The following is a 121,896-nucleotide window of genomic DNA, read 5'->3' as shown; positions in this document are numbered from 1 at the left end:
AACAGAATAGCGAGTTGGCTAACATAGCTCTCCTCAGAAATGAACCAACAGGGAATACTTGACATTGCTCTGAAATTATTTGGCATTCATTGAAGTTAAACTGACTGTGTTTGTAATTCAGGGAACAAAGTTGATCATGGAAACGAAACAAAAAAAAAACATTCAGATTGGGTCCCTTTGCCAGCCAAATGGTGGAAGGTTGCAAGCAGGAGCAGTGCTGTAGTAAATCTAATTGTGGGCGTGCGGAATACAGGACCCGTCTGTAACGACTGTGGCTCTGCCCTCACCTCACTCATCTGATCCATCAGAGGGGGCATTGGCTAAGCGCTTTGGCTTGCACTGCTGAAGCCTGGCAGTGACCAGAGGATGGCAGCAGGTGGCACAGTTGGGCCAGCTGCCACCTTCCCATGGACTGAAGCCTGGGAGAAAGGTCCTGGGACTGGGGATGGAGGGAGGATGGATGGAGAAGCAGAGAGGGGGAAGGATGGATGGTCAGGCTGGAGGATGCATGTTTGGAGGTGAAAGAGGAACAGTGATGCTCGTGAGGTGAGATCTGGCAGAGACACAGCAGAGACTGTAGATGAGTATTGACTTCACTGTAACTGATACTCTCGCTCATCTTATGGTCCAGTCAGAGCCCAACAAACATAGTAGAAACTCATCTCAGCACACTAGCAGGCTACTCAGTGGACAGATGGGAGGTATGGAGTCCCATAAGCTTTATGGGGCAGTATGATGCATGCAGTGTTGCAATTACACAATGACTGATGGGGGAGCCCTAAAAATAGAGGGCTGGATTAACATTCATATTTTTAGACCCTAAAAGGGGTAAGGGTTAAGTGCCTGAATTTCACCACAGTATCTTGAAGCCTTATGAGGTGTCAAAGGAACGCAGATGCTGGCATTTGTGTGCCCCATGGAATGAAAAACATGCATTGTCCTCACACTTGTATACATTAATAATCCGATTAAAATAATCTAATGAAAGTGCAACATTACAGTTCACCTATTTTCAGTATAGGCCTATTGTATCAAAATTGCAACAGTACATGGACATAAAGTAGGCTACAGTTCAGTACAAAAGGTGTGACACAAATACAGTCGATATTACAGTAGGCTACTATCATTTGTGTTACTGTGTTATGTGATGTTGTATTTTTCCCTGATTGGATGACTGTCTCCAGAAAGGGAAGTGGGTGGGGTGCTTTAAGAGTCTCGCGCAATAACAGCCCTCATATCAAATAGTCGTCCCCAGGCAGCAAAGCGCAAGAGCACACATGCTTTTAGGACGAGCGAACATCACAGAGCACGAAGTTTGACCAAACCGGACTCTTGTAACGGATAAAGACTTGTCACCTCTCAAGAACTCAGGTTTGTGAACGCTATTAGCCTACAGCTTTGAAAAACATTCTACGTGGCATTGTTTTTTAATAGGCTATATGTGATAGGTTTTGAGGCGCATGTAAAAGTAGTTATGTCAATCAGCGTTTTCGAAGTGACTTTGGAAATAATGTAGTAATGTGAAATCTATGTAAATCACAGAGGTTTTTAAATACATTGCATGTCAATAAGCAGGGGCGTCATTTCAGCTAAACCTATGGTCTGGTTTTGTGTCAAATTGAAGCTCATTTATTGCATTTTTTCACAATTTAAAAACTAAAATGCAATTTGGAGAACAGCAAAATTGACTCCAGCCATTATCACCTTGTTGCTGTAGCTTCGTTCACCTCAGTCAAATAGGGGACTTATCATTCTACTAACATGTCATACAAGAATTAGCTGCTACGCACTAGCACAGCACCATTATTAAAACTCGAGTTTAGTTTTATGTCATTGTTAAACCCAACAGCAGTTACCTAGCCAAAGCAATCTACAGATGTAGGATCTTAATTTTGTTTTGGAGAATATTCCTGCGAAGCAGGAAATGCAAACTTGTAATGTAATTGAATTTTAGAAAGGCTTGTAAAGTTTGTAATTTCAGACTTAATTTGCCCTAACGAAATTGTTTAATTATAATCCAAATAATTCACATTTCCTGTTTCTGCAGGATTATTTTCCTGCTGTAGCAAACTAATCCTACATCTGTACTACAGTCAATTTGACCTCTGCACTGTTTTGAGAAAAAAATTGTGCTGTTCCATGCGGCTGCATCCATAGAACGAGCCTAACCTCCTGCTCCGAGGAGTCCGCATGGTCCTAAAGTCAGTAGCTTAAACCGCTAAACTGCATTTGCCTTTTAACGGGATTTGAATCATTTTAGTAGCCTATTTTAAATTGTTGGTGTTGAGCTAGGTTATGGCGACTGCCATACCTTGCCATACCCAATTGAGGCCCCTGTCAATAAGTGTCCCTGTATTGTAAAATAATACAAAACATTTTACAGATAAAAAAATATATTTGATCAGTATTTTTTAAATGTCTTTTAAAGAGGGTTTTAAACTTTTACAGCAGTGTAGACTTCGCAGCCATATAGTCAGCTGTTTAGCTCTACCAAACTAATGCAAACATTAGGTATGTTCTGCTGAGTTGCCTCAATGCCTTTCTCAATAGTATATAGTTCACTACAGAATATATAAATTCAACAAATGCCAAGACATAACCCAGCTAGTACATTTGGTTCCTTGGAAATTGTGGGAATGTATGTTTTTGGTTTGACGTTGGTTGTGGGATCAAAGCCATACGTTTCCTGAATGGTAAAAACTTCTGAGAACAGATTTGAAAATATGGCCTTTTCTGGGAACATGTATTTTTAGGTTGCAGGGAGGTTCTGAGAACGTTTTACTCTGGTTTCTTTAAAGTTTTCCTGGGAGGTCTTATTAACGCTCTGAAAAGGGAATTTACTTATTGTTTCAATGAGACTTTTAATAATACTGCTAGCTTATTTTTGGTTAACTTTTTTTTTAAACTCCAAGCACAGATAGGACACATGGAAATTCATTTCCTTAGGCATTAATCATGCAAACACTTATTTTGTATTGTGACATGGCATCAGTGAGATTCAAACCTATTATCTTCTGTCCACTGTGCCACCAGGATGAAGCTAGTGTGACACACAAATATGTATGGTCATATTTTTGTTTTTATTTAGTTATTTTATGGAGCCATCCCTTGTTTAATTTTCTGTCTCCCAGGTATTTGCGTTGAAGGTAATGTATATGGTTACCATTGCTAGGGGGAGCTGTGGGGAGTGTTAGTGGGATCGTGAGGTCTTGGATGTTTCTTCTATCTTGGAGAATGCCTGATAGTGAACACTAACTTTTCTCCGTCACATCATTCCGCCCTGTTAATTCAGGTATGTAACGTGCAGAAGTACAATATGACTCACAAAATATTAAGATGGCATGCTTAACTACGTAGTCCATGAGTTTGATATTTGAAGGTAATTGAAAGGAGTTTTAACCGAGTGAATTTTTTATTTTTTTTCCCCCATTATAAGTATTTTCCCCATTATAAGTAATGGAGGTACGCTTGGTTGGTAATGGTTTACATGTAAGCAAAGGGAACAAGATGGCATCCAAACTGTTTGTACTTTTGCGAACAATCTTGCTATTTGATTTATTTTCTATGAACAAAGTCACAGTTTACTTCAGGTAATATATGTACATATGCAATGTGACAATAGAATGTGTTGAAAGTGTTTATTGATAAGAAAATAGCATTTAACAGTTTGCTAACTGAATTTAGATTTGCTAAGTACTAGCTAGCTCAAGGCTATTGGGTTTCAGCTATTGTTAGCTCACATGTTGATGATTTGGAATGTAATGTTTGTAGCATTGTTTAGCACAGGCCTCCAGTCATTTGTAGCTTTATGGGATTTGACACTGCTTGTACTGTGCTCTCTATATAATGTAATGTAGCCTTTTATGGTACAATTGGATTGTTTTACATGAAATAGCTAAATACTATACTGATTTATTAGCCTCAGGTTATCTGCACGATTCATTTGACTATTAGTGAAAGGTAAAATGTGAATGTGGAGATGTATGGAGGTAGCTTTTTGAATTTGAGACATTTATTTTGATACCCAATATGCAATGTGAAAAGACTTAATACTACAATGCAGTTGTAATGTGTACTTGACAAACCGAAAAGAAAGCGACATTTAAAAAATCTTGGAGAATGCCTGCTACTGAAAACTACTAACCTCTCATCTTTCCACCCTGTTGATTCAAGTCTATCTGCTGACCACGTCTGTCTGAGGCGTGTAACAGATTTTGAGGCTCGTCCGGGATTGGCGCCACCTGCTGGAGGTATCTGATCCAGAGATTTATGAACCAGGGACAGCATGACGCTTGACCAGAGCGAGAGGGCTACAAGTGGGCGACTTAGCAGCGGCAGGTGACCAGCATGAAAGGGGATCCTGACTGAGAGGAGTGCAGCACTATGTACCTTAAGTGTTTGGAAGCGTGCATCATGTCCAATGACAAAAAGGGTCTGGGCCATTAAGAAAAGGTTGCCTACACTGGCATCTGATTTAAGTTTTCCAGTTGAAAGTCTTGATGTGGTACCAGAGCTAGACCCAGCTAAGTTAAACAAGTTTATTGAGGAAGGTTGTTTTGACAGTGAGTGAATTCATGTGTTGCAAGACCCTACTTGAGCTACAGGATAGGGGTATGGCTCAGTTACTGTTTATAAAGGATGCTATTGACGAGGTTATCCAAGGATGTGAAGGTAGTCCAGTGTCCAGATTTATCCGCTAATGTAGCTACTGCTGATACTGAAATACAAGAGTCTGAGTGTCAGTGGATTTTGACCAGTTATAAGGAGCTAGGCAGAGAACTCCTTCAGTGTAAAGTAACACCTGCCACACCCACACCAGACAAACCACCTACTGTAAAGGAACTTGGCAGCTTGTCTAAAATCCTGAGCACAGACCATGTAGCACACCTCACAGCTGATGGCATTGTCGCCATCAGAGACCTACCATATCTGCAGTGCAAGACGTGGGGGGGGATCAAATAGGTGACAACACTTCTGACATTAGTTACAACAGCATATGTAAACAAATAAGAGGGGTTAAAATAAAAACACAGTGAAGCTGAAATCATCACAGGAATCTTCCGCATCATCAAACCAGAACTTTAAAGACATGCTAATAAATAAGAATGATAGGATTGTTGCTGAGCTGAAACATTTGTTTCGGTCTCACTTAGGAGAAAAGAGCAGCAACGTCGAGGTAAGGATGGACCGCCTGGGCAACGGTGATCCAGATCTGTCAATACGGGTGCCGTTCCTGGTTAGTCTCATGACACTAGAGCAGCCGTTCCCAAACTAAGTGAGGCCGCCTGATATGAAAATGGGGTCGTGGCAGAATTAAGACCCCTCTCTTATTACTCTTATCAGATAAAGCACTACTAAGGCATGTAATCAAAATAACAAGCAATGAAAGTGAGAGACCGGGTAGGTTGGGCCAAACCTCTCGCCACAAGATGACACACCCACAGTGCCCAGCTTGAAGTAGAATGGACTAAAGCACTCTTGGGAGACTGATCGACACGTTAGCCAGTCCGCCTGTCTTAGCCTGCCTCAACTTTGAATTGCCTTCACGCGCCACACTGATGCCTCTGACAAGGGGCTTGCTGCTACCAAGAAACTGATGCATGAATGGGGAAAACTACGCATTGACAATGTACCGGAGAACCAGTCAAAGACATGAGCTAGTCTTACCAGTCCTGTACAAGCAAATGGTCTTGAAACATGTTAATGATGACATGGTTCATGTTGGAAGAGAGACATTGGCGCTGTATCAGGCAAAAGAAGACAGTCACACATGTACGAGCACCAACTGGCAATATCAACCACAAGTTCACCACTAGAGCTAGTCTCTATCGACTACATGCATCTGGAGGCCAGCAAAGGTGGCTTTGATTACATCCTGGTAGTCATCAACCATTTCACAAGATTCGCACAAGCGTATCCGACCAAGATCAAATCCGGAAGAACAGTAGCTGAAATGATATTCAATGACTTGATCCCAAGGTTCGGATACCACTCCAAGTTACACCACGATCAAGGTTGAGAGTTTGAAAACAAGTTCTTCAAAACACTGCAGCAAATGACTGGAGTGGTTCACTCAAGGACATCTCCCTATCACCCTCAGGGCAACCCTGGCTGAAATATTCAATAGGACTGTACTTCAGATGCTGAGAACGCAAACCGGCGACAGTCCTTGTACGAAACCTAAGTGAGAGAGGTGGTCCTGGAAAGTTAAGGTCATACTGGGAAAAGACAATATACATAGTGAAAGAGCAATTGAGTTACAATCCAGTGTACAAACTCTGTCCAAAGATGGGTGGGAACAAGACCTGTATCTTCCACCACAATCTCCTGCACCTAGTCAATGACTTACCTGCAGACTTACCCCCGCAGCCTGCACAGACAAACCCACCTAAAGAGAAAAGGAAGAGCTGACCCAAAACAATGATGCAAGACTCAGATGACGAAAGCACAGGAGCACATACCTGGATGATAATACCTGTAAGCAAAGAACAATGTGAGACTTATCTGTGATACTCCGAGGAACCCAGCATGCGTAGGACCCACACAAGACGCTGTACCTACCAGAGTTATTGCACCTGAAAGAGAAATCCAAAGACCAGAACAGTCAGGAGGAGAACAAGAAGAGGAATACTTACCCGCTGAACCAGCACGGTCAGACACAGAGATGGATATGGACGAAGAATACCTGTACGAAGAACACCTGTACAAGAGGAAAGACTCATAGTAAACCCCCCACTAGTTGACACAGGTTGGACAGGCTAGGAGGTCCACACGTGAGAGAAGGCCTGCACAGATGCTTCTTAGCACACGCTAGGTCAGCCATCCTTCCAGCCACACACCACAATCAACACTGAGAGGTTTATGGGGTGCCACCTATGACAGTCTGGGGGAATTCCAACATACGACATTCCACAGCCTTACCAAACACTACCCTACCCCACACTAGTGCCTTACCGTATTAATAGGAAAGAATCTAAAGTGAAACACTTATACATACCAATTACATGTAAATAAGCGTTATATGTCAGGAGACATTTTCTTTTTGTCAGGGAGTGTGACGCACACATTTTTGACGTTTTATTTATTTTATGGCGCAATCCCTTGTTTAATTTTCTAGGTCTCCCATGTATTTGCGTTGAAGGTAATGTATATGGTTACCACCACTAGGGGGAGCTGTGATGTCAATGGGGAGCATTAGTGGGATTGTGATGTCTTGGATGTTTCTTCAGTCTTTGAAAATGCCTGATACAGAACACTAACTTTTCTCTGTCTTATCATTCAGGAATGTAATGTGTAAAAGCACAATTTGAGTCTTGAAATATGATGGTTAACTACATAGTCCATGATTTTGGAGATGTTTGAAGGGAGTTTTAATTGAGTTAACTGGTTTGTATTTTCCCCGTTAAGCAATGGTTGCTAATGGTTTACATGCAAGCAAAGGCAACAAACAAGATGGTGTCTGAAATTTTTGACTTTTTCAACAATGTTTTTATCTCCTATTTGTTTTCTTTTCTATGAACAAAGGCTCTGTTTACTTCAGGTAATATTTGTACATATGCAATGTGGCGATAGAATGTGTTTGTATTAGCATTCAAAATAGCATTTAACAGTTCGCTAACTTTATTCTAACCAAATGTAGCTTTGCTAAGCACTAGCTAGCTCTACGCTATTGGGTTTCAGTTATTGTGAGCTCGAATATTGATAGTTTAGAATGTAATGTTTCTATTATTGTTTAGCACAGGGCTCCAGTGATTTGTAGCATTATGGGAATTGACACTGCTAGTACAGTGAACTCTATAGAATGTGATGTAGCCTTTTCTGGTACAACTTGATGGTTTGACATTCCAAATAGCTTTTATTGGTATATGCTGAATGCTATACTGATTGAATAGCCTCAGGTTATATTCACTATTAATTTGACTATTAGTGAAAGGTAAAATGTGAGTTTTTGTAGATGTATGGAGATGGCTTTTTGAATTTGAGACCTTTATTTTGAAACCCAATATGGAATGTGAAAATAATTGAATACTACAATGCAGTTGTAATGTATACTTGATGATTTATTTAGACAAAAAAAAAAGTGAACAAAAGAGAACTGATACTGAACACTAACTTTTCTCAGTCTCATCATTCCACCCTGTTAATTCAGGTCTATTAACTGCTGATCACGTCTCAGTCCGAGGCATGTAACACTTAGCATGCCATGTTTGTTTACCCATACAAAGCAGTTCATTTTAATCTATTCAAACAGACCCCATTTCAAAGGAAACAAGCACTCATTAAGATCAGGTGTGGTCAATTAGTGGGCGCGGCCAACGGAATAACGTTGTTTCTTAATGTTTTTGGAAGAATTTGAGAACATGACTTTAAAGCTGCAATATGTAACTTTTTGGGTGACATGACTAAATTCACAGAAATGTGAGTTATAGCTCTGTCATTTTCATTGAAAGCAAGTCTCTAAGAAGCGGTATATCTGTTCTATGTGAGCTATTTCTATGCGTTCTGTTCTTCAGTTTTGTTTTTGCCTCTTACTTTAGGTTTTGTACACCAGCTTCAAACAGCTGAAAATACAATGTTTTTGGTTATGGGAAAGATATTTCACAGCAGTTTGATGGTACAATGATTCTCTACATTATACTTGCTTGTTTTGTCATATAAACAGATATTAGGTGAACTATTAGAATTAGTGATTTCTGCATAATGCATCTTTAAATTGAACCATGAGGAAACCTGTAGGAAACGTTATGCTGAAGTACTGAAATTCCCTCAAATGTTGTTTCTTAACATTCTCTGAACTATTTGAGAACATTCCCAATGTCAAACCAGTTGGAGAACATTCCTAGAACATCATCAAAATTGAGATATGTAACCATGTTTGAACTTTTAGGAAACTTTCTATTAAAGTAATGAAATACCAAGAACATTAAAAACGTATTTTTTGGTGAAGTTCCTTAAATGTGCTGAGAATGTTCCAAAGTCAAGCAACTATCCTGCACTATTCCCAGAAAGCTGTGGGAATGTTGTATACAAAATAACCATAGAACGACCACATTCTCACCATTCTCTAAGAAACATATGGTTCTCAGAACGATATGTGCTAGCTGGGAATTAGCTAATTATAGTACCTTTGCCAAAGTGCAGCAATAAAACGTGAATGCTCTGACTGAAGCAGAAAATTGGGAATACTGTTTTGGCACAATATTATTCAGCAAAAACAATGTTAGTGTCAGTTATGATTTATGACACTGTGCAATTGTTTATACATTGCTCTTAAGATTATTTAGTTTTTTTCCATTATGTGGAAAGGCATTTTGTATGCTTTCTTGGACCATAACAAAACAATATATCATTGTTTTGTGTCAAGGTGATCAAACGTTATTAAATATCACTAATGTCATGAGCCTGATGAGATAATAGTAGTTAGAGGGATCTATTTTGGATTTTAAACACAGGGTATAATCCCATCAGAATCTACAGTGAACACACTTCATCTGAATTACAATGTCCAGCCATGCTACTCTCAGAGAGGCCATATTTCTGTTATACATCATCTAGCAAGAATATAATGAAATTTGACTGCTCGGGAACAGTGAGTGCACTAACGGAAAATAAAGTTTTCAAATAAATCAAGGTGAACAGTGTTGTCAATCATGGAATAACCTGCAGCCTCCCGTATGAGGTGGACCAAATACCAAAGTGCCATGAAATTTTATGACTGTGTGTTAGTGTACCACACTGTAAGAACTACTTTAGAGTTACTATGTATGATGTGCATACGGTCTATTTTGGTTTGAAAGGAGACGGGTATCTAAGCAATGTTATCGAATAAGCAAGGAAAAACATTTTAATATTTACTGAAGGAAGAATACTGGAAGTGTAACAGGTGTCAGTGTGATGCTAACAGCTTAGCTTCCTCCACTATCCGACTGCCCCCATACTGGGCTCAAACCAGTGATCCTCTGCTTTGCAACACATGTGACTGCCTTCCTTGACAACGTGTAAACCGATTTGAGATATACAAATGGTGCGAGTGCACTCAATTGTCTCAGTTCAATTCCAACCGCGATGTCCCAGTCAAATGTCCCTCTATAGAGGACGATGATCATTGTAAAAGCAGTAGATGACGAAGTAGTTTGTAGAAGATGGCAGTTCGCACTGGTGCCTTAACGGGGGTACAAAACCGGTCAAGAGTATCTGTTCACAAACATCACAGGAAAATATGACCCAATTCTCTTCTGGTTCAGCACACTCTTATCTTTAGTAGTAAATGAATTGTAGACAGCATCCAACGTAATCGTACGCCGTTTCGTGGTGGTTTGCCATCTGCTTTACAGAGACGATAATGCCTGTGCAGTAGCGCTCTGGAGCAGTGCGAGTTAATATCTTTGGCTGTGAGTGATGGAAAATAAATTGCCTTTAAAACAATTACTTTAATAATTCTATGGATATTTTTTGGCACAAGGGTGATAATGAAATTGTCTTTTTAGGAATTTAATTGGACTTCTCTATGGAGGCGTCTATGGGAGTTGTCTTTTTGGGCTGGCTCGACTTCTGCTAAACTGCAATTCCGAAAGTGTACTGAGCACAGTGGAAAGTGTGCTTCTTGACTGGAACCCTGGGGCCTGGCTCCCAACCCATACAATTAGTGTAAAGAAGTCAAAAAAGCAAGGGCTACGTTAGCAGGTCATTAAAAAAAAAAAGTTTTCTGAATTGAATTAGCATATTTGTTTTTGATATTTCTAATGCAATGGTGCATTAAAACTAATCCACCTCCTTAATAACTATTGTGTGTGTGTGGTTAGACGCAGTCAACTCCAAAATGTAAAACTGCCAATCAGACTAAATCAGTGGTCTTCAACCTTTTCTTACCCAGGGACCCCCTCCCGGGAAAACTGGCAACCCATCATACTTAAATCATTTTTACATTTTTTTTTTTTACATGTTTTGTGTTATCAGGTGAATGATAATGGCAAGGAGACGTAATCAACATTTTAAAATGAATGGATTTGGTCAATAGTTTTTCATTATTTTGTAAACTCTAAAATAGCCTAGAAATGTAAGTCTAAACACATTTTCGCTAAGATTACTTGTTTAGCCAGTTAAATTAAAAATGCACTCAAAATATGACCTGGCCTCCACAATAACCCGACCTCAACCCATTTGGGATGAGTTGGACCGCAGCTTGAAGGAAAAGCATTCCAGGTGAAGCTGGTTGAGAGAATGCCAAGAGTGTGCAAAGCTATCATCAAGGCAAAGGGTGGCTACTTTAAAGAATCTAAAATTTCCATTTTGATTTGTTTAACTTTTTGGTTGCTACATCATCCCTTATGTTATTTCATAGTTTTGATGTCTTCACTATTCTACAGTGTAGAAAATAGTAAAAAAAAATATAAAGAAAAACCCTTCAATGAGTAGGGGTGTCCAAACTTTTGACTGGTATTGTGTGTTTGTATATATATTTCCGTGGACCCCCTGCAGTCTGCGGACCACCGTTGTGAATACTCCTGGACTACATGTTTCATTTGATCCTCATTATGTCCTGCTCTTTGCCTGGTTCATAACGGATGTTAATAGGAAACACTAGGAGCAGCTGCTTATATTGTCCTCCATCTATGTGTGTTATTGGATCAAATCAAACTTTATTTGTTACATGCGCCGAATACAACAAGTGTAGACCTTACCGTGAAATGCTTACTTACAAGCCCTTAACCAACAGTGCAGTTCAAGAAGAGTTTAAGAAAATATTTACCAAATAGACTAAAGTAAAAAATAAAAAAAAAAAAAAATTGTAACACAATAACGAGGCCATATACAGGGGGTACCAGTACCGAGTCAGTGTGCGGGGGTACAGGTTAGTTGAAGTAATTTGTTCCTTGTAGGTATGGGTGAAGTGACTATGCATAGATAATAAACAGCGAGTAGCAGCAGTGTACAGGAGGGGGGTGTCAATGTAAATAGTCCAGTGGCAATTTTATTAATTGTTCAACAGTCTTATGGCTTGGGGGTAGAAGCTGTTTCTTTTTGGTCCTAGACTTGGCGCTCCGGTATCGCTTGCCGTACGGTAACAGTCTATAACTTGGGTGACTGGAGCCTCTGACAATTTTATGGGCTTTCCTCTGACACCGCTTATTATATAGGTCCTGGATGGCAGGAAGCTTGGCCCCAGTGATGTACTGGGCCGTGCGCACTTCCCTCTGTAGCGCCTTACAGTCAGATGCCAAGCAGTTGCCATACCAGGCGGTGATGCAACCGGTCAGGATGCTCTCGATGGTGCAGCTGTAGAAACTTTTGAGGATCTGAGGACCCATGCCAAATCTTTTCAGTCTCTTGAGGGGGGGGGCGAGGTTTTGTTGTGTCCTCTTCACAACTGTCTTGGTATGTTTGGACCATGATAGTTCGCGGGTGATGTGGACACCAAGGAACTTCAAACTTTTGACCCGCTCCACTACAGCCCAGTCGATGTTACAGCAGGGCAAGCGACCCCCCCCCCATATACACACACACACACACACACACACACACAGGGAAGAGCAATGGGCTATCCCCGCTGTGCATACAGAACGGCCATCTATTGCCTCCTCGACACCTGGAGTCTGAGAGCAATTTGAGCTTAGGAAATCTCTGCACAGATCCTAAGGGCCTTCTCTAAATTGTGTTGCATTGTATTACCATCCTCCTCGGTTTGATTTCCTGCCGAAGATCTCTCTTCAAATATTCATCGTCCCTATATTCTGGAGCCATTTGATAATTGACACTGGGCCGGGTTTTATGATCTCCTCTCTTCATCTGAGAGTGTGGAGCACTATTAAAGATAGCCCTTTAGCCTCCCACACCGAGCCAGACCTCCAGTATTAAACCTGTCTTTGTGTGGTGGCCAACTGCCTACTTGGACTAGAATCTGCTGACTGTTAAGGGTTCTTCTGTTAAGCTCTCCCTTTCTTCTCTGAATTTCTTTGGTCTGCTTTTCTTTGATAGATATTATTCTGAGGCTTGAGGATTTCCCCTAGCCCGGAGATCAGTTTTACTGACTCGGTGACTTTACCAACGTCCTGCATCCATGTCTTTGTGGGGACTTCTCTTTATTGCTTAATCCATTCTTCAGGGCTCAATTTATACCTTCTATTGTGAATGGGATCTGGACAGTCAGCATGTCCTGTATATGTGGGGCCCAGCTATCAGCTTGACTGGAGAATCCGTGTTTTTAGTTCTCAACTGCCCTTTCATTTAATTTAAAAGACAGACTTAACATTGTGGTCCCGTGTGGCTCAGTTGGTAGAGCGTGGTGTTTGCAACGCCAGGGTTGTGGGTTCGATTCCCACGGGGGACCAGTACGGAGAAAAAATGTATGAAATGTATGCATTCACTACTGTAAGTCGCTCTGGATAAGAGCGTCTGCTAAATGACTAAAATGTAAATGTAAGAAAAGAGGGCGTGGACTATTCAGTCCCAATCTGTCAGCATGTCTTCAGACTGAAATATATTGTATTATATACATCTCCATATTCCTGCCTTTCTTAAAGTTTCTCTCCTTCCTGACCTTTTGGACATTTTTAGTCAAGTTTTGACTTTGCTGACTCTTTGCCTTGGTGCTCTTCGGAGCGTGTAATATAATGCGCTGATGTTCCGTGATCTGGCACGGGCCCCGATGGTCCGCTGTGGGGACAGTCAGAATACTCAGAACGGAGGAAAGTGCTGTCCTCTGACTTTGGGACTGCTGACATCTCCATATTCCTGCCACCCGCTCCCTCCCAGATCCCTCTGATTGATGTTCGTCTGCCTGGCTGACTATCGTGCGCGTTTCTCCATGAATACAGACATGAATCACAGGGATTAGCATTCCGCTCTTCCTATCTCTTTCTGCCTCCGTCCACCTCTTTCTCAGTGCCGTCTCAGTTCCTTACACGCATCTGGCAGTTCCGCTGACGGTGGGGGGTCTGGGATGAGTGGCTTGGGGCCCCGCCAGAGCGAGCCCTGTCGGACGCTGCCTCACTCACTGCCACTTCGGATGGCCCTCGTCTCGCTGAATATTTCATGGTGTGATTTGGGATGTAAATTAAAGATGTGTTTTCAGGTGGGTTTGACCAGACTGAGTGATATTCTCTGTGACTGGTAGGGGGAGTGGCCATTCTAAGGCTGCCCTTCACCTTGACAGTCTCGTAGGGACGCAGGGTTGCAGTGATTGTCTTTTCTTGATGTTGTCGTTCTTTGAGACAGTCCTGTTCTGCTTTTTCACAGGGAAGTGTAGATAAATATAAACTGAGAATGAAGTGAGAGAAAGGACCCCCTCCTAAAGTGTGTGTGTGTGTGTACTGTAGGCTATGTGTTTGTGCCAATGAGAGATTTCTAAATGGCTAATGCCTACATCCCACCCTCTGAGAGGAGGCTGTTTTCTCTGCCAGTATTGAGGAACACTGAAGACTGTGATATTACTCATCAGCAGCATGGGCTCTTTATAGAAGGCCACAGCCTCCCTGCGCTGCGACACACACACTGCCGGCTCAGACAATCAGGAAAATTACACAAACATCCTGGAGTGGAAGCAGCCGTTCTAAACTAGAGGAGGATCCTCTCCCCGGCTAGGTTGAAGTGTGCCGCTTTCCTCTCTTACCAGATGACCCTGTGTCTAGCACAACACCAGCCCAGCAGGGGATATGTGTCACGCCCTGACCATAGAGCCTTTTCTCTCTATGTTGGTTAGGTCAGGGTGTGACTAGGGTGGGTTATCTAGGATGTTTTATTTCTATGTTGGCCTGGTATGGTTCCCAATCAGAGGCAGCTGTTTATCGTTGTCTCTGATTGGGGATCATATTTAGGCTGCCATTTCCCCACTGGTTTTTGTGGGATCTTGTTTTGAGTTAGTGTGTGTAGCACCGCCGAAGTCACGGTTCGTTATTTCTTTATTTGTTTTGTTTGGAAGTTTCGCATAAATAAATATGTGGAACTTTAATCACGCTGCGCTTTGGTCCAGTTCTTACGACGATCGTGACAATATGTTCATGTTCTAATACATTTGTCTCATAACTGATTCAAACACTAATAGGAATTTGAAATGACTGATCACGTCAGTGCTTCAAATATTCTGCATGATGCGTCTGTGGGATAAGAGTGGGCTTTGTAAAAGGAAACGCTGAGCCATTGTGCTCCTGTCTAGAACAGATTTGTCCTCCCTCTGCCTGTCATGCATCACGGTGATAAATGTGTTTCAGGGAAGCCATGGACAATTTGTAATCTCCAAAGGACACCGTTTCATCAGGCCTGAATGGCCTATACTTCAAACTTACGAGTGGCGAATGGGAGAAAAGTACATTTTTATTTATGTAAGCTGACATGCCTGGAGAATGTATGAATATACAATTCATCTCGCTTCAGTTTTTAGTCGCTACAATGTTTATTTTTTATTTTTTATGCCCCGGCACCACCACCACCTTAACATACACACTGCAAAAAAAGATTTGGTACTCTTCTCATTAAAGTGGCAGGCTGACTAGAAGGTGATGGCAGGGGCTTAACAGGCACTTCAAGATGGAACAGCTGTATGTTTAACTGCTTAAATTGATCTCAATTACAGCAGTGTTTTGAATGGCGGCCTGCATCATTAAGAACAGCCTCCGTGAGAGACCAGGGCCTGGCCTGAGAGGAATGCTAAGTGTATATGTAAATGCCACTTTGCCAGTTTTTGTCTTGTGTTGTCTCTTAAAGTCCCCTTGAACAGAGGTGGGTGAGGGTGTAGTGTTTATATATAGACTGGTGGTTACTGGCGCTGAGAGGCTTGGATGCGGTTGGAATTTGGCTGGTTTGTTGGGAGCCCAAGGTGACCTGGTGCTATACCGCTTTTCTGACACGGAGTTAGAGTCCCCTTCATGCTGTGATGAATGGAAAAGGACAAACACTAGTATATCTAGACATGGCTCAAATCAAAGAAGCACATCAGTAAGTGCCATGATGGATGGCATCAATAGGATCTCCCATGGACCATAGTCTTGCCTCATCTGTATGGCATTAGCATATGCTTTTCATGCAAACACCCTGAGGTTCGTTGACTGACTCCTCTGCCCTTTTCTCAGTTCCACTTTTATCTTTATAAACACCGAATTGGAAAGTGTTTATTTAATTCCCTGTAGTCCTGTGAGACTGGAGGACGTTAGGATCTTTACAGGAAGGGGCTGCATCTCTCTTTATCTCTCTCTGTCTCTCACTCACTCTCTCTCTCTGTACCCTGTCTCTTACCTTTCCCTTTGTTTCTCTTTATTTTTTATCTTTCTCTTTACTTTGCTCTCTCGCTTTCTGTACCCCCCTCCTCCTCTCTCGTCAACTTTAATTACTATTACAGAAAGGACTCAGACTAGCCATAAATCATGACAAATCAAGCCTTTTATTGTTTCCCTCTTCCTGCTGAGCCAAGTGAAGAATGTATTTAAGGGTTGCAGTTAGACGGGTTTGATAATACAGTAATGGTGTTGGACTTAATGAAAAGATATTGCCCTGTCACGTTACTGCAGGTTGTGTGTGTGCGCCTGTGTGCGCCTGTGTGCCTGTGTGCACACTTAGAGAGCATGGAAAGGGCAGAGCGGGGCCCGGTAAGGTAAATGAATGTCATTTATCTATTTCTTCATTTACCCTGATGAGCTCTGTCACCATTGGTGTGACCAATGGCTGTGTGCAGGCGCACCCGGGGGGTGTGTGTGTGTGTGTGTGTGTGTGTGTGTGTGTGTGTTGAGATGTGGGTGTTCTATGAAGAGTGATGAGGCCTGTGTCTCCTCTGCACCTCTCAGAGGACTCGTTCCAGCGGCAGGGCTGAGAGGAAGTGTCCTCATGGAGTAATGGAGCGGGCGGGTGAGCCTGATGGAGGGTGAGGGTTGGAGGGAGGACTAACGAGGAAGAAAATAAGCGGCGCAATCTCCCTGCTTCCTTCCGACTTCTTTCCCATTGACTGACGGACACTGCACTCACTGAGTGACTGTACACACTCAGCCCACTGGACACAGACGTCAGTTCAACTTCTAGTTTTGATTTACATTTGGTTGAGTTGTCAACTAACGGGAATTCAACGTTTAATCAACAGAAACTCACCATGCCATTGGATTTAGGTTAAAAGTTCATTGAAAGGGGCCTCCCGAGTGGCGCAGCGGTCTAGAGCACTGTGCTTGAGGTGTCACTACAGCCCCAGGTTCGATCCCAGGCTGTGTCACAGCCGGCCGTGACCGGGGGGGGCCACGAGGCAGCGCACAATTGGCCCATCGTCGTCCGGGTTAGGAGAGGGCTTGGTCGGCCGGGATTTCCATGTCCCATTGCGCTATAGCGACTTCTTGTGGTGGGCCGGGCGCCTGCAAGCTGACTTCAGTCGCCAGCTGAACGGTGTTTCCTCACACATTGGCTTCCGGGTTAAGCAAGCAGTGTGACTTGGCAGGGTCGTGTTTCGGAGGACGCATGGCTCTCGACCTTCGCCTCTCCCGAGTCCATACAGGAGTTGCAGCGATGGAACAAGACTGTAACTACCAGTTGGGGTGAAAAGTACACTGATTTAGTTTTTCAAATCCAATCAGTTTTCCACTGATCCAAACATGTATGGCACTCAAGGGTACAGAAAGCACCTCGTCCAAACAGCTAGGCTGCCCACGACAGCTGAAACAGAGCAGTACGTAGCCAATTGCTTTGTCCTAGTTTTTTTTCAGGCCCAGAATCTGGAGGCCACGCACTGCAAGCCTGTGTATGTGGGCGAGACTGCCAAATATCAGAGCCACCAGCTTGCACCTACACCCGAGACTGTCCAAGCACCACGAGGAGCTGGTATTTATGAAGCTTCTAGGCAAAGGACTGCACCATGTAGCCGTCCAATGAGCAGCCCACTTCCAGAAGGAGCTCCTCCCCCTGGCCTTCCCCCACAACAACAATATCTGGCGTATATGGCACACAGGAAAACACATCCCCATCATCATCATCAAACCAGCTTCCCCTTACACAAGAATGTTTATGCATGTGTGCTGTTGGTGAGACTACTTGTTTCACCTCGCTGGCTATCGACAAGGTGGTCATGTCTAGCAATATACAAATCCTTTTATGAACAGCAGCCAATCACAACATGGGCAATGGACTCCATTACATTTGACTCATGTAGAATATAAAATGGGGCATGGTTGGTAAAACTCGCAGCCTCGCCTTAACAGTAAAGGTGAGAATGTCCTCGCCGACGGCAGCATTCTGGTACATGGAATGGGAGACAGCGTGGTCAGCACAGTCCAGAGCAGCAGTTTCCCCTGCAGCCTCAGGACAGTCCAGTGTTGCAGTAGCTGCATCCATCTGAAACCAGGGAGTGTTGTCCTGGATGTAGGATGGGATCTGTCCTGGATGTAGGATGATGTTCCATCATGGTTGACAGAAACCTCCACACACACACTTTGACTGACAGCCACAGAACAATGATTTCCCTTGACGCCTCAGTGACAGAGAGGGTGGTTAGAGCTTTGTGATATCCTCTTTCTAGCACACAATCAAGGTCAGTTCTAAGGAGTTTCGGGATTTTACAAAGCTGCTAGATATCACAAACCTACATTTGGATAGTGTACCCTTGCCAAATTTAAAATGTAACCTTGCAAACTTTCAATTCCAAGTAAAATCAATAGTTTGTTTTCATACTGTAGTCTAAAAAGAAAGAGGGTTAGTGAATGACCTTTAAAGAACAGTGCAACTAGAGTTAAAGTTACCTATGATTGGATGATTGAATCCATAGCCACTGTTTGTGTGGAGGTGAGTCTGCTCACTGGAACATGTGACAGGTGTGTAGTTAAATGTTTGTCTCAGGGTGATTTCGAGCCTATTGATCAGCAGCCAGTTTCATAAGTTCTCTGTCTCTGTCACACACACAGACCCACAGGCACGAAGCAAGGAGCCACAGGCACTGCAGGGAGATGTACTTCCTGTCCCGTTGTCATTCCCCAAGGGGAGACCTACTCAGCCAGCAGTCTGTTATGCCTTTTTTTTACTTTACTACTTTCCCTTTCTACTTCCTTTTTCTATTCTGGACTTGTGTCAGAGGAAATAATTGAGATGCCTCAATTGTGTGTGTATATGTGTGTGTTTGGCTTATGTGCACGTGTGATGAACCCCCATGCCGAGGGACATGTGTGGCTCTGAAGCAGCAGATGGACAGTCTCACAGCTAGTCAGGCTGATCTGCATGCCTGTACTGTGTTGTGATGTAATAGTTGTGTGTGTCATGTGGTGTGCTGCCATCTGTCTCTGGTCTCTGTGCCATGCTGGGCAGGCACTGGTCAGTGGCGAGGGAACCACAGCACTGTAACCTTCCACTATCTCCCACAGTCGCCTTGCAAGGTTTCCAGCTCACACACGCACACATGTCCCGCCGTTTCCGAGACCCGGTACATTTTGTTATTTTAATAATAAATTAAAAAAATGGTGTCCACATTTACATTTTCCACAACCAACAACACGAGGAATCGACAGCAAAATCAGACAACCCCATAGTGGAATAGTTGACTGTCGCAGTCTGTGACAAATTTATATTCCTCTCGAGGCACATTCAAATTGCGAGTGCTGCACAGTGGGAGAGAGACGCGAGCCCAGTCATTGTAGCCTAACATTCTTAATGCAGTCGCGGGAATACACACCAGTGCATTCTAACAACCAAACCGTTATGAAACTTCTATTCCAACAAATAAGTCTCACGTAGCAAATTAGTGATTCATTTTTTTGTTGACCAAATTCCACACTTATTGACCTCCATACGAATGCCTCACTTTGGTCTTATTTTTCGTGCACAGATTTTGGGCAGAGTAAGCCCTCTTGCTTAGCCTCTTCCTCTCTGATTATATTCACAGTACATGATCCCTGGTTGGCTGAGTGCCAGTGGAAAGTTTTTTTTGTGGGCATTCAAGTCATCACTGTTACTATAACGAGTAACAAGATTACTCTAAACATTAGGCTAAGTGATCTAGCTAATGATGAGCCCAATAGGGTCAATGCAGATGGGCAACCCTCAGTCTATTTATTTATAGCCACTATGCTGAATCAGCCTGATAATATTGACCAATATGTTATATTGGGCTCATTTCTGGAGGGAGAAAGTATATTTTAGATGTATGTGCACGCCCCTGAACTAGGGACCCCCCACCTCCCAAATGAACCACTACGCACACAATCACATTTTGCCCCTTCTCAATTTATATTAAAGTACCCTCACTCCTGTTCTCAATTTTAGTGCTTTAATGAAAGAGCATCATGCTCAGTGTGTAACATGCATGTAGCCAGTCCTTGCAGCTGGGGAGGCAGCCATCCAGAGTCAGTAGGGAGCTGTGTGTCAGGAGTGGAGACCACTGGGGAGGCAGCCATCCAGAGTCAGTAGGGAGCTGTGTGTCAGGAGTGAAGACCACTGGGGAGGCAGCCATCCAGAGTCAGTAGGGAGCTGTGTGTCAGGAGTGAAGACCGCTGGGGAGGCAGCCATCCAGAGTCAGTAGGGAGCTGTGTGTCAGGAGTGGAGACCACTGGAGAGGCAGCCATCCAGAGTCAGTAGGGAGCTGTGTGTCAGGAGTGAAGACCACTGGGGAGGCAGCCATCCAGAGTCAGTAGGGAGCTGTGTCAGGAGTGAAGACCACTGGGGAGGCAGCCATCCAGAGTCAGTAGGGAGCTGTGTCAGGAGTGAAGACCGCTGGGGAGGCAGCCATCCAGAGTCAGTAGGGAGCTGTGTGTCAGGAGTGGAGACCACTGGAGAGGCAGCCATCCAGAGTCAGTAGGGAGCTGTGTGTCAGGAGTGAAGACCGCTGGGGAGGCAGCCATCCAGAGTCAGTAGGGAGCTGTGTGTCAGGAGTGAAGACCACTGGGGAGGCAGCCATCCAGAGTCAGTAGGGAGCTGTGTGTCAGGAGTGAAGACCACTGGGGAGGCAGCCATCCACAGTCAGTAGGGAGCTGTGTGTCAGGAGTGAAGACCACTGGGGAGGCAGCCATCCAGAGTCAGTAGGGAGCTGTGTCAGGAGTGAAGACCACTGGGGAGGCAGCCATCCAGAGTCAGTAGGGAGCTGTGTCAGGAGTGGAGACCACTGGGGAGGCAGCCATCCAGAGTCAGTAGGGAGCTGTGTGTCAGGAGTGGAGACCACTGGGGAGGCAGCCATCCAGAGTCAGTAGGGAGCTGTGTGTCAGGAGTGGAGACCACTGGGGAGGCAGCCATCCAGAGTCAGTAGGGAGCTGTGTGTCAGGAGTGAAGACCACTGGGGAGGCAGCCATCCAGAGTCAGTAGGGAGCTGTGTGTCAGGAGTGGAGACCACTGGGGAGGCAGCCATCCAGAGTCAGTAGGGAGCTGTGTGTCAGGAGTGGAGACCACTGGGGAGGCAGCCATCCAGAGTCAGTAGGGAGCTGTGTGTCAGGAGTGAAGACCACTGGGGAGCTGGTGATTGAATAATAGCACACCATCTCCGGCTCAGAGGTCGAGAGGAGAGAGAGAGAGAGAGGAAGTGAGAGAGCGAGTCTACAATGTAGACTAGTATTAGCAGAGGTGACAATGTACAATGACACATACTTTTTTTTCGAGATACAGTAGTGTGTCAGCGTTATGTGTGAAGCATCTTGTCAAGGACGGCTTGCTAGGGGAGAGGTAAAAGATGCCAAAAACTGTACTCCAACCTGGCTCTGTTCAACCTCTCTGTCCTCTGTGCGCCAAATTACCTCTCTTCCCACTGAATGGGGCCGTTGTGCAGGGGTTTGTGGGAATGGTCTGGTAATGGCCTGGTGTACTGTACCTCTGATTTGAAACCCGATTTGGCTGTCCTGGAGATGTGATTTTATACAATTCATGAGAAACCATTTGATTCCACATGACTTTTCTGATGTACGAATGTGACATTTGCGATATCAACGTTTACAAGAGTGTATTAATTACGGTTAATGCACTTCTAATACCACTGTAATCCTCCACTAAATGAGTGTAAATCAAGCAGTGTAACACTTGCTACAGCAGCTGGGAAATGTCAGAATGTAATTGTTACTGATTGACCCTAGTCTAACAATGGGAGTATTTAGTGGGTTTTAAAGTTCTCTGTCGTGGATATGGTCTAATGAAGTTCTCGGTGAAGCATTAACCATATCAAGCCATATTAAGCCCCATAACAATCATAAATAATGGATACAACATTACGTTAATGTTAGTCAGTGGTAATAATGGGAATGATGACTGTTGTGTTTTCATGTGCTTTCAGGTTGTGTGAGGGGAGGAAGTTGTGAAGTCACGCGGAGGAGAAGCAGTTACTGTTCGGTTACAGACCCGGAGTAAGGCTAAGGCTCGGTCCACCAGAAGGAACCAAGCCTTCTTTCAGAGGTCCTCTTCTTCCACACAGTCCTACCCTACCAGTGACTGTGCAAATCCATTCACAGACAGACACAGAACTTAACAAAGTCTCTTGTACCCTATATTTGAAAGGAGTTTTCAATCCTAAAAGTACACACACTATAGGAAGACTGCATGGTGAAAGTGTTACCTTGTTAGACACCCACAGGGCTATAGACAGAGGCTCCACTTATCAAACCCACTCACTGTCCCTACCCTGGAGAAAAAGGCTTATTTAGCATCTAACGCTAGCACGTTGTGCTGCGCGTTGCTTTCACATTCAGCGCCATTGATTCACTGACCGCCCTGTAATTTCATTAGCATTCTAGCCTCTTTATGTTTTTTTTTTAAACACACACACAAACACAAACACACACACACACACACACACACACACACACACACACACACACACACACACACACACAAACACAGGCAACCCTCCAAATGACACACTGTTTTCGCAAATATTATTGGCCCTGTTGATCACGAGGCACATGCTGCTGTCAGCTCATTCAATCACCATCCACTACAGACAACACCTGGGTATGAGGGTCCCATCTGCACACTATTAGCCCCCATTGAGAGAACTGGAGAGTACTACTACACTTCCCAGTTGTACTGCTATGTTTATTCACTCTGGCAGGTGCTAGTGTCATGTCCTATTTGTCCAGGCGGCTGTCTGTGTGAGTGGATACGACAGGGTTATGATGAACACGTGCTGTTGTCGTCTTCTACTGCCTACGGTTGGGTCACTGTGAGGGGAAGAGATCCTAGGTCTGATCATACTGTTTGTCTATCACCCTGTCAGAAGGGATCAAGACCAAATCTCTCTTGAAGTAGACACTTCATCTCAAAGAGACTAACATCTCAAAGGATAAACAAAGGCTGACTAGAACACATCAGTCTGTCCAACCGTCTGTCTGGTTGTACCCCCAACTGTGGCCCACCTCTTGCCCGTTCCCCCCACCATCCAGTCTGTGTGTAAGTTCTGCCGACGGGCTGCTTGGAGGATGAGCGATGTCCCCACCCTGGACTATGAGCTGCTGCTGTCCCCTGGGCCCTCCTTCCCTGGGCCCCCCAGCAGCCCTGCTCTGGTGGGGGGTGACGCGGAGCAGAGGACGGCCTTTGCCTTCGTGGGGCTCCTCATGCTCTTCCTGGTCTTCCTGCTGGTGCGCTGCTTCCGCATCCTGCTGGACCCCTACAGCCGCATGCCATCCTCCTCCTGGACCGAACACAAGGAGGGCGTAGAGAGGGGGCAGTTTGACTACGCCCTGGTCTAGACCTGGGTCGTGTTCATTAGGCACCAAACGGAAGAAAGGGGACTGAAACAGGGAGGGACTACCCGAACTTGTCCAATAAGAAAATGTTGTTTTCGTTTTCCGTTGCACAACGTTTCGCTACGATGTGCCCTAATGAAAACGACCCCGGTAGTGTCTTAAGGGGGCAGTTTGACTGGCCCTGCTGTAGAAACAGAGACCACAGTTGTCAAGACCGGATCCCTCAACACCCAGACCAAGACCTTTGACTACATGCTGCTGCAGAGACGGAGGAAAGAGGGGCTGTTTTGACTATATGCTGCCGTCAAGGCCCACGCCAAAACCAGACCACCAGACTGCTTGAGACCGACTGTTACCAAGACTAGACCATTTGAGACCCAGACTTGCAACTCAAGAGGTAGAAAGGGGTTGTACTGCACTGCTGCCTTAATTTGCTGCATTCCCCTCACAATACTTCCTCCTCCTCTTCTAGTCCCTGTAGATTGGCTAAAATGCAGGGGAGTGCTGACAAAGCCATTACAAACACAATGGGATTGCAAACAAGATCTCTCCAGATGAAACGTAAAGGCTATAACATAGTAGCTTTCAATATTTACATCACACCTGTTTCTGTACCTCCCAGTTTATGATTTGTTACAGTATATTTGACAGTCATGACCTTTTTTAATATTGATTGTCCTCTGACAAATGAGCAATTGTATTTTTCCCTCATAGATTTCCGACTGGGTTGAGATATTACAAATGTGTTTAGATGCATCCGCCCTTTTAAGAAACCAGACTGGTGATTTGTCTTCAAAGGAACATTATTGGTGTGTTTTGTGTTGGTATAACTGAACAAAGCCATATCTATTATATACATACATACATACATACATACATACATGCATACATACATACATGTTGTTTGGTTGCCCTGTTCGCTTTAACCACCTTGCCAAGCTTAGTGAAAACATGCACTCTGCGACTTTTAGACCAGAAATGCTTTATTTTTGTATTCCAACTAAAGTTTGGATGGAGTCTCCTTTTGCTAATATTTTCTCTGTGTTTTCTCTGATTTGTAGCACTTTCAATCTTGTCTTTGGTCTGTGATTCTTGAGCTAGCCTAGCTACACAATGAAATGTGATATGCTTCCATATACGAAGCACGGGCAGCAATCTTTCAACTCTACTTGGCGATACTTTCTTTGGTCTCGATTTGGAAGAAACACGTCTCTTATAAATGTCTGTGTTCAGTTGCAGGTGATACTCTGAAAAACAGAAAATTCAGAAAAATATTACTTCCACTTTTTACACCGCATGAGGTTTCTCGCTATCTTAGCTGCCGCACATCTCGCATTTCCCAACATCTTTGCCGAAATCTAGTCAATGCGCTTCACACAGTGCGACCAAAACAAAGATCTACACACATGCAAGAGGCATTTCTCACTCAGGGCCATAGCTTCAATTTATTTTACTTTGATTTTAATTTGTTTTTAACTCATTCGGGGTCTCAACTTACTGTTGAGAGTTAGAATAGTAGAATACACAAGGTGCAACTTCTAAACTTGGTTGTGCATCAGCAGTTTTACTCTTATGTCAGTCAATTAGCCCATGTCAGCTAACATTTTTTAGATTGCTAAATTAGTCTTGCTAGTTATCTTATCATGGCTGAATTACTGTGCCTAGGGACCCTGACCTCCAGGGGGAGCCATTTGATTTTGTTAGTCACTCTCACCCAGATATCATATTAACATGGCAAAATGTGTAGAATTGCTGGGAATTAGCTTTAAAACTGTAAGAACAACAATCTTATTTGTTTACCTTTTGAGTAAAATATTTGTTCTGCTAACAGATCCCTCTACATAATAAATTATAGTTAAGCCCAGCGCTGAGTTAATGTGTAGCGGCTAATTGTATACTGTATGTGAATGAAGCTACAGCAACCAATGTGATAATGTCTGGGGTCATTTTTGCTTGTTTTTGCTGTTCTCCAAATATCATTTTAGTTTAAAAATCCAGTAAATGAGCTCCAACGTTGTTAAACCCAGAGCAGGCAGCTTTGCTTGCATTTAAGATTTGTAAGTAGATATTTTTCATAACTGCTTTGTTTTTGCTACGCAGGGTTTAATTTTGTGAAATAAAATGGGTTTTTCTTCAATTTGTGTTTCCAGTGTGGGAGTATATGGTTGGAGAGTGGGTAGATTACTCTTCCTGTAAAATCAATAAAGCATTTCACCACATTATTCCACTTTTAATCACTTTAACAAAGCACTAATGGGACATTCACAGGGCAGGAAAATGAAACTCCAAGACAATCCTTTAAAAATATAACCCACAATACTTTTATTGCCATTTATGTCACTGACAAAAGTTTACAAAATAATGAGAATCATCCAAATTTGATAGATTGCAAATGTGTACCCAATAGATGATAAATCTTGGGTGGATGGATTTTGTCCCAGGATAAAATTGGAAAAGACTAGTTTGTGAGAGATGTTCAGTTTTGCCCCTGATAGAGTAATGGTTTAATGATTCTTATTGAAACCATTAGCTGGTTTCTGAGAGATCTATAGGTGTTGAGTCTACATTCTCTACACCCCCCCCCCCCAAACACCTCTGAAGAACTAACGTTTGAGTTCTTTACTCCCTCAAATTCAAATCAGCATTGACCGATCGGGCGTTGATAACAGTGAAGTTCAAGGTTGCCGCTGAAGCTGAGATACAGTATGCACACGCACATTCTTTCCTTAACATGGTGGCAAATAAAATAACAAACCAGATACAAAATGATACAAAGTTCCCATGTTAAATGTTTTATGCATAAATATAGCCCAGGCTGTGGGAACAGTGCAGTAACCTTGCATGTTCAGGGAGCAAAATCATAGTTGAGCACCGGAGATGGGTTACTAGACAGAGACACTCACTGCCAGTGTGAGATTGATGGCCATGTTGAGTTTGCATTGATCTTATAGGCATGTTACAGTGTCAACTTCACAATACTGAGACGTACTGTAGAGTGAGAATGTTACTGTAGCTGTGTGTTTTGGTCACTGACACTCAATTTTGCCTGGTCCAAAATCTGTTGGTCCGTTGCACAAACTTATCGAGGACTAGGCTGCTGGATCTCCGCACCCACTAACCGACGGCATTATGAGCTCAGACTACAGTATGAGCTGAGTAGGACAATGATAGGTAACCAGTGGTACTTAATTAAGGCCATGTTCTAATCTACTGCATGATCACAAAATGGATGCCACTTTAGGATTCGATTTGATCTTTTTCTTTTTTTCTGAGCAAAACAAAGTCACCAGCACTTTAAGGACTTCAACTTTGGGTTTACAATAAGTATTTGGTTTGGGCAGCCTTGACGCTTTTTAAAAACAACAAAAACATCTACATTTCACTTAAAAATATACAATTACATTTTCAAGAAGCAAGTTCGATAATATTGGTTCTCAGCATTAAGACATTACAAAAGACAGACACACACAAAACAAAAAAAACCTAGTAAAAATGTCACTTTTTTTTCGCAATCAAGATTCAAGACTGCAATCTTTTTTTGTACAGCGTAAGAGGGAAGTATTTAGCACCTTTTTCTCGTTGAGAGAAAAAAACTGTATGCCCTGATGGATGCTTGTTTTCAGTAAGGTTCAGAGTTCACCTCTGTGTGTGTGTGTGTGTGTGTGTGTTGTATATGTGTGTGCATTTATGTGTTCTGTAAAAATCCCAAACGTTAACTGTCTGTTTGCAGTAGCGTTGTCATGTACCATTGAGGTTGTTACAGTATCTTTCATCCCCAGCTATGTTTCTCTATGGGCTGCAGATGGTTCAGCCGTCCAAGAGTTCTCACTGCCAGTCAGAATGTCAACTCTCAGAAAAGCTGAATCCCTCAGGACCTGTTTGCTGCGTTTCGAAGCAAATCTCCCTGATTAAATTCAATGAGCAGTTTCAGTGCATGATAATAAAACTGCAGTACAATGTCCTGGCAGCCTTAAGGCTCGAAGTAGAAATTGCCCCTAACCACAGAGCTAGGATCAGATTATCCTACCCCAATCCTAACCTTAACCATTAAGGAGATAAAACAAGATCTGAACCTGGAACAGTGATTAGGGGCGACTTCTACCTCTGTCTCTGGACATGGTTCATGCTGAGGGACAGTGTGGCCCTCTCCTGGCCAGAGGAGGCATTACAACAGCGCTAATGTATGGTGAGTGGAGGAGATGAGTGAGAAGAATTGAGGTAACAGAACACGGGCCGGTAGCACACGGCATCACACCAGAGAGTCCCTGCTTACCACTGCTTTACATGAAAGCATGATTATAAACAGTATAAAGCTGGTGTTTTACTCCTAGAATTGATACTATGCATGATGACCAACTCTCCATTACATTAGTGTTAAACCTGACATGTTGCGTAAATGTTGCAGTCCTTCTTGTGAACATTTTTTTAACACTACAATACATTAACTGACACGTTAGAATACTGAGTAGGGTGAAGCATGACCTCTAACCCCAATGTTGTGATGTCACAGAGATTACAGACAGGCGAGGGACTGCTTGGACCACCATTCACCAACACACATCCCTATTTGTCTCCTAGCAAATCAGTGGTTCTTACATTTCCACTTCACCATAAGAAGATTGTCCTACATGAATTCAACAGTAAAATACTTCTTCCTTCTACTTTATAACACTTCCTTTACCATTTCAAACATTTTCAGCTTTTTTGTGCATCTCCTTCCATTTCCACTTATCCCAGTGCTTCATGGATTCTCGTCAGCCATTTTGTGTGTAAAATCTAAAATGGCAGGGGTTTGTGGTCCAAACACTGCATACCTTTCTGTAATCTCCTCCACTCCTTCTCCAAGTGGAATAGGAGGGGTGGGTCAGGGGGGTTAAAAAAAGAAAGAACCTTGACAATTAAAAAGTGGTGGTTGGGCTGGTTGACTCAGTCTTTCAAAGCCCCCTACCCCGATTGGTTGGGGATGGTCCTGGGGTTAAGGTCAAGGGTCAGAGGGGTCATTATAAAGTCAGTCCAGGGGCTGAAAGGGAAGAAAGTAGGGAGCCTAGGGAGGGTTGGAGTGCTTGCAGCTCAGTGCAGGTGGATGTGCAACTTGATGCGTAGGGCGTCTCCTATCTCTCCCAGCAGGTAGTCGCTGTCGTGTTCCTCCTCCAGCTGTCGGAGGCGCCGCGGCCCGAACAGGGGCAGGCTGGCGATCTCCAGGCGGTAGGAGCCAGGGGAAGGCGGCTTCCTGCCCAACCTCAGCACGCTCTTCCCGTCGCGGCGCTCCAGCAGGCGGAAGTGCTCGCCCTGGTTGCCGTGGGTGATGACGTAGCGCACATGGTGCTCCAGGGGCTCCAGGGCCGGCAGCAGCTCCAACAGGGGCTCCTTGTTGTACAGCGAGGCCAGGCTCAGGTTCATGGGGATGGACTCCTGGGTGTCCACACTGGCCATGCTCACCTCCTGGAGAGACGAGGGAGGAGGGTCAGCACATAGCGACATAACAACAACATACAAATACACACAACTGGTAGATGTTTAGAACCTGTAGATTTAAGAACGAGTGAGAGGCCACAAAAGAGCAGAAAAGAAAGAGGAAAGAGAGTAGAGACAGCACCTTGAGGTCGTTGTCCCCAGCAGCGTGACGTCTGTGTCGGCCCTTCTTGCCGACGTCTCCGTTGATCTTACATTCGTAGCAGGCCTCTGGAGACAGACTGTCCTCATCGTCTCCCTCGGAGCTATACTGGTCCTGGAAGCCCTGGCCCGTTATACAATGACTGGGGAGTCAACACAGAGATAAAGACGTCAGGATATACTGCTCACATTTATAAACCATGTGGTTCCAGCCCTGAATGCTGATTGGCTGAAAGCCATGGAATATCAGACTGTATACCACGGGTATGACCAGAAAGTATTTTTTACTGTTCCAATTGCGTTGGTAACCAGTTTATAATAGCAATAAGACACCTCGGGGTTGTGTGGTATATGGCCAATATACAACGGCTGAAGGCTGTATCCAGACACTCCGTGTTGTGCATAAGAACAGCCCTTAGCCGTGGTATTTTGGCCATATACCACACACCCCCTCGGGCCTTATTGCTTAAATATAACACAGGGAGATAATAAGCGTTAGACTGTTGGTACACTGCTGTGTGGTATGAGGGTGTGGTTCCCAGTGGTTTCAAATACATTTTTGTGCTCTGACTAACCTAAAGCTTTTGCAGTCTTTTTGAAATAAAAATAAATACAAATCTCGACCCAATAAGTGAATAAAAAACCAACTCTTGTAACCAAGACGCAGCTTTGAGCCATTAACCCGTAAGACATCAGCAACAGCCCATCAGTGGGTACACCTGACACCACCCCTGTCCAGCCCACTCACCCCTGTCCAGCTCACTCACCCCTGTCCAGCTCACTCACCCCTGTCCAGCCCACTCACCCCTGTCCAGCTCACTCACCCCTGTCCAGCTCACTCACCCCTGTCCAGCTCACTCACCCCTGTCCAGCCCACTCACCCCTGTCCAGCCCACTCACCCCTGTCCAGCCCACTCACCCCTGTCCAGCCCTGTAGTACCCTCCAGGACATCCACACAGGTATCCTCCGTCTGTGTTGGAGCAGCCGAAGCTGCAGGGGTTACTGCCCATGGAACACTCATTGACATCCTGGCAGCCGCCCCCTCCCTGCTCAAAGTCAAAGCCGGACGGACACAAACACTTAAAGCTTCCCAGGGTGTTGTAGCAGGAGGCCGAGCCACACACGGACGCACCCGAACACTCGTTCTCATCTACAGGAAGTGGAGGGAGAGAGCGAGAGAGAGTCAAAAATGAGTCAAATACCAACCTAAGCACATTATGTACGGTATCAGATTTTGTTCTAGCTTTCATTTTTCATTGTCACTGACGCGGATACTTGGTAAGTTAGGTCCTGAATCTTCATTGAGGATATGACATAGAGCACAGCTCCTATGTCTCAATACCGGGCAGTGACATATTCTGTGGCTGTACGCTCCGCTTGAATCAAAAAGGGTTTAAGTAAGTGACTGTCCCACTCACCCACACACTGGTTCCACTGGTAGTGTTGTACATAGCCCTGAGGACAGCCACAGCGGAAACCTCCCATCATGTTCTGACAGCCGTGCTGACAGCGATGGTTACTGCCACACTCATCCACATCTGAAAGAGAAGTCACAGACATGGGGCGATGGGTGGTTAGACATAAAAAAATGTCTTTTTTGGGGGGCAACAACTAGCAAAAGTGGGTGGAGGGTTATGCGTGTGTGCTTATGACGGGGAGCGGTGTGTGTGTGTGTGTCTGCGTGCGTGCGTCGGGTCCTCACCTTCACACTCCAGGCCAGTGGTGTCCAGAGAGAAGCCTTTCCCACAGTCACAGTTAAAGCTGCCGGGAGTGTTGACACAGGAAGCCCTGGAGCCACACACACTGTTCTGCCCATTACACTCGTTGTTGTCTACGAGAGATGAAGATACAGATTCCTCAGATTTTGCACAAAACCCTTCAACTACCAGTTTCAAGTCTTAACCTGTTGGGTCTAGGGGGCAGCATTTGCACGTCTGGATAAAAAAAATGTACTCGATTTAATCTGGTTACTAATCCTACCCAGTAACTAGAATATGCATATACTTATTATATATGGATAGAAAACACTCTAAAGTTTCCAAAACTGTTTGAATGGTGTCTGTGAGTATAACAGAACTCATTTGGCAGGCAAAACCCTGAGACATTTTCTGACAGGAAGTGGATACCTGATGTGTTGTATTGACTTTAAACCTATCCCATTGAAAAACACAGGGGTTTAGGAATATTTTGGCACTTCCTATTGCTTCCACTAGATGTCACCAGCCTTTACAAAGTGTTTTGAGTCTTCTGGAGGGAGATCTGACCGAACAAGAGCCATGGAACGATGATGTCCCATTAGACACCTGGCGCGACTTCATGTTGGGTACCCTCGTTCCAATACGTTATAAAAGAGTATGCATTCGTCCACCTTGAATATTATTCATGTTCTGGTTAAAAAGGCCCTAATGATTTATGCTATACAACGTTTGACATGTTTGAACGAACGGAAATATATTTTTTCCCCTCGTTCATGACGAGAAGTCCGGCTGGCTTACATCATGTGCTAACGAGACGGAGATTTTTGGACATAAATGATGAGCTTTTTTGAACAAAACTACATTCGTTATGGACCTGTGATACCTGGAAGTGACATCTGATGAAGAGAATCAAAGGTAATGGATTATTTACATAGTATTTTCGATTTTAGATCTCCCCAACATGACGTCTAGTCTGTATCGCAACGCGTATTTTTCTGGGCGCAGTGCTCAGATTATTGCAAAGTGTGATTTCCCAGTAAGGTTATTTTTAAATCTGGCAAGTTGATTGCGTTCAAGAGATGTAAATCTATAATTCTTTAAATGACAATATAATATTTTACCAATGTTTTCTAATTTTAATTATTTAATTTCTGACGCTGACTTGACTGCCGGTTATTGGAGGGAAACGATTTCCTCAACATCAATGCCATAGTAAAACGCTGTTTTTGTATATAAATATGAACTTGATAGAACTAAAAATGCATGCATTGTCTAACATAATGTCCTAGGAGTGTCATCTGATGGAGATTGTAAAAGGTTAGTGCATCATTTTAGCTGGTTTTATGGTTTTGGTGACCCTGTCTTTGACTTGACAAAACATTACACACAACTCTTGTAAATGTACTGTCCTAACATACTCTAAATTTATGCTTTCGCCGTAAAACCTTTTTGAAATCGTAAAACGTGGTTAGATTAAGGAGATGTTTATCTTTCAAATGGTGTAACATAGTTGTATTTTTGAAAAATTTGAATTTTGACATTTATTTGGATTCAAATTTGCCGCTCTTGAAATGCACCTGCTGTTGATGGAGTGCACCACGGGTGGCACGCTAGCGTCCCACCTAGCCCCAAGAGGTTTTAAGAGTTCTTGAACTTTTCTAGGAAGTAGAATTGTCCTAAACAAAGTGATCGTGGCCCCTCACCGATGCAGGCGGTCTGGTGCTGGGTGAAGCCTGCAGGACACTTGCAGGTGAAACCTCCGATGGTGTTGACACACAGGAACTGACAGTTGTGCTGCTTGGTGGAACACTCATCCAGATCTGCAGTAGAAATATGGATTTGTTAATAAACTGTGATGAAAGCATGTATACTGGATGTAATTGAAAGTACCAGTTAGCATGTTAGACAATTCGGATAGAAGGATCGTGGGGAAATGGGAACTCGTGTTTCAGTATTTATCGGACTGGTCTTGAAGGCTGTGCGTGTGGACAGGAGCAGGGTCCACCCACCTTTGCAGGTCTTTCCGTCAGGCTGCATAGTGTATCCTCTGGGGCAGGAGCACAGGTAGCTGCCCTCTGTGTTCTTACACAGGAAGTTACAGGGCTTGGGAGACGCGGAACACTCATCCATATCTGAAACACGACAGACAGCGGTGAGTAATAAGTTCCCGAATGAGAGCAATTTCTACCCCGCAGCCAGGATGGTTTGGTCCGAGGCCCGGTAAGAAAGAGATAGAGAGGGACGGGTCATACCAATGCAGGAGGTGCCGGTGAAGTCGGTGGTATAGCCCACGTTGCAGTGGCAGCGGAACGATCCGATGGTGTTGATGCACTGGCCGTTCTTACACAGGTCTGGCATCACCGTGCACTCATTGATGTCTGCAACAACAGCGGGCGGGAATGTTAGACACACACATGAACACACACACCCCTCTTACCCCCCCCTTAACCCTCTCTCATCCCTTTCTCCTTCCACGTTCCGTTACCATCTCCTCTCCCCCTCCCTCATCCCCTTTCTCACGTCCTCTCCTCTAGCTAACCTCTGCCGTCGGTGGTGTACCCGGGTCCCAGTGGGCACATCCTCTTGTACTGCACGGTGCCAGGCAGTGGGCAGAGCTCACACTGGGGTCCCCAGCCGCGCCCAAGATTGCAGCAGCACTCAGATTTGGTGACACTGTTCCTGTTGGTGGAGCCCTGCTGGCACATAGTCTGGAGCACCTCGGTGAAACAGAAGCCCTGTCGGTTATCTGTAGCGGTGGAGGGAGAGGAGAGAAGGACAGGGGGAGAGATCAGTCCGCAATTTACAGGAGCTGCATATCAAGTATGTGTGTGGAAGGGGTGATACAGTCTTTCATGCTTTGGTTTTGATGCGGCTGCGTTGACATTGCATGGATGGGTTGTGCACCCTTCTGCAGAATCCTCTGTGGTGATATTCTCACCGATACAGTCCGTTCCAGTGGAGCTGGGCTGGAAGCCCTCGTTGCACACACAGCGGTAGCTGCCCACTGTGTTCTCACAGCGCCCGTTCTTACAGATGCCAGGCTTCGCGCGACACTCATTCAGGTCTGCCAGGGGGAGGAGGATGAAAGGAAGAGGAGGAGCGGACGAAGGGGAAGATGAGAGTTTAGAACAGTGTGACATAAAATGGAACCACTTTCAAGAAGTGATTTCTCTCCTGCAGTGTGTGTGTGTGTGTGTGTGTGTGTGTGTGTGTCTGTGTGTGTGTGTCTGTGTCTGTATGTGTGTGTGTGTGTGTGTGTGTGTGTGTGACTCACCCATGCAGCCATCTCCGTCAGGTCTGTGCTGCATGCCAGGGGGGCAGATACACATGAAAGTGCCAATCAGGTTCTTACAGGACATGCCCTTGGACTCACAGTCATCCAGCCCCTCCGAACACTCATCCTGGTCTGGAGAGAGAGAGAGAGAGGGGGAGGGAGAGAGAGAGAGAGGGAGGGAGAGAGGGAGGGAGAGAGAGGGAGAGAAAGCAAGTTAGAGAGAGAGAGAGGGGAGGGAGAGAGAGAGAGAGGGAGGGAGAGAGAGAGGGAGGGAGAGAGGGAGAGAAAGCAAGTTAGAGAGAGAGAGAGGGGAGAGAGAGAGAGAGAGAGGGAGAGAAAGCCAGTTAGAGAGAGAGAGAGGGGAGGGAGAGAGAGAGAGAGAGAGAGGGAGGGAGAGGGGGAGAGAGAGAGAGAGAGAGAAAGCAAGTTAGAGAGAGAGAGGGGAGGGAGAGAGAGAGAGAGAGAGGGAGGGAGGGAGAGAAAGCAAATTAGAGAGAGAGAGAGAGGGAGGGAGGGAGGGAGAGAGAGAGAGAGAGGGAGGGAGAGAAAGCAAGTTAGAGAGAGGGAGAGAGAGAGAGAGAGAGAGAGAGAGGGAGAGAAAGCAAGTTAGAGAGAGAGAGAGAGAGAGAGAGAGAGAGAGAGGGGAGGGAGGAGAGAGAGAAAGCCAGTTAGAGAGAGAGAGAGAGAGAGAGAGAGGGGAGGGAGGAGAGAGAGAAAGCCAGTTAGAGAGAGAGAGAGAGAGAGAGAGAGAGAGAGAGAGAGAGAGAGAGAGAGAAGAGGGAGAGAAAGCAAGTTAGAGAGAGAGAGAGAGAGAGAGAGGGGAGGGAGGGGGGAGAGGGAGGAGAGAGAGAAAGCCAGTTAGAGAGAGAGAGAGAGAGAGAGAGGAGAGAGAGAAAGCCAGTTAGAGAGAGAGAGAGAGGGGAGGGGAGGGAGGGAGGGAGAGAAAGCCAGTTAGAGAGAGAGAGAGAGAGAGAGAGACAGAGAGAGAGAGAGAGGAGGGAGGGAGGAGAGAGAGAAAGCCAGTTAGAGAGAGAGAGAGAGAGAGAGAGCGAGAGAGAGAGAGGAGGGAGGGAGGAGAGAGAGAAAGCCAGTTAGAGAGAGAGAGAGAGAGAGAGAGAGAGAGAGAGAGGAGGGAGGGAGGAGAGAGAGAAAGCCAGTTAGAGAGAGAGAGAGAGAGAGAGAGAGCGAGAGAGAAAGAGGGAGAGAAAGCAAGAGAGCGAGAGAGAGAGAGAGGGGAGGGATAGAGAGAGAGGGGAGGGAGAGAGAGAGAGGGGAGGGAGAGAGAGAGAGGGGAGGGAGAGAGAGAGAGACGAGGAGAGGAAATGTTTAAAGAAAAATAGACAAAGATGTCTAGGCTACTGATCCATTTGGCCAATAAGAAGCGGGAAAAAACAAATGACTAAAACAGATGAATGATTATACTGTAACGTACAGTATGTTCATAATCCAGCCATGAATCAAGTTCACTGTAAAACTGGCATCTCTAAAGCACCACCATATAAAACCAGCCGGGTGAATTTACGATGACTAACTTCACTTTAACACAGCTGTATAATAGCTACCCCACATGGGTTAGTCTTACTGAGGGTTTTCATATGACTGCTGATAAAGCGAGAGAGTCCTGAGAGAAAGAGAGAGAAAAGGCTCATGTGGAGGGAGGGAGAGAGAGGGAGACAGAGAGAGAGAAAGAGACAGAGAGAGACAGGCTCCTGTGGAAAGAGAGAGACAGGCTCCTGTGGAGGGAGGGAGAGAGAGGGAGACACAGAGAGAGACAGAGAGAGAGACAGGCTCCTGTGGAGGGAGGGAGAGAGACAGAGAGAGAGAGAGAGACAGAGAAAGAGAGAGAGACAGACACAGACAGAGACTCCTGTGTGGAGGTAGGTTATGCCGCGTCCCCTCACCTCTGCACATGCGGTGGTCGTCTCGCAGCACGTAGCCCGAGGGACACATGCACTCGTAGGAACCAAAGGTGTTTACACAACGGAAGGCACACAGCAGGGGGTTAAGAGAACACTCGTTGATATCTGGAGAGAGAGATGGAGGGAGAGAGCAAGAATGAGAGAGAGAGAGAGAGAGAGAGAGAGAGATGAGTCCATGAGCATTCTATCATACAAGAATAATTGTACAATCGGACGGTATATCATCATAAGCATTTGCCATTTTCCAGGTGAAAGGTCATGGGTGTGTGTTTGTATGATGTTACATACCTTCACAGGTCATCATGGAGCCAGGTTCGAAGCCTTCATGACAGGAGCACTCAAAGCCCCCCACCACATTAGTACAGGTCCCGTTACCACAGGGGTTTCCTATAGAGCACTCATCAGTGTCTGGGGAGGGAGAGGAGGGGAGACAGGGGAAGGGTGATTAGGTAAATGCATTTGTCCTCAGGTATGTTGACTTCTGACATGAATGTAATCTTGAAGGAAAGTAAATCTAATCATCATCGTCATCATTATCAACACCAATAGGGGTCAGGGGTCAGCTCACCAACACAGTTGACCCCGGTGTAGTCCAGGTTGTAGCCAAAGGGACACTCGCAGCGGAACGATCCGTCAGTGTTGATACAGACACCGTTCACACAGACGCCTGGGTTGTCCAGACACTCGTTCATGTCTACAGAAAGACAGATGAGGACAGTTTATTGTCCAGACACTCGTTCATGTCTACAGAAAGACAGATGAGGACAGTTTATTGTCCAGACACTCGTTCATGTCTACAGAAAGACAGATGAGGACAGTTTATTGTCCAGACACTCGTTCATGTCTACAGAAAGACAGATGAGGACAGTTTATTGTCCAGACACTCGTTCATGTCTACAGAAAGACAGATGAGGACAGTTTATTGTCCAGACACTCGTTCATGTCTACAGAAAGACAGATGAGGACAGTTTATTGTCCAGACACTCGTTCATGTCTACAGAAAGACAGATGAGGACAGTTTATTGTCCAGACATGTTTGACATCTGGTCATCAGAGAGCTGATTCAGTTGAAGGGTTGGTATGTCTGGGGTTGGCCCAGTCGTGTCACTTGTCACTCACCCTCACGGGCGTCCCCAAGTCCAGGCAGGGATCCATGGCCGTAGGGACACAGGCTTTTAAAGGACGCTGGAGACACAAGGAGACGTTAAATAGACGTTAAATGTACACACACTGACAGGACAGGATCCACTAAGCTTAGTTCTCATCAACTGGCTTGTGTTGAGGAATACATTATCATAACAAACATTAAATGGAAAAGTACTGGAAGTGAGGTGTGTGTGTGTGTGTGTGTGTGTGTGTGTGTGGTGGTGTGGAACGTGCGTGTCGTGCGCGTGACTCACCCTCGCTCTCGCGTGGGCACAGCTCGCAGGGGTCTCCCCAGCCCTCGCCTGGCATCTTGCTGCAGCAGCACTTGGCCTTGGTGGTGTTGAAGGCCTTGGGCACAGAACACTTGCTGGACTCGAAGCGGGTGAAACAGAAGCTCTCTCTGGTGTCTGTCATACAGAGGGGGTTGGGGGGAAAAAACACAGTCAGGTGGATAGCAGACAATAGACTCCCACTAGTGGGTCTGCTGGAAAGGATAGAGGTGCTGTGATTTCTAACACATCTGTTACTTGGCCATTTAATGACAACTGTAACGTACAGTTCTCTCTCCCTCTCACCCAAACAGCGGCGCCCATTGTCCGACAGGACGAAGCCACTCTGGCAGATACACTGGAAGCTTCCTGGGGTGTTGGTGCACGTGCCAAACTGGCAGATATTGGGCTCCACCTCACACTCGTTGATATCTGGAAGAGAAAGTGAGCGACCGACAGGGAAATAGGGATGAGAGGCGGGAGAGGGAATGAGTGTAAAATCACAGCAAACTCTAAGGCCAGATGGTGTATGTGTGTGTATGGATGGCTATGTGTGTGTGTGCATACATACACACACTCTAAGGCCAGATGGTGTATGTGTGTGTATGGATGGCTATGTGTGTGTGTGCATACATACACACACTCTAAGGCCAGATGGTTCTGCTGCAACAAGGCTATAAGGCTGATACACAGCGTGTGGTGTGGGTGTGTGTTGGGCCAGAAGGCAGGGTCACTGCAGGTCGTTGACACCCTGATGTGTAGGTGGGGGCGTGTGCTGGCTCTATCAGTGTGAGCAGGTGGGATCAGAATGTGCAGAAGTAATGAAGTCATGTTCTCTGTGGTAGCTATTCAGTGTGTGTGTGTGAACTTGCGTCAAAGTTAATGGTCTCTTTCACCTCCAATAGTTAAGCGTGCGACGGAGTGTGTGTGTGTGTGTGTAGGGCTCCTACCTATACACTGGTCGTTCTGGACCTCGTATCCAGGTGGGCAGATACAGCGGAACGACCCGTCCAGGTTCTGACAGGTTCCAGGAGAGCAGGTACCAGGAAGACTCACACACTCATTGATATCTGAGGAAGAACATTGTGTGATTATACAGTACGCCTCAACGAAAACACACTATACACCCCAAGACATACATCAAATACTTGATTTAGCTTGGGGTTTGCACTTTGGGGACCATTCCATTGGCTCCATTGCACCAAGCAAACTGAATCAAGCATGAATCAAATATTCGAAAGTATACGACAAATGTACTTGACCCAGGTTTAGAGTTGCTAGGGTGTTGACGTTGCTTACCGACACAGTTTTTTCCATCGGGGGTGAGTTCGTAGCCTTCCTGACAGAGACACTGGAAGGATCCCAGGCTGTTGATACACTGGCCGTTCCTACACACCTGACCCACCAACGCACTGCACTCATCAATGTCTGGAGGGGGACAGGGAAGTGGAGAGAGTTCATAAGATTTGATCTAATTATTCAGAATGTGCTACTCGAAAGAATCCCTTTTTAACATTTCGACTGAATTACTCCTTAACTGTGGCCATAGTGTTATTTTCCATGATGAGATACCTCAGGATGTCATACGTACCCATGCAGTCATTGTTGTGCGTGAGCTCGAATCCAGGGAAGCAGAGACAGTTGTAGGAGCCCACCGTGTTCTTACAGGTTCCGTTCCCACACGGCTGTCTGTCACACTCATCAATATCTGAGACGGAGCGAGACCAGGGGGTGAGACCGAGGTGAGATGATTGAAAACCAACTACAGAGTGTCTACTGTGTCTGCTATGGTAAGTCTTTTGAGTTTACCGGGACTCTTTACTCACCCATGCACATTGTCTGGTCGGCGGTGGCCTTGAAGCCGTTGTGGCAGAGACAGCGGTAGCTGCCCTGGGTGTCGATACACTCTCCGTGGCTACACACATTAGGGATCTCCTGGCACTCGTTGCGGTCTACACACACACACACAGGGAGAGAAGATACACACCTTTTTAGTTTATTTTAAAATAAACGATCTAACCAGGAAGTTCCATTGAGAACAAAAATATACACTGAGTATACAAAACATTAAGAACACCTGCTCTTTCCATGACATGACTGACCAGGTGAACCCAGGTGAAAGCTATGATCCCTTATTGATGTCACTTGTAAAATCCACTTCAATCAGTGTAGATGAAGGGGAGGAGACAGGTTAAAGAAGGATTTTTAAGCCTTGAGACAATTGAGACATGGATTGTGTATGTATGCTATTCAGAGGGTGAATGGGCAAGACAAAAGATTGAAGTGCCTTTGAACGGGGTGAGGTAGTAGGGGAGATGAAATACATTAATATTTATAATCTCAGTGTGTTTTCCCATTGACTAATAAACCCCCCCTTTTGTTCTGAGATGGTAAATCCTCATGGCCCCCAGGCACAGAGTTGGGACTCACCCACGCAGGCCCCGCTGGGGGACAGCTTGAAGCCTGGCGAGCACTCGCAGCGGTAGCTCCCTGGGATGTTGATACAGTTGGCGTTGCGTTGGCACAGGTTGTCTCCGCTGTTACACTCGTCGATATCTGGAGGGAATGAAAAACAAGAGCGGGCAGCGACCATCAGTCACAGTGGTCATAACTGTCTAGTAAAAGCCCAGTGTGAGGTAATGCAGAGGCTGAGGAGGGTCAAACAGAACAGTGCCAGACTGGCTGGGGTTCAGTTCCTCGGTGCTTTAGCGTGATTTAAGTCCCCTGGACTGGCAGACCCTGGCATTAGGCCCCTACAGGGCCAGTATACTCTGCTGTCTGTCTTCACAATTCATGTGGGAGAGAAAGGGCAGCATTAACTTTACTGCTTATTAAGTGTGAGTGTGTGGATGTGTGTGTGTTTTGTGTGCGGGTACATTTGGTTTGAGGGCCACATAAAGTGTGTACGTATGTGTATATGAGGGAATGTTTACGATCGGAAAAAGGTGATGATCGTGTGTGTGTGTGTGTGTGTCTGAGCCTTACCTTCACAGATGAGCAGTATATTGTTGTAGCTGAAGCCCATGGGACATTCACAGCGGAAGCTTCCTATCTGGTTGATACACACTCCGTTGGCACAAATCCCCGGGATCTCTCGACACTCATCGATATCTAGCGGAACAATACAGCAACAGCTCTGCTAGAAGTCATTCACTCACAAAGCTACTCCATAAAGCCACTATATAATAGCACCATATCATGTTATTATTATTGTTCTACAGTAGGACCACATAGTAACATAATGATTATAGTATCTATCGGTTTTGGCAGTTGAGCAGTTTCTGTTCTGAACCAGCAGTAGGCCAGAATGACCTATTTCACCTAGTGGTGACCTTACCGATGGGCTTGCCCGTGTGGATGTCTATGATGAACCCAGGAGCCTGGTTCCCACACAGTAACTGGTACTCCGCTGTGGCGGAGAGGATAAAACGACAGAGTGAACTTAGGCACCAAGAACATACAGTATTTAGAGGCTGTCATGAAAGAGTTGGAGGTAGTGTGTCTATGAGTGTGTATGTGTGTGTTTATGCGAGTGTGTGCAAGTGTCTTATGTTCCAGCTCACAGGTGACAGGGGTAGGGCAGGCTTCACAGGGCTTGTTCCAGGCCTTGCCCACGTTGTAGGCACAGCAGCACATCTTCTTGGTCATGTTGAACGACAGCTCGTTCTCACACGTGTCGTTGAAGTTGCGGTAACACACGCTCTTCCTCATGTCTGTGATGTCGGCAGAGACGAGGTGGAGAATGACTCACCATAAATACACAACTCATTAACTGTTGGTAATCCATTATCGTTTGTAAACCGTTACTAAACTGTTTGTACGTTTATTCAGACGCAGACGCACACGCTCACACACACACACACACACACACACACACACACACACACACACACACACACACACACACACACACACACATGGAATAACACATATGGAGTCATGTAGTAACCAAAACAGTGTTATACAAATCAAAATATATTTTCTGTGAGATTCTTCAAAGTAGCCACCCTTTGCCTTGATGAAAGCTTTGCAGACTTTGGAATTCTCTCAACCAGCTTCATGAGGTAGTCACATGGAATGCCTTTCAATTAACAGGTGTGCCTTGTTAAAAGTTAATTTGTAGAATTTATTTCGTTCTTAATGCATTTGAGCCAATCAGTTGTGTTGTGACAAGGTGGGGGGGGGGTATACAGAAGAAGTCTATATTATGGCAAGAACAGCTCAAATAAGCAAAGAGAAACGACAGTCCATCATTACTTTAAGACATGAAGGTTAGTCAATCTGGAAAATTTCAAGAACTTTGAAAGTTTCTTCAAGTGCAGTCGCAAAAACCATCAAGTGCTATGATGAAACTGGCGCTCATGAGGACCGCCACAGGAAAGGAAGACCCAGAGTTACCTCTGCTGCAGAGGATAAGTTCATTAGAGTTACCAGCCTCAGAAATTGCAGCCCAAATAAATGCTTCACAGAGTTCAAGTAACAGACATCTCAACATCAACTGTTCAGAGGAGACTGTGTGAATCAGGCATTCATGGTCGAATTGCTCCAAAGAAACCACTACTAAAGGACACCAATAAGAAGAAGAGACTTGCTTGGGCCAAGAAACAAGAGCAATGGACATTAAACCGATGGAAATCTGTCCTTTGGTCTGATGAGTCCAAATGTAAGATTTTTGGTTCCAACCGCTGAGTCTTTGTGAGACGCAGAGTAGATGAACAGATGATCTCTGCATGTGTGGTTCCCACTGTGAAGCATGGAGGAGGAGGTGTGATGGTGTGGGGGTGCTTTGCTGGTGACACTATCTGTGATTTATTTAAAATTCAAGGCACACTTAACCAGCATGGATACCACAGCATTCTGCAGCAATACGCCATCCCATCTGGTTTGCGTTTAATGGGATTATCATTTGTTTTTCAACTGGACAAGGACCCAAACACCCCTCCAGGCTGTGTAAGGGCTATTTGACCAAGGAGAGTGATGGAGTGCTGCATCAGATGACCTGGCCTCCACAATCACCTGACCTCAACCCAATTGAGATGGCTTGGGATGAGTTAGACCGCAGAGTGAAGGAAAATCAGCCAACAAGTGCTCAGCATATGTGGGAACTCCTTCAAGACTGTTGGAAAAGCATTCCTCATGAAGCTGGTTGAGAGAATGCTAAGCGTGTGCAAAGCTGTCATCAAGGCAAAGGGTGGGGACTTTGAAGAATCTAAAATATATTTTGATTTGTTTAACACTTTGTTGGTTACTACATGATTCCATATGTGTTATTTGATAGTTTTGATGTCTTCACTATTAAAATAGTAAAAATAAAGAAAAACCCTTGAATGAGTAGGTGTGTCCAAACTTTTGACTGGTACTGCATAAATAATTTAGTATGTACCACCCAGTGTGGTCTGACTCACCCATGCAGTTGTTTCCTCCGTTGACCTGCATGTACTCAGGAGGACACACGCAGGTGTAGTTCCCCAAGGTGTTGTAGCAGGTACCAGGACCACAGATTCCAATGTGGGCTGTGCACTCATCAATATCTACACACACAAACACAGAATACACATGGTTACACACAGCACTGTCTTTTATTATCTTATACTGGGCTTTAGGGGGTCATCAACGATCAACTGAATCAGATGAATACTGGGAAAGTCTGGAGAAAGACCTCATTTGACCCTTCTGTGACCTTTTCCCTCTTACCCTCGCAGATGCGTGTCTCCTCGTTGAGGTAGTAGCCTGCGGGGCACTCACACTGGAAGCTACCGAAGGTGTTGACACAGTTGCCGCCCTGGCACAGGCCTGGCAGCTCCTGGCACTCATCAATGTCTGGTGGGGGCAGTGGGAGAAGGAGTGCGGTTGAGTTTGTTGGGACATACTCTTAATAAATACAAGGGGATAATAAGATATGGACGAACAGTGTTACCTTCCAGGATGACAGTGATGGGGTTAGGTCTGAAGCCCTCTCCTCCGGGACACAGTGTCTTGTACTCCGCTACAGACAACAACAAAAAACACCCCAAAAAGATCATACCACATTTTCCTCAAAAATATATGTGGAATTGGCCAAGATGTTTAGTTTGTCTACATAAAGAGCATGTCTGTCATGATTTGGTTCGACCAAGCTTGATTGTACGTACTGGAGTTGATGGGTGGGCAGAGCTCACAGGGGTTTCCCCAGGCTCCTCCCAGGGAGCAGCAGCAGGAGGCGCGGGTGACGCCCACGCCGATCTCAGCGCTGCAGGAGATGCCACCGTCGCCACGCGCCAACGTGTCCAGGAAACAGTTGCCCACTCGTGTGTCTGAGATGAGGGAAAGGAATTATTGTTACACGCCCATCAACACTTCCTGCCACTCATTCATTGGCTGAGGAGTCTTCATCTCCATGGCTACCAGACATTAGCATTGCTCTGATGCCAGGTGTCCAGTACTCACCCACACAGCCCACTCCAGTAGGGTTGAGCTCGAAGTCCGGAGGGCAGTTACACAGGTAACTTCCTGGTGTGTTCACACACAAGCCGTTGATGCAGTTCACAGGGTCCGCACACTCGTTAATGTCTGGAACACACACACACACACACACACACACACACACACACACACACACACACACACACACACACACACACACACACACACACACACACACACACACACACACACACACACACACACACACACACACACACACTTTATGACCAACATTAAATAACACACATAGAGCCACACACACATGCTTTAACCACACACATGCACTATATGAAAGCTATGCACTTAGACTGAGAGGACTGGAGAAAGCAGAAAGGGCCTTGATAAAGTCACAGACTTGCTGCGGCTGCACATGGCAGAGAGATCGAGTGGCACAACGAGGGAATACAAAGTCCAAATTGATGGTGAAATATGAGGGCTGCCAGACTGGCTTGGTAGTGATGCCGTGTCAGAGTTATCAGAGTATGGTAGAGGCCGTGTGTTTCTCACCAGTACAGTTTCCTCCGCTGCGGTCCAGCTCGTAGCCGTCGTCACACACACACCGGAACATCCCCGGGAGGTTCTGACACGTTCCAAACACACAGATGTTCTGGAAGTTACATTCGTCGATATCTACCGGAGAGGCAGAGAAAGATATGGTCAGTGTCTATGGTCAGAACGATGGTGTATGTGTGTGTGTGTGTGTGTGTGTGTGTGTGTGTGTGTGTGTGTGTTATTCTGACCCTGGCAGGCCTTGCTGTCCTCAGTCGGGGTGAAGCCCATCTCACACTCGCAGCGGTAGCCGCCCGGAGCGTTCAGACACTGGCCGTTCTCACACAGGTTCACGTTGTCAGCACACTCATCCATATCTGAACAGGAGAAGCCGTCCCCGTTGAAGCCCTCCTTGCAGGCACAGCGGTAGGAGCCGGGCGTGTTGACACAGTCTGCGTTGAGGTTGCAGTTGTGCTCCTCGGTGGAACACTCATCCACGTCTACAGGGAGAGAGGAGGGTCAAACATAATCAGTTGACTTGGTGTCCATAGACAAGGCAGCCATGCAGTAACAATTCAAGAACCTATTCTGAGAAGTACTGTAGAGATCAACTACTGTAGATGTCACATCTCCGTTTCCAAGACAGCTGAAGAATGTATGGCTCAGTTGGTAGAGCGCGGTGCTCACAACGTCAAGGTTGTGGGTTCGATTCCCATGAAAGTGTCTGCTAAATTACGTCTTTCTTTAATCCATTTAACAGGCTTTTGTTCCAGCCCAGCACTAGCATACTCACCCACACACTTGATGCCGTCTCCCACCCAGCCGTCACGACAGCGACACTTGAAGCTTCCGGGGATGTTGACGCAGGCAGCATGCATGTCACAGTTATGGGCTCCAATCTCACACTCATCAATATCTAGGAGAAGGAGAAACAGCAGAGAGATAAATGTAGAGACATGCGAGTGCCTCTCTCATTCTGTCTGGCTTATACCTCACACTATCCATGGATGTAAAAAATGACCAAAGCTTTATGACATCATCACAACTAAGATAGTGTTTTACAGTAAGTTACGACCAGCATTTGTGTAGCCCGTGGTGTTGTGTGTCGTATGGTGTGTGTGTGTGTGTACACTGTACCTGTGCAGCCGGTGGAGCCCTTCTTGACAAAGTATCCCAGCTGACAGTGACAGATGAAGGATCCCTTGGTGTTCTCACAGTCCCCATGTAGACAGATGTTAGGGTTCAGCTCACACTCGTTCACATCTGGACACACACACGGGAACACGCGCACGGGAACACGCACACGGGAACACGCACACGGGAACACGCACACGGGAACACGCACACGGGAACACGCACACGGGAACACGCACACGGGAACACGCACACGGGAACACGCACACGGGAACACGCACACGGGAACACGCACACGGGAACACGCACACGGGAACACGCACACGGGAACACGCACACGGGAACATGAGTTAACTGGTCTTGGAGAGGGGACAGAGGGAGTAAAATGCATGTCTAACAGGTAAGGGTAAAATTAGAGGGATGGGGGAGGGAGAGAGAGAGAGCAAAGGGAGAGAGAGAAGAGAAGGCGAGAGAAGAGAGGGAGAGAGAGATGGAGAGAGAGAGAGAGAGAGAGAGAGAGAGAGAGAGAGAGAGAGAGAGAGAGAGAGAGAGAGAGAGAGAGAGAGAGAGAGAGAGAGAGAGAGAGAGAGAGAGAGAGAGAGAGAGAGAGAGAGAGAGAGAGAGAGAGAGAGAGAGAGAGAGAGAGAGAGAGAGAGAGAGAGAGAGAGAGAGAGAGAGAAAGGGAGGGAGAGAGAGAGAGAGAAAGGGAGGGAGAGAGAGAGAGCAGGAGAAGACAACACGGTGTACGTCTCACCAATGCAGGTCCTCATATCCATGGAGGCCATGAATCCGTCGTAGCAGAGACAGCGGTACTCTCCGGGGACGTTGGTACACTGGCCCCCGTCACAGATATCAGGGCTGTCCTCGCACTCATCGATGTCTGGACAGGGGAGAGAACGAGTGGCACTGTGTGTTTTTACACGATACTATGTGTGCATGTACAGTACGCGGGTGGATTGCATTACTGGGTGACGTACCAGCGCAGGTTCGGAGGTCAGGCATGAGAGCGTAGCCCTCACTACAGCTGCACTCGTAGCTGCCCTCTGAGTTGGTACAGTGTGTGTCACAGCCGCCGTTCATGATGGTACACTCATCAATATCTGCAATCAGACGGGTTACAGGTAAGCATAGACACACACAGACGGACACTCAAACGGTGCTTTTTCTGGTCAAGTCATTCAGGTGGTCACTCACCCACACAGCCCTGTCTGTCTGGTGTAACCTGGTAGCCCGTGTCACAGGAGCACTGGTAGTTCCCCACCATGTTGACACAGTGGCCGTTCTTACACAGGTTGTTACTCAGCTGGCACTCGTTCACATCTGGAAACACACAGAGAAAATGACAGTTAGAGTCAAGCTTAAATCAAAGGAATTAGCTACCACAGTAGACAACATCATGTAGGAGAGAATACCGCTACGTGACTTTTATGGTGTTTACTGTCTGGTGAACTTGAAAATGTATCCCAGATGACTTGAGGATGATGTAAAAACGCCAAAACAGTGATCTAACGTGTCTCATATTCTAGGTGATGTAAAGTGTGTGTGTACGTGTGTGTGTGTGTGTGCGTGCTGTATACTAGGCACTGTGCAGTCATATACTGTTTGACTACCTTCACAGGAGGAACTGTCGGGGCTCAGCTGGTGTCCGGGAGGACATTCACACTCGTAACTCCCCTCTGTGTTCAGACAGGCGCCTCCTTGACACAGCAGTGGGTTCCTCTCACACTCATCAATATCTGCAGGGGAGAGAGGGAGAGAGGGAGAGGAAGAAAGATAGAAGAGAGAGAGGGAGGGAGGGAGAGCGAGAAAGATAGAAGAAAGAGAGAGAGGGAGGGAGAGCGAGAGGAAGAAAGATAGAAGAGAGGGAGGGAGGGAGGGAGGGAGGGAGGGAGGGAGGGAGAAAGATAGAAGAGAGAGAGAGAGCGAGAGAGAGAGAGAGGGAGAGAGAGAGTGCAACAAGGTCAACAGTCAATAATGATCTCAGAGGAAGTTCTCCCACTCTCCAGTCAGCTGGAGAGTAATATGTGTGTTCCCCCACTCACCCATGCAGTTCTTCATCATCATGAAGCCGCTCTCGTAGCCCTCGAAGCATTCACACTCGAAGCTGCCGGGGGTGTTCACACAGGTGCCGTGGCCACACAGGTCCGGAGAGATACGACATTCATCAATATCTGTGGGAGTGGGAGGAGAGACAGATGGGGGAGAGACAGAGGGGGGAGAGACAGACGGGGGAGAGACAGACGGGGGAGAGACAGAGGGGGGAGAGACAGAGGGGGGAGAGACAGACGGGGGAGAGACAGACGGGGGGAGAGACAGAGGGAGGAGAGACAGACGGGGGAGAGACAGACGGGGGGAGAGACAGAGGGGGAGAGACAGAGGGGGAGAGACAGTCGGGAGGAGAGACAGACGGGGGAGAGACAGAGGGGGGAGAGACAGACGGGGAGAGAGACGGGGAGAGACATAGGGAGGAGAGACAGTGGGAGGAGAGAGAGGGGGAGAGACAGAGGGGGGAGAGACAGACGGGGGAGAGACAGACGGGGGGAGAGACAGAGGGGGGAGAGACAGAGGGGGAGAGACAGACGGGGAGAGACAGACGGGAGGAGAGACAGAGGGGGGAGAGACAGAGGGGGAGAGACAGACGGGGGAGAGACAGACGGGGGAGAGACAGTGGGAGGAGAGAGACGGGGGAGAGACAGAGGGGGGAGAGACAGAGGGAGGAGAGACAGAGGGAGGAGAGAGAGGAAGGAGAGACATAGGGAGGAGAGACAGAGGGGGGAGAGACAGAGGGAGGAGAGACAGAGGGGGGAGAGACAGAGGGAGGAGAGACAGAGGGAGGAGAGAGAGGAAGGAGAGACAGAGGAAGGAGAGACAGAGGGAAGAGAGACAGAGGGAGGAGAGAGAGGAAGGAGAGACAGACGGGGGAGAGACAGAGGGAGGAGAGACAGACGGGGGAGAGACAGAGGGAGGAGAGACAGACGGGGGGAGAGACAGAGGGGGGAGAGACAGAGGGAGGAGAGAGAGGAAGGAGAGACAGAGGAAGGAGAGACAGAGGGAAGAGAGACGGAGGGAGGAGAGACGGAGGGAGGAGAGACGGAGGGAGGAGAGACAGAGGGAGGAGAGACAGAGGGAGGAGAGACAGAGGGAGGAGAGACAGAGGGAGGAGAGCAAGGAAGGAGAGACATAGGGAAGAGAGAGAGGGAAGAGATAGAGGGAGGAGAGAGAGGAAGGAGAGACAGGGAGGAGAGACAGAGGGAGGAGAGAGAGGAAGGAGAGACATAGGGAAGAGAGAGCGGGAGGAGAGAGAGGAAGGAGAGAGAGCGGGAGGAGAGAGAGGAAGGAGAGACATAGGGAGGAGAGACATAGGGAGGAGAGACAGATGGGGAGAGACAGAGGGAGGAGAGACAGAGGGAGGAGAGAGATAAGAATGCACATTACAGAAATATCATATTCAACCTTAATTTACTGATCTCATGAGGAAACATCATATTCAACCTTAATTTACTGATCTCATGAGGAAATATCATATTCAACCTTAATTTACTGATCTCATGAGGAAATTCAGCTGTGTCAACAAACAGTGTCGTCAAGTGAGTTTGTAGCACAAGTGAATTTTTTTACCCTGAAACTTTCTCGGGTACCACAGAAATCTTATACAAAGATACTTACTAAAGATACATATTTCTCCGTAATTAGTTAAGATGTTTTTTTATTGTAAAAAAACATGACTATGCTTTCTCTCTCTCTCGTACCAGTGCAGTTCCTCTCCTCCATGTTGAGGGCGAAGCCGCTGCTGCAGCGACACTTGAAGCTGCCGATGGTGTTGCGGCACGTTCCGTGAGAACACAGGCCGCTGAACACCTTACACTCATTCACATCTGCAGGAGAACAACAGAACAGAATAATGCCAAGGGTCAGGGGTGAACTGTGTATGGAATTCCCATGAAATGTACCTATGCTATTTTTCCAAATCTAATCCAGTAATGATTTTCTCAAAATACATTTCTAGCTGTTTAGATATGTGATGCTGTGGATGGCTGGCACCTGTACATTTGATCATTTGGCTTGCTCTTTGTAGCTCCTCGGTCTAGTAGGGATAGACCCTAAATGTGTAAATGACACTCAGACAAGGAAAACTGGACAATGAGTCCCTACCTTTGTAAAAGGGTCTGCCAGTCAGGATGTCTCCTCGGTTGGCGAAGCCTGGTCCTCGGGGGCAGATGGCCTTGTACTCCGGGGTTCCCACCTTGGGACACTCCTCACAGTCGATGCCCCAGGCCGCGCCCACCGAGCAGCAGCACATGTCCACGCGGTAGCGCCCGGGCAGCGGCTCGCCACACTCATCCTCATGCCACTTCATGTAGCACTGCTCGCTGCGCACGTCTGAGGGACAGACAGTGGTCAGACATGCAGTACTGCTGACCACACAGTAGGCTCAAGATGCTAATATTTTTGGTGACCACATTTGTGTGACGAATTGGTTTGTTTATCAAGGTTTGCGTTGGTTACGGTCTTGTCTTACCCACGCATGTGCGTCCGCTCCCGTCCAGGGTGAGACCCTCAGTACACTCACAGAGGAAGGAGCCCTGGGTGTTGACACAGCGCCCGTTGGTACACACCCCCGGGAACACCTCACACTCATTGATGTCTGGAGGGGGGGGGAAATCGGGGGTTATTAAAGGACTGACCGTACTGTATGACTCATCGGTTTCTGTGGGAGGGAGGGAGTGGAATACCACAGGGAGGGCGACAGAGGGTCATTATGACTGTGAGAATGTCTGCTACCAACAGAATGGCTAATAGACAGTAGCAGCAGTGTGTGTGTCGGGGTCAATATGTGTTTTACCTTCACAGTTGACTCCCTTCATACGAGCGAACCCTCTGGAACAGGCCGTGTCTGTGGAGAGAGACATCAGTTACAGTACACACCTCACACTTCAGTATCTTCATTAGGAGTGTGTTTGTCTACAAGTCTGTGTGCGTTTGTGTGCGTACTGACCGATCTCGCAGCGTTCACAAGGACTGCCCCAGGCGGCTCCCAGCGTAGAGCAGCACTCAGACTTGAGCGTGGCGCCGTTGATGTTGACCTCACAGCGGCCATCTTGGATGTTCAGCCAGCACGTTCCCTTCATGCTGTCTGTAGAGGGAGGAGGGGGGGAGAGTGAGAGAGAAGGAAGAGAAAGGGAGGAGAGAGGGAAAAAAGAGCGAGAATGTCAGTAAGTGAAGGTAATCAAGAGAACCCAGCCAAAAAAAGGCCCTTCAATTCAAATGTACTGTGACGCATCAACACATCTCTCATCGATATACTCCATTCATTCCAAGCACAACACTACAGGCAGTGGTTAGTAACTAACTACAGGTGTCCCTTTCAACAGCTGCTTACACCAAGACACATGCATCAATGACTTTAATAATTTGCTATGGCACTCCTAATGGACTGAGAGCACAGTCATAACAAACGGGATGTGCATTTTCTCTCCCGAGACCATGAGCCCACCCAAAAACTCGACCACAATTTACATTCTTGCCGCCGAGTGATTGACTTTGAACCAAATATATGACTCTGCTTTGAAAATAAAACAGTTCTATATTTGAAAGTACAGGAATCTATCAGACTGACAAGGCCGGCTCATGTTGGTATTTATTCGAATGACTCATCCCAGATTACATCTGTAGATGGATGTTCAGATGCGTCTGGACATGCTCCCAAAGCTGACATCGACTTGTTTATTTAGTGGTATAAACCTTCTAAAACGCCTATGAGGCTCGAAACCTTGGCACAAATCCCACTCCTTACTCTGACTGTCTATTTGATGATTCTCTGACAGAAGTTTGCCTTAGGACCCCGTTGTTTTATTAATTTGGGTCCAATTTTAAGTCGGCCAGCTTTGACAGACGCCTCGGCCTCTTACCCACGCAGATGGTGTTGGTGGAGTCCAGCTTGCTGCCGTGGGAACACTCGCAGTTGAAGGACCCGGCGATGTTGCGGCAGATTCCGTTGACACACGGACTGGAGTCACACTCGTTGATATCTGCAACACGTGGACCAGAGCAGGGTTAGGTATGGTAGTGCAGAGCCAGTTAAATGGTCATCCTTAACATCTAGACAGGCTTTTACTTCAACAATGTCATGACTCTCCTGGTCGAGGATCCTCAGATCTCAGATCAGCTTGGCAAATGGCTGACAGATAGCCAGACCCCTCTCTCACCCACAGGAGAGGAGAGGCCAACTCTGGGCCGGTTTTACGACACCTCACGCCAAACGTAAATCTTATGCAGCAGAGAACCCTCTCCTGCTCTTCAGTACCAACCAAAGGAATGCCTTTGTCCTCCAGGAAACTTTTGCTGCCAAAACTATAACGCCCCAAAAAGTTTCTAAGATAGGAATGTTAAGAATGGTTAGTGGTGATCTTAATAATAATCATGTCAGATTGCTTTTCATTTTGTGATGTTATTAAAAACTGTATATTGTAACTTAGGAAGGAAACACATTCTAGCTGTCAAGTTTCCATCCAGTATGTTGCTAATACAATATGAAGAATGATGAAACAATCTTTGTTAAGATATGACGGTGATTTTAGTTTTCTAACGAGATCATAGTTTTCATGTCCGTTGCACATTAACTAAGCCATGCCCCCGAATGAGGTCAGAAGAGCGTGTCAGTGTGATGGAACCACCCTTTTCGACCAGTGCTTAAAAGGACTCGCTAAGAATTAACATACCAGACCAGCAGACGTGAAGCGTGAGCTAAAGGTTACAAGATTGAAACTCTAAGAACAGAAAGCGTGCAGCTGTGGCTACACGTTGAAATGGTTAGAAACTCTCAACACAAGGTGAAGAAGATAACCTCACTAGACCAAAACATTGACAGTCTGCAGCTGTGTATGTAAAGGGGTCTAGAACATTGACTACCTACCTGAGGAAGAAAAGAGGTGAGAAGCTCACCTCAGACAATCACTGGTGAATCATTGAAGCCACAGACAACTATGAAAGACATTATGACCTCTGGTGGACAATCAGAGCCTTACACCCATCGAGCAATTCTCCATAGAAGGATCGATTGGTTTCAACCGAGATAGACAACGAACAAAGACATCTAACTTACACGTAAATACATTGCATTTCTTACCCAAATGGGCTTTCTCTATCTCTCTCTTTCCCCACCCTCTCTCCATTGTGTAACAAGCCTTCATATCTTGTCAGTCCACTAGGAACTTTTGGCTCATGTAAGTGTGTATGTGCATTCTGTGTTATTATTTAGTTAGTTAGTAAATAAAACATTAAATCAAACTGTGTAGAACTGAATAATCAGAAAAGGCTGGGGTTCTTGCGGATTCAAGAAGTCTGCGACGTTTAGAATGAGACTGATATGAGGTAATGATTAATAAGTGACTGTTATTGATATATAACTTATATATATATTCTAGAGTTTAATTCGGGAGATGGTAACTCGTTAAACAACTTCTTCCGTGGTGGCCCAAATTGCTAATGAGTTAATTGTTACATGATTCATTTAATCTGGTAACAATTGAACATAGTTAGTTGACTTGATAAATAACAGTCATCACATTAATGCAAGTCACGTCATGACAACAAAGACAGAAAACGTTATGGAAATTGGTTCAAGGACAGAGGATGTAAGCAAACATGTGGTCATATATTTTGATGGTCTATTTGACTACCTTCTCTCCATGTGTGTTTAAGTGTTAAAACAGTTGCAGGTGTATGCACATCTAGACGATTAGGCAGCTGCAAGGTATGAAATAGCACTGAAGAGTGTTTTAATGCATTGAGTCTTCGAACAAACTGTTGCTCCTTTGGCGTTTGTATGAGGTGTTTACCTTCGCAGGTCTCAGAGTCTGGTTTGAAGACGAAGCCTTTGGGACAGGAGCAGGTGTAGCTGCCAGGAGTGTTTCTACACAGGCCGTTGTCACACAGCAGACGGTTCACGAGACACTCGTTGATGTCTGGGAGACATGGAAGAGTCGAGGAGAAGAAAACAACATGGTTGACTTATCAAGTGTAGGGGACAGTGGGGTAAGTTGAGCCATTTCTTACATCCAGCATCACTCCGTCAACGGAAATAGTATTCTCTCTAACAAAGATATCTACCTATATTTCAGGATGTTGTGTTTTCCTGGAAATAATCTGAATTCATGTAAACATTACAGTTTTGAAAACATAGCTTGTGACCAAAAAGTGGTCTCTTGGCACAATTTACCCCGGATATGGGGTAAGTTGAGCCACAAAACAGGGTAAGTTAAGCCACCTACAAACTTCTGTACTGAATGAAATATTACACCTACCTTTTTAAAACCATGTCTATCTTTATTAAAACCATTTCTATCATGTCTATCCCATTAGCATCGTTAACTGGCTACATATGGAGTGATTGACAAATGTGCGAACCAAACAGACATACACAGTCAATATTGCTGGAAATGAATCGGCAGATCACGTTTGTCTTTTCAAGCAGTGGTGGGAAAAGTACCCAATTGTCATACTTGAGTAAAAGTCAAGATACCTTAATGTAAAATTACTCAAGTAAAAGTCAATGCTGCCCAGTACAATCCTACTTGAGTAAAAGTCTAAAAGTATTTGGTTTTAAATCTACTTAAGTATCAAAAGTAAATGTAATTGCCACAATATACTTAAGTATAAAAAGTAGAAGTAAAAGTATAAATCATTTCAAATTCCTTATATTAATCAAACCCATATGGCACCATTTTCTTGTTTTTTAATTTACGGATAGCCAGGGGCACACTCCAACACTCAGACATCACTTACAAATGAAGCATGTGTTTAGTGAGGCCACCAGGTCAGAGGCACTAGGGATGACCAGGGATGTTCTCTTGATAAGTGTATGAATTAGACAATTTTCCTGTCCTGCTAAGCATTCGAAATGTAACGAGTACTTTTGGGTGTCAGGGAAAATGTATGGAGTAAAAGTACATCATTTTCTTTAGGAATGTAGTGAAGTAAAAGTAAAAGTTGTCAAAAATATAAATAGTAAAGTAAAGTACAGATATCACAAAAAACGACTTAAGTGGTACTTTCAAGTATTTTTTAAAGTAATTTACACCACTGTTTTTAAGTCAATAGAGGCTAACCAGGGTCGGATAATGCAATGTGGCTTTGATTGGACAGAACCCAGGAGCTTTATGTTTATGACAGTTTGCATTGAACACATGATAAAATGTTTCTACTTTCAGAATTGATTTGCGAGTAACTCATAGGTGGGCTGGGAGATACTGGTAGCTCGCGAACGACCTGTTGAAGACCCTGATTTAGATACACGTTTAGTTTTTTGGACCTAACTTGCTTAACACGTTTTCTATGTGGTTTCTTCCTTTACAGACTCCATGAAATGATGACCTCTTCTTAAATACTTGATCAACTTAATAATTTTGTGTATGGTTTCCCAGAAACAAGGGTGGCTCAACTTACCCAATTGGCTGAATTTACCACATTCTCCCCTAACACAAACCAACCAAAACAATCAACCCCAGTGTTTAAAATTATAGGTGATTAGTCATCCAACTTTGTTCATACGTCAAAGTTAAGACCACAAAAGTACAGCAGATATGGAACTCAGTTTGACTTCAGACCACTGTTATTCAGATATGGAACTCAGTTTGACTTCAGACCACTGTTATTCAGATATGGAACTCAGTTTGACTTCAGACCACTGTTATTCAGATAAGGAACTCAGTTTGACTTCAGACCACTGTTATTCAGATATGGAACTCAGTTTGACTTCAGACCACTGTTATTCAGATAAGGAACTCAGTTTGACTTCAGACCACTGTTATTCAGATAAGGAACTCAGTTTGACTTCAGACCACTGTTATTCAGATATGGAACTCAGTTTGACTTCAGACCACTGTTATTCAGATATGGAACTCAGTTTGACTTCAGACCACTGTTATTCAGATATGGAACTCAGTTTGACTTCAGACCACTGTTATTCAGATATGGAACTCAGTTTGACTTCAGACCACTGTTAATTCAGATATGGAACTCAGTTTGACTTCAGACCACTGTTACTCAGATATGAAAACGTGACAAACTTTAATTTGGGTCGCTGCTTTTCTCAGCAGGCATTGGAGAGTGGATACAGGAAGACTGGACTCACCCACGCAGTTCTTTCCGCTGGAGTCGGACTCGTAACCGATGTTACAGATGCAGCGGTAGCTCCCTCTCAGGTTCTCACACATGCCGTTCTGACAGATGTCAGGGTCCAAGGCACACTCGTTGATGTCTGAAGAGACACAGAGGACAAACCCACATGAGACACAGCCTCATCTTAAGGCTCTCTCCAACAAACATATTCATTGTATTTGTTCACTCTTTGATTTGAAATTCGGAGGGAAAGTCACACAGGGACGCATTGGAATGTTTGAGGGGAGGCCTGTTAAATGTCAGAATAACTAGCAGTGATAGTAGGGCAGGCTCCAAACCACACAGACTTAAGATCAAACCGTACCGGTAACATTACTCACCTCTGCCGTCAGCGGTGATGCCAATCCCACTGCTGCACACGGCCTGGAACTCAGCTGAAAGGCAATTAAAAACACCTGTAAGTCACCTGCTAATACATCCAGTGTAACAAATTAAAAACCCAATTTACATTATAATTCTAACAATCACTTCTGCAGTATTTGGTAGAGTTCTACAGGATCTTAGCCTGGAATCTGAACTGGATTGTGAAGTGAAACAATTCTGAAACAGAGCTAACAGGATCTTAATAACAGCACACGTAAACCACTGATGCTTGCTGGTGGGGTTAGGGTTAGGTTTGGTCACCTGAGTTGCGGGCAGGGCAGGGCAGGCAGGGCTCTCCGAAGCCGTGTTCAGGACTGGCACAGCAGCACTCAGACTTGGTGACGGCGCCAGGGAAGGGCCGCGAGCATGTGCCCATCTTGATGGCGCCGTAGCAGGTGGTGCGCATATGTGTGTCCACACAAACTCTCCCGTCCACGTCAATGGCCAGGCCCGGTGGGCACTCACAGCGGAAGGAGCCCTCAGAGTTGATACAGCGTCCGTTCATACAGATGCCTGGGGTCTGGCACTCATCAATGTCTGAGGGAGGAAGGAGAGAAGAAAGGAAGCGATACAGTAAATAATTGTATTGCCTTATTTCATTTAGATAATCACTTCAATAACACTTTATTAATCCCTCCAGGAGCAATCTACTCCCTTGAAGATGATCTGGAGATCATAGGAGGCTGGTGGGAGGAGCTATGGGAGGACGGGCTCATTGTTAACGGCTGGAATGGAACCAATGGAACAGTATCAAACATATGGAATCCACATGTTTGACTCCGTTCCATTGATTCCATTCCAGCCATTACAATGAGCCCGTCCTCCTATAGCTCCTCCCACCAGCCTCCACTGCTATCGATGTTGATCAGACTATCAACAAGTGATCCAGTGGGTCAGCTATCAACTGCAACTCTGTTGACTTCAGATATCTGCAACTAGTGTATGGTCGATGACATACCTGTGCAGTAGCGTCCGTTAGGTGCCAGGGCAAAGCCAGGTTTACAGATACACTTGAAGCTACCATCCTCATTGATACACATTCCATTGAGACACATGTTGGTGGTGGCACACTCATCATGATCTGGAAGAGCACAGGGAGACACGCTTTCATTTATAATGGCCTAGTTGTGCAATAATCTACCACAGATTCCGTAGTTTGAATATATAAATGAATGTCCATCGTTACCGATGCAGTTCTTTCCATCAGGAGTGAGTTCAAAGCCAGCGTTGCAGATGCACTGGAAGCTTCCGCCAGTGTTGACACAACGTCCGTTACGACACATCACTCCGTTCACGATGCACTCGTCAATATCTGTGGAGGGGAGGGGAGTTTGACTGTTAGCCAGGTTAGGTACCAGTCTGTTTCTGTTCTGGACACCGTCAGGCCAACGTACCCAGTCTATCCATACCATCCAACTGTTGGAATAAAAAATGATCATGGTGAGTGATTGGAACATACCAATGCAGGATTGTTTGGTGGGGGTGCCCTGGTAGCCTTCGTGACACTTGCAGTGGTATGACCCAGGTGTGTTGACACAGTCTCCATTGACACAGGGGTTGCTGACGCACTCATCCACATCTGAAGGAGGGAGGAGAGGAGGAGGGAGAGGAGGAGAGATGAGTTCATCAGTGAAACCCAGGGTGCTCCAATTACAAATCTGAACACTCCCATACGTGTTAAAAAAAGGTTAGAATCAATGCTAATGTGTAAAGATACCCTGAGTTTTACATCAGCCAGAGAAGTCCCATGTGTGGCCAGAAGATGGTAGTAGAGTACATGTCATTTTCCTAACTGTAATGATTTTGTTGTGGGCTTACCGATACACTCCCCGCGTACATCCTGTCTGTAGCCCATGTTACATTCACAGCGGTAGCTGGTCGGGGTGGGGATACAGCGTCCGTTCAAACACAGGTTGGTGAAATGTTTACACACGTCAACGGTCTCATTGAGTGATACTGAGGATACACAACACAACACACAATTACATGACATTACTAAACAATGTTTATTATTCTCAAAAACACAGTGAAGAAGACGAAAAGAGATGAAAAGTTGCTCCCATCATTATTTTGACATTCAGGTGAGTCTCATTGAGATACAATCTCTTCTTCAAAAGACCTAGTCCATGAACTGATCAACAGGCTATACAGTGCATTCGGAAAGTATTCAGACCCCTTGACTTTTTCCACATTTTGTTACGTTACAGCCGTATCCTAAAATGAAATAAAACATGTATTATCCTCATCAATATACACACAATACCCTATAATGACAAAGCGGAAACAGGTTTTTAGAAATGTAGCAAATTTATTACAAATAAAAAACTGACCCTTTGCTATGAGACTCGAAATTGAGCTCAGGTGCATCCTGTTTCCATTGAACATCCTTGAGATGTTTCTACAACTTGATTGGAGTCCACCTGTGGTAAATTCAATTGGTTGGACATGATTTGGAAAGGCACACACCTGTCTATATAAGGCCCCACGGTTGACAGTGCATGTCAGAGCAAAAACCAAGCCATGAGGTTGAAGGAATTGTCCGTAGAGCTCCGAGACAGGATTGTGTCGATGCACAGATCTGGGGAAGGGTACCAAAATATTTCTGCAGCATTGAAGGTCCCTAAGAACATAGTGGCCTCCATCATTCTTACATGGAAGAAGTTTGGAACCACCAAGACTCTTCCTTGAGCTAGCCGCCTGGCCAAACTGAGCAATCGGGGGAGAAGGGCCTTGGTCAGGGAAGGGACCAAGAACACGATGGTCACTCTGACAGAGCTCTAGAGTTTCTCTGTGGAGATGGGAGAACCTTCCAGAAGGACAACCATCTCTGCGGCACTCCATCAATCAGGCCTTTATGGTAGAGTGGCTAGATGGAAGCCACGACTCAGTAAAAAGCACATGACAGCCCGCTTGGACTTTGCCAAAAGGCACCTAAAGACTCTCAGACAATGAGAAACAAGATTCTCTGGTCTGATGAAACCAAGATTGAACTCTTTGGCCTGAATGCCAAGCATCACGTCTGGAGGAAACCTGGCACTATCCCTATGGTGAAGCATGGTGGTGGCAGCATCATGCTGTGGGGATGTTTTTCAGCGGCAGGGACTGGGAGACTAGTCAGGATCGAGGGAAAGATGAACGGAGCAAAGTACAGAGAGATCCTTGATGAAAACCTGCTCCAGAGCGCTCAGGACAATGACCCTAAGCACACAGCCAAGACAACGCAGGAGTGGCTTGGGGACAAGTCTCTGAATGTCCTTGAGTGGCCCAGCTAGAGCCCGGACTTGAGCCCAATCGAACATCTCTGGAGAGACCTGCTCCCCATCCAAGCTGACAGAGCTTGAGAGGATCTGCAGAGAAGGATATATAGATAAACTCCCCAATATATAGATAAACTCCCCAAATACAAGTGTGCCAAGACTCGAGGCTGTGATTGCCGCCAAGGGTGCTTCAACAAAGTACTAAGTAAAGGGTCTGAATACTTACGTAAATGTGATATTTCAGTTTTTTTATATACATTTGCAAAAAAAATTAAAACATTTTTAAAAAAAGAAGAAAAAAACCCTCAGCTGCCAGAATAATAGTTTGTGTGGAGGTGCTGACTAACGGCGAATAAACTATAAACTATCAAAAGAAAGAAAGTCTCACACTCCATGTATAATCTCCCAGCAATTTACTGGGTATTTACCAACGTTTCGGCACCACTGTGCCTTCCTCAGGGTTTATACATTTGCAAACATAATATTATTATTTTTTTTGCTTTGTCATTATGGAGTATTGTGTATAGATTGATGAGGGAAAAAAACAACTGAATCCATTTTAGAATAAGGCTATGACGTAACAAAATGTGGAAAAAAGTCAAGGGGTCTGAATACTTTCCGAATGCACTGTATACTCAGTTTAAACCATCGAATTTTGAATTAAACTATTAGTAATTTTATATAATCTCTATGGTTTAAACAATATTTCATATCTCTGATACAAAACGTAAAACCACCAAACACCACCCAATTGACACTTTTCACGGCCCAACCAACTCACCGATATTACGGCCCCCACCGTTTCCTCCGAAACCATTTCCTCCTCCTCCTCCTCCCTGTCCCCCTCCTCCAATTCCTCCTCCGTTGCCATGGTGACCATTGCCATTAGGTCCGTTTGGGTTGAGCTTGTAGCTGTAGCTGTAACCGTTACCACCATTGGGGATGACTCCGTGGGGGAAACCTCCGTTACCTGTGCCATGGGGAACCCCATCGATGCACAGCCTTCTGTACTCATCTACAGGAGAGAGCATGGAAAGGGTTAATGTTTGTTCATCTTCAAATGACTCCCATACACACATTTACCTCAATATGTTGTTTTGTTATGGTTTGGGTCATTTTGACCTATTTTGAAAGTATATACTGTAAATGGGTAAATGGTTGCATAAACTCACACATTAGAACAATGCCCAGGCATGATTATGGCTGGAAAATGGGGAGGTACAGTGGCTTGCAAAAGTTGCCTTACAACCTGGAATTAAAATAGATTTTTTGGGGGTTTGTATCACTTGATTTACACAATATGCCTACCACTTTGAAGATGCAAAATAGGTTTTATTGTGAAACAAACAAGAAATAAGACAAAAAAACAGAAAACTTGAGCGTGCATAACTATTCACCCCCCCAAAGTCAATACTTTGTAGAGCCACCTTTGCAGCAATTACAGCTGCAAGTCTCTTGGGGTATGTCTCTATAAGCTTGGCACATCTAGCCATTGGGATTTTTGCCCATTCTTCAAGGCAAAACTGCTCCAGCTCCTTCAAGTTGGATGGGTTCCGCTGGTGTACAGCAATCATTAAATCATACCACAGATGATCAATTGGATTGAGGTCTGGGCTTTGACTAGGCCATTCCAAGACATTTAAATGTTTCCCCTTAAACCACTCAATTGTTGAATTAGCAGTATGCTTAGGGTCATTGTCCTGCTGGAAGGGGAACCTCCATCCCAGTCTCAAATCTCTGGAAGAATGAAACAGGTTTCCCTCAAGAATTTTCTTATATTTAACTCCATCCATCATTCCTTCAATTCTGACTAGTTTCCCAGTCCCTGCCGATGAAAAACATCCCCACAGCATGATGCTGCCACCACCATGCTACACTGTTGTGATGGTGTTATCGGGGTGATGAGAGGTGTTGGGTTTGCCCCAAACATAGCGTTTTCCTTGATGGCCAAAAAAGCTCAATTTTAGTCTCATCTGACCAGAGTACCTTATTCCATATGTTGTCTCCCACATGCCTTTTGGCGAACACCAAATGTGTTTGATTAATCTTTTCTTTAAGCAATGACTTTTTTCTGGCCACTCTTCCATAAAGCCCAGCTCTGTGGAGCGTACGGCTTAAACTGGTCCTATGGACAGATACTCCAATCTCCGCTGTAGAGCTTTGCATCTCCTTCAGGGTTATCTTTGGTCTCTTTGTTGCCTCTCTGATTAATGCCCTTCTTGCCTGGTCCATGAGTTTTGGTGGGCGGCCCTCACTTGGTTTGCTGTGGTGCCATATTCTTTCAATTTTTTTACAATGGATTTAATGGTGCTCCGTGGGATGTTCAAAGTTTCAGATATTTCTTTATAGCCCAACCCTGATCTGTACTTCTCCACAACTTGGTCCCTGACCTGTTTGGAGAGCTCCTTGGTCTTCATATTGCCGCTTGTTTGGTGGTGCCCCTTGCTTAGTGGTGTTGCAGACTCTGGGGCCTTTCAGAACAGGTGTATATACTGAGATCATGCGACAGATCATGTGACACTTAGATATCACACAGGTGGACTTTATTTAACTAATTATGTGACTTCTGAAGGTAATTGGTTGCACCAGATCTTATTTAGGGGCTTGATAGCAAAGGGGGTGAATACATATGCACGCACCACTTTTCAATTTTTTCATTTCACTTCAACAATTTCAACAATTTTGTGTATGTCCATAACATGAAATCCAAATAAAAATCCATTTAAATTACAGGTTGTAATGCAACAAAATAGGAAAAACGCCAAGGGGGTGAATACTTTTGTAAGGCACTGTATATGTAAAAACCTGATCGGATCTATGTTTATGTCGATGTATGTACAGTTGAAGTCGGAAGTTTACATACACTTAGGTTGGCGTCATTAAAACTTGTTTTTCAACCACTCCACAAATTTCTTGTTAACAAACTATAGTTTTGGCAAGTCGGATAGGATATCTATCTTGTGCATGACACAAGTTATTTTTCCAACAATTGTTTACAGACAAATTATTTCACTTATAACTCACTGTATCACAATTGGGTCAGTGGGTCAGAAGTTTACATACACTAAGCTGACTGTGCCTTTAAACAGCTTGGAAAATTCCAGAAAATGATGTCATGGCTTTAGAAGCTTCTGATAGGCTAATTGACATCATTTGAGTCAACTGGAGGTGTACCTGTGGATGTATTTCAAGGCCTACCTTCAAACTCAGTGCCTCTTTGCTTGTCATCATGGAAAAATCAATAGAAATTAGCCAAGACCTCAGACATTTTTTTTAGACCTGGTTCATCCTTGGGAGCAATTTCCAAATGCCTGAAGGTACCACGTTCATCTGTACAAACAATAGTACGCAAGTATAAACACCATGGGACCACGCAGCCGCCATACCACTCAGGAAGGAGACGCGTTCTGTCTCCTAGAGATGAACGTACTTTGGTGCAAAAAGTGCAAATCAATCCCAGAACAACAGCAAAGGACCTTGTGAAGATGCTGGAGGAAACAGGTACAAATGTATCTATATCCACAGTAAAACGAGTCCTATATCGACATAATCTGAAAGGCCGCTCAGCAAGGAAGAAGCCACTGCTCCAAAACCGCCATAAAAAAGCCAGACTATGTTTTGCAACTGCACATGGGGACAAAGATTGTGCTTTTTGGAGAAATGTCCTCTGGTCTGATGAAACAAAAATAGAACAGTTTGGCCATAATGACCATCGTTGTGTTTGGAGGAAAAGGGGGAGGCTTGCAAGCCAAAGAACACCATCCCAACCGTGAAGCACGGGGGTGGCAGCATCATGTTGTGGGGGTGCTGTTGCAGGAGGAACTGGTGCACTTCACAAATTAGAAGGCATCATGAGGAAGGGAAATCATGTGGATATATTGAAGCAACATCTCAAGACATTAGTCAGGAAGTTAAAGCTTGGTTGCAAATGGCTCTTCCAAATGGACAATGACCCCAAGCATACTCCCAAAGTTGTGGCAAAATGGCTTAAGGACAACAAAGTCAAGGTATTGGAGTGACCATCACAAAGCCCTGACCTCAATCCAATAGAACATTTGTGGGCAGAACTGAAAAAGCGTGTGCGAGCAAGGAGGCCTACAAACCTGACTCAGTTACACCAGCTCTGTCAGGAGGAATGGGCCAAAATTCACCCCACTTATTGTGGGAAGCTTGTGGAAGGCTACCCGAAACGTTTGACCCAGGTTAAACAATTTAAAGGTAACGCTACCAAATACCAATTGAGTGTATGTAAACTTCTGACCCACTGGGAATGTGATGAAAGAAATAAAAGCTGAAAAAAAGCATTCTCTCTGCTATTATTCTGACATTTCACATTCTTAAAATAAAGTGGTGATCCTAACTGACCTAAGACAGGGAATCTTTACTAGGATTAAATGTCAGGAATTGTGAAAAACTGAGTTTAAATGTATTTGGCTAAGGTGTATGTAAACTTCAGACTTCAACTGCATGTGAGCTAGATAGACAAGACCGCGGTCATTGTCTTCACCCAGATCTTTTCCATCTTTCTCCTTTTGTTTTTAGTCATGAGGTTATACTCTTCAGCACCTTATCCACGGTGAGGGGATGTGGGACCGTGGATCACTTACATTGTCAGTTACAGTTTGGGTCTAGAGCGGTCATCCCCCTCTTCAAAGGGGGAGACACTCTAGACTCAAACTGCTACAGACCTATATCTATCCTACCCTGCCTTTCCAAGGTCTTCGAAAGCCAAGTTAACAAACAGATCACCGACCATTTCGAATCCCACCGTACCTTCTCTGCTATGCAATTGGGTTCCGAGCTGGTCATGGGTGCACCTCAGCCACGCTCATGGTCCTAAATTATATCATAACCGCCATCGATAGGAGACAATACTGTGCAGCTGTATTCATCGACCTGGCCAAGGCTTCCGACTTTGTCAATCACCACATTCTTATCAGCAGACTCAACAGCCTTGGTTTCTCAAATGACTGCCTCGCCTGGTTCACCAACTACTTCTCAGACAGAGTTCAGTGTGTAAAATCGGAGGGCCTGTTGTCCGGACCTCTGGCAGTCTCTATGGGGGTGCCACAGGGTTCAATTCTCGGGCCGACTCTTTTCTCTGTATACATCAATGATGTCGCTCTTGCTGCTGGTGATTCTCTGATCCACCTCTACGCAGATGACACCATTCTGTATACTTCTGGCCCTTCTTTGGACACTGTGTTAACTAACCTCCAGACGAGCTTCAATGCCATACAGCTCTCCTTCCATGGCCTCCAACTGCTCTTAAATGCAAGTAAAACTAAATGCATGCTCTTCAACTGATCGCTGCCCGTACCTGCCCGCCCGTCCAGCATCACTACTCTGGACGGTTCTGACCTCGAATATGTGGACAACTACAAATACCTAGGTGTCTGGTTAGACTGTAAACTTTCCTTCCAGACTCACATTAAGCATCTCCAATCCAAAATTAAATATAGAATTGGCTTCCTATTTCACAATAAAACATCCTTCACTCATGCTGCCAAACATACCCTCGTAAAACTGACTATCCTGCCGAACCTTGACTTTGGCGATGTCATTTACAAAATAGCCTCCAACACTCTACTCAGCAAATTGGATGCAGTCTATCACAGTGTCATCCGTTCTGTCACCAAAGCCCCATACACTAGCCACCACTGCAATCTGTATGCTCTCGTTGGCTGGTCCTCGCTTCATATTCGTCGCCAAACCCACTGGTTCCAGGTCATCTATACGTCTTTGCTAGGTAAAGCCCTGCCTTATCTCAGCTCACTGGTCACCATAGCAGCACCCACCCGTAGCACGCGCTCAAGCAGGTATATTTCACTGGTCACCCCCAAAGCCAATTCCTCTTTTGGCAGCCTTTCCTTCCAGTTCTCTGCTGTCAATGACTGGAACGAATTGTAAAAATCACTGAAGCTGGAGACTCATATCTCCCTCACTAACTTTAAGCACCAGCTGTCAGAGCAGCTCACAGATCACTGCACCTGTACATAGCTCATCTGTTAATAGCCCATCCAACTACCTCATCCCCATACTGTTATTTATTTTTGCTCCTTTGCACCCCAGTATCTCTACTTGCACATTCATCTTCTGCACATATACCACTTCCAGTGTTTAATTGCTAAATTGTAATTATTTCACCATTATGGACTATTTATTGCCTTACCTCCCTTATCTTACCTCATTTGCACACACCTTTTTCTATTGTGTTATTGACTGTATGTTGTTTATTCCATGTGTAACTCTGTGTTATTGTTTGTGTCACACTGCTTTGCTTTATCTTGGCCAGGTCGCAGTTGTAAATGAGAACTTGTTCTCAACTAGCCTACCTTAAATAAAAGTGAAATAAAAAAATAAAATGACAGGCAATCCAAGCTATTCAAGGTGTTCATTCATAACACATGCACAAAATAACTCAGCAATTGAGTGCAAAGGGGAGTTTGGACTGTGGGTTAGAAGTCGTAAGTTGTGTGTGTGTCTGAGACAGACGAGGAGGAGAGAGTGTGTGAGTGTTCGTGCATGTACTCACCGGACCCTCTGACAGGGCACATCTCAGGGATCTGTCCAGAAGCCCAGCAGCGGCCCGTGTCACAGCAGCACTGCATCTTGGTATACTGGCCCTGCAGGTCACCTGCACAGCGCCCACTCGCTAACGCTGAGAAACACGTGCCCACACGCTGGTCTGAGGGAGGAGAGGATGGAGGGAGAAGGAAGAGAGAAAGAGAGTTGGGAGGAGAGGTCAGTATGCTTCAGGGTGAGTCACTCAAATCGCTCATGATGTTGTAAACACATTTGACTTCCAGGTCATGTAGAACATTTAATGTTAGGCAGAACATGTTATAATGCACATACTTTACCATACTGTAAATACTCTGGTGACAAGGTATAAACCCAGCTTCTACTGGGTCACAGTGTACGATTGTGACGGGAAACAAGGGTTTGTACATTCTTCAGGATCACAAGAAAATTCAAAAGCTTTTAGCACAAAAAAGCTTGACAATCACCTGCCTACCACAAAGATGATACGCAATTGGGAGTAGGGATGGAGGCGTGGTTCCTTCAGCCCTTAGGAGAGGTTACAACTAACAGCCATCCCTCAGGTCAGGGTCAATAGGCTGGGGGAGGAAGGGGGAGGGAAAGGGTGTGTTCGGGTAGGTGGAGAAGAAGTGAGGGTCCCTTGGTGCATGCGTGTGTTTGTGTGTGTAATGCAGATTAAAGTGTAGGTGGAAAGGCAGAGGGAGAGAGGGGGAAGGGGGAGTGTCGTGGAAAATTACAAAATTAGACAAACTATGATGTTGTTTGTTTTTGTCTTGTTTTGATACAAAATTTCTCCCTAAGGGGTAACTCTGCAGGGAGGTCGGCAGTGTGAGGCAGTATAAGCAAATTTGCAAAATGGTTTGAACAAGTGTGTTGTTATGCTCTTTGACATTTGTCTTAGAAATGTTGGTATTAAGAAAACTGGGAATGTATTAATTTGTCATACGGTGAATAAATCATCTGAAATTCCAGAATCAGGAATGTCTTAAACTGTTGTTTTGTTCTGTCCTCTGTCGAAGTTATGGCGATAGTGACTACAGATGGTATCTTGATGTATGGAAGAAATAAATTGACGAGAACAGTGTGAACTTCACCCCCCCTAACTGGCTGAAGACAGGACCTTGTCCTTCACTACTTCTACCATGAGACCTGAGTCCGAGCCAGAAACCTGTACACCACATCCAGTCGAAGATATTAGCTGCCTTTTCTCTCATTCCTTTTCTCTCAGGAGTGCGACATGAGTCCACGTGGAGTGAGCATGGAGAGAGATCCCGTCCAAACATCTCTCATGCTGCTGGCTTACTGGTAGGAAAAGACATAATGGACTGTAAAGGACAGTGGCGGCTCAGGTGAGAGACATTATCAAGGGCCATCCACTTTGAACATGTGCCATTGGGAGGACGAACTGAAACACTTTCTGAAGAGGAACATGAAGAAACGCCAGAAGAAGAGTGCCGGGAAGGAGGGGGGTGGTCAACTGTGCCTGCAAATTAATTTAGGGTTGCTCTAAACTTATTTGGGGTATCACGTTGATTTTGGAGATTTACACACTGGGAAATGCATCAAATGCATTGAGATACCGATCTGTCATTAACATACCACTGGCGACAGTAAAACAGGGACAAACGGGGGCTGTAAATGAGAACCGTTAATACTGATAATATATGGTCCCATGTTTGTAAATGTGCATTCTAACCGTGTCGGTGTGTGCTTAGTTTAGGGTCTTGAATTTGAGTGATATACTCAACGTGGAGCACTGAAAACTGTCATTCTAAATGTGGGTTGTATAACCATAACCATGATGGGGACATTGATAGTAGGGGTTTTGTTTAACCATGTTATCAGAATTCAAATGTTAAAGCGCATCAATACATATAGCTTTCTGGATGATACAGTACAATTGACTTAAGCTTGTTTTAGTATGTTTATAACTATATAAGTGGACTAGCAGTAGTGACTAATATGTTATGGGCTAGATGGTATGATTTATGTGCAAATGTTTTTGTAACAGGAGGCTAAGTACATACAGGGCATGTATTTGAGACAGAATGTTTGCGTAAGGGTGTTAGTTGCAGAGATAGTGTTGTGATTTCAGACACTTTTGTCAACTTTCAGTGAGGAGTTTGTTAAAGAAGGTACAACACTTGAAAGAATAGCCACCAATCCCTGTATACCGGAGGCCACCTCACCAGAAGGGCAGTTTGCTGTAGTAGTAGCATCACATCTCCTGCAGAGGGTGCCAAATGATAGGTGACCATTGCTGTACATTCATACCCGGGGTGAAGGTAACTTGACTATTGTCGTGGAACATCTGAAAGAGCTCAGCGGTGATCTCGCAAACGAACACCAATCAGACAACGATTGGAGTCCGTTTGGATGGGTTCAGTCAATGTTTGGTGTTATGGGAGCTACAATATTTCATTGGCTGATTTATGGCTTAGTTATCTTTTTTGCAAAAATGCTTATTCTAGAATGCTTATTATATAAATTGTGCAGCAAAACCGTTGCACTATTCTCGCCATGCCATTACTGACCCCTGAACCCAATTTACTTTCCTATGCCTGATTACATGTCTGATGAAGACAGTGATAATCCATAACACCAAGGTAAAAACATTGAGTTAATTTTGCAGCATGTTCATAAGCCATGCCCACTACGCGGGTCATGTAAATGGTGCTCACATGGCAATGTAGACAGTGTCAATGAGGCGATTCGATTCAAATCAAATCAAATTTTATTTGTCACATGCGCCGAATACAACAGCTGTAGACTTTACAGTGAAATGATTGCCTTGTGTGTGGGGATGAAGCATGTACTGATGTTTAATTCATGTTCCTTTCCCCCTTCTGAGAATGAATTGCACTATGTGAAGGTTTGAAACTCAATGACAACAGAGGTAATTTACAACTGTAATATGCTAAGTGTAAGAAAGTCTTTCCTATTCCCTCTTTCCAAATCATGTTAATGCTTGTTTGATGAAAATGCTTTTTTTCTCCATTAGGTTGAGCCTTAGTCTCAAAAGGGAGGAAATGTGTTGGAAAATTACACAATTAGACATAATATGCTGTTTTTACTATTGTCCATTGTTATATGCTAGTGTTTTTTTCTGATGCAGGCTTGTTGTCTTGTGTCTGAGTTATAAGTCTGGGCCTACAGATAAGAGCCGGGTGCGACCTCAGTATGTGACATCCCGTTTGTACTATCTGCAGGAACTCCTCTGTGTGGAAACTTGCAGGAAGGAACAGACAATGGTGGCAACGTCAGCTATCTTAATCTACACAGACAAGCTAAACGCCTTTTATACACTATGTTCCCCACCCCTGTTTGCACACATCTGCTAACTGCAACAGAGACAAAGAGGTTTGACACTTCTATAAAAGCTGAGAGCCAACTCTGTTCGTTGGGCCTTAACAGTTAATTACTCAATTTTTGCAAATCTTATTATAAAGTTGTTGTTTGAAGAGTCTGCAGTCTCTTCCCTTCGAACAGATAAAATCCCCTACAGGAGTGAGACGTGCAAGTCGATTAACTTGTCTAATGAGCTAGCAGTCCGGAATTAATCAGTTCCATGTGGAGCAATCCTGGACAATTATATTGGACATGAGAAGCTCTGTGTCTGGAGCGTATAGCCATGCACTTTAAACATTCCAACTTCCCCTCCCTCCTTCCCAAGGGACCAAGCCAGCTGGGGGCAGAATTGGGGGGGGGCGGTGAGGGGTGGGTGGGAACAGGCCATTAGAGGGAGGGAGAGTGGGTGAGGCAACGGAATGGAAGGGAGAAGGGAGGGCGGTGATGGGGATGATGATGACTTAAATTGGAACCAGACCCGTAGCTAGCTAGCTAGCCTATAGAGAACAGCACAACTGCATGCTTTCTTTTATACAGACTGGGTTTTCACAATGCGACGGATGAGGCATTAGGGCTGATTAGTGTCGGGCTCAACAGGTCCCTCCGGTCTGCTTCTCCACGCTACGCTGTCCCAGAATAACGCCAGCCCAGGGCCAGGGGAGGCATGCAAGAAATCAGCTCGGCTAGAGCCGACATTCCTGGACCTGGAGCCCCCCGCTCACCTCATGTGTAGTTTCTTAGTCTACCTCCACTCGCAAAACGCACCCAAGCAAACAGGGCCGAGTCGGTCGACTCACACAGGGGAGCCAGCCACAGCATGCGTCTGGCTGGAGCTGAGGATATACGGCGGGATGTGTCAATGTGTCAGACAGGGCCTGAAATCACAGCTCTCTTTTATTTGTTCCTGGGGACTCTACAGTTCACCGGGTTACACTAGACAGATGGATGGGCACTCTGGGTGAGAAAGAGAAAACGGGGTAAGACAAAAAGGGGCATGGGGAGGGGAGAGGGAGAAAGCAAGAGAGCGAGGGGGCAGAGAAAGAGAGGGGGATGGGAGGAATGTTAGCAGAAAGAAATATCTCCAGTGTGACCCAGTAGACTCCAGTCTCTCCTCAATCTCCCCCTGACCAGAGAGAGAGAGAGAGAGAGATGGTGGGGGGGACAAAAATGAAGGAGTCTACTGGTTCAAATAAGAGAGAATTGGGGGAAGACAGAGAGATAGAAGTGAGATGAGAGAGCGAGAGAGAGCGAGAGAGAGAGGGAGTCTACTGGGTCAAAGAGTAGAGCAGGCTGGGAAAGACAGCAAAGACAGATGAGAAAGAGATCCAGAGCGATAGAGTCTTCTTGGTCAAAGTGAAGAGAAAGCAAGAGACCCAGTTTAACTTGTTGGACCATCCCATATGTCTCCCTCTCCTCCCGCCACCACCCCCCGGTTCCTACCTCAGTGGGCCGTCATTTTCCACACGCATGTTCCCAATCAGGCTACGCTTCCCTCTCCCTTCCCCTTGTCCCTCTCGCCCACTGCTCTACCCCTTTGTTCCGACACAGAACAACAGAGAAAGGGGATAGTTTGGATAGTTTTCTCCTCTCTCCTCCCCCTCTCTTTCTCCCCTCTTCTCTGGCTCGTCTTGCTTGTTGTCGTGGTGGTGTCAGCTTTGTTCTCCTGCAGGCCTCTAAGTGAGTACAGATGCGTTCTACCTTGAGGCTAAAAAATCTGCCACACGACCAGGCCAGGCAGAACAGAAAAGAACAGAGGGCTCCTTGTGAGATCATTGTTGACACTGTTCATTGTTCGCTTGGCATTTTCACCCGGTTTCCCTTTATTAGCCAAAAGACAACAAACAAGTACAGCAGGGATATTCAGCAGATGATGGAAAATGGATCACGTGCCAACGTGAGAGGAGGTCCAATAAAACTTTGACCCAGGAGACAATTTGAATACCGTGTTCTCATGTCTAGTAGACTTTGGGGCGCACGACTTTTCAATTAAAGTAATCAAGTGGTTCTGCTTGGCTAGGAGAGGGACCTTGAGTGTAGGAGAGTTGTTGGACTCCCAATCGAAAGCTGTTCGAAAGCAACAGGGCCAGCTCTCTGGCGGCCATTTTGAGACGAGCTGCCGGAGATTGCATGCGCTCTACATTAACACCCGGTATTGTTTCAGGGTGTGAGTCAGAGAGGTGCTAATGCTAACTGGAATTACAGCAGTCAAGGCCAAGTGTGCGTCCCTGGGCCTGCACATGATGACTGCAGACCTGCTTGAGTCATCAGAACACTAGTCACAGGAAGGGATGGAGGGAGAAAGAGAGGAAGGAGGGAGAAATCCAGATGTGAACAGTCAGTGGCTAACAAGAGGGTGTGTGCTGTGGGCGGGCAGCGGTAACTCACCTACACATCTGGCACCGTCAGTGCTGGTGATGTAACCACGGGGACAGGTGCAGACGTAGCTGCCGGCTGTGTTGGTGCATTCACCTCCGTCACACACACCTGGGTTAGTGCTGCACTCGTCAATATCTGAAACGCACACACAAACAATTAGATCATTGGAGTTAGAGAAAACACTGAGCTTCATGATAGTCATACACTCATCATACACACGCGGTAACTCAAAACCCCTATCACAGGCATTATTTGGAAGAAATCCTTTTCCTCGATAACAGCTGCTCAAAGTATTTGGATCCATGTCAAATATTTGAAGAAGTGGACAATATCTCATGTGTCAAATACACTTGAGGGCCTCAAATAATAACTGCTCATAACTCTAAATACAAGAGCAGGAACAACTGCTATACTGATTGGAAAAAAAGGGTTCTAATAGGGTTCTTCGGCTGTCCCAATAGGAGAACCCTTTTTGGTTCCAGGTAGAACCCTCTGTGGAAAGGGTTCTACATGGAACACAAAAGGGTTCTACCTGGAACCCTAATGTTCAACATAGCTCAGTGGACTTCATAACTGTGGTGGATTTTAAGAGGTCTAAATGGTTAGAGTTTCCCACACACACATCATGGGAATACTTCAGCTGCCCCAGAGAGACTATGGTCAGGGTCAGTCTGTCCTATCTGTTATAATTCTCCTGTCTTATCTGGTGTCCTGTGTGAACTTAAGTATGCTCCCTCTAATTCTCCCATCTCTCTCCCTATCTCCCCTCCCGGAGGACCTGAACCCTAGGACCATGCCTCAGGACTGGCTGTCCCCGTCCCCAGTCCACCTGGTCGTGCTGCTGATCCAGTTTCTGCTGTTCTGCATGTGGCTATGGAACCCTGACCTGTTCACCGGACCTGCTGTTTGACCCTCTCCCCCTCCCTTTCTCTATCTCTACCACACCTGTTGTCTCAATCTCTGAATGTTTGGCTATGAAAAGCCAATTGACATTTTACTCCTGAGGTGTTGTTCTGTTGCACCCTCTATAACCCTGCTGGTCATCTATGAACGTTTGAACATCTTGAAGAACAATCTGGCCTTAACCTTTTAGTGCAGTGGACTAAATCAGGGTCACACAGAGTGTTTCTCGGTAGTCTTAAACAAATCTACTTTGAAACTAAAGTTTACACCTCACACACATGGTTATGGGCTTAAAAAAAGAAGACACCTGTACCATGTCAGATATAGAGTTGAAATGTATTACATTTGAGTTCGCATCCCAATATTAGACTTCATATAAATCACAGAAGACTGAAATATAACAAAACAGTTGGACACAGAAACACCGGATTTTCGGCAGCTAAAATATTAATAACATTCCACCCATAAGGCCACTAGATCATTTGACTGCAGGAAAGGGCTACTGGCCATGTACTCTTATAATCTCTACCGGGCACTGTCAGAAGAGGACTGGCCACCCATCAGAGCCTGGTTCCTATTTAGGTTTCTTCCTTGGTTCCTTCCTTGGTTCCTGCCTTTCTAGAGTTTTTCCTTGCCGCCCTTCATTGCTTGCTCTTATAAGCACTTTCTGATCATCTGCTGATGTAAAAAGGGCGTTTTCCCTTTTTCAAAGTGGAAATTACAAACTTTAAAATACTTTTAAAAACTCAAATACACTACAAGTTTGCATTTCCTGTTGTACAGGACAATTCTCAACAACAAAACAATGATCAAATTAAGATCCTACATCTGTACACTAGACCTGGGAGTCAGCAGTATATAGCTAGTGTGTGTTCGTGTGTGTGCCTGTATGTGTGTACCTGTGTGTGTGTGTGTGTGTGTGTGTGTGTGTGTGTGTGTGTGTGTGTGTGTGTGTGTGTGTGTGTGTGTGTGTGTGAGTGAGAGAGCCAGTACTTGGCAGGGTCCAGTCTACCGTGTGGTGTATTACAGTATATAACCCTACACATGAAAAGGCCTCTCACTGCTATGATGGTGAGAGTGAAGTGAGGCCCCAGAAGGCATTAGGTTTATATGCTGTGTTACGCTTATTTATACACATATATCATTACCCTTTAGTTAAAATTACAGTATGTGTGTGTGTATAGTGTGGCGTGTGAGAGGCGGGCCCCTAAATGTGTGTGTGCAGTCGGTCGGTATGCATTAGTGGTGTGTGTGGTGTGTGTTGGCAGTGGGTAAGCATTAATGCTGTCTATGGGGCAGTGTGTGCGTGTTTTGTAATGACGCACACAGTGGGAAGTTAAGAGGCACTGGGTCCCCTGCTGACTATTGTCAGACTGCTTTAGTGAAAGGTTCTCCTCAAGTCATTAAAAAGCAGCAAAATAAACGTGGTGTCAGCATTCCCCCTGAATAGGACCAGACTTTACACAGCACAGACATGGAGCGCTGTGTGTGTTTAGGGAAATGTCTGCCACCTGGATAAATGACAACTGTTCAATCATCAAAGTGTGTGTTGTGAGACTGTGTTTGTGTGTGAGAGAAAGTATGTATGCATTGTGTATATATATGAGTGAGAGTGTGTGTGTGTGTGTAGTATGTGTGTGTATGTCTAAATAGGTTGAGTGTATCAGTATGTGTGTATCTCTGAATAGTACAGGTGTGTGTGTGTGAGTGTGTGTGCGTGTGCGTCTGTGTGTGTGTAAGAGTGTGTCTGTATGTATAGGATGTGTAGTGTGTATAGTGAGTGTGGGTCTACAAGTGTCAGACGCTATGAGGAGGTCCGTGTATATAACGCTGAAGTCATCTCTGCTCTGTAAGTGTTTCTTTGTGCTAGCGCTAACAGCTGGCCCTGTGCCAGTAGACCGTATTTATGGAAGGAAAATGGGGGGGGCCAAAAAAAAGAAGGAGAGAAAAAAGAACGAGTGCGAAACACGACTGGAGCGAAAGGAGCTATGAAATCAGGTAGGTTGCTTTGGCAAAGAAGAGCTACCTCCCAGACATGTTAACAGCTCCAAGACTGGCTCCACTAGAACATGACGCCATGTTTGTGCATAAACTTGGAGGGCATTTTGAAACCCATTTTCCTTTGGAATACTGATGGTGGTCTGTGATGTCATAAGTGAACAAAATGGGGCTTGAATGTCTCAATCTCAGAGCTGTGCTATTTGAGGTATCTGGGTATTTATAGTTGTGGATGGTTAAACTTTGTATTCTCCACCCTTTAATTAAATACTTGACGTTTTGAGACTAAAAACTGACTCTGCCCCAATTAAGCTCTAAAACAATGTTACCTAAAAGCATCCACCATCCAGCCCCCACCTTGGCCCAAACGAAGCCCAGCGATGGAGCCTCAGGTCTGGGGCTGATCCACTACTGTCTCCAATTGTCCTGTAATTAGTTCACCTCCGAGGACTTCCACCCCCATACGCTGCCTCTCATCCCACCAGGCTTCAAAGACTACAGGGCACAGGACACCTCTCCTGCTCGTCCAACCAACAGGCCTCTAGCACCAAAGGGCTGCCGCAGCACAATCCAATTTCAGTGGGACTGTGATAGGACACCAGTGTCTGTGTGTGTGTGTGTGTGTGTGTGTGTGAGAGTGCATGAAAGCATGCATGTCTCTGTGTCTGAGAGAGAGAGAGAGAGAGAGAGAGAGTGTGTATGTGTGTGTGAATCCTTCCCTCATCACATGACCAGCTAATTAGAGGCTCCTCCGGGTAGTGTTTCCAACCCTTCATTAACCCTCAGGGTCTACTGATGTCTAACGGCTGAGCTCTCTCTCTCTCGCTCTGTAGCTGTCACTGGACACCCAGGCGCCGTTCAAATCCTCTTCACATGCACCCTTCCTTCCTTCCTTCCTTCCTTCCTTCCTTCCTTCCTTCCTTCCTTCCTTCCTTCCTTCCTTCCTTCCTTCCTTCCTTCCTTCCTTCCTTCCTTCCTTCCTTCCTTCCTTATGTGTGTGTACATGTCCATACCAGAGACTTGATAACCACAGAAGCCATTAGCCACAGTACTCAAAAAAACTGCTAACGAAACCCTGGCAAAAAATAAATAAGAAATGGATCTACACTCGCAATTCAAAATCAAATTCTTAACTGAGGCATTGAGTTCACTTAGCTACGCCTGCTTTAATTCACGTTTTCCATTACACTAACTCATTGTTATACATTCCCATTTGTTATAAAAGGTGCATAATGTGATGTCACCACAGAGGGTCTGTGGACTGTGTGTGTGACTCACCTTCACACTTGTGGCTGGTGTCACTCTGGCGGTGGCCCGCTGGACATTTACACTCATAGGAGCCCACAGTGTTGATGCAATTACCTCCTGCACACAGCCCCGGGATGGCCTGACACTCATCCACATCTACAGGAGAAAAAGAGGGTGAAAGGAGGGAGAGAGAGAGAGAGAGAGAGAGAGAGAATGTAGACCATCAGCACAAATAAGCAGCACTTAACAGGCGTTGCTTTAAGAGATGCATTTTAAATACTCTGTTTACTCTTAATGAGCTAAGAATCTCCCAAAGCTTTGCTGCCCACTAACCTTGAATCAGATGGAGTCTATAAATGTGTGTGAATGAATTTGGATTTTACACTCTGTGATTTACAGCACCTTAGCCTTTAAAGTGAAGTAGGCTGGGCGCATACATTACAGTACAATAATCAATCATGAGAAGACGTATGGCAAAAATATTCAAAAATCCTGAGCTTTCAGTCCCGTATTAAAACTTGTTGAAAGGGGCGAAGCAGGAAAGAACAGAGGATATCTTGGCACCGCCACCTAGGAACCAAGATGACTCCAGACTGCAGCACTTGTTTGAGGAGTGAGTGGGTTCATGTATATTTCCCCATCATGCCATGAGTAACTAGGATGGAGCTGTGGGCGTGGGGCTCTGATTGGACAGTGAACACAGTAACCAGGAAGCATGACATGTCTTCTTTAGAGTCGTTAAAGAGAGGGAGGAGTTGTTTATCACCTCATCTTCCTCCCTCTTCCCGGAGAGTAAGAGGTAAAGAGAGAGGCCCAACTCGGAGGAAAATCTGTCTCCCTCCACCAGGTGACTTGGAGTTGTTGTGTGTAGGTCAATGACTGTCGAATTTGGTCAACAACAAAAATGTATGGCTTATTTTCTATGTGAGGTTTATTTATTTGATTGAATCGAAGTTGCGTAATGCTTAGGTTGTTACGAGTGAACTGATATTAGTAGGACAAACGACATTCCCGCCACTTTGAGAAAAAACACTTCATATCGGAGATGGCTATGCATATTCATTGCATGAGGCTAGTAGCATAGCATCTCTCCATTGAATACAGGCGGTTGACGTCAACAAACCCCATCGAATATTTCCAAAAGTATTAAAATAATTAGATGTATTCACCAATCAAAGAAAGGATAGGCGGGAACTTGACAGCCTGCTGTGCCTCTTTGTGCCATTGTTAGGACGGAGAGACATGTATCTTGTTAGTATATCCATAATCTTTGCTCTTCCCCTGTTCACACATTTACACTTCATTAGCTCACAGTCTGGCCATGCTGGCAAGACAGAGGTGTTGGTGTTTCGTCATCTTCAGTGGAAACACATTGACTCAGACCCCTCAGATCGTTAGCGTGCCTAGAGGGGGTTCGTCTGGTCCGGGCGTGTGAATGTGTACTGAGACTGGTATTTGTCTGGATGGTATGAAAACATAGTCAAGTGTAGAATCTCAATTCCATACTCCTCGCATCCTCATCTAATTCCCAAAACCCATTGGATGGGGTCAGATGCCCTCTGACCTTTTCCTCCAATGGGTTTGGAGAAAGAGACGAGGAGAGAGGACGTGATGAGTATGCAATTGAGATCTTCCCAAAGAAACACACAGACGTCCAGACACACACACCTGATCATCCAGCTCTGTGAGAGGGAAGTTGGCACGCCTTGCCAGTACGCAGCCAAGCAGCCGAGATTAATACCGCCCTCTCTCTCTCACACACACACACCCAGCCTGTTTCTAATCATGCGAATATATTTTACCTCTGTTCCCTTTTAACAAAGCCTGGAAATGTGCTCACATGTTGAGGACCATCCAAATCCATGATGCCTGGAATGCTATCCTTACATTGGGATTCATGTGCATGTGTGCTTTGAACTGGCTCCAACAGGACTTTGCTCAGGGGCTTTTTGGCGACCAGTCAAAGGTTTGGACACAGGTACTCATTAAAGGGTTTTCGTTATTTTTTACTATTTTCTACATTGTAGAATAATAGTGAAAACATCAAAACGATGAAATAACACATATGGAATCAAGTAGTAGCCAAAAAAGTGTTAAACAAATCAAAATATATTTTAGATTCTTCAAAGTAGCCACCCTTTGTTTTCATGAGAGCTTTGCACACTCTTGGCATTCTCTCAACCAGCTTCATGAGGAATGCTTTTCCAACAGTCTTGAAGGAGTTCCCACATATGCTGAGCACTTGTTGGCTGCTTTTCCTTTTCCAACTCATCCCAAACCATCTGAATTGGGTTGAGGTCAGGTGATTGTGGAGGCCAGGTCATCTGATGCAGCACTCCATCACTCTCCTTCTTGGTCAAATAGCCCTTACACAGCCTGGAGGTGTGTTTTTGGGTCATTGTCCTGTTGAAAAACAAATTATAGTACCACCAGATGGGATGGCGTATCGTTGCACCATGCTGGTTAAGTGTGACTTGAATTCTAAATGAATCACCGACAGTCACCAGCAAAGCACCCCCACACCATCACACTTCCTCCTCCATGCTTCATGGTGGGAACCACAAATGCGGAGGTCATCCGTTCACCTACTCTGCATCTCACAAAGACACTGCAGCTGAAACCAAAAATCTCAAGTTTGGACAGATTTCCACCCGTCTAATGTCCATTGCTCGTGTTTCTTGGCCCAAGCAAGTCTCTTCTTCTTATTGGTGTACTTTAGTAGTGGTTTCTTTGCAGCAACTCGACCATGAAGGCCTGATTCACGCAGTCTCTTTTGAACAGTTGATGTTGAGATGTGTCTGTTACTTGAACTCTGTGAAGCATTTATTTGGGATGCAATCTGAGGTGCAGTTAACTCTAATGAACTTATCCTCTGCAGCAGAGGTAACTGTCACGCCCTGATCTGTTTCACCAGTCTTTGTGATTGTCTCCACCCACCTCCAGGTGTCACCTGTTTCCATTAGTCCCCGGTGTATTTATCCCTGTGTTTCCTGTCTCTCTGTGCCAGTTCGTCTTATTTTGCCAAGTCAACCAGCGATTTTTCCTTGCTCCTATTTTTCCCAGTCTCTGTTTTTTCCTAGTGCTGCTGGTTTTGACCCTTGCCTGTCCTGACGCCGAATCCGCCTGCCTGACCACTCTGCCTGTTCTGACCTCGAGCCTGCCAATCCCCCTGTACTGTTTGGACTCTGACCTGGTTTTTGAACTCTCGCCTGTCCCCGACCTGCATTTTGCCTACCCCTTTTGTTATAATAAATATCGGAGCTCAACCATCTGTCTCCTGTGTCTGCATTTGGGTCTCGCCTTCTGCCCTTATAGTAACTCTGGGTCTTCCTTTCCTGTGGTGGTCCTCATGAGAGCCAGTTTCATCATAGCACTTGATGGTTTTTGCGACTATACTTGAAGAAACTTTCAAGGTTCTAGACATTTTCCGGATTGACTGACCTTCATGTCTTAAAGTAATGATGGACTGTTGTTTCTCTTTGCTTATTTGAGCTATTCTTGCCATAATATGGACTTGGTCTTTTAGAAAATAGGGCTATCTTCTGTATACCACCCCTACCTTGTCACAACACAACTGATTGGCTGAAACACATTAAGAAGGAAAGAAAATCCACAAATCAACACCTGTTAATTGACATGCATTCCAGGTGACTACCTCATGAAGCTGGTTGAGAGTACAAAACTGTCATCAAGGCAAAGGGTGGCTACTTTGAAGAATCTAAATCTAAAATATATTTGATTTGTTTAACATGTTTTTGGTTACTACATGATTCCATATGTGTTATTTCATAGTTTTGATGTCTTCACTATTATTCTACAATGTAGAAAATAGTAAAAATAAAGAAAAACCCTTGAATGAGTAGGTGTGTCCAAACGTTTGATTGGTACTGTATATATAGAGGCAGATTGATAGAGGCTCTGTGAAAGAATGTGACTTTTCATATACCCCACCCTCCCCACACACACACATTTACACTCACCACATACGCTGCTGCTACTGTCTATTGCCTATCCTGTTGCCTAGTCACTTTAACCGCTTTAACCCTACATATATGTACATAGCTATCTCAATTACCCCGTACTCCTGCACATCGACTAGATACTGGTACTCCCTATATATAGCCATGTATTTTTTACTCGTTATTGTTATTCCTTATTCACTGTGTATTTATTCCTCGTGTCACTATTTCTATTTTTTATCTTTATCTTTATCCTCAACTCGTAAGCATTTCACCCTGTGTCTACACCTGTTGTTTACAAAGCATATTTTGATTTGACTTGATGAATGGGTTGACTTAGAGTTGAATGTAAGACAGTGTATTATATTGATGCAGCTTTGGATAATAAAGCACTTTGGTTTTTAAATGTGAGTCTCAAAGTCACAATCTGTAGTTGATTTTGTCTGAGCATCAATTTCCTTGCTTTTTGTCCTGTGGCCACAGCAGACAAAGAAGTCACAGATTGCCCATTTAAGGCACTCAGTCAGTCACATTGGTAATTCCAAAGTGCAGAGTGAGGCGTGAAGGTTTACTGCTGTCTTAGAGTCGTATTTCTTCAGTTGTTCAGTTCTTTCCAGCTATTTTTCATTAGACTGAGTGCAAAAAGCTTTCGTATTCAATTTGGCTTTCACCACACCTTACTGAGAATGTGTCAACACTCAACAGGAACTTTAGAGGCCATGTGCACCTGCTTTTTGCCAATACAAGGGGAGTGTCCTGTTTCACCCAGGTGGCTCCTAGTCCTGCAAATGCATGTGAATGAGGTAAGTGCCTCCCTTTGAGACTTAGTGAAAAACATTTTTTTTAAAGGCAACCCATTATCTCAACACAAGGGTGTTGGCTAGACATCTCTCATTTGAATATCCACAGAGAGGAAGAGGCTCTAGTCCATGGAGGGCCGTTTGAACATTTTTGAGGGGTGAGACGCTGCGTTTACCTAAGAGGGGACACAACCTTTACATGTGTGTCATCTATTGATCCAGCCTCACTGCTTAGTCTGGTTGGTCATTAGGGAGCCTAGTGTGGAGGATGGGAGGGGCCAGACACAGAGAGAGAGAGAGAGAGAGAGAGAGAGAGAGAGAGAGAGAGAGAGAGAGAGAGAGAGAGAGAGAGAGAGAGAGAGAGAGAGAGGACAGCCTGTATTTACACAGACACTGGTCTGGGGCTGCTGCAATGTTGATGAAGCAAGGTGAAACTCAGTTCATGAGGAGGTGAAATTAGAACTCTTTCTCTCTCGTACTCTCCCTCTCTTTCTCTTGGGCTTTGATGTGTATCTCTGCTCTGTGTGTGTGTGTGTGTGTTTTTGTTTCTCTGTGTGGGTGGTGGTTGCAGGCTGCAGGAGTTTGGTGACAGTATCAGAGATAAGGAAGGTGACTGTTACGTTGACGTTTACATTAAACATGATTTTATTGAAGATGTTGCTGATGGTGACAGATTAAGTTACTAGTTAATTAAGTTAATTAAGTTGGTTACAGTGTCCGTGATGAGGATGGTGTGTGTGTGTGTGACTCACTTGTAGAGTGTATTAGACTGAAGATCATACAGGTGTGTTTATATGTGAGTGTAAACATGCGTGTGTGTCTGTGTGTATGTGTCTTACCCTGGCACGCGCCGCTGCGGATGTTGGGGATGAAGCCTCGGCGACAGGGGTGAGGCTGGGCGGGGCACATCTCACAGGGGTGTCCCCATGCCCGTCCGATGGTGGCACAGCACAATGTCTTGGTGCACACGATGCCACTCAGCTGGCCCTGGCACATCTGGTTGTTGACCTGCGTGAAGCAGGGCCCGGTCCGGTAGTCTGGAGGGGGAGAAGGAGAGAGAGAACAAGAGTTAGCCATTTTGGCAGCCATTTATTTATCCCACTTCCTTAAAATCCCCCTCTGAATGTTCTGTATAACTGAAAGGTAGTGAGGAAAAATACATCTAAAGCAAAGTCTATTTCACACTTCTGCTAGCTACATTTAATTGAATTTGAAGTGTTATTAAAATAAATATACCCCAGAAGAACACAATTTAGAAGGCTTTAAATGCTGCAATATGTCATGCACACTGTATGACAGACCTCCCAAGTCTTTAACCCATTGGACTAAATGCTGCTGCACATTCCTGGTTAGAGGCATTTATCTGGAAATGTGCTGAACAGTGGGTTCCCCTATTCACTGGTGTAATGGGATAACTATATAATGGGGAAACCCATTTAGTACTGGTTCCCATCAATAACAATCTTCTCATGACAAATATTCTTGGTCCAGACCAGGGGAGAACGACTGCCCTCTCTCAGTGAAGCTCAAGGCCGACCGCGGTACTGTTAGCATTGTTAGCAGAAAACAGAATACCACCATTATAGTGAATAGAAACCAAATCAAATCAAATTGTATTTGTCACATGTGCCGAATACCTTACTGTGAAATGCTTACTTACAAGCCCTTAACAAACAATGCAGTTCAAGAAATAAAGTCAAGAAAATATTTACTAAATCAAAAAATCAAAAAAAAATCCAATCAAATAAAGAAGTATCACAAGAAAATTACATAACAATAATGAGCAATATACATGGGTTACCGGTACCGAGTCAATGTGCTGGGGTACCCGTTAGTCAAGGTTATTTGTAAAATGACTATGCATAGATAATAAACAGCAAGTAGCAGTAGTGTAAAAACAGTCTTATGGCTTGGGAGTAGAAGCTGTTAAGGAGCCTTTTGGTACTAGACTTGGCGCTCCGGTACCGCTTGCTGTGCGGTGACTTGGGTGACTAGAGTCTTTGACAATTTTTTGGGCTTCCTCTGACACTGCCTAGTATATAGGTTCTGGATGGCAGGAAGCTTGGCCCCAGTGATGTACTGGACCGTACGCACTACCCTCTGTAGTGCCTTGCGGTAAAAGGCCGAGCAGTTGCCATACCAGGCTGTGATGCAACCGGTCAGGATGCTCTCGATAGTAAAGCTGTAGAACTTTTTGAGGATCTGAGAACCTATGCCAAAACTCTTCAGTCTCCTGAGGGGGAAAGGTGTTGTCGTGCCCTCTTCACAACTGTCTTGGTGTCCTTGGACCATGATAGTTTGTTGGTGATGTTGGCACCAAGGAACTTGAAACTCTCGACCCGCTCCACTTCAGCCCCATTGATGTTACATAGAGGAAGAGGTTGTTGTCCTGGCACCACACTGCCAGGTCTCTGACCTCCTCCCTATAGGCTGTCTCATCGTTGTCGGTGATCAGGCCTACCACTGTTGTGTCATTAGCAAACGTAATCATGGTGTTGGAGACGTGCTTGGCCAAGCAGTCATGGGTGAACAGGGAGTACAGGAGGGGACTAAGCACACACCCCTGAGGGGCCCCAGTGTTGAGGATCAGCGTGACAGATGTGTTGTTGCCTTCCCTTACCACCTGGGGACGGCTCGTCAGGAAGTCCAGGATCTCGAGACTTCTTTAATATTAGCACCAGCAGTTATTGACAAATAGCTGCTCTGTCCTGCCGATGCACGGAGAAGCCAGCCAGCTCCATATTATCTGCGTCGTCGTTTAGCCACATCTCGTGAACGATAAGATATTACAATTTTTAATATCCTGTTAATAGGATAGTCTTAATCGTAGATCGTCCAGTTTGTTTTCCAATGATTGCACATTTGCCAATAATACGGAGGGTAGTGGTGGTTTACCAACTCGTCGGCACCCCGCCCCTTTTATCCCTTTTCTTCACGAGAATAACAGATATTTGGGCCTTGTCTCGACAAAGCAGTATATCCTTTGCGTCAGACTCAAAAAAATACAAATATTTGTCCAGTTCGAGGTGAGTAATCGCTGTTCTGATGTCCAGAAGCTCTTTTAGGTCATAAGAGACAGTAGCAGCAATATTATGTGCAAAATGAGTTACAAACAATGCAAAAAACGAACAAAATAGAGCAGTTGGTTACGAGCCCGTAAAACTGTATATACAGTTTAAGTCGGAAGTTCACATACACCTAAGCCAAATACACTTAAACTCAGTTTTTCACAATTCCTGACATTTAATCCTAGTAAAAAATCCCTGTCTTAGGTCAGTTAGGATCACCACTTTATTTTAAGAATGTGAAATGTCAGAATAATAGTAGAGAGAATGATTTATTTCAGCTTTTATTTCTTTCATCACATTCCCAGTGGGTCAGAACTTTACATACACTCAATTAGTATTTGGTAGCATTGCCTTTAAATTGTTTAACTTGGGTCAAATGTTTTAGGTAACATTCCACAAGCTTCTCACAATAAGTTGGGTGAATTTTGGCCCATTCCCCCTGACAGAGCTGGTGTAACTGAGTCAGGTTTGTAGGCCTCCTTGCTCGCACGCGCCTTTTCAGTTCTGCCCACAGATTTTCTATAGGATTGATGTCAGGGCTTTGTGATGGCCACTCCAATACCTTGACTTTGCTATCCTTAAGACATTTTGCCACAACTTTGGAAGTATGCTTGGGGTCATTGTCCATTAGGAAGACCCATTTGCGACCAAGCTTTAACTTCCTGACTGATGTCTTGAGATGTTGCTTCAATATATCCACATAGTTTCCCTTCCTCATGATGCCATCTACTTTGTGAGGTGCACCAGTCCCTCCTGCAGCAAAGCACCCCCACAACAAGATGCTGCCAACCCCGTGCTTCACAGTTGGGATGGTGTTCTTTGGCTTGCAAGCCTCCCCCTTTTTCCTCCAAACATAACAATGGTCATTATGGCCAAACTGTTCTATTTTGTTTCATCAGACCACAGGACATTTCTCCAAAAAGTACGATCTTTGTCCTCATGTGCAGTTGCAAACCATAGTCTGGCTTTTTTATGACGGTTTTGGAGCAGTGGCTTCTTCCTTGCTGAGCGGCCTTTCAGGTTATGTCGACATAGGACTTGTTTTACTGTGTATATAGATACTTTTGTACCTGTTTCCTCCAGCATCTTCACAAGGTCCTTTGCTGTTGTTCTGGGATTGATTTGCACTTTTCGCACCAAAGTACATTCATCTCTAGGAGACAGAACGCGTCTCCTTCCTGAGCGGTATGACGGCCGCGTGGTCCCATGGTGTTTATACTTGCGTACTATTGTTTGTACAGATGAACGTGGTACCTTCAGGCATTTGGAAATTGCTCCCAAGGATAAACTATAGTTTGTTAACAAGAAATTTGTGGAGTGGTTGAAAAACTAGTTTTAATGACTCCAACCTAAGTGTATGTAAACTTCCGACTTCAACTGTAAAAAAATATATATACAGTACTGGGCAAAAGGTTAAGGCAGAAAAAAATGCTGTAAAGTAAGAATGCTTTCAAAAATAGACATGTTAATAGTTTATATTTATCAATTAACAAAATGCAAAGTGAGTGAACAGAAGAAAAAACTAATTAATATTTGGTGTGACCACCTTTTGCCTTCAAAACAGCATCAATTCTTCTCGGTACACTTGCACACCGTTTTTGAAGGAACTCGGCAGGTAGGTTTGCCCAAACATCTTGGATAACTAACCACAGTTCTTCTGTGGATTTAGGCAGCTTCAGGTGCTTCTCTCTCTTCATTTAATCCCAGACGATGATGTTGAGATCAGGGCTCTGTGGGGGCCATACTATCACTTCCAGGACACCTTGTTCTTCTTTACGCTGAAGATAGTTCTTAATGACTTTTGCTGTATGTTTGGGGTCGTTGTCATGCTGCAGAATACATTTGGGGCCAATCAGATGCCTCCCTGATGGTATTGCATGATGGATAAGTATCTGCCTGTACTTCTCAGCATTGAGGAGACCATTAATTCTGACCAAATCCCCAACTCCATTTGCAGAAATGCAGCCCCAAACCTGAAAGGTACCTCCACCATGCTTCACTGTTGCCTGCAGACACTCATTCGTGTACTGCTCTCCAGCCCTTCGGCGAACAAACTGCCTTCTGGTACAGTCAAACATTTCAAATTTTTACTCATCAGTCCAGAGCACCTGCTGCCATTTTTTTGCACCCCAGTTCCTGTGTTTTTGTGCATAGTTTAATTGCTTGGCCTTGTTTCCACGTCAGAGGTAGGGCCTTTTGGCCACAAGTCTTCCATGAAGGCCACTTTTGACCAGACTTCTCTGGACAGTAGATGGGTGTACCAGGGTCCCACTGTTTTCTGCCAATTCTGAGCTGATGGCACTGCTGGACATCTTCCAATTGCGAAGGGAAGTAAGCATGATGTGTCTTTCATCTGCTGCAGTAAGTTTCTTTGGCCGACCACTGTGTCTACGGTCCTCAACGTTGCCCGTTTCTTTGTGCTTCTTCAAAAGAGCTTGGACAGCACATCTGGAAACCCCTGTCTGCCATGAAATGTCTGCCTGGGAGAGACCTTGCCGATGCAGTATAACTAACTTGTGTCTTGTTGCTGTGCTCAGTCTTGCCATGGTGTATGACTTTTGACAGTAAACTGTCTTCAGCAACCTCACCTTGTTAGCTGGAGTTTGGCTGTTCCTCACCCAGTTATATTCCTCCTACACAGCTGTTTCTGTTTCAGTTAATGATTGTGTTTCAACCTACATATTGAATTGATGATCATTAGCACCTGTTTGGTATAATTGTTTAATCATACAGCTGACTATATGCCTCCTGTCACAATGGGTGGCTTGTGGATTCCGAAGAGTCAGGCGCAGGAGACAGAAAGATTCCGTTAATGAATTTAATAAAAATATCCACACGGAAAATATGCAAAGTATGGAGTGCAAGGTGTGCAAAAGTAACGCACCACCCTTAAAAGAACGTAACCAGGGACGCAGCCCAAAAGGAATAGCGTAACTCCACAATATACAGAACCACATGAAACACACCCTGACAAACGAACAATCCCGCACAAACAACAAACCTAACTAACTAGCCTAAATACCCCTCCCCACTAACAACTAACACAAAACAGGTGCGCAACTAACCTAGGCCTAACTAACAGAACGTGAAACATAAATCAATGGCAGCTAGTAGGCCGGCGACGACGACCGCCGAGCGCCGCCCGGGCGAGGAGGGGCGCCACCTTCCGTAGGTGTCGTGACACCTACAAAATCCCAGACTTTGTGCAAGTGTATCTACAAGAATTTATACTGTTTTGAAGGCAAAGGGTGGTCACACCAAATATGGATTTGATTTAGATTTTTCTTCTGTTCACTCACTTTGCATTTAGTTCATTGATAAATATAATCTATTAACATGTCTATTTTTGAAAGCATTCTTACTTTACAGCATTTTTTCACACCTGCCTAAAACTTTTGCACAGTACTGTATATGGGGGATTGGAAATGATGCAGACAATTACATTGTTAGAAGCCACAATCTGTCTGCAATATTAAAGCTGCCCCCTAAAAAGACTACTGAAAAGATGAATTAAAAAAAGATAGAGTGTGTCACTTTGTGTGGAAACAAAGTAATGAGGAGAACACAATGTCCTCGGACTTCAATGGCCACCTTGCTGCGCTGCTCACCAGGAACGACCAGGCGACATCATTTTGTTAACCACACTTCACGAGTCAAACACAATGACCTCATGCTGAAACCATTTGAGCAATATGATGTCCATTCAATCGCACATAATAAAACTCAAACAGGCCTAATGATGGAAAGGCCTTATTAGCTACAGTAGTGGTGCCAAAGTTAATACAGCATTCATTAGAGGTACTGTAGATGGAGGGTTGGAATTAAAATAAAATACATGGTCTGAGAGGGGCTGTCAGGAGGAATGTAACATAAACCCTGGAGAAGTAGTTTAAGTTGACCCTCTTGAGTTCTAAAGGAGATGTACAGAGAGATGAGGCAGCTTTGTTGTGGTAGCGCTGCTCTTATTACTTCCTGGTGCAGTTAAATGAAAATTAAATCACAGCCAGACAGAGAACGAGTGAACGCGAGATTGACAGAGGGAAAGTAGGTCAAACCCAGCAGAGAGAGAGAGAAAGAGAGAGAGAGAGAGAACGAGAGAGAGGGGTTGAGACAGATACCAGCAGGCTCTAAACTGTCCCCTCTCACTCATACCCATGACCTGACAATCTGGCCTGGACAATTTGAGGCCGGGAATGCGAGTCCCCATCCGAGCGGCAGAGACCCACTGTGGCGATAACAGTCACACACATCTGGGTTTGATTAATCTGGCCTGGTCGGGACCAGGGAGGAACAACCTTTTGGCTTGATTAATCTGGCCTGGTCGGGACCAGGAAGGAACAACCGCTGGTCCAGATGTGTCCATCTGGAACTCTGAATCACTCTGGGCCACATCCACAACCCCCCACTAACTAACAAACTAAACCCTCCATACATCCTGCTCTTCTACCAGTCAACTCTGCATTAAAAACAAATGTAAATCATAATACTCACACTAATGTTGGACTCATATGGTCCAATCCTTTATGCCCGTCATGCTTTCATTTGGTATTGATTTAATCATACATCGGAACAATTTCAGTAAAACTAAGTTGTGGAAGTGAGCGAGGAGCATGAACAGGACCTTTATGGAGAGCTATAGGGAAGTTGTTCATGCAGAAGGTATGAGATGACATGGAAGGGAGCCATTTAAAGAAAGAGAAAGAAAAAGAGAGAAGAGAGCCGGCGATTGAGCTGCCATTCCTTTGATCAGCAGTGAGACCCTCAAAGTGAGGAGGCGTCTGGGCGCTCCCATGGCCAAACCTTTCAGAAGCAGCGCTAGACAACTGCTTGAGGCTCTAGCCAAGTTCAGCAGAGCCCTGTCTATGTGTGCATACGACTGAAGGAAAACACACCGTAGGTCGGCCGCCAAGCTAGGCCAAACAAAAGACTGGAGGGCTCCGAGCGCTCACTCTTTTAATGGACTCAATAACAATCGCCTTGCCAGGGTGTCTATGTCTCAGCGCCACAAGACCCGACTTACTCAGAACCAGACAGACAGGCCAAGCAGTGTGTGTGTGTGTGTGAATGTTGACCATGATCAGGGAATATGAACAATCCAGGGCCAGAAGAGTTAGAAATGGGAATGGGGTATAAGGAACTGAGGTACTGGGCCGAAGTCGACAACATTCGGAAGCAATTTGGTCTAATTACAGTTCAAATTGCTCTATAGATCCAAACTATTCACCGGATCCCTCCCTCCTCTCCTGTATCCTGCCTTTCACCACCATCTGTCTCCTTTCCAGGTATTTTCAGTTTCCTCCACATGCTCCCAACGACAAAGCACAGACCACTAGAAATCAAATTCTTGGGCTTTCAAAACTCAGCAAAGGCTACCTAATAAGTTAAGACAGCCTCCTCATAGGAATGCATTGCATATCTGTTACATTAGAAGCAAGGCAAAAGTACATCTGCCAAGATGTGCTGGCTAAGTGTAACCCATCCCAGAGTTGGGTTAATGAGGTCACATTATGGACTCTCACCTATATAAGATCTGTCCAGCCCATCAGATCAGCATCTGTAACTGGGTCAAACGTGATCTTTCCCTATTCCCCTTTTCCTGCCTGAGAGAAAGCCTCTGATGAGAGGAGATGGGAATGGGACAATTGGCAGGTGAGAAAAGGGATGCTAATCCAGTCTGGAATGCCGGCCAAGTTGTTTGGGAAACGCTCCCGACGTCAAGCTGCACAATCACAGGGAAGAGGGAAGGAACGCCGACATGCCTTCTTATGTCAACGGTTAGTGGAAAACAAGGGAAAGCGGGAGAAAATCAGCCAATTCCAAAGCGATACGTAGATTTTACGGAATATTCAGAGGTGGAAAACTTCCGTGGGAATTAACGGGAATATAGGGGAATTAACAGGAATATATGGGAATTAACGGAAATATATTAATACCATTGAAATGTAGATGTTTTTTTGCATTGGATATATTTACCATATCATATGGAGACAGAAACATAAACCTTTTACCTTATCATAAGTAGACATAATTGCAAATGATTAAATCCTTCCAATATATATTTTTTAATAAAATTGTTACGAATTGAACTTTAATTAAATTAGTTGACTCTTCACATGGGATGATTTCACAGAACAACAAAAGAAAGGGAATATTGAATGATCCCCAATGATCCATCGCATCTCCCCCCAAAAATGTCAACATACATCTGTAAAATGATAGTCTAGAAACTAAAGCTTTGGTTGTCTCCTCAAAGGCTTCCATTCTCCCTGGACCTCCTCAATGTCCACCTCTTGAACATCAGACTGAGGCCTCATCTTTACTATCACTTTCCAACCTTGTTGAGGATGGCTCGTTGTCAGGCTCAAAAAGCCTCAAATTTGCCCGGATTGCCACCAATTTTTCAACTCTTGTATTGGTCAGCCTGTTGCGTGCTTTGATGTGTGTTCCCAAACAAAGACCAGTTGCGCTCTGAGGCGGCTGATGTTGGTGGAATTTGGAGGATGATGGAAGCAACAAGGGAAAAAGCCTAAGATCCACAAAGTCCCTTCCACCAGGTGGCTGATGAGATATGTTGGCACGATTGCCATATTGCATGTCCATCCCAAAGCCCTTGCTTGGAAGTGTACTTCGCCAGACTGCCAAGAACCTTGCCCTCATCCAGGCCAAGGTGGCGAGACACGGTAGTGATGACACCATAGGCCTTGTTGATCTCTGCACCAGACAGGATGCTCTTGCCAGCATACTTTGGGTCCAACATGTACGCTGCGGCATGTATGGGCTTCAGGCAGAAGTCTTCACACTTTTTGATGTATTTCAGAACTGCAGTTTCCTTTGCATGGAGCAACAGTGAAGTGGGCAGGGCAGTACAGATTTCTTCTCTTACATCTGCAAGCAGAGTCTGAACATCAGACAGGATGGCATTGTCTCCCTCAATCCGTGCAATGGCTACTGCTATAGGTTTCAGGTTGCTTACCACTCTCTCCCAAAATTCATCATCCAGCAGACTGTGACATGGCCATTTCTTGGAGAGACTCATTCCCCTCCAGGAGACTGTCAAATATGATGACAACACCACCCCAACGGGTGTTGCTGGGCAGCTTCAATGTGGTGCTCTTATTCTTCTCACTTTGCTTGGTGAGGTAGATTGATGACCCTTCACATACCTAACCATTTCATTGGCTCTCTTGTACAGTGTATCCATTGTTTTCAGTGCCATGATGTCCTTGAGGAGCAGATTCAATGCATGCGCAGCACAGCCAATGGGTGTGATGTGAGGGTAGGACTCCTCCACTTTAGACCAAGCAGCCTTCATGTTCACAGCATTGTCTGTCTTGTAGAATACTGGTTGAGGGGAGGAGATGATGTAGTTAATTATTCCTTGCCCACGAACATTCAACCACCCATCAGAGATGATTGCAATACAGACTGCTATCTCTATGATTTGCTTGACCTTCACTTGAACTCTGTTGAACTCTGCATCCAGCAAATGAGTAGATAAAACATGTCTGGTTGCAGGGGTGTATGCTGGGCAAAGAACATTCAGAAATCTCTTCCAATACACATTGCCTGTGAGCATCAGATGTGAACCAGTTGCATACACAGCTCGAGCAAGACATTCATCAACATTTCTCTGACTATGTTCCTCCATTGAGTCAAAAACACTTCTGATTCCAGGACCATGAGCTGTTGCTATCGATAAGGTGTCTGATTTGACCTCGAATAGAAGTATACAGACTTTTGTCAGAGGTTGCTTGTTGTGAGTGCTGAGTGAACTTTATGCACTTGGCCAGATGATTCTGCATCTTTGTTGCATTCTTCACATATGATTTGGCACAGTATTTGCAAATGTACACAGCTTTTCCTTCTACGTTAGCTGCAGTGAAATGTCTCCACACATCAGATAGTTCCCGTGGCATTTTCCTATAAAGATTAGAAAAAAATTAGTAAAAAACAACAAATACAATTCCATGTACAAATAAATAGTTAAGAGGTTAGATTAAACAACTCCATTGTGAGATAAATGTTTTAAAATGAAAAATGTATGGAAACAAGTGAATTAACACTCCTCAGTTAGCAGGCTCAAGCAAGCTAAACCCCACATGGTAGCAAAAACTAACTAGCAGAAATTGTCAACAAGTTAGAAATGACTTAAACACACTTTGCTGTAGGCTACTATTTACTAGTTAACAAAAATGTATGTATGTCATATACAATATATTCACCCCACCCAGTATTGTAATCCAAACTTACCAGAAAACATGTAGTCCTTGGCTCAGACAGTGTAGTAGTGTGGGCTCAATAGCATCTCATTAGTGTGCAAGATCTTGAGAATCAGCTGTACATGTGATGGAAGAATGCACTGTGCATGCAGAGGGTTGCAATTCCAATGAATTGGGGATAGTTTAACCAAAATACCTAGAATTGCCTTCTGTATCCCACAAAAAAAGGTTCACTATTATAAGCTAACTTTTTTTATGAATTTAAGCAAAAGACCCCAAATTCCAGGGCTTAACTTCCCATGGAAAGTTTCAGACCTTTTGCAACCCTAATGGGGATATTATTAAACTCAATGAAACATGTTGTGATTACATGGGAAGGCAGTCATTCATGCCGGTCTGGAAAAGAGGTCAGGCTCCTCAGTGAGTGAAGGAGGAAACGTAAGACACTCACGGCTGCTTCAGTTTCCTGACCTGGAGGCCCTTAGACTCATACAGCTGAGAGATTTACAACTCGCCGAAACAGGACGGACCGTGTCTACGCCTCATCATCTCTTTATCTCACAGCCAAGACGGGAGCTTTTCCACCTATCCCAAGCATGTGTGTGTGCGTGTGTGTGTGTGCGCACACGTTAACTTTATGTGCGTGTGTGTGTATGTTTGTGCATACATCTGACTGCATGTGTGTCCGCGTAAGCTCGCGTGCATCGGTGTGTATGTGTGTATCTAGCTACACTCCTCAAATGTATGTACACTAGGTGTGTTATTCTCATTTTGGCACAAACTGTGCTGTTTCTGTTTCTGTTGTCAACAGCATTATCAACAGCCCTTAAATCTACTTTCCCTTCAGCTTAATGGCTCTAAGAGGCTGAACCCTTCCTCAGGACACTCACCCAGACGTGAGGATACGCTAGAATGCTTCTCTGTGTAACCCCTGCTTTGAGACTGTGGGAGATTGTGGGAGACACAGGGGAAAGTGAGGGAGATAAGCTCAAACGCAGGATAACAATCTTGGCACCAGAAAGCTTTGTTGCCTGACTGGTAAGTTAATAGATAGCATTCTTTGAGGCAGAAACCACCACTGTGGCTAATTATGCAGAACACACATGACTGTGGAAACTCAAGTGAACACACAGGGCTACAGTACAGACACAGGACAGTTCTTGCTCACCCATTAAAAGTGTGTTTTACGGTCTGTTCTCACTAATTTCAATCATTTTCTTTGCACAGATACATTTTATTCCCATCTCAAGTCCATTCTAACAATAGTTTCTACTCTAATTCAGAACAAATTGACTTACGGTAGCCTGAATTCCAGTGTATTTCTGCTGTAGTCATCTTGTCACAGTCTGGCTTGTGGCATGTGGCATTACTGATTGCAGAAACAGTCAGGCACCCAGGCTAAAAGTAGACATACTACTAAAGAAGCTTCCTTATCTACTACTGTACTAAATCGCGTAACATTAGTAGGACATTTCTGGACTCCATTGGTACATTGAGAGGACTCTCGCTTCTCGGACCTCAACTGATTTTCCATCAGACAAGATCAAAGGCTACCCTTCACTGTTCCTCTTAGGTCCACTCACAAATGTATTTATGAGGTCCTTTTCTGATTTGTTTATGGGAGAAGTACCAAAATGTAGTGCCACTATGAAAAGCAGATGCAAAAAGCCAGAGTGTTTTTTTAACATTTCCAATGACACACAAAACATAACATGGCGATGTCATTAAAACAACATAAAAGGCATAACATGGCGATGTCATTAAAACAACATAAAAGGCGTAACATGGCGATGTCATTAAAACAACATAAAAGGCATAACATGGCGATAAGATGGAGTTACTGTACTGTACTCATTACAGAGTTACAGGTCTCTCTTTTTGGCAGCATGTCCCATTCTATGAGGTCTCTATGGAGCAGAAAAATGACACTCTTCTCTCCCGAGGACACACCCTTCCCTTCCACTGGGGGAGCCTTTGCCAGATTACATGAGGACAGAAATAGCAACACTTCCCCCTTTCCATCCCCTCGTCATCGTCCTGAGCTCTCTCCCAGCTCTCTCCCAGCTCTCTCACTTTGTTTGGGCTGGGTTGGGTTGGACTGACTGTGTGGGCCCATAAGAGTAATACTGTTCACTGTTGGACCTGAGCCTGGTTAATGGGCCGAGATACACTGGACATGTGAGCAGAACAACTCCCCATTGCCGCATTCATACAGCTGCTTCGTAATGAGAGGGCTTGGTGCTCCAGGCTGCAGAATGGACAGCTGCAGGCTGGAGGAGGCTGGGGATGGTGGGAAACTCAGCTGATTAGAGAGGGGCCCGAGTGGCTGTCACGTCTCCACTGTAATTCATGCTCAACCAGCATGTCAGTGACACACACACACACACACACACACACACACACACACACACACACACACACACACTCCTCTGCGCCTAACCCTGACAGAGAAACCAATTAGACCAGCAGCTTTCCCTGTGACTCATAGACAGTAGGTCGACAGGAAAACACCCACACCTACTGTAACTGTAATGTACTGTCAAAGCACCTCCGGGCTTGGTTTTACCGTAACACCTCTTCAAAAACCACTAATTGCAACCTTGGAGAGTCAAAGATTTATCTAGCTGGACGTCTTCACAGGACAGGGTAGTAAAATCTCTGGTAATAATGACATGTCAATTCTCACTGAGTTAAGGAAGCCCTGGGCTTATGTGAGAATTAAAGCACATCTCCTCTCTTTAGGTAGATGTGGATGATTGAGGAGGCTATAGAGGGATGGTTTTACAGCCTCTCCCAGACTTCGGCAAGGGCTGACGGAGAGACGGACGCGGGTCATATTTTCAACGGACACAGTGAGGAGGTCAGGTTAGCGCCACACACTTTGAGGCGGTGGGAGGTTTGCTGGAGGGCTGATGGGGTCCGGTGGTCTCCCTTCTCTCAAGACTGTTTTTGTTTGGCCGCGCCTGGCTCTGTGTACACAGCTGGGGAATCCATTTTTACTTTTACCCCCTGCCTCTACCTCCATCCCTCCCTCCTTCCCTCGCTCCACTCCTGGAGGGAGAACCGTATTGTGGAGCGAGAACCGTATTTTTTATTGCCAGATTTCTGCGAGCCCCCCGCCCCCGGTGTTGTGTTTTCCAGGAGAAAGGGGAGGCCAGGGGAGAGGTGGGTTAGGTGAGGGGAAGGGATCGAGTCATTGGGCTGTTGGGTCTAGCTGGAGGCCACACTAGGTCTGTGAACACTATGGGGCAAGTCTGTCGGTACATTTCGGGCTGAAATCCAATTTATTCATTGAAAAACGCAGATCCCTTTCTCTGAGGACCTTTTGACCCATGAATTGGAATTGCAGCTCGCTTCCAGAATTGACTGAATTGAAATGGCATTGATCCAGACCCTACTGAGATACAGCCCCAGAGTGACATAGCCCCTCCTCTTGCCTCTTCCTAACCATTCATCTTAGCTTTAGCCTTCACAGAAGGGAGTCCACTATCCACAAAACTAGACAACCAGATTACAGTCCCTGGTAAAGTCTAGGAGACAGACCCCCACCGTGTCTGTATGTATGTACTTACTGTATGCAGTCACACCACGGTCACACTATGTCTAGACTGATATGAAGTTCATGTATGCAGAGAGATCAAAGCCTCTAAAGTTCCTGGCTCACTATCTTCCACAGCACTGGTATGTGTGTTGTGATAAAGCGGGGTGTAGTCTGTGTCGCCACATGATTGTGTGGCGTCTCTCAGTCAGAGTTCCAGCCACTGTTGTGATAATGTGTCTTTCTGTTAGAGGTTTTCATCAACTCTTAAAGAACCGATGGAGGTCGATAGGCGGCTTCTTTAGTGTTAAAAAAAACAATGTGTTTCAGTTATAGGCCTACAGCAGTGTTTCCCAACTCCGGTCCTCCAGTACCCCCAACATGCCATATTTTTGTTATTGCCCCTGACAAGCACACCTGAGTTGAATCAGGTGTTTTTGACAGGGCTACAACTAAAATGTGTGCTGTTGGGGGTACTGGAGGACCGGAGTTGGGAAACACTGATCTACACTGGAGTTGCCCATCCCTATACACACATCAAACACTTTGGTTTTGAACAATAAATATCAAGAAACATTCCTCTGTCAACTTCAATTTATCCTCCAAGAGTCGTTGAATAGCTCTACATATCCAGCCTGTGAGCAGACACAGGGTTTATGGGATGAACCAGGGTCCTGTGTTGATAATGTAACCATCTATGAGCAGACCTATGGGTTTATGGGATGAACCAGGGTCCTGTGTCGATAATGTAACCATCTATGAGCAGACCTATGGGTTTATGGGATGAACCAGGGTCCTGTGTTGATAATGTAACCATCTATGAGCAGACCTATGGGTCTATGGGATGAACCAGGGTCCTGTGTCAATAATGTAACCATCTATGAGCAGACCTATGAGTTTACAGTAGGGGTGAAGTGGGAAGACTTACCTCTCTCGCACTGCGGGCCAGTGAAGCCGTAGACACAGGCACATCTGTTGGGCCCAATGCAGCGCCCTCCGTTCTGGCAACCATTCTCACACACAGCTACAGAGAGGAGAGGGGAAGAGGTGTGTTAGGGTTCTGATACAGCTGGACAGAAACACACGATAGGTAGATACTCACGCTGTCCACAGTGGTTGCCGGTGTAGCCCTTCTGACAGGAGCAGGAGTCCTCTTGGCAGCTGCCTCCGTTCATACACCTGACGTTACAGCTCTGCACTGTGGGACACATACACACATACACCTGACGTTACAGCTCTGCACTGTGGGACACACACACACACACACACACACATACACCTGACGTTACAGCTCTGCACTGTGGGACACACACACACACACATACACCTGACGTTACAGCTCTGCACTGTGGGACACATACACACATACACCTGACGTTACAGCTCTGCACTGTGGGACACACACACACACATACACCTGACGTTACAGCTCTGCACTGTGGGACACATACACACACACACACCTGACGTTACAGCTCTGCACTGTGGGACACATACAGGGGTCAACACACGCAGCCGGGAAAAACTTGCCACTGCTAGCCAAGAACCTCAACTCAACCAGCTGGTCACACACACACACACACACACACACACACACACACACACACACACACACACACACACACACACACACAAGCAATGACCTCCAAAGGGAACTTCACCCCCCCCCAGGTGCTCGGTTTAACTTGGAACACCGTTACAGTTCAACTCCATATTTGTGTAACAAGGTCTAGTATCAGACCTGTGCCAACGACTAACAGTTAGTCCAATGCCTGGTAGTGACACTTGGGTACTGACTGTCTTTTACATACTGCTACTTGGGCTATGACAGCCTTTCAGTTTAACTCAACTATATCAACACTCACTTTTTACTATTACATTTTTGTAGCGCGCTCGACTGCAACAGAAACGTCTGGGCTGTATTTGTGTAGACCGAATTGTGTTAGTCTATTGTTGAGCACTGTACTGCCACACAAGGCCCAGGCCACACTCCAGCTACAGTTTAATCAAACAGACTGTGGAGGCTAGAAGTTGAGCCAGCTGTGTCCTATAGATGGGAATGTGCTGAGAACTGAAAGCTTCAATCCTGGAGGAGCAGCATTCTTAGAACTCAAAGCAGCAAGCTTTCGACAGACAGACAGACAGACAGACAGACAGACAGACAGACAGACAGACAGACAGACAGACAGACAGACAGACAGACAGAGCCTTTCTGAGACAAATAGACAGACAGAGACACTCAGTCTACAGCCTACAGTAGAGACCAGCCAGCCTACAGTAGAGACCAGCCAGCCTACAGCAGAGACCAGCCAGCCTACAGCAGAGACCAGCCAGCCTACAGCAGAGACCAGCCAGCCTACAGCAGAGACCAGCCAGCCTACAGCAGAGACCAGCCAGCCTACAGCAGAGACCAGCCAGCCTACAGTAGAGACCAGCCAGCCTACAGCAGAGACCAGCCAGCCTACAGCAGAGACCAGCCAGCCTACAGCAGAGACCAGCCAGCCTACAGCAGAGACCAGTCAGCCTACAGCAGAGACCAGCCAGCCTACAGCAGAGACCAGCCAGCCTACAGCAGAGACCAGACAGCCTACAGCAGAGACCAGCCAGCCTACAGTAGAGACAGCCAGCCTACAGCAGAGACCAGCCAGCCTACAGCAGAGACCAGCCAGCCTACAGTAGAGACCAGCCAGCCTACAGCAGAGACCAGCCAGCCTACAGCAGAGACCAGCCAGCCTACAGTAGAGACCAGCCAGCCTGCAGCAGAGACCAGCCAGCCTACAGTAGAGACCAGTCAGCCTACAGTAGAGACCAGCCAGCCTACAGCAGAGACCAGCCAGCCTACAGCAGAGACCAGTCAGCTTACAGCAGAGACCAGCCAGCCTACAGTAGAGACCAGCCAGCCTACAGCAGAGACCAGCCAGCCTACAGCAGAGACCAGCCAGCCTACAGCAGAGACCAGCCAGCCTACAGCAGAGACCAGCCCATAGCAGAGTGATAAAATGAGAGGGCTTAGTCAGTCTCCCTAAAAACGTAGAACATTTCATGAGACTACTTCCACAGTAATTGATTCTGGCAGAGGCCTATGTTTCTACTCAGCCTGCGTTGAAGAGTACATGATGCCCATGCAAGCCGTTGATTGGAATTTGGAACACCCTTCTCCCCCTCTCTCTCTCTATCCTGCTGCCATCATTAATTACTGTCATTCATCTCTCTTTCTCTATCCTGCTGCCATCTTTAATTACTGCCATTCATCTCTCTCTCTCTATCCTGCTGCCATCATTAATTACTGCCATTCATCTCTCTTTCTCTATCCTGCTGCCATCTTTAATTACTGCCATTCATCTCTCTTTCTCTATCCTGCTGCCATCATTAATTACTGCCATTCATCTCTCTTTCTCTATCCTGCTGCCATCTTGAATTACTGCCATTCATCTCTCTTTCTCTATCCTGCTGCCATCTTTAATTACTGCCATTCATCTCTCTTTCTCTAGCTTGCTGCCATCTTTAATTACTGTAATTCATCTCTCTTTCTTTACAGGCTGTGATTCATGAGGTGGCGAGGGGATACAGCATGACTGGATTTCCTGGACCTCTTCTTCGCCTATACAGTTTTTCTAGAACTTCCAGTTACTGTAAATGACCCAGTAGTACCATTCTGACTGACTGTACACAGAAAACCTAGCTAACGCCCAGTCTGACTCCAGGCCTGGCTAGCGTCTCGTGCAGACACTTAGTGATGGATTAGCGTGAATACCTTTGGACAAGAGGTTTATGGGTTTGTGTACGGGTCTGCACGGCATGGGGAAGACCGATCTTTTCTCCCCAGACTTAACCTCAGCTCAACTCAGAGCTCCAGGGCAGTGGGCCATATCGTTTAACTCCCACAGCATTCAGGCTAATCTCTCAGGCCAACAGGGAAATGAAACATGAAAAATGACTCTCTTGACTGATTGCAGCGCCGAACCTCGATGCACTGCAAGGGGGAAAACAACTAGCGAGGACACAATTTTAGCATGACGTAATCATGCAAACGTTTCATCTGAGCAGAGTGCAGCTCGGGAGAATTCGTCAATTTTTCAAATGTCTCTCATCCGTTCCAGAAAAAATATTCTAAATAGGTCACAAAGTGAGGGGCGAGGGGGGGGACTGGAAGAACATCAGACATGGCTGTAGACTCAGTTTACAGAACTTTAGTGTTACAGCACGTTTAGGGTTGATGGGGTTCATGTGTTTTCTCTGTAACGGGGGTTGGAGGAAATGGAGGGGGTGGAAGGGGGAATGATCTCACTGGCTAGACCAGCAGCCCCCACCCCCAGATGAGGAGAGATGGTACATTCCTGTGACCGGTGCCTAGAATGCCACACATGCAGGAGGTTGGGGTCCCACAGAACATGAACCACAATGCACCTCTGTGTGGCTGCCCTGTGGGTCGGCCTGCATCCTCCACATCTGTGTGTTTAATTTTTTTTTTTTACAGGAGGTAAACTAGTGGTTGTGGGGATGGAACACTGAGGGACTTCATGGCTGTGTTCTGTTCTGTTCTTATACACAGCTCCTGGGATCAGTGACATGTCAACATCATGTTCACTATGGAGATGTCATGCTGTGAAATACACGAGCTGAGATTTTGACGAACCGTGTCTGAAACGATACACAGCATCACGTTTTTCATCGCCATTTCAAATCAATTTGGCTTATGTTATAATGGAGTCTGGTGAGTCTGGCAGAATCGCATTTCCATCTTTCAGTTACGGACTTCAGTAAACACAATTTCATCTGATTAGTAAAGTTACATCAAATAGGGCTGGTTTACCGGATACAGATTAAGCCTAGTCCTGGAATAAAAAGCATGCTCAATGGAGAATCTCCATTGAAAAAACATTTATGCCAGAACTAAAATCTGTGGATTAATCTGTGCTAGGAATCCAGAATAAATTAACTGTGGCAGTGATTAGGATTTCCAAGAATGGAAGCCAAAGCTTTTTTTCTGGGGCTCTTCTGTCTGTGTCATAGATCAACAGGTATATAATACCACCTTCCAAGACTTGAGCTGTGCTGAGCCTGTATGGACCCCGTTAGTTGACAGCTGTTTCTGAGGGACTCTGAGGTAGTGTTCACGGACATTAGAGGGTAATTATGGTTATGGGAAGAGGTCTGAGATGACTGGACTGATCCTGCCACAGCAAAGCAGATCTATTGGTCAATAGTCCTTTATATTGCCTATATTCATTTATTTGTCCGGAACCATGTCGTAACAAAGTGCTCTCTTTATGTAGTGTTGTGTTGTCTCTCTTGTCGTGATGTGTGTTTTGTCCTATATTTTTATTTAATTTATATTTATTTTTAATCCCAGCCCCCACCCCCGCAGGAGGCCTTTTGCCTTTTGGTAGGCCATCATTGTAAATAAAATTTGTTCTTAACTGACTCACCTAGTTAAATAAAGGTTAAATAAATGCTAATAAAAATAACAATAAGCAACAGGTCTCCCTTGAATATGAGATGGGTCATCTCAATAGGATTTCCTTTATAAACAAAGGATAAAAAAATGCGATGCCTGGACATGAACACACAGCCATATAACTATAGCACGTGGATTAAGATACATAAACTAAGCAAAAAAAGAAACGTCCTCTCACTGTCAACTGCGTTTATTTTCAGCAAACTTAACATGGGTAAATATTTGAATGAGCATAACAAGATTCAACAACTGAGACATAAACTGAACAAGTTTCACAGACAAGTGACTAACAGAAATGGAATAATTACATTTACATTTAAGTCATTTAGCAGACGCTCTTATCCAGAGCGACTTACAAATTGGTGCATTCACCTTATAATATCCAGTGGAACAACCACTTTACAATAGTGCATCTAAATCTTTTAAGGGGGGGGTTAGAAGGATTACTTTATCCTATCCCAGGTATTCCTTGAAGAGGTGGGGTTTCAGGTGTCTCCGGAAGGTGGTGATTGACTCCGCTGTCCTGGCGTCGTGAGGGAGCTTGTTCCACCATTGGGGTGCCAGAGCAGCGAACAGTTTTGACTGGGCTGAGCGGGAACTGTGCTTCCTCAGAGGTAGGGAGGCGAGCAGGCCAGAGGTGGATGAACGGAGTGCCCTTGTTTGGGTGTAGGGCCTGATCAGAGCCTGAAGGTACGGAGGTGCCGTTCCCCTCACAGCTCCGTAGGCAAGCACCATGGTCTTGTAGCGGATGCGAGCTTCGACTGGAAGCCAGTGGAGAGAGCGGAGGAGCGGGGTGACGTGAGAGAACTTGGGAAGGTTGAACACCAGACGGGCTGCGGCGTTCTGGATGAGTTGTAGGGGTTTGATGGCACAGGCAGGGAGCCCAGCCAACAGCGAGTTGCAATAATCCAGACGGGAGATGACAAGTGCCTGGATTAGGACCTGCGCCGCTTCCTGTGTGAGGCAGGGTCGTACTCTGCGAATGTTGTAGAGCATGAACCTACAGGATCGGGTCACCGCCTTGATGTTGGTGGAGAACGACAGGGTGTTGTCCAGCAACATCAAGGCGGTGACCCGATCCTGGTTCTAGTCATGGCTCTAGTTCTGGTTCTAGTCATGGTTCTAGTCATAGTTCTAGTTCTGATTCTAGTCATGACTCTAGTCATGGCTCTAGTTCTGGTTCTAGTCATGGCTCTAGTTCTGGTTCTAGTCATGGCTCTAGTTCTGGTTCTAGTCATGGCTCTAGTTCTGGTTCTAGTCATGGCTCTAGTTCTGGTGCTAATTATGGTTCTAGTTCTGGTGCTAATTATGGTTCTAGTTATGGCCAAGTCCAGTATATGTCCAATACTAGTCACTACTAACTAATAATGTGTCCCTGAACAAAGGGGGGGTCAAAATCAACAGTAACAGTCAGTATCTGGTGTGGCCACCAGCTGCAGTACTGCAGTGCATCTCCTCATCATGGACTGCACCAGATTTGCCCGTTCTTGCTGTGAGATGTTACCCCACTCTTCCACCAAGGCACCTGCAAGTTCCCAGACATTTCTGGGGGGAATGGCCCTAGCCCTCACCCTCCGATCCAACATTTCCCAGACGTGCTCAATGGGATTGAGATCCGGGCACTTCCCTGACCATGGCAGAACACTGACATTCTTGTCTTGTAGGAAATCACGCACAGAACGAGCAGTATGGCTGGTGGGATTGCCATGCTGGAGGGTCATGTCAGGATGAGCCTGCAGGAAGGGTACCACATGAGGGAGGAGGATGTCTTCCCTGTAACGCACAGCGTTGAGATTGCCTGTAATGACAACAAGCTCAGTCCAATGATGCTGTGACACAGCGCCCCAGACCATAAAGGACCCTCCACCTCCAAATCGGTCCCGCTCCCGAGTACAGGCCTCTGTGTAACGCTTCGACGATAAACACGAATCCGACCATCACCCCTGGTGAGACAAAACCGCGACTCATCAGTGAAGAGCATTTTTTGTCAGTCCTGTCTGGTCCAGCAACGGTGGGTTTGTGCCCATAGGCGACGTTGTTGCCAGTGATGTCTGGTGAGGACCTGCCTTACAACAGGCCTACAAGCCCTCAGTCCAGCCTCTCTCAGCCGATTGTGGACAGTCTGAGCACTGATGGAGTGATTGTGCGTTCCTGGTGTAACTCGGGCAGTTGTTGTTGCCATCCTGTACCTGTCCCGCAGGTGTGATGTTCGGATGTACCGATCCTGTGCAGGTGTTGTTACACGTGGTCTGCCACTGCGAGGACGATCAGCTGTCCATCATCCTGTCTCCCTGTAGTGCTGTCTTAGTCGTCTCACAGTACAGACATTGCAATTTATTGCCCTGGCCGCATCTGCAGTCCTCCTGCCTCCTTGCAGCATGCCTTACGCACATTCACGCAGATGAACAGGGACCCTGGGCATCTTTCTTTTGGTGTTTTTCAGAGTCAGTAGAAAGGCCTCTTTAGTGTCCTAAGTTTTCATAACTGTGACCTTAATTGCCTACCGTCTGTAAGCTGTTAGTGTCTTAACGACCGTTCCACAGGTGCATGTTCACTAATTGTTTATGGTTCATTGAACAAGCATGGGAAACAGTGTTTAAACCCTTTACAATGAAGATCTGTGAAGTTATTTGGATTTTTACGAATTATCTTTGAAAGACAGGGTCCTGAAAAAGGGACGTTTCTTTTTTTGCTGAGTTTATAAAGAGCTTGACCGAAAACATGCTGCTGATTTCTTCCAAGTTGTTCCGACCTCTACATTCCAGATGTGGCCTCTGAGACATAAAAGTGCTATCAATAACCTGACCAATGACTACATTTCAAGAGACCGGGTGTAATTAAGGAGAGGGAAATTGACAGTATTTCAAAACAGGTCTCCATTTAGTTTTAAGCTTGTCAACTGCAGCGCATTAGTTTGTAGAGTCACCCAAAGCAGTATTGCATCTCACTTAAAGGGGCAATGCATTCAAAAACGTGATTTCCTGTGTTTTATACATATTTCCACACTATGAGGTTGGAATAATACTGTTAAATTGTGAAAGTTATGATAATGTCCTTTCAGTGTAAGAGCTGTTTGAAAAATCTGCCTGAAATTTCTGCTTGTTTTGCATGGGTGCGGTTTTGGACCGCCTGATGACATCACCAGGCGGTATAAGTTAATAGACCACTAACAAAGAGAGTTTTCCTCCTCTATACCAATAACAGCTCGTTTTCTGGTTACAAATCCCTCCCATTAGGCTCCTCCAATTAGGCCATCCACTCAGACCCCTCCCAGGCAATCCTAGCAAAATTATTGCTTGAGAAATAGCTTCTGCTAAGAAACTATTTTTGTACATTCTTGACGATTTTAATAAAAAAACAATGACAGTAAGGTACTTAATTTTTGCCCAGAAATGATTCGATATTGAGATAAAAAATGTGACCTTTAAAAAGGCCTGCAAGTTACTGTAGTAGGTGTCTAAAGCTTTCTGTGTTCCAACTAAATTCATGCACTGAGAACCATAGTGAAAACTGAACACCCCCAGTGAAATAGAATCCCAGGTCAACCTACAGTATCAGAACATATGGAGGATTGATCTAGACAGACCAGGTTTTAATGTGTCTATTGGTCGGTACAGGATGGATCTAACATAGCTTTGTTGGACAGAAACTCCCCAGCGCCAGACCGCTGACCTGTATGAAACCTGTATGAAAGGTGCAACCGCTTTGTCAGAGTCATTTCCCAGAGCTGGCTGATGGGTGTATTTATGCCACGTTTAATCTTTGCAGTCATTAACCTGCGTGACCCTTGATCCCATTAAATCTTCCAGAAGGTCAGAAAGAGAGAACGGTCTTTAATGATAGACACAACTCACAGTGTTGAACTACAACATTTCTGGCCCGTTTGCCTAGAAAGTTGAAACGGAACAATAAAATGATTCGTTTAGAATAGAAAAAAGAGGACAAAACAAACGCCAGACCTGGAAAATCCCAATACTGTAAGGTAGGTGTGTAAAAAGGCCATAAATCCCCTGTAAGAGCGCAGAAGCAGTGAGTGTGACAATCAGTTTGCTACAGCTCTATGGGAAGCTCCTGCCTCTAGCTCCTCTCTCTCGCTGAGGGAAATGACTTCATACTGTTTTATACCGTTTCCCATCACTTGGCTCTGGCTCTGCTGGAGGCCTGTCTCCAACATCCAGCCTATGGGGGGACGTTAGCCGCTCATACCCCGGTTTCGGGAACTGTTTTCCCAGCACATAAAGTTGGCGTCTGGCCTCTCTGGGGCGTTCGACCAGTGTGTGTGGACTGTGGAGTAGATCCTGTTTCACACCTCAGGGCCAGATGGACCGGCCCACACTCAGGGCTCAGTGTGTGTGTACGGGGGCCTGAAAGGGCTAGGCGTGACTGACGAGTCGGCCCCAGCCCAGCCAAGCAGGTGAGCATGCTACACACACTCAGTAAGTGCTGTAAAACTGTTCCTCAGTGGGCTAGGCTTGGAGCCCCAGGCGTGTGCATTAATCCTCCCAAACCCTTTGACCTGGAGGCTGAGTCTGGAGCGGCTGGAGGCTGTCAACCAGGGCAGGCTGTCTCTGAGGCAGCATTACCCTGACATGTTATAGCCCTCTGGGGAGGGGGGGGTCTGGCCAGGGTGGCAAATGGCAAATTGGAACGGTCCCACTGGGCAAACACTTGTTGAATCAACGTTGTATCCACGTCATGTTGAATTGTTGTCTGTGCCTAGTGGGATATTGTTATGGAACATTTGGTGGTGCCAACATGGATGTCTGATCTTTAGAGTGTCTATAGCTGTGGTGGTCCATTGTGTGTGTTAGGTTGTATTGGGTGGTATTGGGGTGTATTGGGTGGTGTTGGGGTGTATTGGGTGGTATTGGGTGGTATTGGGGTGTATTGGGTGGTGTTGGGGTGTATTGGGTGGTGTTGGGGTGTATTGGGTGGTGTTGGGGTGTATTGGGTGGTTGCTGGAGAGTTGCTGGGAGTGGGGTTGGGAGATGTAGGGTGCTGGGTGTTAGGACTCACTTCCGGCTCCGGCTCCGGCTCCGGCCCCACAACTGGGGGAGAGCTGGCCACTGCCGCAGGTGCACATGTTGGGTCTGGAACAGAAGCCATCACCGCACGAGTTACGGCAGATCGCTGGGAGGAGAGATAGAAGAGAAGTCAAATATATTTCTAGATGAACTTGGGCCCAGCCAGCCACAAGAGGATGGACTGAGCTCTCCTCTTGGCCTACTCTTTGCACACAGATTTCTGTTAAGCACTTTCTGATAAGTTCGTGGAAAGCTCTATTTGATTTGATTCATTTGATTCATACAGGGGTTTTATAGACTACCAATGCAGAGGCAACCTGACTTTCAGTTTATAGGTATTGTGGCCATAATGGCTCGGTACTTACGGACAATACACTGGTTCCCTCCAGGCAGAGTCTTCCAGCCAGGGCAACAGTAGGAGTGGAAGCGAGAGCCACACACATTGGGCCTGCAAGACAGGGGAAACAAACTCAATACTCAACAGAGCCCCAATATAATTTAAGCAAATCCTTCAACAAACACACATGGGCATGAGTTATTTTCCAAGCGCTCACAGACCCTGGCGACCTTTGCTTTCACTCTAAACAGCTCCAACGAAAATACCAGTTTGTTTTTAGACATACTTAATGTAAACTTCCCAAGAAACAGCAGATATATATAAACCCCTTTCTCTAAGCCTCCCTGGTCTCTGCTCTTCTGGCTAAAGTCCTGCACCTCCTGGAGTCCAAGTTCTGCCTGCTGATTGAACGGGAGGCTTTAAAAAAAAAAGGTGATTGGACAGGAGGCTGCCCTGATCACTGACACATGTAAGAGTCATCAAACAGCTCAGAGAGCGACTGACTGGTCTTCCAGATTAGCTACAACATCCCCCTGAGGGACCATTCCAATCACATCCACACATAACGGACCTGGCCTCAAGTACTCTAACTACCTTACAGAGGTAGTGACTCAGACCTCAGTCAGAGAGTCGAATGAAAGGGCAACACTGTAATGTATACGATCTACTGTAGTGGTGGTGAAGCAAGCTCTTCGTAATGCATTTCCCTTTGGAATTCATCCAACCCTGTAGGACAATATTATAACCAGGGGGTGGAATTGACAGAGAGCTATAGTAAACTGAATCTCAGCAAACAGTGGAATAGGGCTGCTCTAGATGGATTACATGCATCCGTAACTATGGGAACATCTACTTTTCCTTCATGCAACACATGATTGACCGTCTCCTCTTCCATCCTAGACATTAACCGGTGTCTGTCAGTCACCTGGGAACAGACTAGAGCAGCTGAAGTTTGGATCTTTAGGACAACAGAAAGGAGAGCACACCTCCAACAGCATTACCAGATGGCACAAACACAGAAAATGAGGAAGGGCGGGAGAAAGAGACAGCGAGGGACGGAGAGAGAGCAAGAGAATAGAAGGAGGATTGGAAAGGGTAAGGGAGAAAGAGAGGGCGAGGCAGAGACAAAGGAGATAGAGATAGAAAGAGAGATTGAAGAGGAAGGGAGGGGAAAGGAGAGATGTAATGAAATGAAGGTTAGGAGGTAAAAAAATACAGAATTTAGGGAAGGGGACGAGGGATCAGTAGGAGGTAAAGGAAAACAGGTTTATGTTAAGGAGATGGAGGAGGAGGAGGGAGCAGAAAACAGAGCAGCAGATATGGACACAGAGAAAGGGGCAACACTAGCAACCAGAGGCGAACCCATGGGGGGCTGCACCTTTGGGTCATAGGCCTACACAAATCTTGAGGGGGCTTGAAAAATGCTGTTTTGACATACACGAACAGCGCAAGAGCGCAACATTCCAACAATTAATGACGCAAAACTGCTTGCATGCTACAGTCAATCATCTCTCTACACAGGTTAGCTACCCCTGCGCTCATTGAAACCTGGATACGCCAATTGACAACATGCCCCTGCCAAACCAGGGTCAACCCAGTAATCCCACACATATCGGTTTGGCTGGGTTTGTTGTTCCTGCGCTCTCCTTCAGGCTAACCCCGGCCTCCTTACAGGAGGAGAGTACAGAGAAGTTAAGCCTTGGGGATTTGCCTCAATATTGAAACGTCATGCTGTTTTCAGCACTCAATTTAAAGAGGATTAGCTGGCTGAAGTCTTTGATGTAGCCTCCTGGCCCATAGCGCTCTCCTTATAGCTCATTAATAGTAATAAAACAAAGATGACTGCACGCAGCACAGTAGCCAGGAGAAATATTAAAACCCCAAAACAAAAGCACATTCTATTGCGACCTAAAACCCCCTTGGTTTAGATTGAGAGATTGTTCTAGATTTCAGATACATCAGCTATGGTATGGAACTGGAAAAGTTGCTATCAATGAGGTCAAATGGGACTTGGTATAACCCTAGTGAAATACTTTGAGCCCAACTGTAAGGAAAATACTTTTAACCTGGTGTTTTCCAAAGGTTTAGAGCTCAAAGGCTTTCAGAAGAAACATTTCATTGCGTCTATGTTCTCTAGGAAGTTCCCTCTTGTTTAATAGTGTAAGATGGTGAAAGACACGACAGGACCTCAAACGGACCAGATCTTCTGACTTTTTCTCAGTCCTTTGATCTTACAGACCAACATATAATCTAGAGGCCTTCTGGGGGCCACAGGCTCCTGGCTAGAAAGTGCAAACTCAACAGTTATGAGACAGAGTGCCAGAGGCTCTTCACATGGAGGATTCCAGGGGAACAGAAGGTCAGAGCCAGACAGTTCAGAGGCACAGAAGGGGCCATGCTGGGACTAGTGGGAAATTAGCTGGGCCGATGGGGTTCTGTAAAGACCACAGACTGGATTTTAGGCCAGGACAACTTTAGGTCAGTTGGAGGAGGTAATCCAACTGGGAAAAGGGGGATGGGGGCTACAAACCCTTGTAAAGGTCAGAGGTCAGCTCACTGGCATTTGACCCCCTGTCGGTAGATTGCTACCCTTTTCTACCCTAACATATTTGGACTTGCTTCTTTGTCAGATCTGGAGCTGATAGGATACGCTGAGTTCATCTTCATCTTCATAACTCTGGGAAGTTGTTTGGCCTGCTTTAGTGTTAATTCTAAAAACGCCAGAGAATGTTTTTTTCTTAGCTAAAGTTGGCCTGACTCTCTCTTGACTAATTTGAACCCTGAGCTCATACTGTACTGGTGTAGACGGGGGCTGAGATACAGTACCAGTCAAAAGTTTGGACCCTATTCATTTCCAGGGTTTTTCTTTATTTTTTACTATTTTCGACATTGTAGAAAATAATAGTGAAGACATCAAAACTATGAAATAACACATGTAGTATCCGAACAAGTGTTAAACAAATCAAAATAAATTTTATATTTGAGATTCTTCAAAGTAGCCACCCAACTTTGCACACTCTTGGAATGAGTAGGTGTGTCCAAACTTTTGATTGGTACTGTACATACCTCTCACTCTCTGGGTTAGTGGGTTTAGAGGGAGCAGGACGAGGGAGGGCGGTGTACATGGGCCAAACAAAGTCCGAATGGGCATAATTGTTCTCCGTAAGAATAACCATCAAGTGTATTGTCCAAGTTTTTTCTTCGTTTTTTTTTATGAGGCCCATGTGAATTATGGCCAAACTTACGATGTTTATGATAAACTATAACGATAGGCAGAGTTTTTGAAACGGAGGTTCTGTCTTTTAGGTCTAGCCTGAATGTATGCATAAAATGCAGACACATAAAAAAATGAAAGAAACTCTAATCCATAAAAAACACAGGAAAATGGGTCATCCTTCATACATTCCAAATATTCCTCTCAGACTTTGCGAGCTTGCCCTTCCTTCCTCTTCTCCTCTTCAAAATACCAGCTGATGTATCTATAGCTTTATTGGAGAGAACAACCGGAACATTCTAGAATATGGGAATTATTTTCTTATGGGTTAGGCATGTGCCAGGGCAAACTCTGGGGAGAGCAAGTACCCCATCCAATTTACCTTGGAAGGAACCTGAGCGGCTGAATGCACTTCTCTACTTTGAGAAAGACTACCAAGTGAGTGAACGTCCAAAGCATCTCCCCTGAGCTGAGTTTTGGCTGCCTAGAAGTCCCAGTCTGGACCTCTTCCCTCCCTTTTCACATGCAGTAGACCTTATTAGCCTGCCTGAAAGGCTGTTTCGTTCGTTCTTTCTGGCATGGCTGGTTATGAGCCACAAACTCACTATTTCTTTCACTTTCCCTCGCTCCACATCTCTCTCCCTCTTTCTCTCCCTCTCTCCCATCCCTCTCTCTCAACCTAGAGCCCACCACTTTTACAGAGCCTCCCAGGTTGTACAGTATTGTATCAAGGTAATTGAGGAGGTCCCAGGACAGTATAGTATCAAGGTAATTGAGGAGGTCCCAGGACAGTATAGTATCAAGGTAATTGAGGAGGTCCCAGGACAGTATAGTATCAAGGTAATTGAGGAGGTCCCAGGACAGTATAGTATCAAGGTAATTGAGGAGGTCCCAGGACAGTATAGTATCAAGGTAATTGAGGAGGTCCCAGGACAGTATAGTATCAAGGTAATTGAGGAGGTCCCAGGACAGTATAGTATCAAGGTAATTGAGGAGGTCCCAGGACAGTATAGTATCAAGGTAATTGAGGAGGTCCCAGGACAGTATAGTATCAAGGTAATTGAGGAGGTCCCAGGACAGTATAGTATCAAGGTAATTGAGGAGGTCCCAGGACAGTATAGTATCAAGGTAATTGAGGAGGTCCCATGGTATGATCAGATTCCACCCATGTGTAGATGCCAAATTGCACTCTGCCTAGGAAGTCAATAAATCAGACTCACTCAACATCAGCCAGTCCAGCAACAGACCAGCAACAGTAGAGTCTGAAACCCTGGTATGTGGAGCATTCAGTCAGCAGATAAACACTGTTCACACAACAAAGTGTAATGACCACCATTAACATAATCTCTCTCCCAGAGGGAATCTGATGCTGTACAGAATGTGTAACGGAAGACTTTCCAATGTTATGTTAATGTCATTATGTTGTGTGTGTGTGTGGGGGGGGGGCATGGATAATCTTTATATGTTGGGTGCAAATACTTTACTCTATAAACAATGGTGGAGTTGAACAAAATGATGGGAAAAGTCCACCGGGTATGTTACTCGCCATGAAAACTAAGGCAATCGTTTAATGGGAACAGCACGAGTTTGTGCAACTGTTGCATTCGCTGCAATATTATTTCATATCTAATCTAATCTTGACGCCATGCAACACAGTTCTGCTGCACTGAGTAGATCAGAGGATAAGATTGCCAGACCAGAGCAGCCCACTCCGTGTGTCTAAGTCAACCACAGAGTGAATGTGACACAGGTCAGGCCTGAAGTGGCCTTGTCCCTAGCTGGCTCACAGACAAAATGGCTCCGTTGAGACTTGTTTGGCTCTCCGATATACAGGGGATCCATTTATGTCCGGCAGAGAGGTCCAATGGCTGCCAAATTAATCTCACTGACTGACAACGCAGACACGTCTGTTTGTTCTGTGCAGCGCGAATCATTACCGAACATTTAAGAAAACAGCAAGTCAGTCCGATGTGTGCTTTACCCTACCCAGGTCCTGCACTGTAATTTAATACTATTTCATTCCATGATAGCTTAGCTCTCTCTCTCTCTTTCCTTCTCTCTCTCCCTCCTTTTCGCTCTGCCATGAGTTCTGTTGTTTTGTCACCTGCGAAAGTGAAACAAATGTCCCTTGTCGTGGCCCCCAGAACGATCTGAATACTCCCTTCCCTGCGTTGGGGTGCAAGGGGAACCATAAGCAGGGACAGATGAGAGACTGATTGGAATAACTGATGCAAACATTTGAGAATCGTCCCAACAAAACATCCTTTGTTTTTCCAAAAGGAGGAAACATACAGTAAAAGCTTGCCGTCCTCCATTGACACACATCCCACCCAGTCCCTGGGGAGATTGGGGGGGGGGTTGAGGGGAGACGGTAGGGATGATGATGGAGAAGAAGGGGGAGGAGGGAGGGTTCTGTGGTTTCTATAATCCACCCCACTGGAACACTCGAACACCACCCCCGTTTGTGAATTCCCAATTGACTACCCATTTACCCCCACTACGAGTGATTTGCTCAAAACTGTCTTGCTAATAAACTTTCCCCTGCAGTCTTCAGCTATGTGTTCTCCAGCTAATACGCCTAACAGAATGCCTACTTGCCTAGATTTGGGTCATTGCGTTCACTCGACAAACTTTAATGAATGACCCAACCCCTTTCCCTAGACTCTGACATGAAAATGCCATTTTGCTGTAAATACTCAAGTATCTCTCAATGTTGCAAGCAACCTTTTAGCTTCGAACATGTGCTGTCTTTGGGAGAACAATGATGTATTCAGCATTATTTGGCTGTAGTAAGGCTATGTTGGCCTTAGCCCAGGAAGCATAGCAGTGGAAGAAAGAGTTGCCAAGACAGCTCAATGGGGAAAGCTAGCCATAAACTAATTGTCCAACTGTCCACATTCTAAACTTTATCATATTACCATGTTCCAGTGGAGCAGTATGGTTGAACTCAAAGACAGACAACCACACAAATGCTCTTTGTGTCAATCAACATAAATAATTTGCAGTTCTGGCCTAAACAAAACTCCGCAAACAGAGAACTCCAGAAAATAAACTCCTTACCCTCTGAGTGTCTCCTGTCCTCTCCGGCGAACCCTCTGCACCTCCCTCTCGTCCACCTTCCCCGTGAAGCGGCTGGCTTGGTACCCTCCGTCTCCCGCTCCTGCCTGGCCATACGCTGTGTGGACCGCGGCCCAGCAAACGGCCGCCCATCCCAGCAACAACCGGGTCAGCTTCCCTGCTCCCATTAGCTGCTCTGTTTCTGCGTAGCCCTGCTGCTGAAGACTACTGGATGATGGCGCTTCCTCTTCGTTGACGAGTTACACTCACACGTTTGTGTGGACCTGTCCCAGTCCCGGTATGCACTCCAGGGTGGGGGGCTGGAGGGGGCAGACACAGGACCGTACATCAGGGTTTTTGGCCTCCCGCAGACATGTCAACCATCTCAACACAAGACTATGGGCTACAAGAAAGGTACTTAGAGTGGAATGTGTGCCGTTTCAAGTGTGCAGAAAAAGTAACGGGTTGCTGTGCCAAATAACAGTGAAATGTATTTTTAATTGTGAATGTCATGGTTGAAAAGTCAACAGTTTTATTTAGAGTGCCCCCCTTACCCCAAACTCCCCACCCCTCTTTCTCCCTCCTTCTCTCACTCTTAATTTGGAAAGGTTTCAGTTATTCCTCATCAAAATCAAATGAATTTCTAATAACTTACCTGGAAGTTTACTTTTACAAGTCTGTTCTGACTGCATTAGTGCAAGTTCTCTCATTAAAAGTCAGCTTTAAAACTGAATGATGGGCCCCCAGTGATATATAACCACAGTTTAACCCACATCAGGGGGTTACAGAGCAGGAAGGAGAGATTTTCCCTTCAATAATGGGAGACAGTTATTGGAAGAAAATGAGAAGAAAAATAGCCTCCATCCCTGACTCCAAACACATTTAATGGAAGATGAGTGATAAATTACTGGTAACAATACTCTCCATTCCTTCCCTCCACCCCTTTCTTTCTTTCTTTCTTTCTTTCTTTCTTTCTTTCTTTCTCTCTCAGACTCACAGAGACACACACAGCACGCACACACAGAGACAAACAAACTTGAATTTGCTTTACATAAAATATAATGTTGAAATGTTGTAGCAAGAAATCATTATACACATTTCCTTAGCATTTGAATACGCAAGAAAGTTTACAGAAAGTAATCTACTAGAAAGTCGACATAGAAAGTAATCCGATTTTTTGTGAGTGGCTTCATTTACAGTCGGCTATGAGAGGGGATCAATGTGGGCGCGATCAATCCGCCAGACCGAACAAAGAAAAATGCCTGATCAATTACCTATGGATAGGTCACTAATTACCACAGCCACAAAGTCATAATTCCCGCCCATTTCTACAATTTATCTTCTTAAAATCTGGTTTTAAAACTAACCCTAACCTTAATCATAACATTCACTACCCTGCTAACCTTATGATTAACCCTAGCCTTAAATTAAGACCAAAAAGCACATTTTGACTTTGTGGCTGTAGTAACTAGTGACAACCCAGTGCACCCTTTCTCGACTCAAACGTCAAATGACCGGTAAACTGTTTCCATCGCAAGAAATACACATAAAACGTCATTCGGTTAAAATGCATATAGAACTTCATTCACCTTTGTGTTAACTATGAAAAAAGCGTTCCATAAAACGACAGAAAAAAACTACATAGAACAGTGAAATTAACAATATCCAACGGGCTAAACATTTTGGCACTATAATGAGGGCATTTTCTCAGCAACTTTTTGAATGGGATAAAAACGGCAGCATGACCTCGAAGTGGACGACAAAAGGTATAATCTCTTGAAACAAAGTTGCAAAGTAATAAAGTAACAATGCTTGATAGTAGGCTATAACCACACCTTTCTTGTGTGAAATATCATAAAACAGCATTAATATTCCTAAAGAATGTACAACGAACCTCGGCTCGTAAATCGGCTAATGACAATTTAGCAGCCACAAAAAAAATACCGGTAAAACAGATGTAGCAGCCTTGCCTAAAATAATCCTAACCGGAACAGTTTTGACAATTCCTTTCAACCATTCACCTTTTGAATAAGCAAGTAGATGCACATTACTTTTGCTTTATAACACATGCAAAACATTTATCAACTCGGGTAAAACACCCCTAGGCCTATGCAACGTAATAGTGAATCATTGATAACCAGTGTCATAAATCAATAGTAGCACAATACCTTACAATTGTTGCAGTGCCTTGAAGTCGAGGAGCCCCGAGTGGAAATTTGAAATGGGATATGTGCTCCAGAATGGGATATTGAACTATAGCCTTGTGAGAAGAAGAGAAAAGTTCGAGAATTGCCCTGATTGGAAGAGGGGAGGTGCTTTTTTAAGACACTCAGAGAGGGGGGTAACTAACGGACCACAGGACAAACCCACATTCCGTAAGACTCCACTGTTATAAAAGGGGGGCAAGTATTCAGACAAACCTCTGACATTATTTTCCAACTACTTTCCTTCATACCTGTGTAATGAAGTCACGTCTAATAAAGCAAATGGTCAATTAGATGAAAGCAATTAGTCTACTAATAATCCTCAACCTATGGAAAATGTTAAAGATAAAGTAACCTTGCCAATAGGTTAGGTATGTATAGAATTCCATCCTTACCTCCCCAAAAGGCTGGTATAATTCCTTGGTTTTTGATTACATTGTCACATGGAAGTGATTTGTGAACATTTCCAATCAAATGGAATAAGATCTTTATGTCTTTAAAGTCAGTGGACACACCCTGTCATTTATCACAGGCAGTTTAGTACATTTACATTGAAACCAAATTGAAATGATATGTTATTGCTATATTGTATGTATATTGTGTGACAAGTTTACGCACACTATTTCGAAAGCTTTGCTTTTTATTGCAGTAGCCCACAGGGCAGTGATTGACATATCCTTATGCATTGCTGTGACTGTTGATAGGAAGTGGACCAAATTAACTGGGGGCCTTGCCATCTGGGTGGTATATTGGAGGAGCAGCTGAGCACATCCCAAATGTTGGGGCCTACAGAGTTGACTGATACCCCCTGTTTGTCTAAGGAAACAGGTTTGGAAAACACAGCAAGCAGTGTTTGTCAGGACTGCCCTAAAATAGTCTCCTCACCACTCCTCACCATGTTTCGTAAGATGGTCATAAATACTGTCTTCACACGACACATGAAAATGCTGAAACTCACATCATACTGTAATTAGGGAGTACAACTTCAATGGAGTTATGACCTTTGAGAATAAAGGACTTGGTAATAAAATGAGTGGGAAGGTCAAATGCCAGTACTCCTGATATACAAATCATATAGATTTCCTTTTGTTCTGTTGGGATCGTTTACCTTTAAATTGTGGGTGTTTCCCTATACATTAGATTAATGGACACTCCCAAGCCTTCATAGATAAATGTGTTCATCCCAGCTGGCATGGCAAGGCTCTAAAGATAATAAAACTAATTGGGAAAATTTGTATGAAATCATGCTTTAGCACCCCTTCTCTCTCTCTCTCTCTCTCTCTCTCTCCCCTCTCACACACACACACTTTTGCAGACACATGCCTATACCACTTGTCATGGAACATGGAATAACACACCAGACCAGGCTTAGCCTTGAACATGCAGCAGTGGAGTGACTGGGATGATTTGTGATCCTCTTGGGTCTTCCAATGACTCTCTTACAAGTGTGGGATGGGAACCCCACTGACTGTCTTCCAGCCCCCTCCACCACCGCAATCTGCTAAACAGAACCACATTTCCCCATGTGATCTGGGGCAGGGTGAAAGCACCACTGTGTGTATGGATTGTACATCAGGAACCCAGGGAAATAGTTTAACTACCCCCGATAGAAATAACACCATTCTCCATGCACTGTAATTTACAAGAGCTATTGATAAGAGCTACAGTTGAAGTCAGAAGTTTACATACACCTTAGCCAAATACATTTAAACTCAGTTTTTCACAATTCCTAACATTTAATCCTAGTAAAAATTCCCTGTCTTAGGTCAGTTAGGATCACCACTTTATTTTAAGAATGTGAAATGTCAGAATAATAGAAGAGAGAATGATTTATTTCAGCTTTTATTTCTTTCATCACATTCGCAGTGGGTCTGAATGTCATGGGCATCGTAAGGATTGGACCAAAATGCAGCGGGTAAAGTGCTCATCTTCTTTCTTTATTAAAGAAAACACTTAAACAAAATAAACTGATGACGAAAAACAGTCCAGTAAGGTGCACAGACTATACTGGAAACAACCACCCACACCACAAGTGAAAACAAACCCAACTAAATATGGCCTCCAATTAGAGACAGCGACAACCAGCTGCCTCTAATTGGAGGTCATTGCCAAAAAAACAACATAGAAAACTAGATATACACATAGAAATAGAAAATATAGAACATAAACCAAAAACACCGAACCACACAAAACAAACACCCCCTGCCACGCCCTGACCAAACTACAATGACAAATAACCCTTTTTACTGGTCAGGACGTGACACAGAAGTTTACATACACTCAATTAGTATTTGGTAGCATTGCCTTTAAATTGTTTAACTTGGGTCAAACGTTTCGGGTAGCCTTCCACAAGCTTCCCACAATAAGTTGGGTGAATTTTGGCCCATTCCTCCTGACAGAGCTGGTGTAACTGAGTCAGGTTTGTAGGCCTCCTTGCTCGCACACACTTTTTCAGTTCTGCCCACAAATTTTCTAAAGGTTTGAGGTAAGGGCTTTGTGATGGCCACTCCAATAACTTGACTTTGTTGATCTTAAGCCATTTTGCCACAACTTTGGAAGTATGCTTGGGGTCATTGTCCATTTGGAAGACCCATTTGCGACCAAGCTTTAACTTCCTGACTGATGTCTTGAGATGTTGCTTCAATATATCCACATAATGACATTTATTTTGTGAAGTGGACCAGTCCCTCCTACAGCAAAGCACCCCCACAGCATGATGCTGTCACCCCTGTGCTTCACGGTTGGGATGGTGTTCTTTGTCTTGCAAGGATCCCCCTTTTTCCTCCAAACATAACGATGGTCATTATGGGCAAACTGTTCTATTTTTGTTCCATCAGACCAGAGGACATTTCTCCAAAAAGTACGATCTTTGTCCCCATGTGCAGTTGCAAACTATAGTCTGGCATTTTTATGCCGGTTTTGGAGCAGTGGCTTCTTCCTTGCTAAGCTGCCTTTCAGGTTATGTCGATATAGGACTCGTTTTACTGTGGATATAGATACTTTTGTACCTGCTTCCTCCAGCATCTTCACAAGGTCATTTACTGTTGTTCTGGGATTGATTTGCACTTTTCACACCAAAGTACATTCATCTCTGGGAGACACAACACGTCTCCTTCCTGAGTGGTATGACGGCTGCGTGGTCCCATGGTGTTTATATTATTTATTTTTATTCTGAGGTCTTGGCTGATTTCTTTTGATTTTCCCATGATGTCAAGCAAAGAGGCACTGAGTTTGAAGGTAGGCCTTGAAATACATCCATAGGTACACCTCCAATTGACTCAAATGATGTCAATTAGCCTATCAGAAGCTTCTAAAGCCATGACATCATTTTCTGGAATTTTCCAAGCTGATTAAAGGCACAGTCAACTTAGTGTATGTAAACTTCTGACCCACTGGAATTGTGATACAGTGAATTATAAGTGAAATAATCTGACTTTAAATTGTTGGAAAAATAACTTGTGTCATGCACAAAGTAGATGTCCTATCCGACTTGCCAAAACTATAGTTTGTTAACAAGAAATGTGTGGAGTGGTTGAAAAAACGAGTTTTAATGACTCCAACCTAAGTGTATGTAAACTTCCGACTTCAATTGTAGGTAAATTAGTTAGCTGTTTGGGTAAGGGGATTGTAAATATACATTACAATAGTTTCAGATCTATTTTACCTTATGATCGCTGGAGACAAATGTGAAACCAGTCATATGGCAGCAAACTAAAGCATATCAATATATCACTTTTTCCACAGTGAAGTTTATGAAATGCTGGCCTTATAACTTGGGATGAAATTTGGATACCTGAGCTATAGGCTTCTGTAGCCATGCACAAATGACATTGTAGTGCCAAACCGACCGAGTTGATTAATGATTTGTAGAATGTTTTAATTGTATGACTTTTCACAGTATTTAAAAAAATTGCATTGTGTTAAGTATTAGCCACTATTGGTGGCCACCATCAGTTATACTTATAAGCATGTATAACTTTCACTGACTTTAGTGTTAGTTTCCTTACATGTTGCATCATTCCATTACATCGTTAGGTTACCTTTCTTTCTTCTGTCACATTCGTGTGGTTGTTCCTGAGGATCGCTAGCCATTGGGGATTTCCTAGTGGAACGGTTTTCAGCGGTTGCATTACATGTATACATCGCACGCAAGGGATCCACGGCTGCAAAGTGTGTAGGAAAGGGGTGTGTAGGAAAGGCGTACATTTCCTAAGTCTGAATCGGGCCCCATGGAGAATACATAACGCTCACAGAACATGCTATTGCCTAACCGCCTACCACAAACCACCCAGGTACAGTATGGTGATGATCCAGATATACCAGGTTATTAAACTAGTGAAACAGTGGATATCTTCTTAATTTGGTGTACTACGTGGTAGTGCTTTACATACAGTATGGTCATATGGTGTGTGTACTGAGTTGGGATAGTCACATTATGATCCATCCAGAGGGAATATTTTTACAGGGTGCGCATGGTCAGCATTAAACATTATTATTGCATGTTAAGGTATGCCTTTAGAAGCCCTGCACGTCACTGTTATTAAAAGGGCTCTCGTGAGATGCCTTGCCCACGTTGAAAAAGCTATTTGTGTGACATCGTCCAGACCAAAAGATTACACATGCCTCATCTCGCAAAAAGCAGGAGCAGGAATCCAGCCGGTGGTGTAGCAGAGTGAGCGTTGAGGCTGGGGTCCTTCCCAGAGATCTCTGTATATGAGGGATGACATATGGGCCGAGCCAGACCCCTGGAAAGAAGTAGAAGGTTCTCTCAGCACTCCCATCCAGCCCCTCATGAGAATAGCTCTGGAAATCCAAGCAGTTTTGATACCCTGTGTTGTGTGTCAGAGAGGGTAAAAGAGTTGGAAGAATGGAGACGGGGCAGATTCTTGGTCCCATGCCCAGTTTGTTCCCTCCCGGTGCTGCCTGAACCTTGTGAGACCACCAGAGGCCTGGAGCTTAGAGGACAGGCCATTGAACTAGGAAATACATCACTCAGACCAACCAGCACACTGACTGGCCCACAGCAGGAATAAATAGCCCACATTACTCATCCTGCTCATAAGAATGAATCAACATGTCACATCCTATATGGGCCAGACCGCTTTTGAATGGAAATGTCTGGAAAAATAGTTTTTAGTTGGGTTTTTTTTGCAAAAAAAGAGGAACAGTAAAAGCCCTGCGCACAACGTTGTGTCTTTGTCAAGGTGCTGGTCACCGCAGAAACAACAGAAAATATGCTGTAGCATAGGGCTTTGATGTAAGGCAGTCAAAGTTCTGATGGTCACTGCATAAAGGTCAGAAAGGTTCGGTGAAGTTTTCCTTTGAAATGTGATTGCTGCATAAGCCCTGATGTTTCAGCAGAGCAAGTGTTGGATGCATGTTAGATAAAATCTTTATGGGGGAGCTCAGTCATCAGTGGGTCATTCAGTATAACAGACCCTAAGGCTACTACTCTCATTTATTACTCTACACATTCTGTGCCTTTTGCGTCCCTTTTATATTTTAAGTAGAAATTGTGCACCGATATTGAATTTTAAAAGCATGTTATATTAAATGAAGTGCCCTTTAATATAGACCACATGGAAAAATTCTATAAATCTGATTTTCTATATGAATAATGACTTGCTAAATTGCCAAAATTCATAATTTGACATGTCCCTCTGTGCATCCTCTTAATCCCACCATTTATCAATGTTTTCACCATCATTGCAAAGCCCTAGTTATTTTGTTGCTTTGACAAAGTCATTTCTGAATATTAAAATGACAAGCTGTTGTTTTTTACCTTAAAATGAATCACTAATCAATTTAAAAAAATATATATATATATATTTTAAATTGATTAGTGATTCATTTTAAGGTAAAAAACAACAGCTTGTCATTTTAAGGTTAAGCCTGTTATATGAACTGAGCATAACACGTCAACCCTCTTACCCATACAGATGTAGAATCTTCTGTTGCAGGAGAATCTCCCTGCAATGCAGGGCATTTCAGACTTGATTTTCCCTTACAAAAATGTTTCAACCCCTACAAAATGTATTATAATACACATAATAATTCACATTTCCTGCAGGATTATTTTCATACTGTAGCAAACTGGCTCAAATTAAGATCCTATATCTGTAGACAGACAGGCTAGAAATGTTCTATCAATTAATTATTTTTTGTGAAGCGTGCATTCAATTGCCCCTCATTTTACATTTAATTTTAGTAATTTAGCAGACGCTCTTATCCAGAGTGACTTACAGTAGTGAATGCATGCATTTCATACATTTCTTTCCCCCGTACTGGTCCCCCGTGGGAATCGAACCCACAACCCTGGCGTTGCAAACACGTTGCAAACACCATGCTCTACCTCCTGAGCCTCCCTGTTGCACACAACAAGCTTCCATTCCCTCTCTCACAAAGGGAATTTTTAAGATGAATTCGTCAACCCTGTTATTTTATTTGGCACATAATAGTCACTTACTATAGTCATTTTTTAATTTTGCCTCTTGAGATGGGGTAACATGTTTTTTCAAATTAAGTTGAAATAAGGGGGGGGGTGAGTCTCTATTTCTTTGCGAGACCTCCTATGTGTTCATGTGTGTGGAAAAAATGTATGGGCCTAATAGTAAAGACATGCCATTTAACAGTAAAAATGTATGACCTTTTAATGTGGCAGGAACACAACCAGTCATGATGTTTTCATATTATTGTCAAACAAATCACTTCAAAAAGTACGCATCATGCGCACATTCGTCCAATCCAAAATAATTCCATCATCCAAACAGTGCACAGTGCACACCCACCAATAAATGGTTTAAATCATGAGAGAGGTGGGAGATGTTCGTTTAATTTGGGATAAACTTTTATTTTCATACCACTGCTGTACAAAATTGCTTAGTTGTTAAATTAACATTATTTCGAGACCCCCAAAAGTTTGACTTTTTGGGGCATTTACGGGAGCTCATGTCTCATCCTGGTTCCCCCGTAATTAAGTCTTTGAGGTCAACTTATTATTTTCTCCCATAGTAGACAAAGATATGCCTAATTGAAGATCCTCAAAGCCTCAAGATTTTTGCATCTCAAAACAAAAACTAAACTAAAGAGCACAGTTTCCACATCCTCCATTGAATGACATAGTTCCACAACTTTCCACTCCACACTCCATCAGTATGCCTGTGTATAATCTAAAACTCATGTTTTGGAGA

The 121,896-nt window shown here is 45.0% G+C and overlaps 2 protein-coding genes and 1 non-coding gene across 5 annotated transcripts; 2 read left to right on the top strand and 1 right to left on the bottom strand.

The window, feature by feature from the left end:
* The first annotated feature begins 1,230 nt into the window (after positions 1 to 1,230).
* On the top strand, positions 1,231 to 25,746 carry LOC106613713 (cortexin-1-like). The gene is given in 3 exon segments (XM_045687458.1): positions 1,231 to 1,371; positions 22,202 to 23,424; positions 23,427 to 25,746. Coding segments are annotated over 2 exon segments (261 nt in total). The 5' UTR covers positions 1,231 to 1,371; positions 22,202 to 23,349; the 3' UTR covers positions 23,613 to 25,746.
* trnaa-ugc (transfer RNA alanine (anticodon UGC)) lies at positions 13,253 to 13,328 on the top strand. The gene has a single exon. It is a non-coding gene; the product is annotated as a tRNA-Ala (tRNA).
* A 160-nt stretch (positions 25,747 to 25,906) lies between the features above and the next one.
* Positions 25,907 to 114,810, bottom strand: LOC106613712 (fibrillin-2). Of its 3 annotated transcripts, none has more exons than XM_014216250.2 (64): positions 114,671 to 114,810; positions 112,506 to 112,822; positions 106,260 to 106,342; positions 105,887 to 106,000; positions 96,515 to 96,610; positions 96,341 to 96,436; positions 81,427 to 81,624; positions 75,859 to 75,984; positions 71,689 to 71,814; positions 65,948 to 66,100; positions 60,194 to 60,427; positions 57,974 to 58,111; positions 57,615 to 57,734; positions 57,342 to 57,467; positions 57,114 to 57,236; positions 56,417 to 56,692; positions 56,113 to 56,166; positions 55,746 to 55,871; positions 53,452 to 53,577; positions 51,523 to 51,642; positions 50,610 to 50,747; positions 50,457 to 50,507; positions 50,133 to 50,258; positions 49,766 to 49,993; positions 49,363 to 49,488; positions 47,656 to 47,784; positions 47,224 to 47,349; positions 46,808 to 46,933; positions 46,591 to 46,713; positions 46,368 to 46,493; positions 45,617 to 45,742; positions 45,273 to 45,395; positions 44,731 to 44,979; positions 44,498 to 44,620; positions 43,955 to 44,077; positions 43,660 to 43,821; positions 43,446 to 43,514; positions 43,223 to 43,348; positions 42,934 to 43,059; positions 41,092 to 41,241; positions 40,866 to 40,937; positions 40,514 to 40,639; positions 39,959 to 40,084; positions 39,355 to 39,480; positions 39,120 to 39,236; positions 38,828 to 38,956; positions 38,479 to 38,598; positions 37,835 to 37,960; positions 37,514 to 37,666; positions 37,233 to 37,298; positions 36,682 to 36,807; positions 36,402 to 36,521; positions 36,096 to 36,218; positions 34,195 to 34,326; positions 33,859 to 33,984; positions 33,460 to 33,666; positions 33,173 to 33,298; positions 32,930 to 33,052; positions 32,624 to 32,740; positions 30,926 to 31,054; positions 30,642 to 30,761; positions 30,142 to 30,373; positions 29,206 to 29,365; positions 25,907 to 29,051 (listed from the first exon to the last, which is right to left on the bottom strand). In XM_014216250.2, exons 2-64 carry the CDS (start codon positions 112,688 to 112,690, stop codon positions 28,680 to 28,682), a joined length of 8,670 nt encoding a protein of 2,889 aa, XP_014071725.1. In that variant the 5' UTR covers positions 112,691 to 112,822; positions 114,671 to 114,810; the 3' UTR covers positions 25,907 to 28,679. The 3 variants fall into 3 exon arrangements, with proteins under 3 accessions (XP_014071725.1, XP_014071724.1, XP_045543413.1); XM_014216249.2 differs by having other exon boundaries at positions 114,676 to 114,809; XM_045687457.1 differs by lacking the exons at positions 45,617 to 45,742; positions 46,368 to 46,493; positions 46,591 to 46,713; positions 46,808 to 46,933; positions 47,224 to 47,349.
* Between the last annotated feature and the right edge of the window lie 7,086 nt (positions 114,811 to 121,896).

The sequence above is a fragment of the Salmo salar genome, chromosome ssa10, assembly GCF_905237065.1.
Source record: "Salmo salar chromosome ssa10, Ssal_v3.1, whole genome shotgun sequence".
Lineage (NCBI taxonomy): Eukaryota > Metazoa > Chordata > Actinopteri > Salmoniformes > Salmonidae > Salmo > Salmo salar.
The sequence above is the reverse complement of the archived record's forward strand: the minus strand, read 5'-3'. Positions and strand labels throughout refer to the sequence as shown.

Coding starts and splice junctions, on each gene's coding strand:
- LOC106613712 (XM_014216250.2), bottom strand. CDS start 112,690: ATGGGAGCAGGGAAGCTGACCCGGTTGTTGCTGGGATGGGCGGCCGTT. Junction 81,625..96,340: donor TGGCCCGCAGTGCGAGAGAG/GTAAGTCTTCCC, acceptor CTCCCCCTCCAG/ACTACCGGACCGGGCCCTGC. Junction 39,481..39,958: donor CCCCAGCGGGGCCTGCGTGG/GTGAGTCCCAAC, acceptor GTGTGTGTGTAG/ACCGCAACGAGTGCCAGGAG.